This window comes from Sprattus sprattus (genome assembly GCF_963457725.1).
Source record: "Sprattus sprattus genome assembly, chromosome: 15".
In the NCBI taxonomy this organism is placed as follows: domain Eukaryota; kingdom Metazoa; phylum Chordata; class Actinopteri; order Clupeiformes; family Clupeidae; genus Sprattus; species Sprattus sprattus.
The window spans coordinates 19,666,935-19,795,184 of NC_137913.1; the positions used below are offsets into that span (position 1 = coordinate 19,666,935).

Genomic DNA, 128,250 nt, shown 5'->3' on the forward strand with positions numbered 1-128,250 from the left:
CTCCTATCGTTTTGGCAAGTAATCGTATAATAAGCGGGATAATGTGTAGTCTGGCGGTCTTATTATAAAGAAAAAATCCCTTCCGGACGAAACAAGACCCCTCCGCGGCGGGGTCCTATTCTTCCGTCTGGATATTTCCGATAATGACCACCGGACTATACATTATCCCTTACTTGTGCTCCCCATAGACATGCGGTCTTGCATGCATTACTAACCATTTCCCTCCTCTAACTTGGCGCCGTAATCACAGAGATTACACATACGTTGGCCTTTCAAAATAGCCACACACACAGCGACAAGATTCAAACTTCGTACTTCTCATAGGCTGACCCTTTGTCTGATACATCAAAACTGTGCGCACACATGCATGCAGAACTACAAGACCGAACAAAGAAACATACACTCACATTCTTTCCGGTGCGCACACACTCCCTTGTAGATCATTTGCTGGGAACATCTAGTTAGATTACATATTGTGTGTTTTACTATAATAATATTTTTTTAAATAAAAAAATGGGGAACGCTAAAATAACTAATTCTGTTCTTGGCACATTAATGAGTGGATATCTGTTGCCAATAGCAAAGTAAATAGCCAATACAGCACTATAGTTTTCAATGCTCGCAAAGAATACTGCCTGCAGATCTGACAGCATTGCAGTTTTAGGAATAGCAGCTTCAGTTTTGCACTTAAACTTATCTGGTTGTTCTTAACACCTTTAACATTTTAAAACCTGCTATAACTAGTGCAGTTCATGTTGAAAACATCTGTTGTTTTTTGTATTAAACATACTGTGCGTTTCAAATTCTGTCCTGTTCTTAAAGCACTGTAAAAAACAACTGTAGCATACATACATGCATTTGATATTTCAGATGGAGTTTTAAAGTCAGATTGATGCTGCCAAACTCAATTCACTAATGAATAAGTAACGATGTTATGAGTTTAGATACATATCTAGGTAGTTGTTCTCGCATGATAGCTCCTTTCAGTTCAACATTTAAGATGGTTCGAAACGAGTTCGCAATGAAGAACTTGAAAACAGAGCAACCCCCCCCCCCCCCCCCCCCCCCCTCACAGATGACAAATGGGGCCTTCCTGATCACTATATTTAGCCAGAGGATCCTTGAGCACAAACGGATGTGCTCCTTAGCAACCCGGGTAGATGGAACCCCTCTGACAGTCGGACTGTGCAGTGTCTGATTAAGAGGGGTAACATTTCCAGCCCTCTCCATGCGATCCTGCTGCTCCTTCATTATCGTACCGCTGTCATGGCAATGTGAACTGATGATCATCAAGTACCTCTCATTACCTCTCTCTCTCTCTCTGTCTCTGTCTCCCCACCAATCACAGTGTGAATGCTGATGACCTATATACGGTACCTGTGCTATGATGGAGGAGCTCTGCTTGTCACCGTCCCCTGGGCTTGGGTCGGCTCACAGGAGGGATGGTGGTGGGGGAGGGGCTGGCTTCACAGTGGCCTTTAGTCTTATGAATTATAAATGGGTGCCATTTGTTGCAGGTAAGAACTTGTTGTTTATTGGTGAGGGGAAACCAGTCTTTGAACGATTAGAGAAATGTCAATGGCTATTGATGTAGGTGTTTTACTGAGAGCTCTAAACAAACCGGGCCTAACGATTAGGGATTAAAGGACTTAATAGTGAAGTTGGAAGGGAAAGACCAACATTTATTTTCCAGCACATGAAAAAGTACAATTGAAAGTATTAAATTAATTGATGGGTGAAGTTATTGTTAGAACTGCTATATTTGTCTTAAGCATATTCCATATTGGTTGGACATTTATTAAAGTAATAAACCTTTAAACTGAAAATACCAGCTGATTAATCTAGACTGGCTCAAGCAACCACATTATGTATACAGAGTTAGACTAACCATGCCCTCTGCAATTCATTTATAATGGCAAAACTGCCAAAACAAAAGCATTAGGCAGTTCAATAAAACTAATGACGCTTGTTTAAATATCACCGAAAGTCATTATCTGATTGGTTCTGACCAATTAAATATTCCCATTCCACACAGCGCTGGTGTTAATGAAGGAAGTGTGCAGCATTTTGTCAGAAGGCCTTCAGGGGGGCCGGGGCTTAAATTTAGAACCCTTTCCAGGAATAGTGACCCCCAGGCCATGGGTCAGCAGGCCTGGCCCTGGTGCAGTGTGTGTGATGTTGAGTGGCACGCCAGCCACAGAAGCATTGCTCCAGTTTAGCCTCTGACTTGCGGGCTTTCCCATTACTGCTCTAATCAGTAGTGACAACCAGGCATACTAGCACAGCACAGGCCAAAGACAAGGAAGTACTTGTTTAGAGGACCAAATATATTATATATTTTGAGAATATGTGTATATATATATTCTCAATATATATATTTATATATATATAACAACCCTCACACTTCGATGTCTAGATAGATACACCTTGACAACCCTAATGCCTACCAGGGCAAAATCCGGCCATCAAACCGTGCATGAGCAAAGTGAAAAGGACAGGCACTAATCTATTCTCCTCTCTCGTCACTCCAGGGGTTGAGCATGACTCACGGGAGGAAAGGGAAAGGAAGAGAAGGCTTTGTGCTTGTCTCATAGTGTTTTTGGTAAACAGGATACCGTGGTACTGGGGTACGCATACACACACACACACACACACACACACACACACACACACACATACACACACTCTCTGGTATTCCAAGGTGAAAGAGCTGGAGAAGAGCTTCAGCTCGCACACTTGACATTTTGATCGCAGGCTGCCTTAATGTGCACGCGTGTTGCATGCTAAAAACATATGCTTTTGAACCCTGCCGCTACAGGGTAAGTTCTGCAGTCTGTCATAGGATGTATTTGCGCGGATCTCATCAGGAATCTTGTGCCACATTAGGAGCGGTTGGGAGAACAGAATTCAACTAACTGTGGTGCACGAGGAGGCTCTGAATAAAGAATATCCCAGTAGGCAGCTTTCTCCTCTGCCAAATGTTTAGCATATCTAGTGAAGATTTTGTGAGTCTATTTTTATGTTTACTATACATGAACGAGTGTGTGTGTGTGTGCGTGTGTGAGTGTTTATACACAGCTCCATAATTCTACCTCTGTGTAATCTGTGGAATACTCCTGAATAATGAGACCAAAGCTAGACATTGACTTGGAGAAATTTACACCACATATGCGCCTAAGGAGATTTGGAAGCAAAAGTCTCTAATTGATGCGCCATGAAAATGGATTCTAACTCGATATTTTCAGTGAGTAAGACTTCACCTCCACTTACAGAAGACTTCATCCCCTGTTATGTTTTCAATCCATTAAGATTTGACATGACGAGTAGCTGCCAAGGTTCTTCTGGTAAACACTTTCTCCACTTCTCTCACCATTAAACAAACTCACTTTGTAAACAGCCTCTACCTGAAAGGGACTACTGGGGAAATCATCTCCTAAAAAGGAAAAGAACACCACAACCTCTCATTAAATATGTCATTCTTGTGCTCTCTGCTACTTGGGTAACACCACCAAGGACTGACTGACCCCTTGTGCATCTGAGTCTAGCCATTATTTGCCTGTCAGCAGCAACATGGTATATAAAACTGATCACACCTGTGTTTTATTGCTAGCATTGTGCCACTAAATGAGAGGTGCCTTTACATGTAGCTAAATTGTGTTTCAGCATCTCATGTAACCTGTATTTGTAGGTGTGTTGAACATTAAACATCTAGCCATGAGTTCCACATTTCACACGCACCGAAAACAGTAGATCTCTTTTCCCCAGTTGATGCATTTCACAAGGAAGGTGAGTAACAGATAATGCAATAGAATGTTTAAAAAAAAGAATATCTGGTCAGGAGCCCATGTATTCATGTGCATACAGTATATCACTAACTGTCATATTTTTATACAAAATGTTTCCCCAAGCTGAGCTCTTTTTCTCTGGCACAGTTAAAGATAAATAAAGTAACATGTGAATCTAACTGACTGACCTCCATGCCATTTATTTTGCAATGTGCATAATCAGGTGCATGTAATGCCTATAGCTGGCAACTGAGACCGATCCATTGACCTACAGTAGAGACCTACAGTATTATTCACTGCGATCGATCAATCCTTTCTGCATTCTTTAGCATATCCTTGCCTTCTTTAGCTCATCTCACCATATATTCACTTTGACAAAAGCAACTTTGAAGACATGGATTTTCTTCAGTATTGGTCTCTTGGGGTTTAGCCTTTGGTGTTAAGCTCCATGGTTCATTAACTTGCTATAAGAGCTCATATTCAGCATATTCACTGTTTTTATGATGGCACCCCGCTCTAGAGTGTATGTTTGTCCTCAACCCTGTCCATGTGTGCTCCCTTTGGCAATTTAACTAACCCTTATGGCACAGAGCGTCTGCCACTGCACATGCCACTAGTTTGGTTCGACACCAATTAGCATCTATGCCACATGTCTGTTGCTATGGGAAAAAAATCTACTCTGTATGTTAGATACATAATGTATATGCATTATTTCAGTTTATGCATTTATGAAAGGATGGAAGAAAACTTTTGATACATTGGAACTTTCTTGACCTCTGGCGTGGGCACACTTCTCTCTTTCTGTTCGTGATTTTGTTATATTTTATGCTAGTTTAAGTTCATCTTGACTTTCTTTTCTGTGCCTCGCCTGCAAAAACTCCCAAAGCGGTATTGGCTTTGTGTAAGACTGCCCATTCAAAGAGAGCACCTTGACACTCGGAAGATTTGAATGCACTTACAGTAACACCCTTAAATAAGCCTGTTCACAGTGTAGCATGACCCTGCAGCAACTGCAGGGGTGACTCTAAGTTCAGCAGAAAGTAAAAAAACACATCTTCAAAAAGCGGATACGACAGCACATGTTTTGATGGAGAACGCTCTCTTACCCGAATAAATTATCATTCATCCCTTTCGTCTGTTCAAAGCCAGAAGTCCGAGTACCCCTCTTGAATCACACAGGGATGATGAATATTTCATTTATTCAGTGTTTTCCAGAGTGCCTTTATTATGTATTTCGCGTTACAACATCCCAACCAAAATGGAAAATAATGTTGGAACTGTAGGATTAGAGAAATTGGCTTTCATCAGGCAGCTCTGCCTGGCTTTTTCAAATCTGCTCTCTAATTCCTCCTGTCTTGGAAACAAAGCCTTAATTATACCTCTTACTTAAAGGTTATGGATGACAGCATCTTTATGGGCTTCAGTTGGATTTACTATGCACTTCTGAACACTTCCAGGAATTCCAGATAAAGGTACTGGACTTTCCCCCTTCTAGTGTATACATTTTCTCCTCCTCAGTCAACAAAATTGTCCTCTATCCCCTTTCATCTCCTGGCGAGAGAGATTCAAAGCTGCATGAGGAGGCGTGCGGTGAGATCCCCCCCCCAAAAGAAAAACAGACCCTCAGATAACTGATTACTGTTTCATTGTCCCAGAGAGGGCTCTGCATAGGCCAGAACCTCCCCCCCCCCCCAAACGTCTCTGATGTTCACACTTCCAGCCTACAGCCTTTGTCTTCATGGAGTGTTTGTTCACAAAAGGAGGGGGAAACGTGCAAGGCGATCCTCCCGCTGCACCATCTTGGCAAAACAAACAGCTCCAGAAACAGTGAGATACTGAGCTGTGTGGTTGGAGGAGCCATTTGCCCGTGGCGTGTCTGCCTTGCGTTTAATCATTCTAGCGCGCCGTTCACCCACTCGGTTATCATCTCAAGGTCGGAGTTGATCGTCATGGGCACACTTCTCTCATTATGCTGCGGTTTCTCCTCAGCTTCTCGTAAATATATATGAACTTTCTGTGTAGAAGTTAGGTTAAAAGGTTACCCCATTTATCTTCAGGGCTGCTTACAAGCACAAATCCAACCAGATATGGCCCTGCTGACAAACCGTACATACATGTTGTAACAATATGTTTTAGCATATCTAAATCAGTAGTCAGAAGTCCCATGTTGAAAAGTATACAGCATTTGAGGCACTATTGTATTGAGGCACTACTGCTACGTGTGTAAAATATTACAAAACAAGTTAAAATTAGTTTTGCTTTCTAACCGCCATCTTGGATAAGGAGGCGCTTTAACAGCAGTCATTTGTGAGCCGCTATTAAATATTTCAATCAGATAACTTAATTTGATTGCAACAGACCATCCAAGCAAGATCTAGATAATGATGAAATCCATGCATAAGAAATGTGTGTAAAAGCAGAGAAACGAAGGCATCAGCTAAAGTAGGGCTTTGAGTCAGATGGTGCAACCAGACGCACCTTTACTGAAACCCCCTTTCCTTCTCTCAGTGAGGGGTGAGAAACATGGATGGCTTTTTTGCACCAACAGAGGGGCCATATTGTTATCGGAATTCTACATCTTGTGTTTATTATTTTAGTTCGTGGACATGTCACTGGCTGAAAATTGAACAATAATTGATGAGTTTGATCTGCATTATATATCGGCCCATGAGTGTACTTAAAGGGAAAAAAACCTCTTATTACTCTTCAATGACCACTTTAAGATCAATCAAGGCTCACGCAATGCACACATGCGCTCCATCACACGTCCACTCCCACACTTGAGAAATCCCATTTGAACGCCCATTGCCCACTTCCATTATTTATATTTGAGACGAGTGAATTAATGACTTTGCCCTCCCGACGAAGTGCCGTCGTCGAGATCAGTTAATTAGAACAATCTATCTCGATGGGTCAGAATGCAGAGAGCCGTGCGGTGCTAGAAAATTTCATTAGAGAAGTTCATTATCAAATAAATAGCTCTTTGACGTCTGGGGGGACCGTGGGAGGTGCGCTTTTTAAGTGGTGCTGCTCTGGCGTGTACTTTAGCCTTCTACCGCAAGACCAGGATGGGATCCCTGCCCTCTTTTTGTCAGTGAGGGGGGGTTAAAGTGTTTTAATCGAGCAGGACACTGATGTTGCCTTTGGGATGTAACCGTTCAGGACTAAGGCCAGAGTTTGACTAGCTTAACATTCAGTAGTGATCGAGAGGCATTAAAACAGACTCTGAAAGGACATGTAATTTAGTAGTTTTGGAAGGCAGCAGGTTCTGTCAGCACAAGAGAAAAACACTGCAAGTGCAAAAAGGCGGGTTGCAAATGTCTTTTATTTTTCCAGAGGACACATTAGACATAACCCAGAGCACAAAGAAGAGGGGAGGGTGGCAGGAGGGATGGTCTTCCTCTGTGTCAATGGAGAAAGTCGCTAGTTCTAATGCGATGCCAAGACAAACAAAAAAAAAAAATCCTGGCCAAGCCACAGCAAAATCGCTCCACAACATGAAATAAGGTCACTAGAAATGTGAGACACATGTGAATTCATCTTTTTTTTCTTTCTTTCTGTGTTTTGCCTGGCCAGTACATATACATTTGTGTGAGAATCCACCTCTTAGAATTTGGCCCTTCAGGTAGTAAAAGTCATTTGACAGTTGCAGTACATCAACAAACTGATTCGTGCACTTCGAGTACTTTTAAAAACAGTATATACATTGAGTTTTTGACTGAGGCCATCAGAAAAGGTCCCTGTCTCTGGGTTGTTCAGATGGTTTTCAGTGGATCACCGATTGGAATGGATGGCTGTAGATGAAACGTAGATGAATGTTGCCTATAAACTGTAGGTGAATCTCACTCTCTGTTCCCTATAAACACGTCAGGTTGATGCTAAAGAAAATTAGTCCTTTAAAGCTAGGGAAGAGAAAATGGAAAAAAGACAATGCCCTTCTCAATAGTGTGTGTGTGATATCTCCCCAAACATAGAAACAAATAAATAAATCAGAATTAAAATCACACCATATTTCAAATATAGTACACATGAAAAGGCAGTTGCTACCTGTAACTTTTTTGTGAATCCAGCAAAATAAATAAATGTCTCTTCTAAGTACAGTATATATCTTCATTTGCAAACATAAATACTCTGATAATTCTCTTCACATACAAATGCCTATTAATACAACGATTAATAGTTTCACTTTTTGCTCCGTGTGCCTTGACTTTGTAGTAAAAGATGTTGTTTTTACAGTGGTGGCTTTAAAGACTATGTGTTTGACAAATGCATTTCCACTAACTCTCTTTTTGTACAGGTATAACACTTCCAGAGGCATTGAAAAACAAATTGGAACGCTTTCTTTTTCCACAATGCGTTGCACGAATATGACTGGTCTTTAGAAGTCACACAAGCAGTGCATGTGTATTTCGAATCGGCACAGAAAATGTCCTTGTTAACCAAAGGAACCTCCCTGAGACAAACAGCGGATGGCGAGCATAACCTAAAGTCATTAGTCACTGTAGATTTTGGTGGTCTGTTGGTCCAAGATCAAGGAGCAGGAAAACAAGATCCCTTTAGATGTATTGCAAAACCCCCAAAAAGAAAAGAAAAAAGGAACCCTCCCCACAGTCAAACTGCTTTCATCTCCTCATCTCTCAGTTCTATCATATTGCATTTCAGAGTGCCTGGTAATTTGCAGTTTTGTCACACTCTTCTTACTGCTGAATTGAGCAGAAATCAGAAATCAATTATTACAGCCCAAATACTAATTATGGCCATTGAGTGCAGTAATTCGTATCTGTCTCTACAGTGCAATCTGCAAAACCCTGTAGCACATCTTTGAGCAAACATTTAGCAGCTCAAATTAAACAGATTCCCTCCTAATATTCAAATAACTCAAGGTTGGAGGTGGTGGCTGAAATGCTACTGTATATTTGTGTGGTTAAGATGGTGGCTATGTGTTGTGCATGTTGATGTACTGTTTGTGTTGATCCTCCCATATTTCAGTCAAACACAGTACAAAGAAATACAAACTGAAACCTGAAAAAAATGTGAAATACGAAATGCGTACACGTTACCCATTACAGTGCAGAAATAATAAGTATGGAAAATGGCAATTGTGTGGTGATAGATTGGAATGGAGGTACCATACAATTTATCAATTCACCCTTACAGTGACATTTAGGTAGTCTTGCATGCCCTTTTCTCTCTAGAATGCAGGGCAATGAATATATTGCTGAGTATCTGGACTGCATCTGAGGAACCGAGGGGAGACTGCAGTGAAAGAAGAGAGCTGATTAAATGGAAATCAGAATCCTTCCAGTCTCTGCACTCGTATGATCATAAATAGACAAATATATAATGGAAAGAGATGTGTACATGTGTCTGTAGTTAGTGAGCGAGAGAGAGATGTTGAAAGATAGAGACAGAGACAGAGAGAATGAAAAGATGAAAAGAATATCAGAGATATAGGAAGAGGCAGGAACAGCGGGGCAAGCCGACCACAGCTTGTCTGACATCAATCCAATCGTGGGTTCTTGTCTAGATTCACTGGACACACAACTGATTCTTTAGGCTGAAAGAGGGAGTCAGAAAGAGAGAGAGAGAATAAATTCACATATTCAGTCTTAACAACTTCATTGTACAAGCATTTATTTTACTTAATCATTGTCACCACAATCAGAGCAAAGAAGCTATGCTTTTCTCTTCATATGTAAATAACAATGACTAACTCATATTATCAGTAAGAACGATCTGGTAGGATGTGTGTTTGTGGTGCTGATGCTGCTGCTGCTGCTGGTTACCCAGTGCCTGTTCAGCTCAAGCTGAGCTTGAGTCAAAATGTATTCAGAGTATGAAGCAATTTTATTCTTTCTCTGTCCAGCAACAAATAAGCAGAAAGGAAATTGGTATGCTGCTCACGTACCACCTAACCTGGCTACCCCACTGCACTCAACCCATTTGAAATAATGTCTTGTGCTTTAGTCTTCCTGGTTAGGACCGAAAACATTGCAGAAATGTAGAGACTGCTTCACATAATGAGTATTCAGGTTGCTATATTTAAGGCAATTCACTCCACTTTCCCTCAACTTTTTCGAGGTCAGCATGAGGATGTTAGCGCAGTCCCAGCGTAGCAGTCATGTACCAAGGCCCCTGTCAGAGACTCAAGCCCTTCTAGTTCTGCCAGCTGATGTTGCTCCGTGGCTAAACGGGCTAGCTGCCAAATGACCACAGCTGCCTACACAGTCAGTAATCTCAAAACTATTTAAAAGAGTTTCTTTGTCTCATCCAAACACAAACAAATTGGAATAGCTTGAGCCTGTTTGAAATTCCCTCAAATGATGTTTCTGGGCGTGAAATTATTTTTGGCTACACCATTATCGCCACAAAATAGGGAAATTTTGCTTTCATTACAGCACCACTCCAAGGCTGCCTTTGTCTTGTTTAAAGACAACCAGCATTTCATTTTGTTCACTGTGAAAACTTGAAGTGGAGTGATGGGACTGGCGCCTAATCCACCTTAAGATACCAATGTGGGTGAAGAGGAAAGCACCGCCAGTGTGCTGGCCTTGGACTGCTTATCTCCAAACTCATTACAAAACAATCACTAATCTCATCTCACCAACTTCAGAGGGTCATGATACTCAAGGGAACACACTGAAGATGAGAGAGGGGGGGGGGGGGGGGAGAGAGAGAGAGAGAGAGAGAGACAGACAGACAGAGAGAGACAGAGAGAGAAAGAACACGAATATCCTTGAAACCTGGTTTGCATGATTTAAGAGTACTGAGCTACCCCTCAAAGTAAATACAAAGCAGCTATGATGCTGGAGCTGATGAAGTGATGAAGCTTCCTTGGCGGAGCAGATGCTGTAGGAAGCAGTACATCCAACTGCAAAGGCTGTGGGCTCTAACAGCAGAGTGGGCAATTTGGCTGATTTGTATAGGTCACACACACACACACACACACACACACACACACACACACACACACACACACACACACACACACACACACACACACACACACACACACACACACACACACACACACACACACACACACACACACACACACACGCACACAGAAAATCCAGACCCAGATTTACAGTGGTAATTAAACTCACACTGCAAATGCACATGATAACCTTTAGATTTAATGCATGGCCACTTCTGTTTGGCTATCATTTCCATTGGCAATATACTGTATTTCATAGTTTGGACAAGAAGGTGACAAGATCTGTATGCCAGCAGTGTTAAGCACATATTATCCTAGTGTGTGAAAGGGGAGTGAATTGAAGAAGAAGAGGCAGAAGAAAAAGAAGAAGAGGAGGGGGAAGAAGAAAACTGAGGAGATGTGGAAGAAGAAGGGGAAAAAAAGGAACATTAATCACAATGGCTGTGACAAAACTCATCCATGCCTGTCACCTGATGCTCCATAAAAGCACGATTTGCATTCGGGCCCCCTGCTGTTTCCCCACACTTCAAAATGCCAGTCCTCAAAGGGCCCCCTGCTTCAGAGGGGAGAGAGCAGGAGGATGGCCCTTCAGAGTGCTTCCAGCTCCACCAGCCCCCCAACCCCCCCTCTCTCTCACACACACACACACACACACACACACACACACACACAAACCTGCACACACACACACACACACACACAAACCCGCACACACACACACACACACACACACACACACACACACACACACACACACACACACACACACACACACACACACACACACACACACACACACACACACTCACTCACTCTAACTCCTCCATCTCAGTCAGCCAAGTCAGAAGAAAAGTGTAATTTTTGTGCGACCAACATCAAGGCTTTTTTCCTTTTGCCTCTTGAGGCAAACTGTCTCATAATTAATGTATCGCGAAGTGGGTGTGAGTTACATGGCCTCAGTGGGTGCAGCTGGAGAGGAAACGACGACACTACCTGAGAGCCCAGTGCTGGATTTTATACATTTATGCGGCAGAATGTCATACAGCTGTGATATTGCTTGACTCCTGGTAAGCCAGTGTTATTCGGAGGTTGAAATGAAGATGAATAGTGCTCGCTCAAATGCACGTAAATCGTGTTGTAAACACCATGCTTCTGGGGTAACGATAATTTGTATCAGTTTAATTAATTATCAAATCGACCGCGGACAAAAGGAAACCAGCTAGTGAGTTAGTGTTCGTGTGCCTGTGTTTTCCTCCCGCTCCAAAGCCTGTTTCCATAACTGGGCAGGTTATTTATGTTAATTTTAATCGTGCTAATGAGCCATACTTTACTGCACGACCCACTGGGACAGAAAACTGTACCAAACGCTCCTTTATTTTTTCCCTTGCCCTGTGGATATATGGCGGAGAGGCCTGCCGTAGAGAGCCATTTACTTCACTTGGTTCCACTCGACATATGGCAGATATTTCCATTAGGACCTCCGGTGTGTTTATTGAAAATGTGAAAGGTGGGGGAAAAATAGCACGAGTGCTGATTTAGCTGGTGACACAGACCAATTTCGTAAGCAACTGACAAAGATTTAATCTGTTGCCAAATCAGAAACCCAGAGGCTCGGAAACACAACAAACGCACGGATGAATGACGTTACAGAACAAAGAAAGCCTAGTTCAACAAACACTGTCCATTTGGCTTGGGTTTCTATTGTGTCTCTTCCAGTTTATCCCTTAATAGTTCTGATGTGTTTTCGCCTTCTAGACATTCCACAGGAGATTAACTTACACAAAGTCGTCCGATTGTTTCTCTAGACACACTCCACCGAGCAGTAAAATAGACACTTCAGACAGAGACCCCCGCTGTGAGTAATAGCCAAGCCATCATACAGAAGCAGATCACTCACCATCCCCTATCCTTCCACTCTATCTCAATGGTTTCTTGTGCTTCCAAGAAAAAAATAAAAATGGTACACTTTTTGGTCAATAATTTAAAATCTAAGTACCTTTCAGAGGAAATTGTGCCTGAAGCCACACCAGACGCTCATGATTTAATAGTTTTGAGAGTGCTAGCGGAATCCATTTCTATAGCTTCTTCTCCCCTGTCCCACCCCCTGGCACTGTATTTTTGAATCGGCGCTCAGGCTCTGAGCTGCCAGATTTATGCTAGTAAGAAATGGAACTCTCTCCAGGATTCTCCATATGTTCACTCATACTGCTTTTGAGACAGGGTCGGTTATCTGCCTTGACCCAAACAAACACTGCATGCATTCCCCCCCCCCCCCCCCCCCCCCCCCCCTTCTTAAAGCAGAGTGCCTTCATACTCATAAGGCTCGGTTGCTGCATTGCCTGCTTCAAGTGGGGCGACTCATCGACGAGTCCTAGGACACTTTAGGCTAGAGAAAGATTTGCATGCATGCAGTTTCGCATTGCAATGAGATGAAGTGTCAGAACTGATTTAGGATCAGCCTTTCTTTTGAGGACATATGCACCGATTGTAGGTATGCATGCGCCATCCTCGACTCAATTATGTTTGTATGCTAAGAGGCTCTGTGACTGTAGAATTCAAGTCAGTGAACTACTTCCAGTGCATGTTATCCCGCGGATCTCTCCAAACGCTTCACAGGGAAAACAGGGTCGACTCAAGAACTTCAAGGGTATCGTGTGGACAGTAGATGTCAAAGCAAAGAAAATACAGCGTATGTTGTGTACAGCAGTTGCTCAGAGCTCCTTCAACAGTGAAATCAGTTACATGGTCGGCATGTTTCTACTGCTGCAAGTAGCACTTCAGTAAAGGACATGAAAATTGGTCCATAGAGCTTTGACCCCAAATAACTATTTTTGTAGAAAATGTTACTGTTCTGAAGTGTGTTATCTTCAGGGCCTTGATCTTCTTGATGATGTTAGTGTTATTTAAAGTATAATCATAATATGATCCAAAGTGTTCAGTTAAAGAACATAATGTACACTGTAGCTGGCTGTTGCAGGTGTTCTTGTGCCTGTAGCATTTGCATAAGCGCAGGGCATGTGCATTCGCTATGGTCACACTTAGATAAAAGTGTTACACTGATAGCTAGAGGAACTAGTACACCACATTTTGCAGAGATGTCTTCCTTGCCAATAGGATTGTGCTACAATTTTCTTCATATGATTCCACAGGTTACTTCTAAACCTTTAGTATTTTACATCCTGCATTATACACCCTGTACAACCCTCACCATTATACATCCTGTACAACCCTCACTATCCCCCTATCCCTGTGTGGTGCAGAATGCCCTTGCTGTACTAGACATCTGTCACGCCATCGTTGAACCCAGCCACGCCCCCTTCGACTTTAGCTCTTGCACCTCCGCTACATTCACAATCACCTGAATACTGATCATGCTCACCTGTCACCTTCCCAATCTTCTGATTGCTCGATCACCAGCACCTGTCACTCACACTACCTATACACCTCACTTCCCGGTTTGACCTAGTTTCTTGAAGCACTACAACCCTGATAACTCCAGCCTCAGACCGGTGGATTCCCATATCGACCAAACCACCATTCAGCTACTTCCAGGTTGTTCTGTTCTTCCGTTCCCTCTCGCGCCCCTGCACCCTATACTTCCGTGCAGTGCTCCTGCCTCACGTGGTTTTTGCTTTGCACAGTTATAGTGTTTGACCTCTGTGTTTTGATCATTTTGGCTAATTCTTATCTTCTGTGCTTTCCCGTTTGGACTATTGATCTTTGGTTCTTTAGAATCCCATTTTCGTTATTTTGTCACAGTTATTTCCCTGTTCCCTTGGCTTTGGCTCTCATAATTAACCTTCAATATCTTGTGTGTCGCCTGAAGTCCATGACAACATCAGTGTTTTAGCCTTCCCTCTATGACTCATTGTGGATTATGGGAGTATTACAATGGCTACAATGCTAGGTTATTTACTCCATTCTTTCAATAGTGACTTTGACCAGACATGGGGTCAGACCCACTAATTTGACCTGTACACTATGACTTACAAGCCAACAGTCCAGTCAAGCAGTCCCCTTTGCATTTTATATTTTTCTGTGTAATATTGATTGGCATTCACCTCTTCCTTAACCTGAAAATATGAAAAATAGTCAAAACCCTCAGTAGTTCTCATAATCATTCAAGTCTCCCTGATCCTGCTGAAATCCACACAAAACCACAGCATATGCAAAAGTCAGTAGCAACAATTTCAGCCTCCATTACATTTATCATTTCTACAATATGCACTGGTTACCTGGCTCCTACTGTGCTCAACACATACCTCGCCTTACAAGCCTCAATGCCACCCAGAGTCTTGCCTCACAGTAAAACCCTTAGGACCAGTTATACTGGTCTATTTGTGGTGCCCCATTTCAGACTGTCCTCATTGGGTTTCAGGGCATTTAGTGTTATGACTCCCAAACTACTGATTTCACACTAATTAAAGACTCAAAACTATACAATGTCAGTTCTTCCTGAGTATGATTATAATGAAGATGACAATGATCATGATGATGAGGATGATAATGATAATGATGATTATAAACTTTGTTATTGATTCAATATCGACCGGGGGGGAAAAAAATCTCTGGCAGCCTTTGCCACATTTAAGTTGAAATGTGAGGCAGCAGCAAATATTACAGAGAGGAGCTTGGTCGTGGTCTGTTTATTCAGATGGCGAAAGTCAATAAGACAGGTTTCAGTGCGATTTATAGAGCGTAAATGTGTTTATTTTTCAGAAAACACCTCAAATTACTCTAGGGAGGGGAGGAGGAAAAAACACTCATTCCCTCAGCTCAACCAGACAATGGAAGTCTGTGATGATTGCATTTAGAAATAGGGGCAGGTCGAGATTGAAGGCAAATGGGCTTTTGGGGTGGGCAGGCTGGAGAGAGATATCAAAGGAGGAGGCAGGGGAACCTATGGCGCAAAGCACATCTGTTTTGCTTTGCAATGGGGGGCACACACATCCGGCACACACAGCAGGTGGTCAGGCAAGCTTGAGGATGAAAGGGGCTGTTGCCGCCTCACTGGGTGACCACAGGGACAGTTGCGAGGCAAAGTGTGGCCATAGGGGAAACAGGTGATGGAGGATGGAGGACGGGGGGGGGGGGGGGGGTGGGGGAAGGAAAGAACCTTCTAGAAACACCAGATCTAGCATTCTGTTTCAAGTCTGAGCCTGGGTAGCCTGGGTGCCATCAGCCATCAGTAGCATGCTTGTATACAGAATGAATCAGTCAGCATCTGTCTTACTGACAGTTTTACTGGTTGAGTCCAGAGCGTTTTATATATTTTATGGTACAGTTGACATATTATGCATTTTCATTAATAAAAAACAAAGCTGGCCACACTCGACTCACATGCTCAGTGGTCAAATTGGAAATCTAAGCAATATTTCTGCCTCGAATAATGGAAACACTGCGTCTGTGGAGGTGGAAAATTGAAACGCTTGCAAGCATGCAAGCAATTTTGAATGAGGGAATTTTTTTGCCAAAAGACAGCAAAGGACCATGTGGGAACTGAATGCATTGTTCTAAATCTTCACATAGCCACAATGAAATAGCACCAGTGTTTGAAGGTCACGAAAATAAAGCCACTCAATGCAAACAGCAGCAGTTAAAAACAGAAAATGTGTCGCCCACAGCTCTGTTAAACACTGTGTGTAGTTTGCAATGTAGCTGCATAATGTGACATCTATTTTTTTTATACATGAAACGATCCCTTTGCCAACGCCGAATGACAAATAACCTTCACCGCAAAGCCGGTTCCGGAGGCCAGTGGACATGCTGGGATGGAAGGGACACAGAGAGCAGTGGTAACAAATCACTGTGTCACTGTGCCTGTCACTAGACCCCAGACACTTTAATCGGCTTGTGTGCACACTTCTAATGTATCACTGCACTGCACCAGCACGTATGCACCAGAGGCACAGGGTGTGTGTGTGAGGAAGTGTGTGTGTGTATATGTGTGTGTGTGTGTGTGTGTGTGTGGGGGGCAGATAGGCATGATTGTAGACAAGTGATGGCATGGTAATCATTTTGTCATTATGGCTTGACCCATCCCAAATGGAGGATGAGAGTTTAGGATTGGGTTTTTCTGCACTGGCACTAGGTTCAGCGCCACAAGCCTGTAATAACATGGGCAGGCATGCCATCTCCCGCAGCAGTAGTCCTGCAGTCACTCATGCCTGCAAGCTAAGAGATGTCTTCCTGCAGGAAGGAAAACCTAGCCATTATGGAACGAGTAAATTATAGCTAACTGCTTTTATATATCAAAGATAGACGATTTTGTCACAGATCATGTTCATTTTTTATTAAACAGGTTCTGATTATTTAATCTGGCGTGTTCTTCAAATAACTTGGCATTCATCTCAGGTCTCAAAAAAAGGAGCCCAGTCTATTTTAGTCCTTCAGGTCCTTCAGATCCCACAAGATCTTCGCGGGATGTGTAATAGGCAAGTCTGCACAGTACAAGGAAAACGTGGGTTCCTAAAAAACATCTCCTTAATCATCTCCAGAGAGCGGCTGGTTATTCTTTTGTACTCCACTGTAATTAACAGAAAAAGTTCCCCCAGGTTCATGTTCATAATAATCTGACCTTTTCATTTACATCCTGTATTTGAACACTGTCTGGCTAGTCATTTAGAGGCCCAAGTGCATTCTGCTGCAGTCAGCAAAAACCAGTCCCTCACTCTCCCTGAGCTAAGGAAATTACCCTGGCAGACCTCTATTTCTGTCACATTGTCCCGTGCCCTGTAACGCCCCTCTATAGTCACAATTTGTCACAATTGCCAAACTGCTTTCATGCCAGGACGAGATGAGAGGCAATGTTATGCCCAAATTAAAACAGGGATGTGCGAGGGAAATTGGGTTTCTCAATCACGGATTGCTCTTAATATGGAAATATGGCGTGCTTTAGATCTGCCTGCCGCACAATAGTTGATTTAATACACTCGGGTAGGGATTGCATGGTGTGCCGCTGTGGCCGAGCTTGTTAGCGGTGTATTGATCAGACAGCTCATCAGTAAACACGTCGTGACTGGGTCATTTGTTTTTCCTCCCTCGCAGGGTCAAAATTGAACTTCTTCATTGAGTTTCCAGACTCACTACATAACACACACACACACACACAAACACACACACACACAAACACACTAACACACTGAACACACTGTTTCTGTTTGTTATGCATCTACTGTGATCATATCAGGTTGTATCAGGTAAGGGAGACCACTGGTATTTATTTGCCACAACAGAAACGTTGCCACTGCGACATCAGAATAACTGGAAAGCGGCAGACAGGATTATAACTAGGACTAGTAGTTTTTCTTTCTTTCTTTCCTTCCTTCTATTAAAAAAATCCTCTTTTCAGAGCCATCTGTGATGTCTGAAAGACTCACAAAAAGGAAAGAATAGCACTCTACTGCGCTCTACTTGGATCTAGCTCAGGGAGACGTTCCTTTATTATATTCGGATAAACTGCCATGAAATGACCTAAATACAGCCGGCAGAGGATGCATCCTGGATACACTAGGAGGTTGGGGGAGGTGGGAAACAGTGTTTGTTTTTTTTTTGTTTTTTTAAAGTGGAGGTATTCTGGGCGGAGGTCCAGCTCCGCTGCATCCTGTCTTTTGAGAGTAGAGCGCTAATCCACCCTACGGGGAAGTCCCAAGCATCAGGGACAAGAGCAGTGGGTGTGGGGGTTTGGCGTTTGGGGTGAGGAGGGTAGGGAGGGAGGCCAGCCAGGCAGGGTGGACCAAGGCACAGTAGCTTGAATCGAATCTGTATGTGTGTGTGTGTGTGTGTGTGTGTGTGTGTGTGTGTGTGTGTGTGTGTGTGTGTGTGTGTGGGACCCCGGTAGCAGGGCCGAGCCCTTGGGTGAGTGAGTGGAGGTGCAGGGATGAGGCCCCCCTCCTGCGTTTCAGGCGAGCGTGACTGGAGAACAGAGTGGTGCTGCTGGCATAGTGCGGCACAGAACGCCACGTTGCCCCCCCCCCCCCCCACCCCCCCTTTTCCCTGGCGCCCAAATCCCTGTGGATACGTGTGTGTATGTGTGTGTGTGTGTGTGTGTGAATGTGTGTGTGTGTGTGTGTGTGTGTGTGTGTGTGTGTGTGTGTGTGTGTGTGTGTGTGTGTGTGTGTGTGTGTGAAGAAAAGCGGAAAAGGCCCCACGGGATACAAGTAATTCCTATGCATTTCTTGTGACAGCGTTGAAATTCCACAATGCAGATTCCACTGGAGTTGCTGGGTGAGCTTAGGAGCTCTTTTCCCCAATGGACCCCCTGCTCTCCTCTCTCTCTCTCGCCTGTTTTAGAAGCTGTCAGTCCTCAGTGGGCTCCAAAGCAATTGCTTCAAGAACTTGATGGGCTCTGGCACTCAGCGCATTCACGGTCTGCTGATGTCTCTTTGTCACATCTTGCGGCTATGAGCAGGCGTAGTGTTTGTGTGACAGAGATCTGTCGAGACTGCGCGCGGTTGCAGGTGATTCAAAGGGATCCTTGAAGGGATAGGGATTGTTTGTTAGTCAGCGGTGTCTACGGTGACCGTGCGCTGAACGCTGACTCTTTGTTGACTCACTCAAGTTTATTTTTTTTAGCTCTTAAGAGTTGCTAAGCGCTCCCTGTTAGTCAAACCTAATGCTAGCTCCTCCAGGCAGCATGGCCACCGATTAGCATTGGTGCGCAATCACTGGGAAAAAAGAGGCACAGTTGGATGAATTGAAGATGTAATTGCTTCCAATAAGTCACTAATGGGATAAGAAAAGAAAAAAAGCTAAGCTAACGAAGCCTGAAGTAGGCTAAGAAAACAACCCCTCCCTATCTCTACTGTACTCCATGTTCTTTCCCTTTCTCCATAACTAGCCTCTTTCTCTCTCTCTTCCTCTTTTTAAAGTCTCAAACACTGTCAGCATATTTGTTCAGCCCCAGTCTTCAACCTTTCTTTAGCAACAGCAGCAGCAGCGGCACCACCAGAGGGCCAGAGGAGCAGATGTAAAAACCAGAGGGTTTCTTGTGAGCTGAGCACGCACTGGGGGGGTCGGGGGGTGAGAGCTCAGCGTGGTGTCTTGATGGTGAGCACTGGCGCTGGTTGGGGGTGGATGGATAGAAAGATTTATGAAGCGCTACTCACTTGTTTTGGTGCTTGGAGCCCTGCAGATGCGCGTGGTACTGCGCCACCGAGTTGAGCGTTACGGTGCAGACATCACAGGTGTAGCTGCGCTTGAGACCTGGAAAAACAAGATGCACACACACACACACACACACACACACACACACACACACACACACAAACACACACACACACACCGAGACAGACAAAGCAAAACTGTGAGGTGCACTGCTGACGCAACAAACAAGCTAACAGACAAAAGCAATAAAATCATATTAGTCCAAAGCAGTTTAGCTAAAGAATATTGATATATGCTCATCTATATTTTTCTATACTCAAATTCATTAAGAACTGAATGCTGTGCACTGTCAGCACCATCCCATACCAGCTCCGTTTAGCAAGTGGTAGTATCTGTGGCCACCATTTCACTCAAAGCCACGTTTCTTTAATTTGAGGAAGAGAAAAAAAAGCACTGCTGTTCTACAGGGGGCTGATTAGAATGCAACTCGATGAGCCAAACCTTTCCCCTCCCTGCACCGCAACCCCTGTTCATTTACCATCCTAAGTGATCAATCGTAAGGAAGGCGCAGTATGGGGGCCCCCTTATCGTGGCAGGACAATAAATGAGAGACTGGAGAAGAAGAGGGAGATAAGAGCAACCCCTATCTCCCCCGCCCAGCTGTGTTTAGGAGCGGGTCAGCACTCTAGCCTGTTGCCAGGTCTTTACCCCCTCGACCGATTGACTTGACTGATTACCAGTCGCGTGACATCGTGGTCAATCAAAGTGCCATGGATATAGACACATCACACACTGCAGCAGTGCGCAGCGTTTTGAGGCGCCTTGTAGGTTTACTGAGCGTCGAGTGGAGCAAGGATAGGTAGAGGATTTGAAAAGGGAACGAGTTTATGGCAGGTTAACAGACAACGTAGGTGTGTTTGAAGACTTTGTTTCCTCAGTGTACAAAGCCCTTATGAATTTTTAAGGGGAGATATGGGAATTTAGGACTAACAGAGAATGTTTGATGGGGGAAAGTTTTAGAACTGGAGTGTCTTCAAGCACCTTGTCTTCCTGTTGACTTTGGGGACTCAGAACCAGTCACTACTAAAGCGATTAAATGGTCAACATTTTCCCTCCCCACCATCAATATCCCCCCCCCCCCCCCAAGTGCCCTTGTGTTAGAGTGTTGAGGATTAAGTGCCCCGTGTAATTGCTGTCATGTTGCACTAATGATATTGCGGCTTGAAAAATGGCCAATGCAATCTCTGCTCTCCAAATTGAGTTAAGCCTATAAGCAATGTTTGGAGAGAAAGGGCAAGGCAAAAATGAATGATCCATCACTTCTCCGTCAGCTCGTCCAATTTCCACATTTCCCCACACGTGTCATCGCTTGGCAGCCATGCCGTCATTTCTCATAATTGCCCCAAATAGCCTGAAAGGTAGAGCACAGCCTGGGGATGTCAAAGGCGTTTTTTTTTTTTTACAAAAAACAACACGACAAAATAAAAATGTTCGAAAAAGTCATCATACAAAAATGAACAACTTCAGCTTGGGGCAGATGTTTTCTGCTTCCTGATTGCCATCACATTCCATCACAATAAATGGTGAAAAACGAATGAGGAATTTTCTGTTTTTGGCTTTTAAATCACACAGGTGTGAAGGGGGCTGTGTTGAGCTGCCTCTGTGGGATCATAAGGGATCTCATCACTCCTGACCCCGTGTCAAGGCGATAACCTCCGTGGCCGTGGCAATTTCAATTTTGCTTTGTGCCACTGCCTCTCGCACGCTCGCGTGCTGACATTAAAATGAGGCAGCGGGAGCAGAGAGAGGCTCCGGGGTGCTCAGGGGTGGCCTTTTGACAGCCCGCTTCTCAAATGCATTCTGAAAAGGTGAAATAATGTACCGCCGACTTGGCATCCATCACCGCCAGCCACCCGAGGTGCCTCCTGCGGAGGTGCCCTGCATGGGCAATGAACCACCGGCACACACTCTGCTCACTGCGCATCACCCACCCCCGCCCCACCACACCACAATGCCCCCTTCGAGATCTATGGTCGGTTTCTTCCACTTCACTTCCTGCCTCTTTCGGGGTCCTCAACGCTTGCCCAAGAGGAGCACATTTATATTGGTTAGGCTCCTCTGAATGAGGATGGAGTAACAGGTAGTAGGATAAATGAACTGAGATAAAATGCAGCGTCACCTCACCATTTATTTCCCCTCCACCACTAGTGCCCCAGCATACATCATGATATAGAAAGAAGGCTCCTGTTATAGCTCTGACATCTTCTTTGGTGATGCGTCCCATAAAAAGCCTGTACTTTTGTGCATATTTCGAAATTTGCCATATTTGCCGGACTGTTACTGATGTATCACTCAGTAAAACATAGTTAAGTCATTAATGTTGACGTCTACATATCCTTGTCTTGCCTGTCATGATCAGCGCTGTTTTACATTTACAAGTAGTGCTTTGAGCTTAAACTACAGATTCACCTGACTAAGCCACAGCTTCTTCTGTAGCCGGCTCATTGATCAACGTTCGACGAGAGTAGTAGTTGGAGATATTCACTCATCATTTATTTATATGTAAAATTTCAGCACTGGTTGCTGCACTTGGAAGAATATTCAGGTAGTTGTTATAGTGCGCTCTGTGCAAGCTAAATTTACCTTTGGCCATCTGTTTCCTTCAGATGGTGCTCCTCATGCCCAGATCCATTCTAGCTATGGTAGAGCACCCAAGCTGAAAGAGCATATGGTTCATTTTAAGAAACGGACATAGCATGGGACACAGTTTAGGGCACAAAGAGCAGTTCATTTTAATGCCAGAAAGGGGGACATCAGATTCAAGGGATTCGTTAACCGAAATCTGAACCTTTCGTCACACGCCTGTTTTGCTTTTATTATACCCCTTTAATCACGGGTGTCACTGGATATGGTACCGTAAAAGTCATTTAAGAGTAAATTCATCTTGAGTCATATTGCATCATTGTCACTGGCCTTGAAAATCTTATTAAAATTTACCAATTACTGTACACCCTATGATGTGTGGCAGCGGCTTATGCTGAAAGGTGTGACAGAACCAAAGATTAAAAAATCACAAGCTGGCATCTGTTTTAATACTGAGCAGATGGCATCACGCACATCCCAATCATTACACATAGATCTATTTACATGCCTGTTTGGAAAGAGAGAGTACCAACGGTGAGAAATAAAGACAAGAAGCTTTAAGACAATATCGTGGAGTGCTGCACGTTTCATTAAAATACTGTGTTTGGCAACCAAATAAAGAGAAAAGTCATATTTCATTATACACTAGCTTTCAGTTGTGTTAATCAATATGAAAATTACTTGCTTGGTCTGCCAGTGATGTAACGTTCAACTGCCTATTTTGACAAATGAGCAACCTGTCCCATTGTACAGAATTGCAATATGCCCTGTGATTCTCTAGTCTTGCAGTCTGCCATTAAGACAGTAATAGATCTATTTCAGGGTCAGGGGAGATGCATTAAACAGTATGCCGACAGGATGAATTGCCCCAGAACTGTGATGGTAGAGTCCCGGGAGGAGGCCAGGGAGAGGACATGCAAAATTACATCTTCTGACGCGTCTCTCCAATTAATGGCGGGGACAGGGGCTCTTTTGAATGACGGCCTGAGCTATGCTCTAAATGGGAGCGCTGCGGAGAGAGTCCTAATCACGGATGCAGTCAAATCAACTCGCATTGTATCACTCCTCAGTGCCGTTACGCGGAATCCAAACAGATTGATTGATAAACACCGTACACTGCGGGGGCAGTGGGGAAAAAAAGTGGCATGGCTGTTGTGCGAAAATGGCAGCTGGCCTGCCAGTCTGGTGCTCATGAGAGCAGCGTTTCAGCGTGGCTGAAGGACACAGCCCTCTGGCGCTACCAGTATGTGAATAATTGCTGGCTCAAGTGGTGTCCGCCCTGCTGCCTGGTAAAATTGCATAGTTAAAAAGAGAGCAAATCAAAGGCTGCGGCATTTACTTTCATGGTAAGCACTTTCCGTTGGATTTACGTGGGGGTGACAGTGGGGTGTGTGGGGGGCAATCCTGCAGTAGGACTCAGAACTGGTTAAATAGTTCCGAGCACGCTCAAAGGGGCCACAGCCACGTCACATTGACATAACTGGTATGGCTTAAGACAGATTGCTTTGGAAGATGAAAGCGAGCAATCATATGCATGCCGCAGCGGAAAAAAAAGCAAGGACGCAGGCGCTGAATGTTAACAACCCCGAAACGTCCCCCATTATCTGACACCATGAGCGAATGCGGGGAAAATAGCCAAATCAGCCGCTCACACGTTTTTTCAGTATCACGCTTGGACCATACTTTTGGTGCAGGGGAGGGTAAATGGAAGATTGCTCTCCCTGGCCGGGTGGAGATGGATGAAACACACTCAGGCGCTCTAAAGCATATCTGGAGAGTGCCGTTTAAAATGTAAAACACAAGTGGAATGGGTGGCCAGATAGGAGTGGGATGAAACAGCCTCAACCAGATGCACTGTAATAGAATCAGGCTTTACAGCCACGGGAGATGACTAGGCCTTGTTAGGGGGGGAAATAAGGAACCATCAACACCGAGTCCCGTGGATAATAAAATGAGGTCACAAGGGTTGAGCCTGGGTGGCAGGCAGAGGATGAAATGGAAGGGGTGGATGATAGGTGTGGGATGGGATGATAAAAGGCAAATAGCGTGGAAGATATCTGAGCTAATGTCAGAGCAGGTACGCCATGGAAGGGTCAGGCCCTTAGAGTCTACAGAGCACACTTGGCTAATGGGTACCTATCCCGAGGCGTAAATAAGCAAATGCTCACATTTCCGCTCAACGCGCCAGGCGCAATGTAGTCGCTCGTGGATGCACTTGCACTCGATCGCAACAAAATAAATATTTCATCGCGTGGCAATCTTCAAAGTCCGACTGCGGGTATTCTCCTCCCCGAGCTGCTCTGGCATATGAGACAGCCCTCCCAACAGCAGCATACACACATGCATAAAAACTCATGGTGGCGGAGGAAGTGGCAACGGCAAGTGTGTTAAAAAAAGACAAGGAAAAATGAGGATGGGGGAATGGAAAGCCATTTCAATCGCCTGGGTGTGAAACGGAAAAAGGGAAATGGGGGGGGGGGGGGGGGGGGGGGGATGTGACTAGCAGAAGTGCTCTAGGTAGTAAGATAGCTCTGTGTGAGGGATGGGGCTGCCAGCGCCCGCTCTGCAACCCCATGAATTAGGCAGCACAATCTTGCCCGCTGCGCTCCGTTTGCCCCTCTCTACACCACCCTCTACCCTCCACCCCTTTCCGCTGGTGCACAATGCTATTTCTGCCTCTTAGGGTGATTTGCCACATCATTATTAATTGATAATCGCCGGAGAGAAACGCTCATTAGGTGGCTGCCGAATGCTGCGTCTCCCTCTATGCTGACACTCCAGCTCACACACACACACACACTCACACACACAGACACTCATTCCTCTCCATAATGGCTGTGTGACAGTCTAGAAACCTTCTGCTCAACTCTAATGCAAACACGATGATCAGAGGTGAAAACTGCTAAGAGATGTGGAGCTAACTAGAAGTCTTGTGGGGAAGACACTGCATGTGGCTTGACAGCATGAGGTTTTACATTGGGAATGTTATTAACAGTGACTTGCCTTACATTTATGTGTGTATGCTTGCTTGTAAGCATGAAACTAACTTACCACTTAGTGGGATGAACAAATAGCCGGTGCTTAATGGTTTCTAGGCTCAGAGCCGCTCCCTCTCCTCAGTTCATGCTATGGCTCTGCTGGAGCACTTCTGACCTTATGAGGTGGATTAAAGGTTTACATCTGATGTTGGCTTATTCAAAAAGATAATTAACACCCACAGTTGTTTCTCAAGGTATTGCAGTGGATCGTCTTGTAATCAAAGTTTCTAAGTTTGGCAAACTACATATTGATTGAACTCCAAAAAACACAAACATCTCACTTATTGAGACTGCTAAAAACAATATGCGTGTTCCTTTGTTTAATGTTGAAGCTGAGTCATCCTTGAACTGAAGTGTTATTGCTAAACTAAACAATACCTCTAGAGGGGCTGCCAATGCTCATGAATTGAGTGTGATTCTCACAATTATCCTGCATCTCATGCTCTCACAGCACACTTGTTAATTTTCACACGTTGTTTGAGGAAACATTTTATCGCACGGAGAACTGCACTGACTACACTGTGCACACCCAGATAGAAACCCACAAAATGATCCTGTATCTCACAGATTCATTACCTCACATGCAGATACCTCAGCGAGATGGCAGCCTCTATTATGTCTGGGCCATTAGAAACTTTATAAATTATGTGACCATACCATTCTTGTGCATTAACTAAGTGCTCTTAAAGAAGGAGAGTGATAGCCTCACATTTAACATCCGTATTTGAAATGATAATTAATGGTCTTAAAAAAAAGCTGGCAATTCATCATTCCAACAACCTGGCTCCTCAACCAGCCTGGTTTATGTGATCACGTGGAGCGATAATAGACCCACCGTTTCACCCCGAACACCAGGGAGACGATGTTTGGTAATTATTATTGACATGTGGTAATGCGACTGGGAAGATAATGGGGGGAATGTGTTTCTTCCAACCTGGTGAAGCGAGCAGCAGCAGCAGCCCTCGTGAAGCGAGCAGCGGCGGGGCACAGAGACGAAACAAGATGAGTGCTCCCTGTTTACTGCCAATCCCGCACGGCATGCCGATTTTTAATTATTTGATAAAAATGTGGCCACAGATGAGAACTCCCTCTGAACTACTTCTATAAGCAGCTCAGAATGTGATAACAATTTTTTGTAGCATATGTTGGGTGTTTACCATTGTAAATGAAGGCTACACAATAACAACTATAACAAGAGTGAGGACATCAGAGGTGATGTAGAGGAATTTCATTTTGGCCTTTAAATATGAAGGCAAAAAACGAGGTAAACTAAGCCTTTTTTCAAAGTGGAAGCGTATTGATATTTAGGTTCCTTTGTCTGTGGGGATGAGGCCAAAGGTGAAATATCTTCGCTGTATCCCCAGAGTGGCTTGTGTGAACTGTGGGCTGTGGGCTGTTCGTTATGTGTCTATAGAAAAAATTATATTGAGGCTCTGGACCACAGCATTGTTACAAAAACAAACAGCACACAACAACAAGGCTGCCCATCACTCCCCCAGGTCCTCATGGTCCCCCAATGCTCCGTACCTTTCATCTCTCCCATGTCCAGGGTCTTGCCCAGCTGCTCCAGGAGGTCAGCGCGGGCGGCGTTCTTCTTGTGCTTCTTGCCGTCGTAGTGCTGTTGGGCCATGCCAGGGTTGTTGAACCACGCGTTGCATAGCTGGCAGTAGCGGTCCGAGTCTCTGCGCTGCCGGGGCGAGGCCATTGGCGAGGCTTCCGAGGGGGTCTTCACAGGACTCGGTGGCACCTCTGCGGACAGAGATTGGAGGATGAGACAGCATGTAAAGACAGTCTGGCAAATGAAGGTAGACTGTCAGCATGTGTGAAGGTGAATGACATGCAAGGCTACTGTATGCTTTAGCGTCCTCTAGAATTCCAGCTTATTTATTGCGGCATTGTGTAAAAAAGCATAAGACAGTCAAAAGTATAGAAAAGCACTGGCAGTTAGTCATAGTAAAATGACATAATATATGGTGGAGTGCAGGGTATGGAGTATGTGGAAAAAAAACTATTCGAGGCAGACAAAAAATTTGAGACCTCACGCATGACTGCTGGCTGTAACGGACAGAACGACAGGACAAGACACAGCAGCGCGCTTCCATACCAACGCATCCCATTGCACTAATCAGTTTTAGCACTCGCAACCGCTCACCCTGTCATGCCTGAGACAACATTTATTGGGGCCCATTTAGGGGGCATCATATCACATCTGGAGTCAGCAGGGCAAGATTGCAGAGACAGTGTCGAAAACCATCAGGTTTTTGCAGCCTTCACAAGAGATTTTGCTGAACAAATACTTAATCTAGGACACAGCTATTCCTATCCATGGTGTTGTTGTTTCATTTATTCAATGACCATTTTTTGGACCGCTGCAAGAAGGCAGCATTTTATTTCATCGTGCAGTATAGAGACTACTGACAAAAGAGAAAAATAGTCATCCGCCTGCTATGACAAAAAAGCTGCTGTATCAGTAGCTAACATTTTAATATATCACTGTGAACAAGACCAAAACTAGGGCAGGAAGGACAATGGAAATGCAGAAAAGATCCATTGTTTTGCACAATGGGATGCGAACAGAGAAAACGTATAGTTGCATAGGTTTTGTCTCCAAACGTGTGGAAAAAAAGATGCCACATTTTCCAAAGCATCCATATCAAACAATTAGCTGCTGAAAGCTGAGAAGATGAAATATTGCTAAAGGAGTTTAGCCTCGACAAGTTCTGAGTTACTGCTTCAGTGTATGTCTGTGTGTGTGTGTGTGTGTGTGTGAGACAGAAAAGCCTTAGTAAAGGATGACAATAGAACTGAGGAAGAAATGAGAAGAGATAATTTCACCTCAATGGGGATTCTTTTCATTTCTCTCTTATCTCAAACTGAGGCACACTGATGCATGTCTTTGTTGTTAATTGCGGCCCTCTGCCTCTACATAAACCCACAGAATCATATCTGTTGGAGCAATGAAATTAATGAGTCTTGCTTCAGTTGTCACATCCTTAATGCGATGGCAATTTCCATGAGCAAACACGCAAGGTGATGTGCCTTGTTTGCACTTTCTGCTGGTGTGTTTGTGTGTACATTTATGTGTGTATGTGTGTCTGCAGGCCCCTGCCTGTGGATATGCTGCATCACAGAATCTTTTAAAGAACTTACAAACTTACAAAAGAGCAAAAAATCACAGGCTACAAAGTAAACTTTTCTTTGAAAAGATAACTTCAATATATTCCTTTCAGCCAACATAATACGATTTCTTTAACTTTTTTCTACCAACTCTGAATCATTCAAGTCTAACAATTTCATCACGTCAAAGCTGTCCTGACACAGTGGGTGGGGAGATGGGTACAGAGAATTGCTAGAATATTCATCTGAGCCTTTTCAAAGGTTGTGGCAAGGTATTACAAATCTACATTCCCCCCTTCCCAAACTCTGTGATCAGCATTTGCTTCACTGTTTGAAGAGGTAGTCTGAATGACCTTGACAAAGGACGTGCCGTGTTAGAGCTCACTACATTTCCCTGAATCAGATCTCGCTCAGCCTCCCTTCCCCACAGTCAGGATTTAGCCGTGCCATTCAGCCAGAATTCCCCACCCAGACTTTCAATTTCTCAGTCCACTTTATCCAAGGTCACTGTTTGATCCTCACCAGGCTGCTTCTTAGCTGTGATTACTTTTTTACACAGCGTCTCTACAAGGAGGGGGGACTGAGATACTGTATGTCTAGCCTATATCTCATAATGGCTGCAGATGATGTGGTGCAAAGGAATGAAAAAGGGGCAAAAGGAAAGTTGCGCTTGTGAACCTTGCGTGTGACACATACAAGAGTGCAGGTGGACAGGACTGTTGACAGCTGGTGTTTGGTCAGTTTTCAAAGGAGGTTTTGTATAATTAAATCTGAATTAGGAAAACATTTATTAAATCACTCTGCAGCACAAAACATGATTTGTCTGATGTGTGTGCAGTTTGCTTGATGAGTGTGCAGTATGATTCTTTCTAGGGCTTTGTGTACAGTTTTCTGCAGTGTTTTTACATCAATGCATGTAGGGTCTAGGGTATCGCTTCAATTTACCTCTGGTAGAACACGTAGCACTGAGAAAATGAAGAGTATTAGGAACAAGAGCTGCTATAAAAATTGAACTCTTTTAAGTGTGTCTGCAGAGGCACGAGTGCCTTGCCTGCCTCTAAAGTGGCATAGATATTAGCTCCAGCCAACGGTGAAATATGGCCGTATTGATTCAGGTGTTTGGAGATTAATAGAAAAACATCCATCACAAAAAACTGGCTGTCACTCCTAGGAAAGTCAAAGCAAAACCACATCCTCTGGTTGTGTTCTATCTGGGACAGTTGTTCTTTATTTAGCCTTTAGTAAGTGTTTTAAGAATTTAAACCTCGCCTGAGGGTAGAATGACAGGAGGTGTCGAAACATTCAAATACACGGTTTTGTATCTCCTTTAAATATGATGCTAGTGGTGCTGTTCCTGCTACAGAGAAAAAAGCAATAAATGAAAACAAAGGACATACCTTAAGCGTTTCAAGTCCAAATCTTTAAGACTGATCACGGTATGTACCTCTTTTTTTAGAATGCAGTGTGTCTGCAAGGCTGCCTGTAAGGTGTCTGTATAGGATGTATTCAGAAATTCTAGGTTGAAATGCTATGGGAAATGCTGTGGTACTATTGCTGAATAGCTGAGGCTTAAACTTTATAGGTGTATTAGATGGAATTGGTTAACTGAGCACATCTCATGCTGAGAACAATTACTGTATTTTGCAAGCTGCTCTGAAATCTGTTGAGGAAGTCTGACACGGCAGCTTTTTCTTTTTCCTCAAGTTAAGACGTGCGTGAAAAATCTGTTTTAGGAAACATTGATTCCCCTCTATCTCCTATTCTTTGTTACATGCACACATCCTGTGGGAGCTTTTATATTTTGGTAGAAATTATATATCTATAAGCAATTTTTTCCCCCACTTAATTTGAAGGGGTGTGTATAAGACATGACACCGTCATAATCATGACATGACACCTGTTATGAAAGGAGTCTTTATTAACTTTATGACTGTTTGATTGTATGGCTGTTTGTGATTATGTACCATTTCTTCAATTATGTCATTTTTAATACAAGTAGACATCGTTTGGGATGTATTTATTAGGACAACTTGGCATTAACCAATGAAACATAAACATGCCATGGTAGGCCTAATCAAATAAAACTTAAAGAAACTATTAAGCTGTTTTAACATTACATTAAACTGTCCTATGTGGCTGGTTATTTGAATGGGTAGATGCAAGGCAGGAGCTTGAATACATTGCACTGTCAATTCCACAGAGAATCCAGCAATTCTTGCTGTATATCCCTTCTGGGACACTGTAGTTCTGAAATGGGTCTGAAATTAAATGGCATGTTTTTTAAACTTCACCTTATACCTTAGTTTAGCTACACTGTAAATAAGCAGTGTTATGTCTATGTCACTTTGGAGGACCGACTGCTACACCTCTTGCGAGAATGACATAATGTCTTATGGCACCACCTCTCACAACAACTAGACTCTTCTGCCAGCTGAAATGGGAAGCTAGCACAGTATTCTCTGGATCGTCATCACGGCAGAGGCGACGAAGAAACAGAGGAAGTAATAACCTAATAACCTAATAATTTAAACTCACAGTAATTAACTGTCTTGCTATGTCTTGTGTTGTGCTTGCTTGATGTTTGGCTGTGTTAGGAAAGTGTCATCCCTGTCATCCCAGATGGCCAAAGTCCATTGCCCCTCAGTCACATCTCATGCTAGCATCCAAATTCATCTCATGCCTAAAGGTTTGATCAGTCTTTGCCAATTTCATGCCAAATAAGCCTTGGAAGTTTGCAACCTTAAAAACCTAACTCAGCTAGCTCTCAATAAACACTGTCCAATGTATATTAAGCATGTCGCCAACAACATTTGATTAGATTACACATACTCCACATTCAAACGCTTAGAAAACAATGTATATGGGGTGAAAACACGACAACAAGTTTTTCAGCAAAACAAAAAATTGTCATTATGTTTTTGCTATTCTGTTGGCGTTCATCTCCGATGTCAGAATTAATAAAGCTATACATATAAATGCAAAGACGTGCTGTTCTCTCTATAAGAAAAGTCATCCATAGCCATTTCCATATAGATACATATAAGATACATGCAAAGGATATTATTACAGGCATATACTAAAGTATGGTATAGCTCAGCAGCATTCTATGTCAACATAACACATAAAAAACAATTATGATATGCTGTAAAATATTGCCATTGTGTGAAGTTCACATGATTTTAACACTATGTTGGTTTTGACCCACATGAATGTCATTTTCGACCCAACAAGAAGGGTGATTTTAGAGCTGCAGTTGTTCCACTATTGCTCAAAAACTGCTCAAAACGGTTTTGTCTAGGTCCGTAAATTCAACTGTATTTGACAGCGGACAAATGTACACAATCTTTTGCATTTACATTTACATTTAAAAGTGTCCAAATTATACCACTAGAGGTCAAGGAGATTATCAGTGTACTAACATGTCATGACTTCTTAATGACTGGTCCAAATTGTTGTTTGGTCAATGTAGTTCACGTTAAAGAAAATATTCATGACACAGTTATAATGGTCTCATGACAGCCAATGCCAAAACCAACCACATATGACAGTTTAATGTAATGTTAACACGTAAAGCTAAATAGTTTCTTTAAGTTTCATAATTAGGCCTGCTATGACATGTTTACTGGGCAAGACTACGACCAGGCTATTGGGCTGAACCCCAATGGTCCTGAACCGGTCCTTCCGGCCGATGGGTCACCTTCCCCATGTTGGTCAGTGGAGCCATAACGCAGTGGTAAGCACCGCTGTCTAGCATACTAAGCATACTGTCAGCATGCTTGACTATTTGGGCAAGAGCAAGATAAAAGGTAATGAAATGAAGCAAGCTTTATGAAGTACATAAAGGAAAACATTCAGGGCTTTAGGTTAATAGCCCAGTCCCAGCCACGCCCCAAAATGTGTGGAAATACTGCATTAGGCTGTGAGAACTTACAAAAAGTTCTTGGGGGAGGATACCCCCAGACTCCCCAAAGGGTCTGGGCTAAGCCCCAAATGTTTTCGATCCCTATAGCCACCCCTGCCTTTATGTCAAAGGTTATGTTAATGTTATCTTGGTTAATGTCAAGTTGTCATAAACAAACACATTGACAGGCTATGTTGTCGTGGCAAATGTCAAGTTGTCTATATGAAGACATCCCAAAACAACATCAACTTTGCATTCAAAATTACATAACTGACCAAGTCACACTTCCAGACAACAGTTCATTCTTGACTTCTACATGTTCATGACTTGAATGAATGGTTTAATGTCATGGCTATGATTGTGTCATATCAGCCTTATGCAAACTCCTTCAAATAAAGTGTTACCAATGGGGGAAAAAACACAATAGCTTATAAATACATAATTTATACCAAAATATAAAATCTCCCACAGGATATGTGCATGGAACAAAGAATTATAGATGGAGGGGAATCAATGTTTCCTGAAACTGATTTTTCTAAAACTTCAGATTTCACGCACGTCAACCATGAAAAAAGCCCAGAGGGGGCTAGTGCCTGCTACCGCTGCCGCTGCAGTAGCTCTCTTCCTCTACAGGAAACCTGAATTCCGCCATGGCCCATTATTCATCATCAATATAATTTGACTGCGGGGTGTTCTGTCTGGCCCAATGTAATTATAGCAGAGCAACCTAGGACTTAATGGCCCTGCTGCTTCTCCCAAATTAAGTTCTGTGCCTTAACTTTGGAGCCCCCGTAAAAAGAAAAGGCATTTGTTACCGCTTTCATAGATTTACCTAATGTCTCTGTGGTCACCGGGGAGGGCCTTTTCTGAGCACACCATAGATGGATTGCACTCATCCTTCCTCCCTCCCTTTCTCTACCTTCCTCTTCTTTTCTCCTTCAATTTCTTATAACATTTCTTTCTCTTCTGTTTTTCTGAATCTCTCTTCAGTTTTGGAAAGTCCTAAAATGCCCTTAAGTTAAAATATTCTCTCCAGTCCACTAGGTTCGCGGCAGAACAGGAAGTCTCCTCTCCCCACTTCAGTATATCATCACCAATATGCCGCTTCACCAACTCCTCCCTACTGAGCCCCTCTGCAGCCCAGGAGAGAGTCAGGCACACTCATGCGCCGTACTCCCACAAAGAAATGAGCAGCCTCTGCTGTCAGGTCTCTCTTAGCTGGTCTCTGTGTGTGAACATATCAATGCCTGGCTAAAAGCCACTTAGTGGCGAAAAAAACTCTCGCTGACCTACTCGCCTAGAGATGGGGCAAGTTATTTATAGGCCACACAAGATACAACCAAGTCTGAACTAAACTCTCTTCGCTTGATGACAGTGTTTTTGAGGTGGTAACTGTCAAATCAAGTTTTGTTAACAGTGAAAGTGCTGCATAACAGAGGAAATAAAGATTGTATTACACAAATTTGGACAAATCAGTTTGCATTCTGATGATGTGCTGAATACTGCGAAACATTTCTTTCTCTTCAACACAATGATTATAAACAACTGTTGGGTTAAACACTCTTGCCCTGGACGCAAACTGACAAATTAACTTCATGTATTAATAGAGCTGCACCCAGTGCAATCATAGCTTTGCATAAGTCCGCTAAACATAAATTAATACATTAAGTATTGAGGCGCACACTCCAGAAAGAGCCCGTATTTTTATAACATGTACATGAGCCAGACAAAACCGCTCCCCATTATGTTTGTTTGAGAAATGGCCCTGCCAGTCAACTTTCCAATTTGTTCTCTAAGAAATGAATCAGTGCCACACTAATGCGTTCCGGCTTCTTAGTCAGCAGAGTCCTGTGGTACAGATGGAGGCTGGATCTGGCCCCAGTCAACACTGAGGTTTTTCGGAGAGGAGCTCGGTACTCACAGACATGCCTTTTCCTTCCCAATCATGACTAACACACAAACCTAATTTCATGACTGGAAATATCCAAGGTATATTATGTGATGCAATTTTTAATATTGCATTTAATAAACAAAGCAACATGACAGTAATGGTTTTCTGCTCAGGTATTGGCGATTATTTTTCACATTGGCAAACTAATATCTAAAAACAAGGGCATGTGCTATGGCCAAATGCTTGTCGCACTGTAAAAATTTTAAATATCATAATAAGACAAAACATCGCATCTATAAAATTCACACAGCAAACCTAACATATGGCAAACCCCATCTGAGCTTAGCGCTATTTTTACTGTAGTAGGCTATGTGGGACCTCCTGGAATAGTTTAGCATATATCCAGCAGGGCAGCATACTTGAATGCAGGTGCTCAGCTCCAGAGGTACGTTATGCAGAGAAATGAAATGGATCCTATAACACGCAGTAAGAGGAAGAACTGCATGTGTATGGAGACCAGAGCGTACCGCCTTGTCCAACCCGAGAGAAGGCACTGTGTACACCACAGCGAGAGATATTGGGCTGTTGGATCAAAAAGCGGAAGATCAAAGCTCTCTGAATCCCATGCACTTATCTATTCCTACAATGCTTTCCCTTTTGGGCTTTGCATTTCCTCCCTCTGCTTTATCCCCCTCTGTGCGGCAAAAACTAAATATTTCCTCAATGCGAAAAAATCACCACGGAGACGAGCGCCTGAGCTGTCCAACAAAATAAATAGAACAAACAAAAGTATTGAATACTGCATAGACATTTCCTGCTTATGTGCTCTGTATCCGCATCATTCATTTCCACATGTCTTGCTCCTTCAATGGGACGGAATAGCCATTATGCGAGGTTTACAGTTGCTTTTTAAAATCATGAAGTTTAAAAAATGTCACTGAGACATTGAGGCCCTTAAATAACGTCATATGCATTCTGCAATTATAATTAGCTGCAGTATTCATTTTGTTCATATGGGGGCAACATACACGACACCGAACATATAACGAGGACAAATCTTCTCGGGCTTAATCCCGCACTTAACAATGGCAGAGACATTAACAGATATAGCGCTGAGACGGGAGCTTGGAGTCTGGCCAGCGCTTTAAAATAACAGCTGCGCATAAGACCTTAAGTGGCAGATGAGAAATTGCCCTTTGCGTGTCTACGGTGTCGGCGTGATAGTCGTACAGTAAATTAACACGTGTTCAGCTTTTTCTGAGAAGCTTTTTCGAATAATCGCTTCACATTTTAATTTGGTCTTGTACATTTCGCACATTTAGAATGTGACGAGCCTCTCCCTTCACACAAAGCGCGGGTCGATGACTTAATAGGGGGCACAGACCAGCCTTATGCCTGGCCACTATTCTAAAAGAGAGAGAGGCTGAGCAGAGAGGATAGAGAGAGGGCAGAGAGAGAGAGAGAGAGAGAGAGAGAGAGAGAGAGAGAGAGAGAGAGAGAGAGAGAGAGAGAGAGAGAGGGTGTGTGTGTTGGCTCTGTGTTTTTGGCGGATAGGCTCAATCAGAGGGCTCTCCCCAGGAGACGGACGGATCAGTGGCTGCACTCTGCCGGCCCACTAATGTTCGTTATGCAGAAATCAATAACAGCAGCCCGGGGATGCCTCAGATTCATCTTCCTGACAGGCTGCATTAGAAGCCCACAGAAGGCCACTTGCTGTACAGTCAGAAGGAGAGCTGCAACAATACTCTGGCCAGGTGCCCTCTGTTTCCTTGATTCAAAGTGGAGAGGGAGGAGAAGGTATCATGATTATCAAGGCTTGACTAGCATTAAAAACAGGGCTTGGCAGAATTGCATTCAACTTCTATTACAACTATAAATCCTCCTGTTCTACTCACGGGAATGGTAATTTTTGCTTCCCAAACAGGTCCTTCGGAAGAAAAATTACATTTTGAATTCTATACTGTATCTCTACTGCAGATCAAATTTAGTGCAGGATTAATTTCAATCCCTGTTGTGAAACCTAGTCTTTAAAAGTCCCCGCCCCCCTCTAATCCCCTGTGAAGTTTGGACGAAGGAACTTTTTGGTTTTGGTGTCAGGTGTCAAAAGGATGGATAGGCCTCCTTCAAGTCCTCTGCTGGGGCCTGACTCCTCAAGTCTCGAACCACTGGATACAGATGGCACCACTAATGGCCAAATCTGTCAGTGGCAGGAAGTAAAGCATAGAGAATGAGCAGAAACATGCTGTAATATTATTCCACGTGGAGCATTTCCACACCCTATCAGGGCCAGTGTCGGACTCACAGTCAGTTCCTGTTTGGGATTCTGTTCCAGAACTTCCCACTGGCTGGTGTAATCCAGGAACATACTACCTGCATTGGCTAGCACACTCAGCCATATTGTTTACGGAAATGTTCAATAACCCATGGAATGCACATCAATATTACCGTCAATCTGTATTATATCTGGCAATGACTTCAAGTTTGTTCCACTCCATCATGCGTGTAATACACCCTGGGACAACAATTACCTGTTACATTATGTCTGACAGCATTCTGTCTCAGTATGAACTCCATGTCCAATTACCATAAATTGGGCTCATTGCACTTTAAAACAGCATACGACCGATGATATAAGAAACTAATTGCTAGTTCCGGGATGGAGCTGAACAGGGAAGGTGCTTAATGGGCCCACTGCTGAACAAGGGCAAAGGGCAAGACAGTGCAGGTGTTGGTGTGTGTGTGTGGATGGAGGGGGTTCGGTTGGGGACGAAGGGGCACTGAGAAGAAACTGGCCAGGAAGTCAGGAAGGTGATTTTAATAACATGCAATGCCAGTGAGCCCCCCCCCCCCCCCCCCCCCCCCCCAGAGCCATCTAATTGCACCACATGAGGCCATAGCCCTGCAGATGTGCGTGTTAGACAGGCCTCTCATGGTATGGAAGATGACCTAATGTCACACACATGGTGCATAGAGAGGAGGCATGGAGGGAAAGAGTAGAAAGAGAGAGAGAGAGAGAGAATCGAGGCACGGATGTGTGCTCTCCACTTTTCCACACAAACAGATATGTGAACACAAAAGCATACATACATGCACATACACATTAGCATGCAGACATGATCGCACGCACCAAATGCATGATACATTCTGCGAAAACATAAATGTACACACACGCACAACCACAACCACACAAACACACACACACCCACACACACACAACCACAACCACACACACACACACACACACACACACACACACACACACACACACACACACACACAACACATGCACTGATCCTGAGTGTTCAGCTATCCAACAGTGTTCTCAGACGTCAAGGGTTTCCACTTGGGTGCCCTTGCTCTCTCTGTGCCTTTCATAATCCTTTGTGGCTGGTTCCACCGCAGAACGCACAGTTTCAGCGGGGGCTTTCAGCTCTTCTTTTTGGGTCAATTACCACTGGAGGGAGGCTGGCAGTGGATGCTGATGTGTGTTGAAAGGGTGACACAGCATGCCTTGTGCATAGGTTCACTCTGATAGCATAACCTTGTAGCGGCAATGCTGGAAAGAGGGAGATAGCCTTCCTGAGATGCAGACACCTTAACCCTCGTATTGTGTTAGCATTTTAGCTACAACAATAATGTTTGGGGTGAAATAGACCCCAGTCACTTGAAATCACTCAAAAGTCCTTTTTAGCAATGGAATTATCTAGCAAGGGCATATTTATCTTAAATCTGTATTGTAGGTTTAGGATTTCATAATGAAAATATGCAGTTTATGCCTTCATGTATTTGATGGTTGTCTGTGGTTCATTTCTTATTTATGTGATTAATAGTAATAATAATAATTTAATGTAATAATATATTTTATTTAATAGCTACTCACCTTACATCAAGATCAATAAAATATACAATTAGTCGCAGAGCAATGAGCTCAGCAATGAAATGCAGTCAATGCTGTTAGAGTGAGTATGTTAGTTTAAAAAAGATGGGTTTTAACAGCAGTTTTGAACTGTGTAATGGAGTCCAGTGTGCGGATGTGAGGGGGAACTGATTAAGTGGGTAAAGGGTTATCTTGAGGATTTAAGCACTCTACCCATTGATGCCACCAGCACGCTGGATGTCATTGGGCATAATTGTGACTCTATTCGCATGTATGGCACATAGATTGGTGTCCTCAAACAGACCAACCAGGTAAGTCTTGCTGGCCTCCTGAAGAGCTTACGGCTTGCAGCTCGGTTGACTTTTGGTAGCGACAGATCTTATCCAGCGCTACAGTACCAGGCCTGTATCGTTGAGGTTTCTTCACGCCGCCAGGTACCTGAGGTGATTTTACGGACAGCTATGGAAACAAACTGTTTGGCTTTTGCCATTCTTAATAATCTTCATTGGGAATCTTCAGAAGTATCTTCAGAAAAGCAGTTAGATAGGTAGCCTAGCCAAAGTTTAACTTAGCTTTTCAGCCCAATGGAGTAAGGTTTTCTCAGGTATCAGTCAAAGTAATGATAGCCTTATTATATTATTAATGCTTAGAAAAAAACTTAACTAAATGATTAAATTAAAAAAAGAACAGAAAATTACATTACATTATGAACAAACAATCAAACAAATACATACCAGACAGAGTAGCATTATACCCACTATTGTCCCCCTTACCTTTGGGCTGCTCAGTCTCCCATGAGTCTCCCATGAAACTGACTGTATGTCCCAAGTAGCTCTACGCAAAATAACTTGCTTACATTTCCCCTGTCTTCTTCCCCAAGATTGAGACTAGCCTGTGTATCTTCATAGACACACAGTCTGTGTAGCATTTGACAGATTTCCAGGGAAATATCATGTCTGAGGCCTACATGCAAAAGCAATTCAAGCTGTGGCTTACGGCAACAATTAAGTTTACTGCTTCTCAGGGACACACTGTTTAAATGCAAATTCTGAGTTTAATTGTTTCCCATATGCTGGATGACAAAATGGGTCATTGCCTCTAATTAAGCTCCCATATATTGGTAGATTAATTTCATTGGGGGAGCTGATCATAACACTATGAGGCAGAGTAGCAAAAACACCAGAAAGTTTTGGAAAGAGAGCTCATTATCTGACTGAGTAAGATTTTGAGTGAATGATGTCCAATTGTTAGAGCACTCAATACCCTAAAATGCTTTTTCTTTTGCTAAGAATGCCCAAGGCTATGCCTTTGGAGGTGATGGGAAGGGGGCAGGTGTTTCTGTTAATAGAGTTTCTGTTAAGGTAATTGTTTTGCTCATTACTCTAATTCAAATCCAAATGGCTTTGCTTTAAAATCCCGAAACAAATAAACATTTCTGAGGAGCTCATGGGAACTTAAGGGTTAGTATAAGAATGACACACAGTCACTTTATCTTATGGACTCCAGCACCACATGTGTGATGGCAGGAGAGCTGCTCATCTTGTTGTTTGGTGGGCAAGCAAATCTGCTTCTCCATCAGATGCAAAGTTGGTGGGCTGTGGTCAGGGCCTGTCTTTCCTACAGGCGACATAGGCGGTTGCCTAGGGTGCCCCTCAGAGGGGGGCGCCAAGAACAAATTTTTGCGCCCCCTTATATATCTCCAACTAATATTTTGTCATTAAATAAATAAATACTAGTCAAAAATCGAAAGAGGAAGGGGTAGGCTACTACTATAATATATTTCTAATTTAAGAAGAAAAGAAAGGAAGAAGAAGACGTGCCAAGGAGAAAGGTAAATCCTTCAATCCTATTCTTAGCCAAGAATGAATCCCAGATAAGAAAACTTTCATGAACGCCAGAATTGCCCCGGGCGCTTAAGAAGAGAAGATGTACCTTATCATTAAAAGCCTTCCTACTCCCTGTCACATAGTTCTTTAAGGATTTTACAGAGGTGGGTATATAAAAATGTCCATTTATTATACATTATACAAAAAAGACATGATTAAAATATTGAGGGCCAGCCATTCATAAATTACACCAGGGGCGCACAGATAAAGCCAATAGCTAGTGCAACAACACTACAAATATCTTACTCATTGCATAGCACACCCATTAAGAAAGACAAACACGGCAACTTGTCAACAAGTGAGTAATACTGGTGACTGGTACTGGTGTTGTATTGTCAACTTTAGCGAATGGATTGCATGAAATCTTGCTAGTTAGCTAACGCTAGCTAGCCAGTGACGTGTGACGTCCCTTGTTATTGCCATTCAGTCGAAACATCAATGATTTTCCATTTAAAAAAAAATAATTTTCCTTTCACATTTTGGTGAATTCCGTTTTATTCCGTTTCGGCTAATTTTGTTCGCCCTGAGGTAGATTGATGGCTTAAAATGAGTGAATAATACAGAATGTGCCAAAAGTGACCCAGACTTCTAAGATTGTTGTTTGCCAGCAATCAAGAGAACAGAAGACTAAAAACGCGGAGGAGTGTGTGTGCATCAACCGTTGAACAGGGGGGCGTGACCGGAACAGAGTTCAGCACAGACGTGACATTTTCTCAGTGATTTTGTTCTTTAATTAATGTTTGTTCCGCGTTGTGATCGCTGCTGTGTTTATTTCAAAGTAATTAAACCTAAGAGGGCAAAATACCATCTTTTTTTTTGCGGAAAAAGGTTGGAAAAAGAAAAGTGTGTAAACGTTTTTTTTTTTTTTTTTGGGGGGGGGGTTGGCTTGCCTAGAGCGCCAAATGTGCTAGGGTTGGCCCTGGCTGTGGTGAAGTTTTCATTCTGGCAGCTCTTGCTATGCACGGCTGCCAAGGTGAACATAAGGCTGGTGTGCTTGGCATGGCCTCTGGGTGGAAAGAGGTATACCTCTGCCATTTCTGCATTTGCCCATTTTTTTAATTAACCTGCCACTGCCCTTTCAAAGTTTCACTGTGCTAACTGTGGTCTGGAAACCTTTTATAGCGGTTTAGTTATGTTAGCGGAGTCACTGATGACATGGACCATATATACTTTGAAAGAGAGTGGAACAGCTTGTGGCGTAAGGTCTCTCTGTGAAAAGAAAAAACTGAGCATGTGAGATTTATGCTGGCAGTGTAAGCTGTAAGTTATGCTGGCATGTGTAAGCTGAACTGTGCAGTTAATCAAACACTTTAGAATTCGGCGGGGATGCAAAATGTATAGTGCCTTCGTCTGCGATAAGCGTTCCGCAGAGCACCTTTCCACTCTGCTGCTAATTTATCTGTGTAAGTTCCAATAAAACGGATCCAGTTGTGACATCGATCTACGCCTCCTCAAGCAAAGCCAAGTTGTCCCACTTGTTTTCCTTTTCTGTTCAATCATCAATGAACAACAACCTTAAAGTTTACTCGCTGGCATGCTAGAAAATCTACTGGACCAAACGAGTTTCAGCTAAGGATTTTCAGACTATGTTTTTTACTGTGAAAACTGAGCCTGAAAGATATACGCTGCACCCAGCTAGCTTTTTATAGCCACCTAACTTCATTGTGCTGACAAAGCACATTACACAATGCTTCTCTTGACACTCCTGTGAAGCTATACACAATGTTGCCATTACAGATTCTGCATTTACAAAGACGGATTCGTGGGGTGTGGTATTGAAGTTGAAACACACACAGACACAGAGCCAGATAGACAGGCACACACACACACACACACACACACACACACACACACACACAAACACAGAGAAACAAGGATGAACTGGTACAAACTGGTAAAACAACAATACAGAGAATCAACTGTTGCACTTGTTTTTGGAGCAGGCGAACTCACAAGTCTCTCTACAGCTTTAATTCAACGCATAATTAACAAGGACAAAAATACATTAAAAAACCTGCCAGGAACTTATTTATCATAATGGTGACAACTGCGGGCACCACACCTGCAAAGGCCTCCTCTCTCATGGAGGAGAGCCACGACTCGCACGGGTCCCAGGTGTTGAATTAGGGAGTGATCCAATTTCCCTGTCTCCGCTGCGCGGCAGCAGCGTCAGCCTTAGCCTCCTTCTTCCCTCTCGGCTGGCGTTCATTATTCTCCCCACCACCAATTTGTAAACAGATTTAAGAGGAGCAGCTGCCACACATTGCGTCCTAGAAAGCTGCTCGTCTTTCTCTCTACCCGGAGGTGCGGGGAGTTGTAATTACATTTAAACAATGCATCGCGTCAGAAGGGGCCAGTCTTGCCAGTCCACACACACACACACACACACACACACACACACACACACACACACACACACACATGCATGCAGGGTGGCAGACGTCGAGGCTGCAGTGGGCACTCGGCAGGTGCTGAAAAATCGCCACGTCTGCAAACACCAGGTGGTTTGCCTCTACCATCCGCCTTTTTCTGCTGGGTGCCTAGGCACATTCCAGGACGGGAAAAAATAACAGCCAGATGTTCTCCTCAGTCATGACACTGTGCGGGAAAGCCTGTGCATCTCTGCAGACGCAACCTTGTCAAAAAAGGCAGCGGCGGCGTGATCCATTTTATGGTACTGCTGTCACCGGCGCCACTGAAGACTGCGCGTGAAACGGCAAAGCCGTCAAAACCGCGATTTTAGTTCATCGTCTGGCTTACTGACTTTAACAATGTGAAAAGTGCCTCACATCTCAACAAGGATGCTGGATTTTGACAAAGGAAGAATAAATCCTCGGCATATAAAGCACATTTGTTGGGCATAGCTGGATGAATTGAAGCATACAGCATACTCGGATGTGGAAGAGAAGTGATTTACTCGGTATGAGGAGTGAAGTGAGCATGAACAAACGCAGTTAAAAGACCTGCAGAGTGGAAACAGATCCTTCACTCATAGGGACTGCATGCAATGAAAAGGAAGATTATGGATATCATGGGTGGAAGGACAGGACATAAAAGAGCTGTCTAAATGAAAGCCAACACTACACAGTGACATTAACCCTATTAAAGAGTCGAGTCCTTAAATAGCGGACTAATTAACTCATTCATCAGCATCCCTTCCTCGTCATGTGAGGTTGCTACATGAGAGATTATGAAGCCTTGGTCGACGAGGCTGTACACACAGTACCGCATACTACATGCACATACACGCTGAGTGCGTCCACATGAAGGCCAAAGACCCCCACTCACCACATTAAAGCCCCTTGGTGCTCTGACACAGGGCACGCCAGCTTTCTGACAAGCACTCTCCTTTTCCCGGCATCGCCGATCATCCTTTCACCACAAATCCCATAAGTGCCCCACACTTAGTTGAAACCCCAATGGTGGCAACGTGTGGCCCCCTTTACCTTTGGCTGTGATGGCAGGCTGCTCCCCCAGTAGCAGTTTTAGTCTCTTGGCGTGGATCTTTCCCTGGTAATGGGACTGTGCTACTACGGCCGAGGTGAAGGACATGTTGCACAGAGTGCAACACTTGTTCTTGTCAACGTCGCCATCCTCGCTTCCCTGAAAAAGAGAAAGAGAGAGAGAAAAAAAGAGAGAAAGGGAGGAAGAGAGACACAAGCAGGTCAGATAAGACGTTAAGTGAGCCATGGCATGAACGGACAAGAACTATGCAGACAGGCTGGGAATGGACAAAGCTATATTTGGTGGAGGTCTGCTCTTTCAAAAGGGGGAAATAAAAACAGTCGAGATTAGAGGGAGGAAGTTGAAGAGGCTCAGAACTCTTCTTTTTTTGGGGGGCATGCGACCCACAGAGTGCCGTTTCCCAAGCTGGCAGTGTTTCTTTCCACCGCTCGAGGTCAGAGACTTCCCGGCACTTAAGGGCAGATGTACTGTGGGCGCATCAGCAGGCCCATTTGCCGCAGTTCCAGACGACAGGAGCGATTGACTCCGCTTGTCGGCCTTTCTCATTTGGTTTCCCGCTGGGATGCAAATGGAGGCAATTCGGCAGTTACGGGCACGGGCTTAAAGTGAGCAATTGCCGGCTGGGCATGCAGAGCCTCACCCTGGGCCTCCATCTGTGCTGGCTTTTAGGTAAGGCATTGCGCGGTGCTCTGGAGAACAACCGCAAGAGAGATAGAGACAAAGAGAGAGAGACAGAGAGAGAGAAAGAGTGGAACTTGGGGACTTCAGAGACGGATGCATCCGGTGCTGCAAGGCAACACTGAAGATGTGACACTGCCAAAGCATGATGGTGCCAACCCTCCGAGCCACTGACGCTACTTAACGGGAAAAAACGCCAAAGCATTGGCCAGAGCCAGCAAAGGTTGTTCTGCAGCTAAAACAGGGTTTCTGACGTAAAAACAATTGCCGCATTGTCTCGGTAATCCCTTGACCGATTGCTCACACACCATTTCATCTGGAGTATCCCCCTCGTGATATTTCCCATCAGTTCAGACACAGCAGCATTTAGAAGAAGACCCCCCCCCCCCCCCGGCCCCACCAGAAACACTTTACTGGAAATTATCAAAAGCAACAGCCGCTGCATTGCACACATTCTTTTTTAAATTACACAAGAGGCTTGTTTGCATGCATTTTTTCCTGTCTTTATCTTTCTTTCTTTCTTTCATTCTTTCATTCTTCATTGAGACGCGGCGCTGCCTTGCAGGGCCGTGTCAGAGGAGCAGATATGACACATGTGCTTTGACAAGGGGGCTGTGCTTCCAGGCTCTGTCACACATAAAACAACACACAAACATATCTCCTCCCATGTGGCAAGGGGAACATAATCTCCCCACCACTCCTCTCTCTACAGGGGAGAACCGATGCCATTCTCAACGCTGGCACGGACGCCAGCACAACACACGGTTGCAGGAAGGGGGAAGAAGAGGAAGGTCCACACTGAGGAAACCATGAGTGTGTGTGTGTGTGTGTGTGTGTGTATGTGTGTGTTTGGGGGGGGTGGATGTCTGAACCTGCAGCCAGTGCACGCCGTGTTAGCACCTCATGCCATGAGAGGACTGATAACAGAAGCTGAATGCAAGCTGCTGCCTACTGCGCAGTGAGCCACTCACCAACACAAACAGCATCCCTCCTCCCTGACCTTGTGCTGTCCTTCAAAGCCTACAAACACACACACACACACACAAACACACACACACACACACACACACACACACACACACACACACACACACACACACACAGTCAAACACACGTGCGGCTTTGTCATACCCTCACCTGCTGTCACTCTGCAACGCACTGACAACATTCACACACGTAGCCTGCTCTTTGAAGTCGTCTGTCAAGACTGAATTAATGAAGCGTCGCAATTTTTTAAAATTGTGTAATTATGGCAAAGTGAGACTGAGAGGGACTAAGTGGGTGAGCTCTAACGTTGAAAAGAAAAACCATGGGATTTGTGCATCTGCGTTGATGTTAATTAATGATGGTGGAATGGGGGTGAATAATTGCTGATTTCCGCCGAGGGGACAGCGTTTAATTACTGTGTCAGGTTGCCTCTGACTGTTCAGATGTTAAAGTCTGGCAAAGAGGGACAGAGTGATGCACATTCAGGCCTCACTACTGGGTAAAAAGAAAAATCTATTTTTCAATTTGTCCTCTGTACTGTAGTGGATGGGTGTTCTGAGTTTTTAATACGTTCAGTGCTTTTTGAGAGACTGGAGTTTGAATTTAATAAAGCAAAACCCAAATGTAAAGCAGAAACACTGACTTTGATATTTGCCTTATTTGATTAAATGGCATGAAGGCATTCCAGATGAATTCTGGAACTTTTTTTTCAAGGCCAGAAAAACCCCTGACTCATCTAGAACAGATCCAGTATTATGCTTCGCATCACCATATTTCAGCAGACATATATGACTCAGTTGCTGTAATCTCAAGCTACAGAGAAAATAATCACTCTCGTCTGCCACCGAAATATACAGCTACACAGCGTCTGTATGAACGTGCTACGCAACGCTTCTCCAGAAAACCCTTCTTTGACCCATTCATGTGAGACACAATACAAAAAAAAATCATCCTTATTTGATTTGCAAGAAGCAAATCCAGCAGGACTGCCAAACCCACAGTTTTACAGTTGCACAGTTGCTGATGTCCTCACTGCACATTTGCACAATGCTTTGATGCACATAGCTGGGGTGAATTTTTCCCTCTTTTATGTGTGTACGGTTCTGTTTCTCTCCAATAGCAACATTCAGAAGCATTTAAGCCTCAGTCTCTTGGCTTACTTAACCCAACACTCTCCTCTCCAACACCCCCCAATCCCCCACCCCACCCCACCCCCCCACTAGTCTAGCGCTCTGAGTTCCTGGAGTTCCTCAGCCTGTGAGGCAGTGATATGATGGTGGGGATAATGCCCCCAGCCACAGTGGGAGCACTGCTCTGGCTGATCTCTTTTTTTTCTCTGTCCCAAGAACTAGGACAGCCAAGCACAGCGCAGGAACCACACTGAGTATAATATTATAAAATAATAACAAAAATAAATGCATATTTAAAAACGAGGTTCCAGATATAGCCCGGAACACAGAGGTCTACTGTTGTCGTGGGGACAGGGCCTGGGTGGGGACAAGTCAACACCAACAGTGCAGATGTGATAATCATCACTGCCAGGGCCCCTGTTGTGAATGAGCGGAGGTTCATTAGGATACAGAGGAAGGGCGCATGCAATAAGACCTAAACCACAGTACATAGAGCATCGCTGCCGGAGAGCAGTCGGGAGGATTTTTAGAGAACATTCCAGAACTACAGCAGGAAACCCGAAACTAATAGAGCTCATCTTCACTTCAATTTGTTAAATTCTCTCAGTTAATGTTTCCCTTCATGGCAGGTCTGATCATATCAAATTACTTCTGTAAACTGGAGCAAAACCTCTGATATGCAGTTGCAGAAATAACTACAATATTGCACATTTCATTGAAAATGTATGAAGTGAACTTACAAACTTGAGGACTGATGTAAAGATCATCTTCCTGCTCTTAAAGGTGCAATATGTACCATAGCTTCCGTTGTCAAAGAAGAAAAATGCTTTCATTTCTACAATACGGATGCAATTATAAAGGCAATCCAAAAGCATTTTTTATTTTGTCAGCAGAAGAAAACCTACATGTTGCACCTTTACAGTAAACTCCCTCCTACTATTCCTTGCAAGCGCTGTTGGGACATTTGAAACAAGTGAGGCTATGAGTGAGATTAGCAAAGAACTGAATCAGCACATTCAGGGCTCAGATACACATACGCGTCTTTTTTCAGGCAGAAACGCTTCAGTAACGCCTTGGCAAAGTGCGGCGGCCAAAACAGAAGCGGTGCGCTTCCCTGCCTTGTGCTGGAAAGTTGAGAATAGTTCAACTTTTAAGCGCACCTAAAAAACGCTTCAAAGACGCAACGCCTGGTGGAGAAGTGATGCACGCTTTAAACGCGCCGTACCATAGGAATCAATGCACTTGCTTGCGTCCCGTTTTTACAAAAACGCGTATGTGTATCTGAGCCCTAAGAATAGTGGCCGCACTTTATGTTAAGTCCGCATGGGCAGGGTGCGATTTGTCCAAAAACCAGAGGGGGGGATGTTTTTTTTTTTTTTTGTATCTAAAAAAAAAAAGCAATAGGCTACATAGGCCTAATTCTCTTCAAATTAACAATAGACACTATTAGGTTACATTTTGAACAGTATATAAAATCACCGGACTTCTCCTGGGGTAGGTCATTCCCTTCAACTTCTTCCACTGACTGCCTTAAGTTGTGTAGAGGTTAGAGATTTTGTTTTGCGCGGGTCCTGTTAAAAAGGACGATATGCTACTCTAAACTCGTTTCATTGTACAGTAGCCTAATTAGCTGGCTTTGCTAAATTCCGTGTATGTAATGTTATTGTTACAATGTATTCAATGTGTTTATGTGCATGGGGACGTTCACGAATTCTGAGAATGCCGACATTTCGGGTAAGGTGAACATTAGTGCCAGCGATGTATGAGCAAGTAAGACACTGTCACAACCTGTCTGTTTTTTCATAGTTTTTTTAATAATTGAGGGTTATCCCCCCCATGTATGAAATTCATCCAGCTGAGGTGGGGATGTAAAAACCAGAGGGGGGGTAAATCCCCACCATCCCCCCCGGCAAATCGCACCCTGCGCATGGGCACTACACACTTAGTACTTAATTGTTAACTACAATGCATTTCAAAATAAGAATTCCCTTTATCCTTCTTACAAGATGGGGTAGGGTTCAGGGTAAGGTTGAGTGTTAATCAGTAACATGTAGTAATACATACCTACATGAGAAACACATGGCATCATTTATTATTTATGTAAGTACACTAAGGACACGATATGACACAACATAGAGGGATATTTACCCGTTGTCTTTACTGAAGTGCGGGTTTACAACTGTGCAGTTCTTAAAGTCAGATTTAATTTTTTCTGTGTAAAATCAGTGTTAGCTACGATTATGTTTGTTAAATGTCAGCAGGGGAAATCTTGGGCCTGAGCAAGTTGTCTCCTCAGACTCACACTTACAGACCCGCCTCAAAACTAAAATGTAAAAGTGATGACTGTAGCTTTTAATATGCTATGTAATGTTAAGATTCATAGTATAATTATCCATGATCCATTAGGCATGTGTACCCACTCTTACATGTATATATAGTGTATATATATATATATATATATATATATATATATATGTACCTAATGATAACCATTATGCCTTTTATGGCAATGGTTATAGGTTTTTTGCAGCAAGAATATCTGACTTTGTATTTACGGTATGTGGATGAATAACTTCTCTGTACAACAAATCAGCCCAAAATAACACACACAAAAAAAACAGCACAGTCCTGTCTTCCATTTCTCAAGGTCACAAGGCAAACAAATATGCAGGTTGGTGCACTGTGTGGATGCACGGAGGAACAGTCCTCACTGACAGAGAGCCACTGTGGTGGCTGCATCACTCAGCCATGAAAAGATGGCTCCCTGAGAAATGAGAACACTCCATTCTGCTCCGCCCCTGTAATCCAGAGCTGGAGGCCAGAAGAGGGCCAGCCAATGTGCACTTCTTAATAGGTGACAAGACCGCACCGTAATATTCTTCACACCTTTAGAGGAAATAGGACTGTGCCTTCCTTTTCAAGGCTCCCTACTGGGCATTCAGAAAGAAGCCAATGAACACCTATTCCAGTGCAGGAGCTAAGGAAAAATCCAACGGGTTCTACACTTAAGGTTTGAGCACAAACAGGATATAGTCATCTCTCCAGTGTCCATGCCTCCCTCTAGTCATGGTTAGGCTAATAAATCGTTGCCCGAGAGAACTGTGTTTGTGTGTAAACAGGTAAACCCTTCAGGTCATGCTTACTGACCCGCAACACCAATAAGCCCCCGTAATGACCACGTACTTATGGAGGACCATTTACAGTACATGCTGACTTTATTGTGACTATCATTTCTGAGAAGCCATTCGATCATGACTATTATGGCCATATCTTACGAGGAGCCCTTAAAATCTCTTTAAACGAGTATATATTACTTAATGGGTCATGGGAGCGGATTTTCAAATATGCGAGGCTAGTACATGCAAGCATAATCATGTGGCTATGGCAACAGATCTTAGTCATTGTACAGATTCAACATTCAGAATTGTCTTAGGTCCCTTGCAGAGCAGTGTTATGTCCTCTGGCCAGAAACACTGTTATTGGTCTCTGCAAGGCATAGCCCGCTGCCCTTCCATCTTCCTTGTATGTGGGTGCCAAATCAATCTCGCCGTGGTTTCATTGCAGTGTCCATTGATTGGAGGTGCACAATGCCTGTCCACTTGCTGTGTTTTACTGGGGAGGAATAAAGGGAACTGAGATGCCTGTAGCAGCAGTTCAATCAGGGCTGTGCATTATAGTGCTGGTCCACATGAGCATGACAGCCTTGTGTATGTGGCCCCTGGCTGGAGGTGTTAAAGACAAATAAAGACAAAATCTCCTGGCACTTTCTCTCATGTTTTTACACATACACGCTCTTGGTTCTTTATGAGCTGAAAAACAATGTTGCTCATCATTTTCTTTCTTTGATTTAACTGACTTATCCGGCTCCCATCCTGTTGTCTTCCATGTAGTTTTTTTTTTCAGCCAACAATTAAGTTGTATCTTTCAGATACTCTGGGAGGATGGGGGCGAGAAAAAGAATGAAGACATACACTGTCACTTCGATGAAAAGGATAAATCAAAAAAAAAAAGAAACTATTTTATGCCTCACAGCTCCTAAAGTAGCTGACAGAGAGAATCAGAGGGCCCCTTGTCGGAGCAATCAGCCCCTGCGATAACCATCTGATTAGCAGTGCAGAACGGCCCCGTGGGAGCATGGGACAGCGATGAAGCTGTAATTTACTGCTGATGTCAGAACGAGAGAGATAACGGGCAACAGCACGAAAAATCGCAGAGATTACAGCGCCCGGGCTGAGGATGCGGGTGCGCGTGGTAATGACCACAGAGAGACAAACTGATGCTCATTATTGAGCCTCACTTGGCATGTCGGAGAAAATATGACGTTCTTTCTTAAAAACGTGAGACAGTCGATCGGGTGCAATCTCATCTGGGCTGAAACAAGACCGATGCATCAAGCGGGAGATGGTGAAGCCCGGGCTGAGATGTAAGAGCGTCTCTCCTCTCTTATGCCGGGGATGAAATCCCATAACCCCACAGAGAGGAGTTGGAAGATGTTTACTTACAGTACTGTATGAAGTTCAGGGTTGGCACAGTGTTCTCCGTATTGATTGGTTTTCAAAAACTCCATCATATTAGACATTTTTCCCCCTCTGAGGCCAAAGCCTTTGTTTACTCCAGATTCATTTCAAGGCCCGCTATTTGACAGGTTTGAAACCCACTCAAAAGTCTTCATCCTGACTCAGAGCTCTCCAGCAACAATAAGCAGTACAGGTGCAGCGAGATGGTCCATGGAGACTCGACATCACTACTGCAGTGTTTGCACAGATGGTACATTCTGACTCTGTGCTTCCAACAGCATTAAATTGTGATGAAAGCATAACACAAGTCACAACTGGGTGATAATGACTACCAAGGACATTTGCCGACACCCACAACAACCCGCTGTTGTTTACACAGGATGGACAGCCTGGGCACGAGCGATCCTCCGCATTGTGCACCGTGGTGCCGCTCAACGTTGCCATGCCGGCCGTGGACAGATTAGCCCGTCACAGCTGTCAGGTTGCATCGGCTCAGCCGGGGCCCCTGACACACGCACGCCATGTCCTCCCCTAAAAGCCCCCTCAGACCTCCTCTTGCAATTTTAGACGCTTGCACCTTAAGGCCACAATGCTGCCAGAAGGCTCTGGCTGGTTGCGTCCCCTTTGCTTGACCGGGAGCTAGCCACACGCTCTGCACTCACTCTCTCTTTCTCTCTTTCTCTCTGTGAGAACAGGCTGTGTCAGACCATGCATCACTGGCCCAATATGACAGTGCAGAGAGGAGAAGACGTAAAAAAGAGAGGAGGAAAGCGGAATATTGATAGCCGAAGCCACTCCTCTTGGGCAGCAAATAAAATGGCTCAATGCGTTATTAGAGGAGGGGATATACGATGTGAGATTGGGATGGTGGCATGGCTGTCCATCACTCAGATTGCACCCACATTAAGATAGACAGACCTGGCCAATATGCCAGGAACATAAATGAGCTTAATGGGAAGTCAGCCTGGAATGTAAGAGTCTCTTCAGCTTCTCTGTGTACATCATCCTGACCAAAACCCAGAGTAGAAATCCTCCTGAGTCGACTGTGTGGATTTACTGTATGAAGTAACATGGTTTTTAAGAGCAGGAGGTGGAACTAAGGTGATTTACGCTGGCTCGTGGCAGTAAAAAACAAGGCAGAGCTTTCTGACTCCCCAGACCTTAAATTACCCGGCATTCTGTGACAAAATGATGCCAGGCTTTACAGTAAAATGGGCACTAAGAGACAGAATAGCTACGTGGGACTTAAGGATGCTTGAGCTTTCGCGTGTGAGCTGGGACATTCTTGCTACTGATAGCAGCGCTGGTTTCTCCACCGGAAAGACGAGAGTCTGAGTTGAATTAAACACTGATAATTAAGTTGGGCACAGGGAAATTCAATCAGCCCAAAATATGTCCCCAGCCACTAATTGGTATTGAATTACTGATCCAGCAAGGGAGACAAATTTCAAAGAGTTCTTGAGGGACCATGTACCTACTAGATACTGATGCAGATGGCTGATTTGAGCTAAACAGATGGCCAAGGCCACACTGTCACAATATACAGTTACACTCCTCTTTATTACTAGTGAAAAGGATGTCTCTATAATAATACAATCACAACAAAAAAGCAGTCATTATATCATAGAAATGATCAATGATATGATGTTATTATAAAGCTAACGTAAACTGAAGCTAATTTCAGACTAAATATTTTCATTTCAGCAGTAATAAATGGCCTATAGTTGGAGTATACGAGCGTGTGTACATTCAGTTGAGAAGTTTTCACTACAAAGAGTACTTCTGAAGACATATGAATGTCCTAGAAATCTAGATTAAACTGGTCTTTGTTACTGAATCAATACAGCTGGATGAAAATATTAAATTCATCAGCAATCACTCAGCCTGACTGTCCACACAGCTCACCTTCAGTTTCATAATGCCACCAGCACCACACTAGTCTCATTTTATTGTACGACTCTATGATTAAGAGTGGCACTAAATAATGGTGAAAAAAATCCCTGCTATAACACAGTGTTGTGATCTTGCTCAATTGCACTTTTACAAGCAGCCATAACCGCAAACGCCTTTTCTTTGTGACACTGACCGATTTCGTCAGATTCACCTCACATGACTCGAGGAGTGAGAGGCTGACTGGTGCAGACTGCCGGTCTGCTGCAGTCCTTCACCATGGGTGCCTTATCCCTCATGATTGCACAAAGAAAGAGAGAGAGAACGACACCTAGGAAAACAACAGCTGCTCTGAGCTACTTTAATGCTCACACGGCAGAGAGTAAGGCATCGAGGCAGTGCTGATCAAAGGTGTTCTAATGTGCTGGGTGGGGTAAGAATACTCAGAGTGTAAGGTAAGAGGTAAACATTTGCAGAGGCAATCAAAAATTCAGATGTGCGAAGAATTTCAACTTCTGCTTTGTCTGGTTTTGTTTTGTTTTTGGCATAGGCAGGTACATGGAGCAAAGTGAATGTACCTCAACTCAGCTTCCCAGTAAAATGATTGATTAACATGGGCGGGTGGGCCCCGCCTCCCAACATGACAGGCAAACCCACAAGCATACATTCAGATCTGCATGCTAAGAACCAATATTCCCTACGAGAGACCTGTGCAACAGTGTCTTTGCTAAGCTGCTTGAAAAAATGAACATAGCAGAAACTGAGCTACCACCCCCGCACATTTGTTCAAGAGTTTTTATTGATACAGGTGCTAATTTAGGCCTGTCAGCCACAGGAGAACATAGAACCCCGCATTAATTCTATAATTGCTGGTTATCATAAAATAGCATATTTTGAGTCTTAATAAACTGTCCACACATAGCACGACTAAACACTTTTTGTATTAATTGGAAAATGTAGAATTACAGACCTGGCAGAATTAAATGACAAAACAAATATATTTTTTCCTGTGCAGTGTATCTTGCTATGAGACTGGAGGAATAGGTCTCCTGACCTGCACAAGATGTGTCCAGCTACCTAGCAACACGCTGCTCAAAATAACCCCAAGAAGCTCACATCAGAACTCGGAAATAGCTCAAATTAATTGTATACGGCCATCAGGATGATGGATCTCCTTTTTTTCCTGCTGCCTTTCCAGTGCTTGGAAGGCGCCTTGGTGAAACATAGCTACCTGTGTCCAATCAGACCCGTAACCCTATCTTATCTCCGGACATGGGCCCCTGTCACATTTGCGGGTGATGGATGCTAATCACAGGCCTGCAGCAAGAATGAGCAGGGAGCAGGGACAGGCTGAGCGAGCGAGGGAGGTAGAGAGGAAGAGAGGAAGCTCACTTCTTTTTCTCTCTTGCTCAGTGTGCATCATGCCATGCTACGTATGGCTTTTTTGGGTAAGGGGGACTGCCGGTGACTGATAGATGGCAGGCTGCGGAATAATTACGGCAGGGGCCCCTTTCGGACACGCATCGGGTTTACACAACCTGACACAGGGCTGTTTCAATCACCCGCACACTTTTACAATGCCCCGTGGCACTGACATAAACTCTATGAAGACAATAACTGTTCATTTTGACAGCAAGAGTGCAGAAAGGAAAACAAAAAATTATACCAAGCGTTTCTCGGTGTGTGGGTTTTATACACATTTTGCGAACATGATGAATCAAAAAACAGAAAGTCAAGGTCAGCTGTTTCACAGCCCCCACGCTGTAAGTCAGCAATGATGTCTGGCTTTGATTACCAACAAGCAATTAGTGGAGATTTTGCCTCCTACAGTGTGTTTTTTGTATGTCTATTTATGAACACTGTGACAGAAATGAAGCATCTGCTCAAACCGCAGGAAGGCGAGGACCAGAGCCGGGCAAGCAGGCAGGCAACAAATCCACTGGCAGTTTCCAACAAAAGGGCCCAGAAAAGACTGCCTCTGTGAGTCACCCTCGTACATCTCTGCCTTCCAAAAACCCCCTTTATTGAGCCGTGGCGTGCGGGTGTTAGCACCACACCACACCACAACCGTCATCGGCACCTTTCAGTTCCTCCATCACTCAAAGACGCCCCATGTGTTTTCATGGCTTATTGTAAGCATGCTGACAGGAGCGGATAATGGAAGCTGTCAAATTTTCATTGTGCCATGCTTCAACTTCATATTTGTCCACAATTCTCTCTTTCGCTCCCTCGCTTTGGCTTGATGAACATCTACTGTGACATCCTAGGGCTCTGGGTTCATTCTTGCCCATAAATGGAGCACTATTTAACAGCTCGCCGTGCCAAGACGGAAGCGAGCAGGGTCGAGGAAAATCAATAGCTGTGGAGTCCATTAAGAGCAAAGGTTTCCCGGTCCCCACTTCAGATCGACTATACACAACTGGCTATGCAATTTCTAACAGCTCTGGTGATTGCAATGCGGTCTAAACGTGCAAACGTAGCGTTGGGATGTACACTTCTTTTTTTTGTATACTGCCCTTTTGAGACATATAATTCGGAGGGAATAAGACTATTCTGTACTCACGTTGTCTGTTCTGAGCTTCTTAGCTGGGCAACCTCCATCCACTGGGTGCAACATGTAGTACAGTCGGACTTTATTCGCATGTTTTCGGCTCTGAAAAGAGAGATAGAGAGAAATCATTAGATTTGAAAAGGACAGCACAGATCACATCTCTGCACTTGTTTTATGAGAGGTCGACATGACATAATTTCAGTTAGCCATAGCCTGCCAAGCAGTTCTATTAGATCAGAATTTGGTAAAAAAACTGAGAGGAAGACAAGACTCTTTATAAATCAAACCCTTAATGCAAATTAAAGTTAGTTTATTAAATGGCTTTTGTTAGAAACCTCTTGTTTGTAGAAATGATGAATGCCTCAGGATATTTTTTAGCACAGTTGCAATGTTGTTTAATCCTACACACCCTCTCCATAATCTATAACATAAAGTTTAGGGCTATCAAATTGTGGTTTTATATCCTGACAATCCTGAGATTCTTTCTTGACCATCTTCACCATTTTGGACAAAACCCAAAAATGATGCTGGGAGACAAAGGTGGCTCAAGACACAATAGAATGTCAACCCTATCTGGAAAGACAAAACCATAACGTGTTAAAATGCTGAACAGATAAGGTTCAACTTCATTCTGGATGTCATTTACTACCTGAAATTAAGCCTGAAAAAACAATATATTTATAAATTAAAAAAAAATGTGTCCTTGGCCTTCTAGAAAATCACAACATTCTACATGATAAACGGCTATTTAGAAGATCTCAAGATCAGTAGATTGTCTACTGTTTCAGACACGTGATCTATATTTAATGGTGAAATGTGGAAAAACCCATTTTAAAAGGTAAACTTTAGGCTGTGAGAATGGATATGGGTTGGCATGGACTAAAGCTGTACATCTGTTTCTGGCACATCTGTTTCCAATAAGACTGTTTCCTTACCGTAAAGTAGTGCACGACAACGACACTTACTAAACTAATGAAAGCGAACACAAAGAGGATAGTCCCAGATAACCAATACACCTCTGATACTTCTCCCTCAACTAGTGTTCCTGATGTTGTTAATAGACTGCACATCACAAAGCCATTGATTCCTCTGCTTTGACAGAAGGGGCAATCTTAGAGAGAGAGAATTGATTCTCTGTTCAGTTTCTATCAAATCATGCCATTTGACAGTGGGTGTGCAGGATTGTGTTTCCTAATGAAAAAGGAGGAAAGGCGGAAAGAGAGAGAGGAATAGAAGATAGGAGAGAGAAAGAGAGAGAGAGCGAGAGAGAGAGAGAGAGAGAGAGATAGGCAAAGAGATTGTACTGTGATTTCATTTGAAAACCTTTTAATTCCTCTTCAGGGAAGAAACGATTTATTTCTCTCCACTTCTCTGGCAACATTCACTGCACCATGATGGTGACACATGGACACATTTGGTGGGGCAGTAACCAGGTTGCCAACAAAAATGAGAAGCAAACAAGTATAGTCCGATTAAACATGGAGATTGTTTCAACGAAATCTGTGTGTGTGTCTAGGGATCCCATTTTGGAGCTGCATCGCTGGGCTCTCAGGCCAACGATGTGAAAAATGCAGAGCAAAAGTCTATTAGCCCCCAGTGCCACTGGGGTTACAGAAACAACTGAAAGGAAATGAACCCCTTAATCAAGAGTGAGTTTTAAGGTTTATTTTACCCCCCTTGCGCTCATCCACTTGACCAGACTTTTTTTGGTAATTAAAGCTTGACTATAGAAGTACACAACACAGATAGACAGACAAAGAGTTGTCAAATGTAAAAATTAATTAAAAATAACTCTATAGGGAGGTTTATATGCCAAGGGCTGGCTTTCCATGTATGGTGGCACAATGTTAAATGGGGCTTTCAGTGTAAATATTTTTGGCACTAGCCTAACTAGGCCCTCTGAGGTAACGAACTGGGCCCCTGGCAATGTGAATGTGATCATATGAAACCACTAATGGTGCATTCAACTGTAACACGTCTGAACAGGGTGCTCTTTCATGTGCAGATCATCGGTCCACTGAAATAGACCTGATGCCTTTACAGAGCCGAGAGTAGGCAGACAGGAGTATACAGTCAAACTATCAAACTATCAGTCAGAGCGATCACAGATGGAGGTAGGAGCCTTACAGGCTAACGCATACATTCTCAGGAGCGAAATGTGGAGGGGACCTGGGGAATACTTTTGAGATGGGGAAATGTCTGTATAAAAGGCAGTCCTGACAAGGATGTCATCAGTAATGATACATCCCTCAGGGTAGAGCCAGAAATGCCACAGGGGGGAGATGGTCCCTTGTTGGGAAAGAGAAGTGATTTTGTTTTTGGATTGGAGGATGTGTGTGTGTGTGTGAGAGAGAGAGAGAGAGAGAGAGAGAGAGAGAGAGAGAGAGAGAGAGAGAGAGAGAGAGAGAGAGAGAGAGAGAGAGAGAGAGAGAGAGAGAGAGAGAGAGAGAGAGAGAGAGAGAGAGTGTGTGTGTGTGTGTTTGTGTGCTGCTAATAGATTAGATCCAGAGGCTTTTGTGGTCAGTTTTTGACAGAACTTACACCAAATGATAGCCTTGGCATGAGGGCTCCGAATGGCATGAGAGCTAAGGACTGGAATTGAGGAAAAATCCATTTAGGACTGCAGGCATGTCACCCAATCGGCCAGAGATAATGGCCCCTTTGGCTGCTCACAAAGTCAAAAACATATCCCAATTGCCCAACCCTATCTCCACACATAGCAAACATAACAGCACTCTCCATTTCAAAGAGAGGACTCTTGTATGTACTTGTGGTAAGGTCCTCAGCATGGGGTGAGTGTTTTTGAACTACAGCCCCCACTCCACCCCCAGTCCCCAAAGAGGTCTGATGTCACTTATTATGTCAAGCTTGTTCTGCCCGAGGAGAGGTCAGATGAAGTGTTGGGGCAAAAGGCTAGCTGTCACATTAGGGGATAAGGGGTCTGCTATTTACAGCGGATTCAGCTTCACACCTCACCATTTCTGTAAGACTGTGATATTCCGTAATGTGGGAATGAAAGAGCAAATGTATGCTTTGATCTCCCAACATGCAGGGGCTAGTCTGTGGCAACTTCAAAGCCAAACTGAAGCCAAAATAAAGAATAAATGTTGAGACTCATTACAATGTCACAAAACAGGACACTTACATGCAGATATACATATTCAGACTGCTTCACTTTGATGTGTCACAGTCAATTAATTTTTGGCCATCGTTCCTAAAGGCAACAGCCCATAATGGCATGGCATACATGGCAAAATATGCTAAATGCAAAGTACATTAGCAAGTATTTAGAACCTTACATTTGGATTTTCAATGGGGTTCAGGTGTGTTTGTGTCAGACCACTCAAGTACATTCAGAGACTATCACTGAAGCCAAAGGAGATTTGTCTTGGCTGCCCGCTAGATAATTTTGAAGCTAACTATAACCTACAGGCCAACCTGAAGACTCCTCCACTTTTGCCCACAATCATCCATCCACTTAGCAATTCTGACCACTCTCCCCTCTCCTGATGCTATGATGCACGACCAGAGCTTGACTCTTTCATCACCGTACCTTTCCGTAGAGATGGCGAGTTAAGTGATAAGCACTGCCTGGGTTTAAGCAAACACAATACTCAAAGTTCTGCTCTAAGGATTGAATTTGTGTCTTACAAAACAGGAGAATATTTGTCCTCATGTCAGAGTTTGTACCGTACCACCTAGTAAACTCCAGGCAGTCTGTTGTATACCTCTATCAGGAATGCCCTTCCTTCTAGTCTCTTAAACATAAAGGCGTACAGTTAGTGATATAACTCCTTAATAAGATGGCGGTACTTCCAGAAGGTCCTACCATCGTTCCTGATCTAGAGAGTAGCCACTGGAGAATTGCCACTGGGTTCTTGGTTCCCTCCATGTTCACTGCATTACTGGATTTGGCTGGGAATACAGTTCTGGGAAGAGTCTTGGTGAAAACCAATGAAATCGTATTGCTGCTATACACCTCGGCTATAAGGAGTGTGACATCAAACCAGATATACACTCATATCATATCATATCACATACCATAGGAAAATCACATACAGTGTGCATATATGTATATATACATTATATATAATATATATATATATGCATACTGTATGTGATTTTCCTATGATGCAGCATGTTTATAAAATATTAGTCAAGTATGGAATTAGAATGCAGAGCCTATTATAGGCAAGGCACTAATTGGTGTGACATAGGCTGTGCACCTTCATGCTGTGAATTCTTTGGAAGTGCCACAGTCAAACGGTACAGTCCTTTTAATAACACAAAAATGTCCATAGAAAAGCCAAGACAGAATGTGTTCGAACGAATGTACATAAGAACTGTGTGCTGTTAAAATGAAGCTAGTATGCACATGTGAGGTAGGGTGGATACTGCGAACATTGCACTCTGTATGCAGGTAGTAGTGAATTGATTACCAGACTAGGTTAAAATGAGGCTAGAAAATGGATTGAAAACCTATATAACAGATGATGCAGAGAAGATGAGCAGTGTTTTAAGAAAAAAAAACTAAACAATACACATTCCATCTGTTCTGGGGAATTGAATGTGCTCAAAATGTAAATCAGTTTGCAAGTATGCTTGTCCTGACTAAACTACAAAAAGGCCATATCTAAATAAGTTTAATCATTTTTTTCCTAAGGTGGAATACACAATTTATGAATTTAATGGAGCAATGGCATTTGAAAACAAAACAAAGCCTAATCTTTTGACAGCCTTCACTTTAAAAGGCACGTAAGTGTAAAGTAAACATGCTACGATAAATACATGTCACAGTCTTAGTACAATGAAAGCCCGGGAGGCTGTGCCTCGCTGCCGGTTGTTGTTCACTTGTTCTTCTAGGGCATTGTCAATTGCAATTTAATGCATGACTACACCGCCAACCACTTTTTTCATGAAGTATCTCCGAAATGCTTGAAAAGGACAGGTTGCACTGTCTAATGGAAAAAAACGGAGGCTAGTTTGAAATTTAGGGATGATTTAATTCATGTGACAAGAAGAATCTGGACAGAGGGTGGATAGAGTGATTAGTAATGGCACGGAGTGGGGGAACGAGACTGAAAAAAGTGACAAGAGACTGACAAGGAGTGATACGTCAGCCTCCCGAAGCCAAAATGGCTGCCACAAAGTCTGTGCACCTATTTGCACAGATTTTTTTTCAATGTCCTGGAAAAATACAAAATCATGTCACAACCCCTGCTGCTGCATCTGGGCACAAATAGACAGAATCACTGCATGAGAAACACTGCAGTGTCACAGATTGTTTCAATAGCTAAAGAAAAAAGAATACAAACTCAAAGACACATCCTGCAGAGCGTTGCTGGCATCAGCCCTGAAACATGTGATCATACGGTATGTCTCGCTTTTGAAAAGCCGTTCAATGCCTCTCCTCGGGCTCAGGCAGACACACACACACACACAGACAAACACACACACAGACAGCATAGCGTGATGTGCCGCTGAGTAGGATCTCAGATACGGGCCAGCAGCGCCTTGGCAGGAACCCCTGTACTATGCAGCCGGCAGATCAGTAGACAATAGAGACACGCATCCACGGACACTTGACAGAGTGTTGTCACAAAAACTGGGCCACGGCAGCGAGTGGCTCACAGCTCCCCCTTAAAAACCAACCAAAACTAAATCCATGTACACCCATGCACGGCAGAGGAACTGGTACTGTAGAACTGTTAATGGGCCCATTCCATTCTGTTCACCTCATTGTATCTTCTTATAGCACAGCACTAAAAAAGACATCACCGTATGTGGTGTCAAAAGAACAAACTAGAACACTTATGCATGGTTTGTTGGCTTCAGGACAGAATACAAATAGTATTACATAAAATAATATAGATATATTTAGGTTATAAGCAAATTATTAGTAGCCTACTTTTGCTAATATTTGTACATAAAGTACTGTTTTTTTGCAGGGACACAGAAAGAGTATAAGAATTCTGTTGAGATCCATTAATGATCCATTAATAAACAGAATGTCACACTATTCATACATAACAGAATCTGCCCCAGTTTTAGTCGCACTTCCAGACTTAATGTGCTGCTCCCTGAGTATTACAACCGGACTTTGAGTAGCCAGAGATGGAGATGCTGTCACCCACAGGCAAGCAATACTCCCTCAAGCAGGGAAGCTGCTCTTGCGTGGCAAGTCTTAGTGGGCTTTTGGGAGCTCTTAGGCTACCTGAAAATACCTTTTATTTTAAGTGCTATACAACCCAACTACAAATATGAACAAGCATACTCACAGCTGGAAGAGCATATTACTCAGTGACACGGTCATAAGGTGGCAGGTAGGCCAAGGTATAGATGACTGTATGCAATACACCATTGCAAACCTATAAATTAAATGACAGTAAAACTGTATCCTAAATCCTCAATTATGAGCAGATGTGATTCCTCAGTGTCTCTGTCTATTTCGAGGGTCATTCTTTTAAAAGAAGTGATCTAAAAGTGATTCATTTCAAAGTAGTGATCTCAAAGCATGTACAGATGTACAGCATGTACAGATGTAAGCTGACAATCAAACCATTATAAGAAACCATTTACTAAAGCAATTCAAACACACTGTCTTACTTGGCCTCTTTAAACATGCAGTGCATGCACACATTACCTCTGCTGGGAATGCAGGTGTTCATATTAATCCTCAGTTTTCAATAAATAATGAAATAAATCAAGCACCGCCACGCTCAAGGACTATTAAAAATCTTTCCTTCTTTTTAGAATCCCCTCACAATATACCTCATTTTAATTCCCCATTGCCTCAGACGCCTTTTGTTTTGCCCATTAGCAATTTCATCATGCAATTTGTTCAGAAGTGTCTAACTTCACTGGCCTCAGTGAAGTTCAATCAGAAACACATTTGCAACCCGAGACTCAAGTCTTTAGAGAAGCGTGTTAAAAGGTAAAAAGCATAAACCAATATTGATTATACTGACTGAAGACACTCAATATATGTTTAAATTCTCATTTACTGTATGCAACACTGATGGATTGCAAACCTTCTGGAGATGGAAACTATTCATGAGAAATGAATGGGACCCTGTCATCATTCATTCATATTGAATATTCATACTATTATTGAATATGGCGGGATGCTGCACTGTGGACTATAATAAGCCTTAGAGAGAGTTTTTTTCCTTGTTTTGATGAGAACATGCCAAAGTGTCCAGATAACGCTATAACGTTGAGTCATGCTGGAATCTCGAGAGAAATTCAGCTCAGTAGGGGGGAGAAGATGAACCTCTAGCTATTTTGGTTGGCTGCCTCACCAGCCCATGTCTCTCCTGTCATCATGATTTTAGTCAGTAACTAACCTGTTCAATATGTTCAGGAATGGACTGAATGCACACTAAACACATGGCTCATGCAATGCACTCATAGCTGCATATTCATATGAATAAACCCCTTGGCAGGGTGGCCCGGGGATATTCAAAAAATGTAGAAAATGGCTGTCAGATTAAGCCATTTAGGCCACCATGATTTAAATGGTTTTAAATGTACACATTTCCTGATTCATTAATTACTGGCACAGTCATAATGTTCACTGTATTGGTGTCCTACTAATCTTTCTTCACACTGTCTTACATTGTGCTAATGACGTGCAAATATACCTCCAAAAATGTATTAATAAGAGTGTCATTCACAAAACTGCATTCATTTAAATTCAATTCTATTCATTTCACACACTACATGTAAGATTAAGCTAACATTGACTTGATCTATCCTGCTGAAGGGACAAATAATGACACAGATACAAAAATAATCAAGTTTGAAAAGCAGTAACCTAGAAAAATCCGTCAACGGCAAACTTAATTTTAGCATCCAAATAATTTATCTTAGAGCTTCATACTTTATGAGAAGGGTTTGAAACCCATTTTATGAAACATTAGCAGAGACAGTTTAGAATCAGAAACCCCACCCTATATATATATATTAAAAAATGTTGCATTAGAGTCAAAGAACACATCATGGTTTGAATGTTATAATGTCATCAACTCGAGAAAGCTATATCACATTAATGCTCCTCTATCATGAGGAATATCCAGCCAGAGCCAAGGTGACATTTATGGGCTTCCAAAGCATGTTCATCAGCATCCAATTAGTCTGACCCCTGCACAGGAGGCTTGGCCAATGACCTGAACATGGGCAGACACTGGGACTATGAAGGTCACAGAACCAATATGTTAGCGCATCATTTTTCATCAAGATGAGCTGGAGCCTTGCCCTCCCTTCTGCACAAGGTGGTCATTGTATGTGTTGTGGTAAACTGTTCCCTGAAGGACAGGAACTAGGTCCAACACAGATAATATGGGATATCCCACCTGAAGACAGCTTTATTCACGCCTAAAAGGCGTCTTCTCCTCAAATCAACCCAGTGCTCTTCACCGAACACTGGCTTCTGTGTGGGTAACTCGTTCCCCTCCTTCATCGGAACGTTCCCTTCCCCTTGCCTCCAATTCACTTGGTACAACACAGATAGTATGGGACCTTAAATCACGCCCTGAGGGTCGAACAGAACATTAATACTCGGTATATAGAGGTACGAGCGTACAAAGGTATGGAAGGACGTCCAAAACCCTGCAGAGTGAACCTCCTCTATTGATACGGCCTAGAACTATGTCCAAGATGCCTCCAGCCCACTCGTGGAATGAGCACGCACACCCTTAGGCAAAGGCAGGCCTTTTAGTAGTGCTGAGAAAGGTAGCCTCTTCAGCCAATGAATTGACAGCATCTTGTCTCGCAGGCTCGATGGCGCATTGAAAAACTTGGACATTTAATATTCACTCTTATGGGTGACGAATATAGTATAGATAATAATGCGAATGAGTGTGCAAATATATAGTTTGCATACAGTATATATTTTTTTCTAACAGGCAATTACAATTAACAAAATATTGGTGGGGACAATTGTGTCTTCCCCAAACTTTGGTCGTGACTAGTCCCTTTGGACCCTATGCAAACCTACGCCCTTGCTGAAATAGCCTCTAGGCATACCTCTAATGTTGAAAAAGAGTGGCCCAGCTCTTATAGTCCAATAGTTCTTGTAAGAATGTCAAAACATCAACAATGCACCACTGAAAAGAAACAAGACTCCTGGTCTGACACCAGTGCTCAAATGCACACCACTTAAAGAATATCTGTCTAGTAGAAGTGGCTCTATCACTTCGAAAAGAGGCAATCCTTTAGCCACTACACCTGACTGCTCAGCAGGTAGGCCTGCAGGCGCCACAGCTCTGGGTGGGGATGAATGATCTGCCCCCCGCCTGAGACAAGAGGTCCCTGCGAAGTGGGAGACACCAAGGCTCGTCAACCAGGAGACTTATTATCTCTGCATATCATGACTGGCCAACAGGGGACCACCGGAATCAAAGAGAGGCCCTCCTGATGCATCACTCCAGCCTGGGTAGAATCAGTTCCACCGGAGGGAATGTGCACAGAAAACACTTTGGCCATCTTTGTGCCAGGGCATCCACTCTGAGCCAGTCAACACTATTCGTTGATGAGGATTCAGAGAACTGTTAACGGTATTCACTGAAAAGCCCAACGTCTGAATATGTGACAGCACCATGGCAACGTTCAATTCTGTTTCTTCCCCTGAATGAGGAATGATTGCCAGATTGTCTAAATAAGCGAGTCATTATATGCTCTGAGGTGACAGAGGAACAGGAGTTGCCGCAGACACTTGGTAAATGACAATGGGGCTTAAGACCTGTCGCGAAATCTGTAATAAGTGGCAGACACTGTTTCACTGTCATAGAAGTTTGGGCACAGGGTGAATCTGGGGAACCTGTTGGGTCTCTGGGTTGGAGGGGGGAGGGCCACTCCACATCCAGCTTCTGAGATGCACAACAGTAGAGAGCGAAGAAGGAATTATCCATCTCCCTCAGCGTCCTGTTGGTAGCTGGAGCTGGCTCCACCTCGCCCTCAGAGTCAGTCTGAGATAGGGGTGGGAATCTCTTGGCACCTCACGATTCGATTCGAAATCGATTCAGAGGTCAACGATTCGATTTAAAATCGATTATCGATTATCGATTTAAAATCGATTTTGTAATTTTAATTTTTTTTTTTTTTTTTTTTTTTTTTTTACACATCCATTTTATGTTGAAATGCAAGCTGCATCGACTATTGCATTGCTCATAGAAAGTCAAAATTGTGACCATTAAAAGCTTTTACTCTAATAAAGCAAATAGCGAAGGTAATTCATCTGTTGATTTTCTTCAATTTAGACTCTGAGTTGCAAACTCAAATGATTCAATAGTCAAAATGCATCGATAATCGTTTTATCGGTTTCGAATTGATATTCGATAATCAATCGATAATTGCATTTCAACATGAAATGGATGTGTAAAAAAAACGATTATCAATTTTAAACCGATAAAACGATTATCAATCCATTTCGACTTTTAAAACATTTGAGTTTGCTACTTAGAGTCTTTGCTACACTTCCTACTTTGTGTTTGATAATTAAAGAAAATCAACACATGAATTACCTTCTCTATTTTTTATGAGAAAAAGCTTTTCCTTGTCACAATTTTGACTTTCTATGAACAATCCAATAATCGATGCAGCTTGCATTTCAACATAAAATGGATGTGTAAAAAAAAAAAAAAAAAAAAATAATATATATTTTTTTTTTTTTTTTAAATTACAAAATCGATTATGAACTTTTCTGAATCGAGACAGAATCGTTTTAGAGAGAATCGATTAAAATCGAATAATCGATTTTTTCCCCCACCCCTAGTCTGAGATGGTTCGGCAGATTTAGAAAGAAGAGGGTTGTGTTCAGTGGCAGCTTAACCATGGATTCTTTTTTTTTTTTACACATTTCACATTGAGCTGATGACAAAATGCACATGCATCAGGCTGCGCCAAACCTCTTAGCGTAGACAATTCCAGGGCAAAAGTCCTTCTCGTGGTTTAGCTGCGGTCAAAGTTGTCAGCGAGCTCATGCAAGACAACCGTCGTCAAGTCGACACACCAATATAGGATGTTAAACAAATCTTGTTTGGAGCAGTTTAACTGCTTCCAGAGTAATTGCTAACTTGCTACACCTAAAACCAGCTGGTAAACCATACAGGCGAGGCAAGGTTGAGGTGTTTTTAGACAGAGATAGTGAGTGTCTTTAGACAGAGATACGGGGGCGTGATATCTCATACTATTTGTGTTTTATGGAGTGAATCAACTGAACGGGTACAAAATATTTAGCCCCCACAAGCCACACTAGTGTCACTGGGAACAAATGCCCAAAATTTCAGAGTTCATTATGTCATGAATGATCATTGAGAAGTTTATTTGAGGAAGGAGAGATTGCCAGGGATCCGGTGTGGAATCCTGAAAGTTTCTTTATACCCTTCGAGTCTACACTCTGCCATTCAGCTGTCAACACATCAAGGCAACCCTATGTGATCAACCTCTGCATGGTAGGCACTGTGTAGGGCACATTTGAATGGGGAAGTTTGTTGGATTTCTTTACTTCTTAATTATATCTCACAATGGATAGAATGGGTGTCTGACGTGCAAACTAAATACATTTTCTTACCGCCACAAAAGCCCATGTTCTCTGTCATTCAGACAGATATAGATATATATACAGAAAGGCTAGAGTATGTTTGTCACTGTCTCTGTGTGTGTGTGTGTGTGTGTGTGTGTGTGTGTGTGTGTGTGTGTGTGTGTGTGTGTGTGTGTGTGTGTGTGTGTGTGTGTGTGTGTGTGTGTGTGTGTGTGTGTGTGTGTGTGTGTGTGTGTGTGTGTGTGTGTGTGTGTGTGTTTCAATGTGGGGGAAGGGTGGCTTTCGTTAAATGTTGTCCTCAGATATCATTATGATCATCCCATTCTTTAACTCAATGTTCCCTTTTTTTTGGAGCTATGATTGAAACAGTCAAGCTCCCTAATGGATTTGGATGGGACACACCATTGATTGGACTGGAGCTGATTGGGCTGCCCAACACTTCATCTTTCAAGGACGGTAAACAAAACGTTTTGATTAAGAGTTAAAATGCATGAGCTATATAATCTCTACGCACACTCCCACTTTTTTATTTTCCAACTCAGTGCTCTCCTAGGTCAGCCACAGCGGGCATGTGGGACACATCAGCTATACGAGCCGGGCCAATCAATACACCCTGCATGGTCCTTCATCGTGAACTAGTTTTATCCAATAGGGGTGGGGGGTGGGGTGGGGGCTCCCTCACATCAGAAGGAGAGGAAGAGACAATAACTAGGGACCTAATGGGAGGAATCTATCTAAATCCACCAGGGACCCATCTTCGTAGGCATTGTGATGCAACGACCGCAGTCAAATGATGAAGAGCTGTGCCACTTGGGCTATCCATTCTCCCGGGGGTATCAATGATCTTGGAAGGCCAGGGTGCTTTTTGGAAAACAGTGTCCTCAGCAGAATCAGGGAAGCTCGGCTTCAGTATCACAGGTTATCATTGTTCCAAAATCAATTTCTTCTCTGGTGAATGAAAAAAAAAAAAAAAAAAACACAGCCAAGCTCCCGAGGTCAGCCACTGAAGTCATCTCCTGGCACAGCGCGGCACAATTTATGACCGCAACGGTGTCTTGATAATAGGAAGAGACATACTTGACATCTAATTATATCTAATATGAATTAGCATGGCTTTGCCCCCAGTGCCACATAAAGGTCTGAAAGCAGAGCAGCGATCACAGGGACAGGTCGGGAGATAGCGGCCGGAAGAGAACTGGGTCATGATAATCATGCGGCGCGTCATGGAGAGGAGAAGGTTTGTCCTTGAAGGTTGATGATATCACCCTGACCAAGCGGAGACACTAAGCCCCCCTCTGGTCGCTCTGTTCTGTTCTCCTCTCCCTTGCTGTCTGGTCCTCATGCATTGCAGGAGCAGAGGGCACTGGATCTGTGAGTCGAGTGAACCCAACTCTGGCCACAGGCAAGGAGAGAGGGCGGGGGGGGGGGGGGGGGGTGCTCCTTCACTGTAACACTGCTGGTATCCCAGCACTCATGCGTGGGTAATAGGCTGAAACAACAGTTACATCAGTGTATATCATTAGCATTACATGCCTCAGAATGTTTATGTCTAAAAATGAAGCAGTGTGCAAATACAAACTTGACTTCCTTTCCTGGAGTTTCCAGGACAAACTAAACTCATCTGGGCACATTATGTCTTTTTTTATAGCAACAACAAAATGGTATGACAAGGTCTAAAATCGCACAGAGGCAGTGAATGAATTCAACCAAACCAGACAGTGAAAATCAATAACAAGGGTGCTGCAGAACCTTGGGGGACACGTCAGTAACAAAGTAAATCCTTCCAGTGTAACTTTTCACATTATTGCCCGGTACACTTGGCTTCTACTGACAGAAGATCAGCCAATATTACTTCTGAAAAGTCCTTGATACATCTAGCAATCACAGCATATTATTCAATATCCAGCCTTGCACGTTGTTGGCCAGTCTAAAAAGCAATCAACTAAGGGAAACAGCAATCATCCAACAGGGAATTGAGAGGCACCCTCAGCATCTACTCAACATTTGCACACTGAAGGTCAGGGTGAGATTGCTACCTCATTTAATCATGACCAGAGATCCTTTTTCAAGAGCATTTAATAGATAAACACATACATATGTTACAAGCACCATGCTAGCTTTTAAACATTAGGCTAAATTTGATGGCTTACTCATCCAAAGCATTAACCACAAAACATGACCTGCTTTGGCCTCATCAGGCATTTCAAACTGAGATTGACTGCAAAACTCTGTACATATTTACTGCTTATAAAGTTATCCTCTTGGTATTGAGACAGAGATGGAGACACTGAATCTGACACCAAAAGGTCTTTAGTCCAAGTCTCATTAGGTAAAAAGGTCTTTCTAAAGTGCAGTCTCGTTCTCGATTTTCAAGGCTTTTGATAAATCCCTGATGGCTGACATTTGGAGGTGTCCGCTGAATGAGCAGCAGCCCTGCAGACGGTAACCTGAACTTTAACCAGAGCCACATCTCCACTAAATAACATCCCCCAAATGTCTGCCAAAATCTAAGTCTGCGGGCAGGACACCCGAGACAAGAGCTCTTGGAGGAGGTGTAAGGCCCCGTCTGAGGAAACCAGGTCTGTGACGCCCTGGCCTGGTTTCCCCACTACCCTCACCCTACCCCCCCCACCCCCCCCCCCGCCCCATCTCTCAGTCTGGCGTTCAGTGACCACACATGTCCATCGTCACAGTGGCCCAAACATGTCAAAGAGAGTTAGAGGAGAGGCAGATGCTACTAAGATGGAGCACAGGCAAACCCATCTGCAGAGAGGGGCAACCGTCCAAGACTTTGCTCACCAAAGAGAGAACAACTAGGGAAAGGAAATATTCAACCCTAAATTAATATTTTACACACAGAGACACTAACTTCCTCTGATCTGAAATGCCTGTCTGAACAACTGAATTATTGGAATACCCTCCACAGGCTGTTTGGATTACTTGTCGAGAGCTACCTTGCATACCTAATTTGTCACTCCTGCTTTGGTGTGAGGCTCGTGCACACATGCACACACACTCGCGCAAACACACAGACACACACACACACCAAGGGGTGTGTTATGTAACACAGCTGTAACCAAAACATGATTCAACAACATAATACATGAATAATTTACAGTCAGTATTGTTTGCCAATTGGCAAAAATGTGCCAAAAACGTAATTAAGAAGCTTTTAAATATTGCAGTGATACATTATTGTTTGCACGAGCTAACAGCAAACACAGGGACGGGTAGAATGGTAGTAGTGCAGCAGTGATCATCTCCAAAAACTTCTATTTGCCCATCGTCCGGGCAGGCGCACATACACACACGTCAATCTAATAAATACTTAATGGCCTTGACAGGTTCTCATATGAGGCCCTTCAACATATATTATTACAGCTCCTCACCATCTCAGGCCCTGCAGTCCAGTGCACCTGGGACCTGACTGCCTGTATCACGACACTGAGTGAAAGGCAGAACCTGCACTCAGACAGGAGCCATTACTTTTGCAATTCCAACCATCAATGTAACAATCTTTTTTTCTTTTTTTTTTTTCTTTGGTGGTTGGTCAAGTGACAGACATGAGCTGAACAATACCTCACCAAGTCATGGACAGAGCCTGGCCCTGACTCCAAGAGTACACTGAAGGTGAATGGAGGTTGGAACCTCTGGTGGTATCAGGGTGTTGTTAAAAATCACTAGATGAAATCACCAGCACTCCCAGAATGCGGAGACAAGATGTTTGATATGCAGACGTAGTACAGTTTACAATCACCAAAAGTCTAATTTCTGCACCTGCATGAAAATGTTCAATGCTGAATGAATTCATAAGCAAAATCCCAATGCCGCCTTTGTTTGCTCTCTCAGGAACGTAGGAAAACTAATATAAAATAACAAAGAATCAAAGAAGTGCAACAGAGAGCTTCAGCCCTCCACAGTCTCAGCCCTGCGGTCTACACATGTGGTTACACAGGAGCTTCACCCCTCTTGTAATCTGCTACCCTGCGGTCTTCACACACAAACTTTGTTCTTGGTCAAGAGCAGCCTGACTTAATGCAGCATGAACCACTCGAACCACAAGGCCATTCTGGGCTTGACCACTGCCTCTCTGAGGGATGGTGGTTTGGGTGTGATTGTTGAGGTAGTGGTGGAGTGTAGTGTCTAGGGGGGAGTGTGGAAAGACTAAGAATAATGGGGTGGAAGACCGGACCCCTGTGGGAAGAGCTGCTCACCTCATAATGGGCAACCCTCTGGGACTCGGAAATGAGCTGTGCGCTGCACACCTTGCAGTAGCTGTCTGTGAAGAGACTCTGGTCCACTTCAGTCGACTTCATCTGGAAGAAAGCAAGAGTCGGCCTTCAGCAGGTAACACAGACAAAGAACAACCATGACCAACCATGCATTTTCCTCTGCTGATGTTTGCGTGCTGTTTGGCTAAAGAATATTCTGCCATGCAAGTTTCCACTATTTTGTCTTGTTAACATGCGTGTCATCAGTTTTTTGTGCAAGACACACCGTTGCAATCACTGCACTCCCTAAGATTTATGTACCTCCTGTTGTACTCTATTATTTATCCTTCCTCCCTGCCTCCATCTTTTTCCCTCCCTCCCTCCCTCCCTATCATTCTCTTTCAGTCTTTTTTGGTCAATATTTTTTCTCTCCTTTATCCTCAGCAGTCTCAGGAAGACCGACCTTAAATACAGACTGAACCAAATGTAGGTACTATGAGGCAATCAGCTCAACATTTACACACACACACAAAAAAATGAATATCCATTTGGGGTCAGCATGAATAAATGAACAGTTATTTTGAGACTAAAAGGAATAATGGCCCTGAATACGGTCTTTTAATGCCACCATGTAGAGGTAGTGGGAAGGTGGCAATTAGATTTGGCAAGATGCTCCTCTACTATTCATAGGCTGCAGCTATTTCTGCTCCTCATTCTAATTTAGCTTCTCTCCTTCCTTCCTTCTGAGCCTCACAGAGTCTTAGACCTATCCACTCTTCTCTCCCTCCCCATTTTAGGCTCTATTAGGCACATCATACCAACCACAGGCAAAATGTTAAAACAATACAACTGAGAGTGCAGATCATTAATATGTAAATTATGAATTGGAAAATGTATTTAATTTTCCCTTTAATACTGAAATAAACGAATGCATGCCTCTGATGATTGCATGGTCTACTAGGTAAAACAAAAGAAGAAGGTGAAAAGGCTTTCAAGATGAGATGTGTTGCTGCAATTAACATAGACTTGACAGCTCAGCTTATACCCACACATAAGGCTTTAGTTAACCCATCCTCTGAGAGATTCTCCATCCCAGCCGCCTCCTCATTGACATCCTATGGGATCAATTGGAAAGATCAAAGCTCAGAGGACAATCTCCAGCATTAACATACCACTGCAAATGATGTCACCACACAGTTAGAAGAAAGCCTACAAAATTCAAGTCTTTTTCTCATCAGGCGTTATCATTCAAATCTTTATTCTTATCCTATTTTTATAAATAAGGCTGCACCATAAGATCTATGTTTTCCCAGTACAGTTTATTTTTTTGACGTTGTGTTTTTACCCATAGTATGTCAAGAAGGGTAATTTGCAGTTTGAAAAGATTCTTTGTTTAGTTTTTTTGCCAGCAGGTACAAATACTTGAGCAAAAAACCTTACAAACAGGTGAGGAAAAAATAAAACAGATTTAGTTCTTTAGGATTTTACTGACAAACAGATCCGAGTTCAATACAGACCCTGAGTTTGATACATCAGGGAGGGACCATAGAGATTAGCTTAATGGAGATATACAGGTCTAACTGGGGATGGGGGGCTTGCTCAGCATCTCAAACTTCAGTAATTGAAGTATTATAACTGCATTTGTGTTTTCTTTTCATTGCCACATCCATTGTCCAGTTTTAATGTTGTTCAGTTTGGACTGGGCTGCAACATAATTTAAGAAATTACATTGACATGGATCTTTTCCCTCAGTGTAATCAATCATGTATGTCAATGTTAATGTTGTATAAGACTTTAACACCTGGAATAATCACAGTCAATCAAACTATAATTATACTGTGATTTAATTTATGTAGTGGAACAAATGCAATATATCTCTAATCAAATAATCTCCACTTTTTAAAACAATTTGGACACATTTCTACTGCTAATTCCAAGGCAAGGAGTTCATCAAAATGCCAAAGCTGGTATTTTCAGGCACTGTTCTTGAAAACCGGGGGATGACCTTGATTACCCGCCGTTTCACAAAGGAACAACAAGTCTAAGCTGTTGCATCAGTCAGCGGCACACTGGCATTAAGGAGTCCAATGGGGAGGAACAATGCAGAGGAGATGAGAATAAAATCTGTCAGATCACACAGAGCCTGCCTGACTGCCGCAGAAGCAAGGGAGGAGGATGAGGGAGAAAGGGAGGGAGGGAGAAAGGGAGGCGGGAAATAAATAACCCAGAGACTCTTGGCGAGTCCTCTGCCATAATCAGCCACAGTCAGCTCGCTCCAGCCCTGACAGTGCCCGAGTTACAGCGGGACGAGCAGCATAAATTAGCGCTTTTAAGAGTACTTTTCGGATTAACACCCACTGGTGCCCCGGCCCCGAATCACTGTCACCGTCTGTGCAAAGCTGCACGTATCGGCCAGATTAATTATTTACCCAGCTCCTGTTAGGGAGCATGGCCATGTAGCCTTCCTGGATTACCCTGCCAGAGCTTTGTTGACACATTACAGTTTTACCATACATTAATATCTACAGTTTTCATACTACGTCCATAAAAAAAACACCAAAGGAACTTTTTAAAATAATCTATCTACCAGAGGTGAATATTACCACACTGTTTTTCATAACGCTGTGAATAACTGTCTATAGGTATAGTAAATCAAGTCTTCTTTCCAATTATACAGAACTCAAGAGGACAAGTCAGCACTGGTGGTGTATTAAATGGAATACAAACCAGCGCTAGAGTAGACTTTTACTTTCAGTGCCATATACTTTAATGGAGTCTGTCTCAGTCTGGGTCTGGTGTCTTGCTTTGGTCAGAGTTGAGGAGGCAGAAAATCACTCTGAACGTGACAGCCAGTGGTGTGACTGTCTGGTTGAGAGAGAGGGTGTGTGTGTGTGTGTGTGTTGGGGGTGGGGGGGGGGGGGGGGGGCTGTGAGAGAGAGGGAGAATTGGAAAGAGAGAGAGAATGAGAGACAGTGAGGGAGAGTGAGAGACAGACAAAGACATAATGGAAGAGAGATGGATAGACAGTGAGTGAGAGTGAGAGAGAGAGAGCAGAATTGGGGGTGGGAGGGGGTGCATAGAAAGGGTGAAACTGTGAGAGAGAGGGAGAATATGAAAGAGAGAGAGAATGAGAGACAGTGAGGGAGAGTGAGAGACAGACAAAGACATAATGAAAGTGAGATGGATAGAGACAGTAAGTGAGAGTGAGAGTGAGAGAGAGAGGAGAATTGGGGGTGGGAGGGGGGGGTTGTTGCTACTACACTACAGAAAGGCCAGTGGGGTGGGCAGTCCTGACAGATGTTCAGCCCATAAAAGGTCTGTTGTAATTCGTCAGGGAAGGTGTTGAGCTGTGAAGCTGGACTGCAGCCCACGTGGCCATTTGCCTGAGTCACCCTGGGCCTCTGTCAAGGTGCCCCCTCTCCCTTCGCTCAAGAGAAAAAAAACGCCTGACACTGCAGTCTAACGCGCTCATCAACCACTGGACCAGGTGTGTCAGCGCCCCGGCGCTATGTCGTCCAGGTACAGATGGGTACGCAAGCGGAAAATACACACGAGGATGCCAGTTCATAAAGTAAAAAAATAATTCAGCTAACACTGACAGTAGTGACAGGCCTGCTGGACTAGCTCTGCTGACTGCGCTGTGGTTGCATCATGTTTTCTCTCCTTTCCAAAACTTGTTAAGGACACAATGAGAGATGACGTCTCCGCTGACACAGAGAAAAAAGCCTCCCGTGAATATGACGGGCCTTCAGAGCTTGCATAATTAATGGTGTATCACAGCTGAGGGAAGCCGTGTCATCCTAATTTTCTCAAACTGCTCTACGTTTTCTACTTCCAATTAACATTGGTTTTTTTTCAGGAGGACCACACCGCTGTATAATTCATGATCAAACCCAAGGACCTTAGAGTAGTTAAGGGCGGTGTAGCTTTTAACGTTTTCCACTAACCCTGTTTGTTTCACAAAAAATTACTTGAATTGAATTCCCCAATGAACTTGCAAAGAAACCTTGATGGAAACATCGCATTAAAACAAAAGAAAAAAAAAACAAAAACAACAAAAAATAACATACAAAAGTCTCCACAAAGAGTCATAGCAAAATGGCCGAGGTCCGGACTGTAACATTTTTCAGAAAATGATAATTAAGATTCAATTCAACTTACTGAAAATGTGTCATCCGAAATTATGAACATTTCTCATCTGCATGTCTGTATGTAGCGCTATAACTTGTGCTTGTTATTAAGTGTCTGCGTGTAAAAGTTGAGCTATGGTGCAGGTGTCAAGACCCTCCCTCCTAATACCTAATACTTCATACTGCAGTCAGAGCACGTCTGTATAGTGATGGCCCCCAGTCACACTGCCCTCCCCTTCCGGAAGCGCACCCCTATGCTTCCACACACACTAGCCAAGATAAACCAGTTTAAAGAGTTATGTGGGGATGTACAATAAGGACTGTAGATGTCTAACAATGTCCAATCCTACAGAAAACAAATAGAACCGTGAAAGATACTAGTCCAAATGTCAAACTATAGATCTATTGTAAGTATATAATAAAGATCTGTTTCAGAGGCAAGCCAAGGACTGAAGAAACTGCATGACACATTTAGCATACACACAACACATACACAAATGATGTTAATCTCACGTAAAATAGCCTACTTTCTTGCAAACGGCAAAAATGGGTTTATACTTAGTTTATAGGAAATTCTTAACCCTAACCCCACCAAGCCTGGTTACGGCACTGCTAACATCACAACAAAGCCCCACTCCTGAGGAAATGAGTTGAGATTTTTAATATTCATGGCATTCTGTTGAACCATACAAAATTAAATGGAATTCCATAAACAAGCCTTAATTAAACGCGGCACAGAAGACGGAGCTGCGTGAGACTTTGTCAGGGAGAGAGACCTTGTGGAGGAAACTTCTGCGTTGCTCCAGAACCCACTCTCAATCGTCGGCGTGTGCACGCATCTCTCGCTGTCCCATGTCCCAGTTGAGCTCATTACCATTCCATGGCAGCACATCAGAGCACGCTGAGAAACTGGGATGAGAGGCAAGGCGAGGAGCAAGAGGCACGCCTGCTATGTATCCTAATCAGTGGAATTACCATAGACAGTGGGTGTTAACGTGCTGCAACAACTCTCCTGCTGAAGAACTAACTTTGTGGGGGGGAGGGGGGGTCAAAATCTGCTTTAATAATGCCACAAGGCAGCCTGGTGTGTGCGGTGACACGACGGCACTGGTAAGAAGAAATAAATGCATACTGTACATCCCTGTGGTAAAACATATATGGCGGAAGATCTGAGGTATAAGCTATACATTGGAGTGAAGGGTCCCAGGGAATAGGATCTCTAAGAAAGGAAATGAAAATGATTGCGTGCCATTGTGGAGTTCCTTGCAGCGGGGATGCTACTTCAATGGAATGCCTGCTCCAGACTAATTAAAAACAATACTGTGTGTAATAATGTATGGAATGACAAGGTAGACTACATAATCAAAGATACTCTTATTACTAAGATCCTACAAATGACAAAAAGGAGGTAAAATCACCTGAATCGCCTCATGAGCCACAAGAACTGTGCCAGTTTCATAGAAAATAAATGACGCAGAGCACACATTAAAACTAAAAGAGCACTCAGGTCTCTGACGAAAAGCACTGCTGCGTCACTGCCTGAAAATAGAAGAAAGAGTGAAAGATCTCTGCTTTTGCCCAAAGAAACTATTTAGCTGCATTACAGACTCAAGGTACCATCACAAAGCTAGCTAAGCTGGTAGATGAACAAAACACTTTTGGCAAAGTATGCACGTCCTGATAAAATAAAGATGCAGGCTCAATCCCCTTGGTATGATAAAAAGTTAGGACACGGAAACTTAAGACACGACTGCAAGAGACCACTGACAACAGAAACAATACATAGCAATGAAAAATTAAAAAAAAGACGAGGGCAAAGCACGATGGCACATTTTTTTAAGTCTTTGTGAAGGACTCCCAGAAGCTGTGGTACCAAAGCGCACTTTAATGCCGACAAATCTGGTAGAAAATAACTTGTTTTTTTTCTTCTCTCATTCAAAGCACTTATCTAAATCACAAAGATATCCCAGTGTCCCAGATGAGACTCTCTCAACATTAAGAATAACATTTCAACATGCACAGCCCTACAACGCAAAAACAAAAACAGTTCCTTTTAAAGCCTTATGTCCTGGTAGTCTGCATGGAGTGATATATCTCTGGTGTGTTTATTCTTTTATCTATTCATTCATCACTCCCTTGCTTCCTGCACCAACAGAGTTGATGAGGCCTCAAAAAAATCGTCAGGAGCTTCTCAGAAATAATTTATCAGTGAATAGACTCTGCAAGTGGCAACCACTCATTTAAATCCTGCTGAAATAATTTAGCAACGATATAAGGAGTTAGCAGAGAGCAATTGTGCTATAGTGGACACCCTCTTACTTTGCGAAAATGGCTATCTGTGCGTGTCGGTTGAGGTCTTTCACACAATGGGCCCTGGCCCACTGCATACTAGGCTCATGCATTTTGGATGCCAGGGGCCATATCCACAGATCCTCAGATTGTGTCGAAGATGTCTTTCGCCGCAGAGGTGTCGAGTGGCGGGCCATTCATAACGCTCTTGTCTTTTTTGTGTTGAAAGGGGAGGATTAAAGGCATTCGGCTCAGTGCCTCTGAACCTGTCAGGCTTTCTGGTTGACATCCACAGAGGGTTTGAAAAAGAGAAGGTGTCTGTCGCAAGCAGCGGTTGAGTAAAAAGAGGAGGATGACGAAATGAAGCCCAACTGAAGAGCGAGGGCAGGCTTTCAAAAGCTATCATCTACGACTGCATGTTCGTTCACATCTTGAACATTTACAGAAATGTATTTCAACACGAGCTCTGGAGAATGTACAAAATCCAAAGAACCTCATTAAAACGGGAAACATAATGATTAAGTTTGATTTGCTCACAATTACATGGGTACAATTCCTTCATGCAAAACAGTTTCATCTTACAAGATCACTGAAGGTCAGCACCAGCTCTAGCTTGGCTCCCTAATTGACTGCCAAGCACATGTGAATATGCAACAAATACAGCAGAATCATGGATGGATTGTTAAAGCCCCGCCCTTCGCGAAAAAAATATTGTGTGCTTGCAAAACACGCACGCGCACACAATTAAAGCCATTAGCAAATTAACAAAATACACCTTTTTCAACCACAAATAAGAGATACATAACAGCGACTTCACGCAGAGGCTCTGGCTTAGGGGCCCCCTGAGTTCATGAGCCCCTGGGCCTGGGCCTGGGCCTGGGCCCGTTCGTTAATCCATCCCTGAGCAGAATGATGAACTCTACCACTTACTTAAATTTCATAAATTAAACAAGTTAAGAACTTTTCTCATGCAGAGGGGCACATCCCATTACTTTTGCATGGAGATTTATTAGGTCTAATTTTCATCAGGACATGCACAACGCCTAATGCACTCGGTACATCTTGCAGGATCACTGGGATGCATCCTAAATCCATTTACAACTTTCATTTACGTAAGAGCTAGTGCAGTCATGCACACTGTGCTGAAGTTAAGACACTACGCTGAGAACAGATGTGGTTCTTGTGGTTACCATTACTTCATTTACACACAGTTCATTTTCAACCTTGTGCTGCATAGGCTACATGAAAGTCACATTTAGTTATGCTAGCCTTCCAACTCCTGCATGACATAATGTGTGCAGTATTCAAGTCCTGAAGCTACCAATATGTAAGTGTACAGTAGGACTCCCTGTGTTGTTTTTTCACGGCAATAGGGTTCACAATGTGCATTTGCACTACGCTTTAAATGAATGTTTAAAATAGAAATTTCCTCTCTTTAATACAGTGATAAAATAGACACTGGCACTTCTATCACAATTGCAGGGCAACTGTGATCACTGGACATACATTACCTTTAAGCAGTACCAAGGGATGCACATGTCCCTAAATTAAGAAATAATCTTGTAAAGGGAATGCCTTCCAGACTTCCTATTTAATAAAGCATGCCACTGGGAAACAACCTGAGTTCTGACTTAAAATTAGCACTGGATACATATTGATGTTGGATGCCACCAACCCCAACAGCATTGGCTAGAGAGTGTCCGTGGTCCAACCACAAAGTCAGACCTTTTCACAAAACAGCCCACAGCCCATTCTGCCTCCTCCAGAGCAGACACAATGATACCTTAAAAATAGAGTATCTGGCCGTAGGGTTTGGGTTCATTACAGAGGGAGACTCTTGCAAGTAATCATAAGACAGAAAAAGAGAGAGAAAGAAAGAAAGTGTGTGGGTGTGTGTGTGTGTGTGTGAGAGAGAGAGACAGAGAGACAGAGAGAGACAGACTCCTTTATGAATGACCATTTTTAGGGGTATATTTTTTGTTATAGTCTGAAAGACAACACTACTCTCAGACACAAATGATTGGTTCTTCATAGGTTCTTCCTTCATTAAAGACTTGGAAATATTTTTTTTCAAGGATGAAAGAGTCGACAGTATACAGTAAACAGTCAGGCTGAAAATTGCTATGACCTCGCAGTCAAATAACCCCTACAAAGAACCAACCAAATAATATACCATATGTACTTTCAATATCAACCAGTCAAATTATTACTGTGATGTGATCAAATAATAAAGTGTTCTCTACTATTGACTTCAGCCACAAGCCTTTTTCTGTCATAACAAACAGTCTTAGTGGAGGGAGAAACCAAGTGCTCTCTCTCTCATGTCACAAGAGAAGCACACAACCCTCACGAGTAAAGACAGAGTACCTCAAACCACTGTCTCAGAGCTCAGCTGTAACCACAGCTTTTTGTTGCAAGGTGTCTGTAATTCTCAAGGTCTAAAGTAGAACCTGGAACACTGCCCAGTTGAGGCTGTTGTCAAGTGCATTAATCAGACGCTTACCCTGATCTGTAAAGAGCATAGAAGGGATTTAGTAGGAAATGTATTGGCCACTCTGCGATCAAAATATTCTATAAAGGGGTAAAAACTTTCATATTGTTTCAATAGAACAGGTCCCTGACTTTCATAATTAATGATCATAATGTTTCATGCTCTAAGCCAATGACATCAAAAATGAGAGTGAAATGATGGCGCGGCAGAGTCAATGCAACCTAATAATATGGCTGATTTTTAAAAAGTAGCACAGTACATGCTTTATTTTTAAATGTATCATAAGTTTGAAAGAAGAGGAAAGGAAAACTATGTAAGCCAGCGCTATCGATAGAATCCCTCAGCTACACGATTCATATTATTATTAACTTACACAATGTCCTATACGTGGGTATGGTAAAACATGTTGAATTATCAATGGAAAAGGGAACAAGAATGAGCATACCACCAAAAATGAGCATCCATTTATGAGTTCATTTTCATCCGGCGCAATAAAGCAGGGATGGATTATAGGGATTTGCCATTTAAAGCTCTCTTTAAATAATCAGGTGGAATACCAATTATTTATTTTATATTAAAGGCTAAATGGGCTAATTTGGTGTGGTTTGAAGGACCTAAAATACACCAAGTCCAAGAACCAGCTTGTTCCAGCTTCCTACAGGAGATGTATCCCTGAGTATAAATATTTAGGCATTTGAGAATCCTTTGCTTCAAAGTAATTTTACATTAGTCACTGGGACCTGAGCTGTCAAAAGGATTATGTCAAAGCAGTTGGTGGGAGGATAGTCCTCAGGGCCTAATCGTGGGACTCAGTAAAAGTGAACAGAAGCACTGAAGGTTTGGAAAAGGGTGTGACAGGCACTGAAGGTTGGGAAGAGGGGGTGAGGGGGAGATCCTCTTCCAAGCTGCAGCGAATGTAGAGATTCACAATAATCCACCATGTGACCAGGAAGATGGCCGGATCCAGAGCAAAGTTTCAAACATTTCTTTTTTTTTTATTCCGGCATACAAAACAGGACCCCAGGATCCGAAAAGAAGAAATAACACTGAGCAATATTTTGAAAACTTTTTTCAATATATCAGAGAACTATGACACTTTTCGGAGAATGGAGATCTGGTTATAAATGAAGACTAACCCTCATGTGGAGTCAAGAAAATTGGGGGGTCAAAATACTGGTTTCATTTGAAACTGAAATTAGAAAATTACTAAGAACATGGTCCAAATGAGAGCAGTCATGAGAGCCTGTCTCCTGGGAGTGGTGCTGCTGAGGAAGCATGAAAGTGAAAGCCTATAGTCGCACCATTAGCTAGCTTGTGTCTCTATTAAACACAGATATTTTCCCAAAGGTTATCATCTCTGGGTGTTCCAGCTTTTGTATCCTTATCATTGGATAACTTGCCACTAACATTCACGGCAATGATATCTAACAACACTTTGTTAAAATTGTGTTCCACAAACTTTCACGCCCACATCTTTTCCCGTTCATGACCTGACACTGCAGTCTAGTGAACTTTTACTTACTACATATCAAATGTAGGTCAAAGTCATTAGATCATAAGCAGCATTTCCTTTAAGGACGTAGATGTGGTAATTGGAAGTAGTGGGGTTGAATTTTCAAGCAGGTCAAGACCTGTAATTGAGGCACAAAAGTAGTGTCTGTCATTCATACTCACTAAAAAGTTATTCCACCTATTTGAACCCTTTTACACCATGCGCCATCAAAACAACACCACAGTACCAGAAACCTACAGAAATATTATCATTCTTCACATGATCATACTGTTGTTAACTACATGTTGGACTACTACGAATGTGCTCAAAATGACTGTGCACTCTTTTCCAGGCCAAAATAACCTTCCACAAAAGCACTCAGGGGAATGTTTGAGATACCACACACACACATTGTTAGTGAGCAACGCCAAATTCAGATTGTAAGTATAATTTAGCATTTTTTTTAGAAAATTGCACACATAAGCACATGAAGATCTCAGGAGACTGCACCCCCCTCTGGCACAGGCGACAGAGTTAAAAAAGACAGAAATTAGTTTAAATAATGAGAAACAATATCAAGGAGAAAACAGGGCTCTGGCAGAGACACCTTGTGGATTGTGCTATCATAAGCCCTCCTTCTAGGAGCAAGTTAGTCCAACCTCCTGATGTTTGTATTCGGTGGGGGGGGGGGAACTAGTGTCAATCAGCCAGAATCCTTCCAGTTAATTGATGGGCCAAATAAAGTCTGATTACATTTATAGAGGGGGAGCTAATTTGCTGTTTCTCCACAAGAAGCGGTCTGCGAGCTGTGAGAGCTTGACTTTGATGCATCTATAATGCATGAGAGGAGAACTGATCTTGTAATCTCTCAAATTCCTCTCTTTCTCCGAGACTCTGTGAGGAGCATGTCGGAGTGACTGAGAGTGTGCATGCTAATTTTTACATGCCGTTACGGAAAACCCAAAAGTGCTGCCTCTCCACAGTGTGCAGGGAGGCAAAGGGGCGGGGGGGGGGGGGGGGGGGGGGGGGACACTGTCAACAAACCATCAATAATTTATATAATTCATTCCAATCCTTTTGCACTGAGGCCTTTTTTATCTACAGCTGTAAGGATCCTTGTTACTGCCCATCTACAGCACCAGAAAGGTTGAGTGAAATTGGAAAGGAGGAAGAGAGAGTGTGCTTATGTACATAAACAGATTTAGAACATACTGTAAACACCTCCGTCTTGATGCACTTTCATAGCCCGAAACACATTTTCTGCTTTGAGACCTTATCACAAGGTCTCTTGCAAAGCTGTCTCCTTGTAGTCTGGGCTGGGAAAATAGAAGAAAGCAAGATGCTTCCTATCTCAAAATAGACATTTGTTTTTGTCTCATGTTGCACTCCGGGGCATGTGATCACAGCAAAGAGAATATTAATGCTATTATAGCAAGGGCTCTGAGATAATCTTACCACCACCTGAAAAAAAAAGACTTCAAAGGCCATCTCAAATACACAAATACCTCTTGATTTGTAATTGGACGCCTCATTGTTCACTGATATAAATAGACATTTCTAAATGGGTGACTACTGCAAAGAAGAAAGTTATCCTTTCCAAACATACACACCTATAACAAAAATGAGGTGGTTGTCAGCAGAACTGATCTTGCCCTAATCCTGTATACAGTATTAAGTATTGGTCCCTTAACACGAGCACATATAAGAACTAACAGTGAGTTACTTCACACAAAAAAGACTAAAAAAAAAACTGAAGTATAGGATGTTCCAAATACATGATCCATTTCTAATGCACCATTGCGAAATAACAGAGATGAATTTGTTGTTGTTTGTTTATATGTAATGCATGTTGAGGTCACAACTACGTAAAGGGAGCACTCCAAACGCACCAGGCACAACGTACAAGGAACAACGTACAAGTCTGCCTTCAGCTTGTCATAATACCAACTTTTTATACAGTAGGTAAAAACAACGTGTTGGTAAATACTCCAGAAGCTACACGGCGCTCGTTGTCCTCAGCGTTCAGTCGCTCTATACTTAGATAGTAACTCACACACAATCAGCAGGTGAGTTGGAATACATTCATTATGTGATAAGGTTAAAGCTAAATTATGCACCAACTGAGCATATTTGCCCGCCAACTACACCCGGCCACTCAAAGTAGGCTACAGATAAAGAGCTCTGTCGAAAGAACTCAGGAATTCTCGAAATATTAATGTTATTTCTGATCTTAAAAAGAAGACGGGCTAATCGACAACAATAAAACGAGGAATTGTGTCAGACACGCTACATAGACTCGTGCAAATATTAGCGTGCTGTCCTATATTTCAGGTCGTAAGAATACCCCCGTCACTGAATCCTGTTGACGAGAGGATGGGGCACGCTGCCTGGTAGCTTTTCACAGCGCGCACTCTCAGCACCGGCGCATCCACAGTTTCAAGGATGCTGACACGAGCAAAGACACAGGCATTACAAAGTAAAGCTCGGCTCAGGGACTGCTGTGCCTGAGCCTCAGGTAAATACTACTGCAGTTTGCCTGTTTGAGAGTTAGGCTACTCAGATATACTGCACAGTATAAACACAGTTTAACCGATCACAACAAATAGCACATACATAATTAAAAAGGTGTACCTGTAACTCCAAACTGTAACCCTGGTACAAGTGCGTTGGAAACACTGTCAGCTGGTGTTGAACTTGAAGGGAAACTGTGTAATCCATTGACCAGATGAGCGAGACGCTTATGGAGAATTGAAGATGCTAGCTTCATGCAGCTGCCTGCAGTCCTGTAGTACAATTGCAGACGGCTCTCCGCCCCGCTGTTGCCTCATTGGCCAGCAGACAGTAGTAGTTTTGCGGAGCTTCTTCACTCTTTCTTCAACAAGCCAGGCTACCACCAGTACATCATGAAAGTGTTAACTACACATTTTACAGTGTGCATTGCTATTGCTCTTATCTGCTATTGTTCTCTGTCGTGTCCACAGGGGGCTAAGAAATGTACTCACGAAACAAGAAGTAAAAAGGTAGACGACCACGACCGCAAATGTTGGTCTCCCAGACAATAATTATCCAGAGAGACTCTATTTTGGCAGTATCAAATGCGGCAATTCCAAAACGATGAAATGTTCGGATAGACTATATTTAAACAATGTGCTAGCAGGGAACTCGGTGTAAAATACACCGGATGGTCAGGTAAGGAGGCCAGTGCATAAACTTATCTTACAGAAATTACATGTGACGTCCATAAGATGAGCAGCAATATCAGGATTTAGTATGTGTAACTTGCATTACATGTGGGTTTATTTTCGTTATTGTGTGTCTGAGAGGGGGAACAGGTAAAGAGGAATGACCTTGTATTTCCGTACACTGGCTGATTTCAGCAGCCATCTCAGGGTTTGTGCTTTTTTCCCCCCGCTTGTGGACCATAGAAGTTACTTTCAGTCAGCCATAACATATTTCAATGTTCTCTAATTAAATGAGATGTGTCTGGTGAAAAAGTCAGTCTTAAAGGATTTCAGTTTGGCATTGAAAAAGATAAGATAATGCTTTTGCGGTGCTGCATCAAGTCTTTTAATCTAGAGTGATCCATTTCAGCTGAGAGAAAGCACTGTGACCTTAAAGTCAGCACTGATTTGAATCTAAGGGGTGAAGCCAGACTCAAGTCAGAAGGGGTGTTGCATAAGGATATCACTGTGACTGATGCACCTTGAAGCATTCTGGAAAGGTTTTGTCCTGAGCTCACTGGCATTTTCTAAAATGATACTACAGATTTAGTTTTTACCTTTTTAATTTATCCCAGTTTTAGTCATTACTTAACTTAAATTAAGACAGTTCATTCAGCAGTTATGACAGTATATCTTAGGCTAGTGCAATAATCAACTTACACGTGTTGTGATATTTTGAATAAAAAATGTCATATTGGTACTACATCTTTAGGAGCTACTGAAAGACCAAATCACTTAGAATGTACCTTGCCATTCCATGAGATTATTGCATTTGGTGCAGCAGTATTAAGCCTTGAAATACCTTATTTTGCAACATTTATTGAACCAGCCAAACTAAAATCTAACCAGATTGGAAATACCAGCACAGGTTCATCTGACAAAAGAAGTGATGGATGAAAGAAATGGAAAATGTGCCACTTTGTTGTCTGTCATCACCCTGAAGATCCCATCTTGTTCCATGCGACTGCGAGCTTGACAGCATTTGGGTTGCTAGGGCTGTTTTTGCATGAACAGTCACACTGTGAGAGTAAATGTCACCATCAGTCAATCCATGCACGGTCGCCCATGGCGACCACAGGAGCGAGTGGAGTGTTTCAGCTCTGAACCTGTGTCATCTTTGCTGGGTGGGCTGCTTCAGACTGACAGGCTATGGTGTGTCTTTAGGGGCTGAAGCAGTCATGGGTGTCAGGATAGGAGGTTCCTGTGGAAGCATGGTCATGTGAAGGTGTTTGAATTCAGGTGCATTCAGAAGTTGCTTCGAAGGCCCCCAGCTGGCCAAGCCTCAGAGTATGCTGCCCTAAGGCACAGCTAATTTGTCTTTACAGTTTTTGCTTTTTACAGCAGCCTGATTTTATTACAATGCAATAATGAGGCAATGCAGACTATTGGATTCATTTAACTTGCTGATTTGGAAATATGTGAAACATTAATAGGACCAAATAATTGCCTTTTCATTTCATTATTGAGATTGAGAAAACGTAATCACATTGTTGGCATCTTGATGCGTCCATGCACAGTGTGAAGCTGAGTGTAATATTTCTCTTGATAGATGAAGGCTTTTGCAAGTCCCATATGTACACTCCTCGGGTGGAGCCTCCAAAATGGACTGAGTCAATCAACAGAGAAGCTGTTTGGCGGAAATGAAGTTATCCTTCACATCAGATACAGCGCCTCAACGAGTTTGAAAGCTGGTTGGGGTGACAGCCTGTGACAGGTCATATAAGAGGTATGTGCTGTTCCGGGACCAGGGGAATTGGCCCAGGTTGATTCATTGCCATCAGCTTTATTTCCTTATAGAAAGGACTGCCCTCACCAATCCGTGTGCATGAGTGACTGATCTAGGTTTTGAACTTTGCTGCAAAGTTACCGAGGGGATTTAGATTTCAAGGTAAAAAGAGCTTTTGGTGGTGTACCTCTCACAGCTCTAGAAACACTCATTTCAGTTTCATTTCTTTAGGTCATCTCTACCTTTCATTATAGACATTTTGTACTCAGTTAACCCTACAATGGCTCTCACACACGTTTAAGTCAAACCATTAAATGTATAAATGTGTGAATAGTGCTTAAAGATGAGTCATCCTTCATTTGCATTATCTAACTCTGACAGTTTTAGTTTTACATTTTGCATATTAAGACTAGGGACAAAACACCATTTAGTCAGCTGACAAATGATGACGAAGTATGTAATTATACCTTTTACTACTGTACCTTTTGTTGTCAAATATTGCCCAATGAATGCTACCTGGTCCTTACAGTTGCATATCACATAAATTAAGCATTCCCTCAAGAAACAGAGCTGAGAGAGAGAGACAGGGAAAGCGACAGCTTGGCCATGACCTTGTGAGCACCCAGGCCTGTTCCTCCAGATGTAAATGTGGGCTCCGTGTTTGAGGTCAGTGGGCAGCACTCATAATGCGCAGCTCCAAGAAAGATTCAGCACATGAGTAGGGGGTCCTGAGATGCCCTTGCCATCTTCACTAAGAGCACAATGGAACACAGCCCAACCCCCCCCCCCCCCCCCCAAATCCTGGGCACAGCAACCTCTTGTCTCCTCGGCTTATCATTTCTCCCTTTCGGGGTCAGACAAAAGTCGTGCATTTTATTATATCATTACAGTGTGTTCAGTTCCCATTTGTAAGGATCTTGGGTGCTTCAAAGTGTCAGGCTCATGATGACCTGAAAGGGTAATTTGCTCTCCTCACAGTTATGGGAAGTGGCTGTTTTGCACCAGAAGCCTATCAAAAAAAGATAGCATAATCACAGAAAAACACCACTGCTTCAATTCCTATTTGATAATGATCGTATTCATACAGTATATGATGTCTTTTAACTGGGCATGTTCAGAGCAATAATAGAAAGACAAGGCGTAGCCGCATTTTTCTCCGAGAGAAAGAGATGCTGATTTGTGGTTAATAGTATGGAAACCCACCAGTAAGTAACGCAAATTGTGCATTATGTGAATTTGTTGGACTTCACTGGAGAAGAAAATCATGGAGCAGATCTTCCACGGTCACATACACACAGCATATGTTGCCATAAGGGCATGTTACATGATGTAATCAGTTTTCTAATGGTACATGAAGCAGGAGGGCCCATACATCTGCAAAAAAAATGAAATGGCAATATGAATCCGATCCACATGCTCTGGAATCCTCGCTCCAGGCAAATGTGCCTCAAAAGTTAAGCCTGATGTGCTTCACAACCACTGAACAGCTCTTGCATAGGCGAGCCCGCATGCACACACACACACACACACACACACACACACACACACACACACACGTCCTCGATACAGACATGCACACACCAGCCCCCACCTTTCATAAAGCCTCAGCTGACGGCCAGCTCAAGGTCATTTGCAGCGTTGTGATAGATCCTAAGGCATGTGTTAGCATAAACCCAGACACTCACACACACACTGTACGCACACATTTTACATAAACACGCACACATGGAAGGATACGCAAGTAAAAGCACATACATACATATCCAGAAATAGATCCATAGCATCCGTACACACTGACCGTCTCACACACACTTGCATAAAAATCCATATTAATATACACAGTCAGAAGATAACAGCTTTTACTCTTCCAGAATGTGTAATATAGTGCAACACCTTAAAACAGGCCTCTTTTTCTCCATTCTGTATGTACCAACATATTTATTTATTTATTTTTTGCAAAAAAATGTTATAGAGTAAAATGATAGCGTCTAGCTCTGTAGGCTCAGTTTGTGGATTGAGCCATCAAAGATTAACAATGTGTCACATATCTGTTGTGATATACCAGCTTGCACTGAAAAATCTATCAAGATTCTAGCAACTTCACCACATGCCTATGAATTCTGCATGATTTGTCCTATCCTTACATTGGTAAAACATTACAGTCATAATGTCCCTCTAGACCCAAGATACTGTCATAAATTATAATACTAAATGTTGTATGTAATGTATATGTATCGGCAGGATGTATACAGCCAGTGTCATTTTCACTGAGAACAGAGTTCTGTGTTCTGTGAAAGAACACTGTCTAATTGTACACAATCACATTCTATGTTTTCCCTCTCTCTGTGAATGACCCCAATATCCTTTAAAACAAATACGTTCCCAGAGGCACAGTGGAAGGCAAACCCTTCTACAAAGGTCAACGGCTATCATAAGTCTTGTTAAATAAATGGTTCTGGCTACTTTTATATAGGTCACATACCATATAGGGCATTGTTTAGAGTAGCAGACTCACATTACTTATACGTTGATGGATGTACTGTATATTTCAGGTCTTTCTGTAGAGGTCCTTGTATTTACAGCCACCCAAATGGTAATGTTTTAGGTTATAAACACATTTCATATCCATAATATACATGATATAACACAATGCAGTATAATATATATAATCAAAATAATAAGTACCACGCATGAGATGTTCCCTACAGTTTTTGCAAGAGGCAGGTATGACTGTTCTATATGGATAACATAAATGTAACCTGACTGTAAGATTATAAATAGAAGCTGGTCACCCCCCTCATATCGTGCTAAATTAGACCCTAACACGGTTCTAGTTAAGTGACAAGACGTGGCAAAGTGCATTTGTCTTCACCTGCTTGTGTCCGTGCACAGAGAAGTGATGGAGCAATCATTTCACAACCGCTGCACTGTACCACTGCTGCCTTTGTCACACTAAAAGAATGCTGCCAGGAAGCTTAATAAATATGGTAATATATGCAGTTCCTGCTTTCCCCCCCTAGTTTTACATTGCACGTGTGTATTCAGCTTTCGGGCATATGCATGCTTGCATGCTTATCACAGCATACCATAAAGCCCTGGTACCTCAGAGAGTAAGCCAGGGTATTGGCACAGTGGCGGTGGGACCGTGCACATGGCACAGAACATCTGAAGGTATTATTTCAGTAAGAACTAGCAGACCTGCTTAGTTATGCATTTTGGAGGAAGATGTAATCTTACTTCTGCTCCCACAGCTGGGTTTGCAGAAGCCTGGCATTGATATAGTCAGTGGGTCCAGTTTTTAAGGAGTCAGACAGATTAACCAAGTTGCTTTACACCAGAACTCAATGGCAGATGGTTTACTACAGCTCTGACCAGTCCACATTCAAATTAAGTTATAAAGAAATTTAATTTAAAAAGTATATTGATTGTTTTTTGACAAAAAAAACAACAACAACATATTTACAGGATGCAGGCAGGCGACTGAAAGTAATTATAATTGTCCTTGTGTTTCCGTAGATGTCATTGTAATGTTACACCCAGGAGGCGAGACATAACTTGATTACCTGGGGAAATAATTCGATTAGCGGACATCTTAATGGTGTTTACTATGGCTGGGTGCCAGTCGGAGGCTGGTGGCAGGCTGGGGCAGGGCCCTGTAAAATTGGGGTCAGCCAGCTGAAAGGTCCCATATGCTTGCAAAGATGATGACAGCACAGGGCAAGAGCCATGATCCACTGTCTGGCACACACAAGACCACCCAACCACACAAACCCCTCTCTCACCAAAAAAAATCATCTTGTGGACAGGAAATGAAATCTAAACAATGTGAATAATGTAATGTGAACACCTAATGTGGCTGCCTGTCCAAGGCCGTATTTGTGGTTGAGTTAAATATGGAAAGAGTGACTAAAAAGGGAGGCCTGGATATTTCTATATCCCACCTGAAAAGAGGTGATAATGGGGGCAGCGTGAGCTGGTCGGTATTTGCATTTCTCATCTGACCGCCACACCTGGGCCTCCTCTCCTATCTCTGTTCAGCAGTGCTGCTGGACAATGAGGAGTTAGCTCACTGTGGCACTTGTTCTAACATGAGCGAGAGAGAGAGAGATAGAGACAGAAACCTCATCATCGCTCTGAGATGAGCCGAAGAGCACTGAAGTAATCCTCCCCTTACCTCTATTCAACCCGGGAGGCCTGAGTTGAAACACTCTCAGAAATGTATCCAGTAGACCTATAAACTATTTATGGAAAAAAGAGTGCTTCAACTGAACAATGATTTATTAGCACATAGAATATATGATTTATCGGAGCAATTTTGGCAGTCTAAGAAATATTTTTGCCACTAAACAGCACTTCTGGAAATAACACTTACAAGTTCTTAGAAAAAATACACTGCGTATTATTCTTTATCTTTTGGGGGAAACAGAATAGATTTTTAAATTGCATTTATATGCAGTATCCTTCAGTTTACTCTGTGTCTGTGTGTTTGTATATTTTTTCATGTATAAGAAGTCAAAATAATCTATAATGACATAATCAACATGGGAATGTCATTGATGGGAAACGTGTCGGTTACTTACGTAACCTTGGTTCCTTAAGCACGTAACAAGATATAATAAACGGGACTTGACCTAGTGTCATGGACTTGTTTGAAGAACTTATTCATTCACGCCGCTAGGCAGGGAGAAGTGCGCCGGGCTCTGGCCCCGCCCCCACCGGAGCCTATAAAACCCCCGGCGCGCTTCTCCATCTTCCTTGGATCAAAATCTGAGCGTCGAAACACCCACCCAAAAGAAGAAGAAAACACTGTATCACGCAACTATTATTATATCTTGTTCCGTGCTTAAGAAACCGAGGTTACGTAAGTAACCGAGACGTTCCTTATCGCAGAAACTGCGATATAATAAACGGGACAGTTTCCATTAGCGTGTGTAAATACAGTGATTGCCATATCACCCCAACTTTATTATGCTTTGCCCTCACGGAGGTTCATACAGCAGCTGGTGGTGAACGTTCATAGGGCCTTACCCGTGCTTGTGAACGCTAGGTTCTCACTGTGCACATATGCCAAGGGGATCACCAATCTCCCTGATCATAGGATTACCCATTAATTAGTTCATTGCGTTAGCCAAGCCGAGGCTGATGAACACATATCTTACTAAACCTTCTCACGTTTAGTATCTTGTTCATGGCACTCCTTCAATAGGGCCGATGAACACAAAAACACTCTCCCCAGGTTCTGGAGATTCGGAGATCGTCAGCCTACAGAGTTATTTTTAATAGCCTACACCACTAAACTGTCAACGTTTAGGGCTTTGTTCACTGCATTCTACCACGTAGAAGCTGAAAAACACATAAAACTCGTAACTCTCCGCAGGCTGTGGAGATACGGAGATCGTCGGCCTACAGAGTTATTTCTTAAAAGACCACTAAACTGTCAACGTTTAGGGCTTTGTTCACTGTATTCTACCTCGTAGAATCTGGCAAACACATACAACTCGTAACTCTCTTCAGGCTCTGGAGATTCGGAGATCGTAAGCCTAGAGTTATTTTTAATACACCACTAAACGGTCACCGTTTAGGTCTTTGTTCACTGCATTCTACCACATAGAGTGTCGAGCCGAGCCGAGTCGATGCAAGTGTGCTACCACTAGATGGCAGTCTTGCACCACCGCTGACTTTGAGTGGGCACATGTTAACCAGCCATAGAGACAAGTAAGAATGCGTATTCCTCCCTCTCTCGTAGCGATGGCTGCCTCTGCGCATTTCGTGAATACGCAGCCAAGACAGGCCGAACAGGGGAACACGAAATTGGCATGCAGTTCCTCCGAATGCAACCCTCAGAATCTCTGATGTCTGTGGCGAGTCGGTATATGAAAATATGCCTTCTTTAGATCTTAGCGACACAAACCAATCGTTTGGTTGTATGAACTGAACGAGCGTGCGTGGTGTCAGTATCCTGAACTTCAATTTATTAAGTGCTCTGTTCATTTTACGTCGATCTAGTACTGGACAACTTCTATCCGTCTTGGGGATGATGAAGTGTCCGTTCATAGCTCAGAGGCACCCAGCGCCCTTGCCTCTGTATTAACAAGTCGGGTCGATGCAAGTGTACTACCACTAGATGGCAGGCTTGCACCACCGCTGACTGAGTGGAGCATATGCAAACCTCTGAACTGACCGGGTCACACCGCCGAACCTCGGAGGGGGCGGGTGAACTGCTGTACTTAACCCCCTGTTATTGTATTAAACACCCACAGTGAGGCTGTTAATGTGAGCCAACTGTCCGCGCAGCTTGCCAAGCTGGGCTTCAAGTAGAATTGGCCCGCTCATTATTCAATAGTTCTAGACCTGCCACCGCTCTGCCTAGGGAGAGCTCTGGGGTGGCTAGATCTGGGGTGTCCCCCGCATAGTGTACGAATACAATTGGGTGTACGAACACCGTGGGGGAAGTTACACAAGCATGCCTTATGTCTGGCCCAAAGGGGCAGTGGTTATGACACTCATGTGGGAATGTGGTGCTTGGTGGAATGCTTTTACGGTGCTTGACATGAGCTCTGCCTGTGAGCAACGTGTAGTTTTCCTTGGTGGCCATGGATCCTCACCCCGCTTCGTGGGCAACGACCGAATTTCAGGTGGCGGGGTGTTTGTTGTGGCCCTTGTCAGAGCTGCTTGAGCGAGGCATCCAAACCTGGCATCCAAACCTGCAATGCCTCCTCGTTCTTTTGCTCCTTCTCAATTTGGCTTGCCACGCTCGCTCCCATGACTCTCCCCAGAGTCTGGGAGTTGCAGCGCGTGAGACGCAGTGAGAAATCCATTCGGGACGGATCTCCTGACTGCTACCCCGCGATGCTGCCAGCTCTGTCTCTGTAGAACACGTTGCCTGCCCAGCCGCTAATAGGCTATCTCCACCAGAGCCAGCCTATGCCTGACCACCCGCGTGGCCAAGCGAGGGAGACCGAGGTATGCTTAGTGGATGTAACCGGGGAAGCCCGCGGCACCAGTCCAGCTCCATACTCGCCTCCTCTCCTGCGGCATTTTCGTCGGAGTAGTCGAGCAGACTTTCCGACTTAAGTGACTTGTGCTCCGGAGAGATCGGGAAAAACCGGAGGGTAGCGCCACTATCTCAGGGTCTTGGGCGACCAAGAGGGCAGTCGCGACCGGCTGTCACCCCAGGGTGGCTACCGGACGCTGAACTGCCTGGGGCCGGAGGGACGCCCAGCCCTACCGGGGAACGCTCCCCGGTCGGCGCTTGACTCGCCCCCTCCTACGTCGGTGCGTTCTCATAACGCGAGACGCCTCTGGGCCCTGGCTATAGACATAGCCACACAAATGTCACACCGGGGCGTCACCGCTCAAGCTGCCTCCAGCAGCGGTCGCCCTTCTCCCAAGCATGACCACTGTCAGGGTATGCTTGGCGCGACATATCTGAAACACAAGAAAGATTAAACGAGCACACTATCACCGTAAACCAGAGGTTAGCAACCCAAGCTAGCAGGCTAGCCCCATGCTAGTAGGCTAGCCAACCAAGCTAGTAGGCTAGCAAAGCAAGCTAGTAGGCTATCAAACTACGCTAGCAGGCTGATCAGAGACCGGCCAGCCTTACAAGTTAGACAGTGAAACTCGACTTTCTGTACGACGAGTCGAACTTGTAGCACTCTTGAGGTAGTGAAGGTTAGATAACCTTTAACTCACCAGCTCATATCGAGTTAAGTTTAAAATAGAAACAAGTAATACGACCGTCTGGAATGGAGCGTCAAATAGTCCTTGGAACGTCCTAATCTTACGCGAAGATTTTGAAAAAGGAAGATGGAGAAGCGCGCCGGGGGTTTTATAGGCTCCGGTGGGGGCGGGGCCAGAGCCCGGCGCACTTCTCCCTGCCTAGCGGCGTGAATGAATAAGTTCTTCGAACAAGTCCATGACACTAGGTCAAGTCCCGTTTATTATATCGCAGTTTCTGGGATAAGGAACCTGAGTGGTTGTCCACAGATCAGCAAATACGAACATCCAGCCAGAGCACATTTAGATTCCACATGCCCCAACACGTGAAGATTTATAAGTGTTAGTGTATTAGTTTTTGGCCTCTGAGGTAAGAGGATGACTGTACTTTGGGCAATGAACCTATTATTGCGAGTCAGCAGTACTACTATTTGTTTGTTTTGTTTTGGAGAGCTTATATCTGTTACATGAAAAGTTCGTCTTGTCTGTTCACCTGCTGGCAGCCTAAATAAATCTGCACCTTTTTAGACCATTGAACACCTTCTTCTGGTTACTGCCACTAGTCTTAGTGTTAAGTATCTCTGTAAAACCAGTGGTAGGAATTGATGCTGGTGCACTCAACACCATCTCCAGCTATTTTTGGACAACCGGGAATGAAAGCATTACATCTGTAGCTTTCCACAGGGACGATCCCTGTCGGCGTGTAGAGTTAAATGAACATCTGGCAGACACTGCCCTCCTGTGGAATGTTGCCTCAATCACCAGAATGTGGGGAAATGGCTTTAACTTCTACAGTACTTGCCACTTTCAGCCTTACCGCTGACAGTAGAAAAGGAATATAGTATATTAACACATTTTATGTTGTCAAGTGTGTTTTTGAAAAATGTTCTTTAAACTTTGGTAACTCTAAAAAAGAGAAAAAAATATGACTTCTAGCCACATAGGACAGATCAATGGTTTTCATTGCAGTGATCGTTTGGTTGGCACGCTTACAACAATTGATTGAGTGAGCCTTCCCGGCGATTGCAATGCTCTTCTCAAAGAGGAGTAGTCTGCAAGGAGGAAGAAAGTACTTAGTGAGGATTAGAGAGGGGTGTATCAAGGTTACCATTCCACACCTCATTTCATGCTATTTCTCTCCAAAACCACAGGCCTCACTCCAAAACAACATTTGCTGGACTGTTTAACTACCATCTTTTCCTGTCTCTTTTTTAATTTTTTTGTAAATACGGGATTGGAAAAACAAAACGAGGCATTCAGGGAATGTGCTGGGCCCTTTACGTATTAGCTGAGGCCAAAGCGTACAAGTGTTGGCATCGGTGGATGCTAAGGGAGCCAGGCGTACCCGGAGGGACGGAGCAGCGGAGGCAGGAGGGGGAGAGAGAAGAGCCTGAGAGCGCGTTGTTAGTCTTGGAACCCCACACAGTCAGGTTTGAGAGATGAGAACCCCCTCTGCTCCCAGCTGGCGTACTGGGTGTCGGTGTAAATGAAAAAACAGCGTCTCACCTCTCCTATCCCAGATGGGGGGGACAACAGGATGGGAGCTGTGGCTGCTCCGTGCTACAAGCTGGGCCATAGGGGGGATATACATATACACATATATCTTAACAGGAGGGGAAGCGAAAAAACAACTCCTCAAATGAGGATATCTGGTGGAAGACTTGTGGTTTAACCACAAAAGCAGACCAATTTCCACCGAGCAATTACCTTAAACAGATAAATAGGCCGAGCTGAGTTAGCATTCCCTGATGATTGCAGCGGTGGTCACCACCTCATCCAGGGATATTCCACACAAAAAGTCTTTGTTCAAACAGCATTTGTCTTTAACGAACCATGACAGTGTTGAAGAAGCATTGCTACCTGCAGAGGGAGACGTAAGGCTGTTATCTGAAATAAATAAATCACTTAGTTGCTGGCAGAGACAAAATAGAGAATATTTATGGCAACATAAAAAAATCACATTCTTATTCTTTTTAGAGATTTACAGCTTTCAAAAATCACTTTGACCTGGTTTATTAGATTCTCCTTTGGTTCTCTAATCTGTTCCCACTCTCGAGCAGATTCAAGTCCATTACCAAAAACCCACAGGCACTTGGAAAGATAGTATTACTCATAATCTCACAGGCCAGTACAAAGACACATTGTCTGTGCAAGAAAATGTGGGCATAACTTTTTCTAAACTCTCATTAGGGCCCGTTTTAACCTGTGCACTCTCTCAATGGACACAATTTAACCAGCAAACTTTCTGTTTGAGGTTTTTTGGAAAAAAAAATACTTTTTTTTATTATTATCATTTTCCATCAAGATCATGGAGAGCCTTGCTGCTTTTCAAACGTATTAAGACAGGGCCACATTGTTTTGCTGACACGTCAGATCTATTACCTGATGCTGACTGAATACCAGAAACACTATGCAGGTCATTATGTGCACCGTGGGCTTGGACAAATAAGAGTTCAATCCTCCATTGAGAAAAGTGAAATATGATCAGGCCCTCTCTTTGGGGTTTCTCTTACTGTCCGCATAGACTGGCCACTCATTGCTGCTTTGAAAGATTTGATCACATGCAAAACTGTTCAGGGAACATGGTTTTTATTTTGTGCAAAGTTGTATTATGCTGACACAAAACAAGATGTTTAAAAGCAAGATGTAAAAAATTCAATATGTTTTGGTGAATCATATCTAACTTACCAATTTAATAAAAAAAAACGATGGATATAGTGTAATAATGAAACGCATTGATACTTTGTGAGTCTCTCTCTCTTTCTGTGAGTGTGTGTGTGTGTGTGTATCTATCTGTGTCAGTGTGGCTATGTGTGCGTCTGTGAATTTGCACTAGCCATCGTAGTACATACTGGGTAGAATAATAAACAATGGAGGTCTGAGTTACTTCATACATAAGCCCCAGTGGCAGCTCTTACTGATGCATTATAAATCACCAATGGGCCTTGCAGCCAGGTGCTCCAACAATGGCTGACTGAGATGTGGAGCTCCCTCTCACTCTACAGCCCTCTCTCGCTCACACACATACACACAGACCCTTGCACACACACACTCACTTTCTTTTTAGCTCTAGCTCTCTTTTCTACTACAGACACACTCACAGGCACATACACCTACACACAGTCTCTTACCACTCTCTTGTTTGTCTCTCCTGTCCCCGTTCTACTGACCCCAATGCACACAGCACATTGTAAAATGACACCTTTTGGAACGTGTTATCACACTGTGTTGGTCACTGGAGTTTGCTTACTGAGAAATAAGGCCACACCATGGTCATATAAAAGACGATACAAATCAGCAACTGTGTGAGGGAGGATTGGGGTTACAGTTTGTTGTTAGATGTGGAGTTTGGTACATTATACCCATAGGAATCTCATGCCAAGTATAATGCTGCAAAGAGACCCTCATGTTACTGCTGAAGGTTGTTGACAGGGATGAAAACTGATTGAAGTGTCTGAGTTACCACAGCATTTGAAAGAAATGCCTTAAAAGTGTCCCAACCAAAAGCATGTGTTAAGTCCTTGGGATATCTTTAACCTCTTTAACCAATGAAAACCACCCAAAAATAAACATCACCCGTGGCACGCAGTCAGTGGAACAAGGGTTAATGTCAGTGCAGTTAGACTACTATTTCAATTTCCCCTCTCACTAAACACTCTCCTAGGATATGTAATGCTTGTGGCATATTTAAGGAAAGGGAACCCCCTGACCCGACACCCATGTCTGGTTTTGCAAGCTTGAGGAAAATGTCATGTTGTAAATTATTATGACGTGTATGTACTTTTTAAGGTGTTGCAAAAACCCAGAGGAGCTCTACCACGGTTACAGGGTCCACCACTCCTCGAGCCTAGGGAAAAACTCCAGAGAAAAGTCAGCTTTTCCCCTCCTCAGCCTAAACCAGAACCTCCTCATTATGACCTGGATGACCAACCAACCAAAACATGTCTTGTTTTTTTCTTCTTCAAACCCATAATAGGAGAAGCTTTGTTTGTTTTGCTTGGTCATTTGCATAATAATCATTGCAGTGCTTCAAGTGGACTGTGTTATATGTTGTTATCATTTGAAAATGTTTTCATTTACTAAAAGCTATCTCTCTTCACAGAGAGTTCTGTGAAAATACCCCCTCATGAATACTGTTCAAGATATAGAGGACAAGGTCTTTGTGTTGCCAAATATATAACATCTTCAAACAGAATACCAATATCACATTAAAAGTGTATTTATTTTATAGAATCACTTATTATGAAGAACACTTTTCATGCAGTGAAGAGTCTTTGTAGAGATGTTTATAGCTGGAAATGGATTGTATACTTTTATCGTGAGGTTAGCACTTAATTTTTTTAAATCGTGCCTGCTATATGGCTGAAACGTACTGTAAAGGATATGTACATTTGATATATATTAAATGTTGGTTAAATGTCGTTTTGGAAAGATAAATGACCATGTGAGTGCAATACAGAATGTTAAATGGTGATTCTAATTCGATGTACGTTTTGTCAAATTCAGCGGATTGCTCCTCACTCTCCTCTAGCTGTCTGTTCAGTGGGTGCACTGGTGTTTGTACACAGTCCTGGCTCTGGAATTGGGAAACAAACATTGTTTGGTAAACTATAAAAAGGACAAATGTAATGTTCGTACTTGACTAATGTGTTGTGTGGAAAACTAGTGCTTGGACTGTGTCAAGTAAGTATAAATATTCCATCAGTTTAAACTAAATAACTTCATGAAGTACTTATGGTAATGTGATGATTGATTTGTTAGAGGTGAGATCTATTTGATTTGTTAGTTCTGCTTTAGATGTTAAAGCACATGAAACTAAACTTCTGAAGTACACTTGCGCTAATATCCATACCATAACAAAGATGCATTATTGAAATATTGAAATGGATGTATAGGCATCCCCAGGACTATAATATCCATATTATACTGTGATAATATCCAATTTCCTCTAAACTCTTGTAATAATTTCAAATATTCTTCTGTGTTTTCAAAGATCATGTAGTGCCAGATTAAGCATTCACACATTTGATTAAGGTGGACAGATGAATGATGTTTTATATTCATCAAGGTCGGTACATACCCACTGCCACATCCCCAGGATCCTTCAAGTTTATAGCAGGCATTCGAATCCAGATGGTTAAAGGATACTACCTGTATCAAACATGAGGTACACTCTGCCCATCCAGAGCACATCTGTATGTATGTATAGCCGTGTTTGCATAGGTTTGAATACACATTTCAGGAACTATCATCAGATCAATCTAAATCAACAAACCCTGACAAGTCTTACACATTTTCTTGACAAATAAACTAGTCCCATATTGCTTTAATATTTACATAAGCCTACAGTATTTGGCAAGATTGATGTTGTGTAGGTGACTGCCCAAAATAAAAGAAAATCTGATGAAGATCTTAATTTCTCCTAGACAACAATGAAATTTCTCCTGCTTCTCAAATACGGAACAAATAAATTCTGTGGAGTTGAAGAAGAGAAATCAACAGGGTCACAAATCATACTCAGTTTTAACTAAATGTTTAAACATCTCAATATTACCTCCTCTGTCTCTCTCTCAAGATAACACCTTAGAGGATGACGCACACATATTCACAGTATAGTGCATTTAACTAGCCTCTGACAAGAAGACTGTTGTAGAGAGGGGTAACTAATCTTTTTTTGTAAAGGATGGTAGATTTTTACAATAAAATGCCTAATCTCACTTCTGTCTCAAAAATAATTTTAGAAGAAGTATCTGTGACTAAATTGTTACATAACTCATAACAATAATGAGCTCACGTCTAGGGCTCCTGAGCTATGAAAGGTCCATCTCTGAGAACATTTCCTATGGGTGGTGAGTGACAGGAGCCAGCTGTCCAAAATAGACACTGTTACATTGACTTTGACATGACCAGCCATTACTCAGCATTCCAGTCTTGCTTTTGTTTCATCTTAATTCGGCAAAGGAAAATAATCAGCAATAGATAATTGCATTAGTTGCATGGAACGGAAAGTCATTCATGCAGATCAGGGACAAGGTAGCAAATTATTAACATAAGGACACATATATAGATGAGTTATCTTCAGAGATAACATCTCATAGAGGCTATTTTTTCTTCTGATAAAAAAAAAACATATTTAAAACTGCATGTAACAAGATGTTTATCGTTTATTCTTGAGGAAACAACAATGAGCCTAGATAAAAGTGTCTCTCATGACACAGGATTAAAACCATTTAAGTTTAATGGAGTAGTTGTAAAATAGCGAGCATATTTGCCTTATAAGAGTACAAGCTTCTCACAAATATTAGTGCTGATGTGAAGCATCTGCCAATTTGACAGCAGTCCAAGAATTTCGAGCCTGGCCTGTGAACCACACATTTCTCCTCTCTGCTCTGCTTTCTCCTGGTCGCTGGCCCAAAATGCTATCTATTCCATCTAAAAGTAATATCCTCAGGATTTTTACTCGGGACCTGACAGATATTGATTCCATGCTTTAGCATGTGAGATAGCTTTTGTGCAAACCATATCAGATGGTGTGGAATCTTTTTCTGCTTTAGCTGCACGCACGAATAACAATACAAGTATTCATATAGAGGTAGTAGAGCAGAAGATGATTTCCATTAACTATATTAGTTCTGTTTGAACTGAAGTGTTATCTAACATATGTTTAGAAATTAACATCAAGATACACTGTACACTTCTAATGTTATGTATATCTATATATTATGCATTAAAGAAGGGAAATGTTCTCTCTCACACACACATACTGTATATATGTGTGTGTTTTGTGTGTGTGTGTGTTTTGTGTGTGTGTGTGTGTGTAAGAGACAGAGACAGAGAGTGTGTGAGATATAATAATTGAATTAGCTTTTGATTAAATTAAACTCATACATTCTCTGAGCATTTCCTACCAAACTTATCCCTGGCTCTAGGAAGAAAACTCAAACTTAAAAATATGGTGTAAGATGTAAACCCTTTTTGGGACATAGTTAGAAGGAACATATTTATAAGCATGTACCTTGACACCTCGAGGGCTAATAAAATAATTACCTATTTTTTTACCATTTATGTGTCGCAGAGATGTTTTATAACTGGTAAGTAATTGACCAATGTCAACACTACCGAGCAAAAGAAGGAAATCATTCCAAAGTTATTCCTCTTCATCAGTACGCCAAGTCTCCATTTAAGGTCTTTTGCCTTTTCAAAATGTAAACCTCGCTTGTGACCTGAAGTTCAGTCTGCTATTATACTGATACTGTAATTATCCATTAATCATCATTACCTAACCCGTGCGGTTGTTACCCTTAGAAGATGTTTGACAAAACACAAGCTGATTGGACATTAATGTACACAGTTGAGGTACACTATAACAAAAACATGTCAGCTTTCTATGGAATTGTTGCTTTTACGTCGAAAAAAAAACAGGTAAGAGACACTTTAAACTGCAGTCAATGGACTCTAGATTGTGACACATTTGAAGTCAAGCATTCAATTAAACTTGTTTGATTTTGTCTAATACTTCCATTGTCTTCTACTGACTATACTTCTACTGCATAGCGTGTTTTGCGGCTGTCACTAGCCAATTTTGCATTGGTGTTGTACCCTGCAGCTCAGGATGGTTGGGCAGTTGTTATATTGGTTAGGTTAAATTGATCAGTATGAGTACTTGTATGTGACAGTGAAAGGATTGGCCACTGTGGGAAGTCCCTAAATTCAAATGTAGGGTAACAAATTGCAAACTGCTTTCAGTAGTTTGTATATAGACAGAAAGTGTTTGTGCAATCCCATTCTGGCACTATTTCCTTACATCAAATAGAGTATAAAACGATCTTTATAACAATCATGTCAGAAACCATTTTGTCTCAGTAATTACATGACACAAAATATTACATTTAAGGCTACAGGAAGATGGTTTAATTTTGGAAAGACATTTAACATTTAGACTGTACAGACATGTTTGAGTGCCATAAGACAGTATATGCACATCGATACATTTGTGATGTCTCGAGTAATGTTCACACAACACTGAATGAGGCCAAGGAATGAGACTGGCATATCTGACACTCATTTTCCAGAACAGCTATCAAACAAACTATGTATGGGCTTATACTGAAAGTGAAGGAAAAACAAAATATCTGCTTAATATTCAACTGCATGTTTCAAGAATGTGAATGCATACTACTGCAGTATTCATTATTTGATTGCTTGCTGGAGCTCTTTTATCAGACATGCTAAATCTAAAAATTGAAACAAAGAAATATATCATGTGTGTTTGGTCTAATTTGGTTAACCCTAAAATAAGAGCTATCATAAACCCACAATAACATCAATGGAAAGATGGACTTCCTTGAGACTACTTCACAGAGAACAGTAATTCAGAGCATGTTTACAACATTGTTATCACCTCAACTTGCATGTAGGTTTTATGTAACACAGTCTTAAGTAACAGTGACATTGAAAAATGGAACTAATAGAAATGTCTGTGTGTATGTGCAATGACCTTTACCATTCCATTCCACTTCTGGTGACCATGATGATCAGTTGATGCCTCAAGCAAAAATTGTACAAGAGAAATCAAGATTCTGTGGTGATGGCTCTCTTTTTATAACATTCTCTGGACAGGTATGTGGTTATGTACATAAGTGATCTATTATGTTTGATTCTTCAGGAACCTACTCCATTTTCTTTCTTTCAAAGTCACCAGTTATACACCAGCAGAGCCCCATGGCAAACACAGTGAGGGACTCACTACAATGGTAAATCTGTAAATACACATAGAAATATATATATTTATATAAACAATGAAAATATAGGCAATATTCTGGGTTGCTTGGTTGTGCAAGTTCATGTGTATAATGAGATGCAAAAGAAACAAAACAAAACAAAAAAAGATTATTTGAAAACATTCTCAAAAGCTGGGCATTTGTGGGTCTTGAGTTTCTTCATGGTCTTTTTGAACTCCTTGCTGGATTTGTCCCATTTGTGAATGCCCGTCAGGAGGTACTGCTTGTCCACCTTACGGCCCATGATCAGATAAGTGCTTCCCAGGTTGTCCAGCTGCTGACACGGGCAGTCTGCTCCATTCTTCAGGTACAGCACGAGTTTCTTTAAGTCCTTATTCTTTAGGGTGGTTCGTTTCAGCACCTTCTTCCTCTTCTGCAGGATCACTTTGCGGTCCATTTGTTCCCTTTTGACCTCCTTGATTTTGGTCTTGATGGCTGAGAAAACAAGTCGAAGAAGTGTGGCAGTAAATAAATTGAGGTGAGAGGCAAGTCCCCCCCCACCCCAGCTTGTACAAAGAAGCATTTCACACAAAAACGGAGAGAGAAGAAAAAAACTGAAAATTTATAGTAGCCGTTTCTGCTTCAGAGCACAATAATAATCCAAAGTGCGTCACATTATCCCTTCCCTGCCGGGAGGGGGTCACTACAGGGCCGAGCGGCAAGAGAGGCTAGTATTGCAAAGGGTATGCCTGTCAGGCTGCCTAAGACCAGGGCCCACAAAGAGGAGATTAGTCAATTAAGTAACGCTAGAGAAAAGAGCAAAAAAAGGGGGTGTAATCAATATCCTAACTATCTCAGGAAGGGGTGTAATCAATATCCTTACTGTCTCAGGACGGCAATGGTAGGAGGTGGTAAGAGGGATGTGGTGTAAATCAGCAAGACATAATTCTCTCGGCATAAAAGGCTGTATCTTGATAAAGACCAAACAATGAAAGGAGAATATGCTTTATGCGTGTGTTTTGTTTCATCCAGGAAATGTATTCATGGGAATACATGAGGTTCTACCCATTAGGAACAGGTCAGTGGTATTCAGCAGTCTCACATCTGAAATATCAAATGGGACAGATGGACCAGCCTTCAGTCCATGAGTCATTGTCTCCCTAGAACTTGGAAAAGGGGAAAGTGACCAAAAATGTACCATGCCTCATTTCCTTGATTTCATCCGCTGAGCGGTACTAGGCCAGACTGACCGCTCTAGCTCGGACTTTCATCTCTCCTTAATCCCACACTTCTCCTTAGATTTGCTTAAATCTGCTTGATCTTTCACTAAACTCTCTTTAACCTCTTAATCTGTTTGTTTCCCTCACCTTCTCTGCTGTACGTGTGCATGAGTCAACCCCAGAATGATCTCTGTTCAAACCATGACGAGGGTATCTTTTTCTGTATCAGTCCTTGCGTACAAGGCAACTTGCATTTATCTTAACTACGGAGATGCAGTCTTTATCACTCCCTCTTTACCTGTCACTTTTGTCTTGCCTCATGACTGTTAAGCTGTCTGTTCAGTGTGTGCGCTCAAAGAATCTCTGGTGTTCACAAGGTCCTGGCTTTGTAAATGGGAAACAAACATAATAGCTCGGACCAAAAGCCATAAACAATCCCAGCAAATTAACACAGTGTTACAGGAGGAATGGTGTCATTTGACTGTTGAGCTCAAATATCAAGAACCTTTCGAACCTGAACCGAAACAAAATTGTAGACTGGGTTTAAAAAAAGTGCTGATTTGTCTTGTGTTTGTGGTTTATTACGTTTGAGGGAAGTCATTACATTTGTAGGTGTAACAGTGCGGTTCCCCAAGAAACACGAAAACTGTGACTCCCAAGCCGAGTTTTACCACTAATTGTCTTTTAAAACCCCTGATCAGTTACCATCGCCCCTTCAGGGAGTAAACCATAGTAAAAGTAATCCTCGCCCATATCCCTCTGAACCATGACTTATATTCTTAGCAGCTGGAAGAGGAAACATCACTCCCTGGGAGGAAAAAAGTCTTAGTAGCATCGCATTATAGAGGTTAAGAGTTTGGAAAGCAAGTATTAGCCCCCAAGGAGTCCAGCCAGAGTGGCAGTGCCCATCTCTAACTCCTTCAGACTTTCACAATTAATGACCACTGCAGAAAAAAAAGTCTGTTTTCCAGGTATTAACAGTGCACATGGTACGGATTAAGAGCCCTTATCCGGCGTCTCAGTCCCTTGAACTTATTCTCTGAGGTGGCTTAGCCTTCAACTGAATCAAAATGGGCAGCATTCATAATAAGCAAAGCAATAAAGAGAAGCCCGAGCCCACCCAAGAAACCACTTTATCTGGTTCAAATCCCGCTTTAACAAAGCCATGAACTTTGTGTGCACCTTAAGCTTCTTGTGTTCCGAGTCGCTACAGCCGGAATGTTCCCCTGTTCCGGAGAACGTCCTTACAGTTGGTTTAGCAAAGACAGTAATAGATATTTTTTTCTTCCTACAACATTAGACAATCACTAGATATCTGGTCTAATGGGGCCTCTGGGGGCTACATGATGTAGTCTACATGCCACACTATATCACTGAGCATTATACAACAATGCATTAAAGATGGTCAGACTCCAAGGACCACATGAAACCATTTATGTTTTACACAAAAGTGCCTGACGATTCACAAACAGAAGCTCATTCCGTCTAAATAAAATTTTCAGCAGAGTAACGAGCACATCGAGAACGGGCCTTATTGCACTGAGATCACTACATCATCTGAGACAGCGCTTGTAAATATTTAATAACACAACATTCTAGGCTACAACTAGTGACCCCTTTGCCCTCGATGAGGGTGAGGCTCACATAAACGAAGCATGAATCTCCATATATGTCACCGTAATCTATGGCTGACCTAAAACGAAATGCACATCATTAATTCTACGTTTCGAAGGGCAGGTTACAAATTAAACCAGGTGGTGGAAACGCTTCTGGAGTGTGGCTCAGGCCAGTGGCCATGCGGCTCTCCCCACGCAGTGGTCATTGGGGTGTTTAACCTTTGCCTCTGACCTGCGACCCCTACTTCCTCTAGGCCCTTCTCCGAATGGAGGGACAGACTTCTCTCAGACTTCTCTGGGCCATGTCATAAACACAGCAGGAATGGTGCACTGACACTATTCACAAACATGGCCTCTGTCTGCCGGGAGGAGCAAAAGGTGTAGGCGTCTGAGCATTGCTGCACAGTTGTTTACTGCCTGCCAGGGAAAAAAAGAAGAAGAAGAAGAAAATCGAGCATGCGTCATTTACTACAAAAGTGCATGCAGGCCTTCAATTGAGGGGGCTACAAAGTTTGTTGCCGGGGAGCGTAATAAACCTGCAGCAACGGGTGTAAATCATGATAGCAGCCGAACTGCAGCTGCAAATCTTTCACCAGCTCGGGTCGAGGTGACACAGTCTGTTAAGTTACAATCATTGCCATTAAAAGATCAAAGTGTCTTGGAAGAGGTTCCACTCTTGCCTGTTGTCACTGAAATGTTTCCTAATGATCACTGTTAAACCAGCATCACAAAGGCACCCTTGCCAGAGAAAGGCTGCCCCCCTTTAAAAAAAAAAAGACCAAATAAATAGACTATTGTCAAAACTACACATTATGATTACAGTTTTGTGTAACTCTTGACAAAAGCATGCTGTAAAACTAATAGCTGCTAACCGTAGCCTCCGTGAAGATTACAGGATAACAAATGAGCTAGTGATTCAACCTGAGGGTCAACGCTCCAAAGACGCTGCCAAAACAAACACAGTTGCCTAAGGATCTGACGGAATGGTGCACAAGCTAGCCTCCACATGTGGAGCCACAGTCACCTGCAAGATATATGGTTCAGGGTTACCAAATCTGTTAACATCGGGGCCAATAAAACTTGAGGGTTCACTTGGGTGATTTCTAGGCCAGGCAAACAAATGCGCATTGCAATTACAGATGTCTACTGTTGTTCAGGCACCCACACTGCCTCATTGAACAGTCATTGTCAGGACTAGTGCTCGGATCAAATATCAAGCATTGAGGACGTAAGGCCAAAAAATAAGGCCTATCATAGTTTTGGTTGGCAGAGTCGTAAATCGTTCCTTAGACCATGATGTAACATGATTAATTCTATGCACTATGTAAGTAATGTAAGACAGTGTAAGACAGTAATGTTATACAGCTGATTCAACATATTTAGATAAAAGCCTTTGAGGGCTGTAACCAAGATATTTAATTTATTCCAAATAAAAAAGAAATTCTGAATGGGTACTTCATAATATTCGAAGTACCCATTATTTTGTTATCTGTGATTTTAGGTGTTTTGGTCATTGGTGTTTTAATATCCCACAAACCCTGAAGATAACGTAAGAGTGTAGATGTGCTATAAGACCATAATGTGTACTGAGATCACCCTGAGCAGGGGTCAGCCTCGTGGTTCTTGTCACTTCCCGAGGGCCAGACAGCAGAACAAACACCCCAGTTTATTGCCCCAAGTGACTGCCCAGTAAAGGGCTTTAGTGCCACTTTGGATCACCTCTGTTCCATTACACACAAACTGATAACCTTAAAATTGTAACGTTACAACCTGGTATGGATTGAGGGTATTCAAAAACTATTTAGTTGTTTTCGTCGCATTTGAAACGCCAGGCAGTTTAAAAAATGGAACCCAAGTTTTGATTGATTAACTTTTGGTTACCTGAAAATGAACTGAATGGAACCACTTTTGTAATTGTGAAAGTAATTCTCAATCTCTCTCCAAACAGCCTTACAGTAAAAAACGAAATGTTATTCATGCAAAACACGCAGAATAAAAAACAACATCAACTTTGTGTCTGACAAGTTTTACATATTTGTTGACTGCAACATTCTTTTTCCAAAATCACCATGGGCCTTCAGTCTTATCTCTTGTGCATTCCTTGTTCTGTATATATAACAAACAGACTATCAATTCTGCTGTGAATTCCATGTTTATTACTACATGAGCGAAAACACAAAGAGGGGGATGGCAGCAGTGTTGTTCCACTCTGAAGAGCATGTTTATGTAAAGGGATTGCTGGGATTTAGAAGCTTCTGTAAAAAGATTTGAATCTGTGATGAAGGAGGCCACCAAGGCGTAATCTAAATCACAACCAAACTTGGCCAGAGTTTCCACATTTCTTTAAAAAGAATTAGTTTGAAAGGAAGCACAGTTCATTTGAGGGACAACAATTATACTTAGTTGGCATGGGTTCTCATTTCCTGGATACAAGAGATTGCTTGAGAGTTCATGGCTAAGCCAATCAAAATGAAGGTAACTTCTAGGCAACACACCCCCTTATTGTGAGTCCATCATTTGATTGAATTCATCCATTCAATCCGTACATGATCTAACTACTGACTACTAAAGTTGTCGTGGGCTACTCACTACAAAGAGCTGTATCGTTTCAATCAAACCATCAAATCAAAAAAAGTTATGTGCACTTGTTTCTCAGGTTAAAGAAAACAGGTAATTATCATTTTAAACAAACATTTCGCAACTTTCAGTTTTTGTAGTGCAACCAAAGTGGATAACTTGTAAAGATTGCTTACCAAATTCACTAGCACACAAGTGGTCCAAAATGGCATCTGCCTTCAACTCATCGTCACAGGGAGGGCAGACAGGAGAGAAACCTATGTGAGGGAAGAGAGGCTCTGGTCAGATGAAATTGATCGCACTGAATTTAAAGCTTAATGACAAATGCACTACGCAGACCACTGCAAAGGCAGAAAATCGAGCGCATATTTGTCCATGTGAAAAACAAAAAACAGTGGCAACTCCGTGCTGCCATATTCTAATAAATTGTACAATTTGCTTGTGAAAAACACCATTTGGCTCAAATAAGATGAAAAAAAACAGCACTGCCACAGTAGAACTGAAGTAAGCCACATGAGTACATCACAATTATATTCACCTACTTCACTATTACACATGACATTTCCTCCAGTCCCTGTCTTCAAAATTAAGCTCACCTACTCCATTATTACTTTCTCTGTCTTAAACATTTCAAAAGACAGAAACAAGATAAATAAAAAGGCCAAGGCTATGAGCGTTATTAATCTGATGTACCCCAAACGATAAATGCAGCATGTAGTCAAACCTCATGGCATGGGGCTGATCAGACTCAAAGTGCATAGGTTTACTGGTATTTGATCACCACAGTGAAGTCCCCTTCACAGTGTAGTGTAATCAACTAAGGTTTCCTGTTTACTGTAATATATCATATTATTTTCGTTCTCGTTTCTATAAAACAAACAACTCCAGAATGAGAGATATTTCAAATAATAATTAGCCTTTACATGAAGTGGTGGGATTTGGTATTCAAAATCACATTTACTATCATTATAAATGCAGAACAAAGCAAATGCCAACAGGGATGAATGATAAGAGACCAGGGGAAGACCTTGTGACTTTACAATCTATAGTTCACTGTGGTCAGGGGAATAAGAACACGACATAACCTTACCCTAGATCACCACCTTTTGTGCCTAGTCTTTTGTCACTTTTATTTTTTTTTTCTTTGTTTTTACTCCCTCTATTTCTTCTCCTGAGACCTACAGTAGAAACTTAACTAACTGCAGCCAAAGTTAATGAAAAATGTGTTAACCGAAACACAGTGCTCTTTGTAGTCAGTTGTCTGCTAATTACAAGTATTTGACAAATCCTTGTGGAAGTTGCACCCAAGTGAAAATGCTTGTGACAACAGGTGCGACTCGGAAAATCAAAAGGATAAAAAATTTCTTTCAGGAGATCTCTTCTACTCTTTCCAGTGCATGTTCTTCACATCCTACTACTAATAAAAGTATCACTCCTTAAAGTAGTTAAACTAAGAAGTCTTGACGAGGTAAATGTATAAAGCACACCACTGATTAAAACTTTAACATAAAAACAATCATGTAGTAATGAGGAACAAATTAATGTTACCACCCTCAGAGAATAAAATATAGCATATGATGATTTATTTTTGTTGGTTTGACCAGGGTCTGGGTCTGTAGCTATAAATGGAAGCACAGTTGGTTTATTTATCAGAAGTGGTGTGTGACTGGGGCTGTGGTATATCTGTGTGGTCCGAGACCCCTCTACCTTAAACAGCTGCTCTAGTTCCTGAGGAACCACAAGCCCCTGCTGTGCCATGCCCCATCATAAGAGCCTCTGTTTCATGTTTCAGCTACAATCATCCACGGCACGCTGGCTGACAGTGATATTGAGTGATACGAGGGAACACTGTGCCAGGTTTTTTATTGATTCTTTTGTTTAAATTCCCCCTTTCTTCCTTGTCTGACGTACATAGACTAAAAGTTTCATAGATGGAAATTCCCCTCTAATTTATGAGCCATCCATCTCAGTTAGATGTACTTTCCCTAGTCTCTCTCAACTGACGACTCTGAGCCTTTCCAGGAGAATGGCTTTCTCTTGCCAGGAACACTGAGAAAGTGATAAAAGCACCCCATGATGCAAACACTGTATTTGGGGCACAGAACATTTCCAACATAAATCCCAAAGCTGTGGCAGAACTTTCTCTGACAATTGTGGGTGTTAAGTCATCAAAAAATGTGGAAGTAGGGAGAGGGGGTCATTAAACTAGATGCTTTTAGTATCTGTGCAGTCAGAAGGAGAGAATACAGTAAAGTTTTACTCTTACTAACATCTGATCAGGACTGCTTTCAGACATGCAGCCCAAGGCAATGTGAGTGCATGGTGCAGAGGCTGTGGGAAGGGTTTTACAGCCTGTAGCCTTGAAGGGGAATCACATTTGCAGAGGTGACAGAGCAGTCTTATCAAATGTGGGGCAACCTGTTTTTTTATCTCGGCCTGTCTCATTAGCTAACTGAAGCGCTAATAAATGCCTCTTTTGGGTGCTGGGGGGCTTTGGGAAAGCAAGAGCTGTTTATCAGAACAATGGGTTCTTGCTGTTTTTCTTTGGGTGAAATAAGTAGATACACAAAGGTTTGTTACTGGACAACGTCCCAGTATGTGCTGGACCTTCAAACACTCTCGAATCAATTGCTACCAGCTGTTAAACGAGCACTGCTAATATTAATTTTGAACAATGTGCTTGGTAAACAACAACAACTTAAAACTTAGTTGAAGACATACTATTAAGGACACAAAAATCTACTGTCAATTCTTTAACACTATAATCACATTTTGAAATACAGATCACAGAGTGGTTTAGCTAAAGGCTAAAAAAAACAATACTGACGAACGGGTCCAAAAGGTGGTCTGATTAGCATGTGATTCCTAATCTACAAACAAACTTTGTTCCCTGAAATAACAGTCTACCGCTTTTAAGAAGGCAATGGTGTCACTTCTCACAGAAAGCAAAAGGTGTGACTGCTGGTGTCGCATAACCCTGCATGCATTCAGTTGACTTCAGAATGTCAGAATGTCTCTCAAACAAAATCCTAAGTGTCACTGTTTACACTGCAAGTCACATGCTGTCAATTCCCACATGTTTGAGAAATGGTAACACTTGCTGCCAAGGTTGTCATGAAGGAGGACATGTTTTGGTTAAACATGACATGACATGACATAAAAATGACAACAACAAAATAGATTGTGTGGTTACTTAAACCATCTGCGAACCTGGTAATTACCTAGTAAGAAAAGATAGTATGAGGAACACTGTAGTATAATTTACGAGGCAATTATTAGAAATTAAGCAGCTCTCTTTCATGTGTCCCCATTACCAGTGTCTAGCCTGACTTCTGTGCTACTTTAGAAAGAAAACAAAGAGGTTCATGTTACCTGAAGGCTTTGAGGCTTCTGTAGCATTGGGAGTGCTGATACACACATCGCCCAAGGGGAACTTGTCACAGGTGAGCATCTCGGGCCAGGGGAAGCCAAATGACTCCATGATCGGGGTGCAGGCATCTCGCACGTTCTCGCACAGCCAGCGACAAGGGTAGATGGGCCTCTCCATGCACACAGGGGCAAACAGGGAACAGAGAAAGACTTGGGTGCTGGGGTGGCAGTTTTTGTGCACTAAAGGCACCCAGCTCCCAGCCTGTTGTTTCACCTCAGACATGGTCTCGTGCTCCAGCAAATTGGGCAGCAGCATCTGGTCGTAGCCAACATTGTGGCAGAGTTTCAGGTCTTCAGGGATGTCCACACACTCAGGCGGCTTGTCATAGATGCGCCCGCTGTTGTACAGGTCCGACTTCCAGCTCAGGTACTCATACTCTGAGGCACTGCTCACAGAGAACATTACAATGGCCAAAACCACAGCAATGTCTCTCCACAAGCTCAGAGCAGCAAAGCACTTCATTGTCTAAACAGTCACTGGGCAGAATCCAAAAATATGTGATGCTCTCAGTATGGAGAGCTAATTGTAAAAACAAAAAAATACAGAAAAAAATTATGAACAGTCTTCTTTGTTCAGAGAACCGAAAATAAAATAAAGAAAAATAACTTGTAATACTGTTAAAAGTTTTGAGTTTCTGGAAATCCGATGCCGTCAAATCTAACGGAGCTCTGCAACTGAGCCCGGGTGCTGACTCACACGGCCGCTTGCCAAGAGAGCCTTGCTTGAAATGCCCAAAGTGGAGGAACAAGGGGAGATTGTGAAGTGCGTGTCGACCAATGGAAAAGCTCCGGGACCTTTTGGCACGCACATGTCAATCAAAGCGCTCAATTACCTAGTGAATAAAAATCGGTTTATCCAAGTTTATTTCGACCAATAAGCCTACATTATCTTAATGTAGCTCCTGCAACTGTTTGGTATTTTGTCTGTTAAAATGATAAGGTACAGCCATCGAGCCATTAGACATTCTTTCTTGAGCCGTTATAAAATAATCCATATTTAAACATATTTAAAGACAGTACTGGTAGGGTTTCGGTCACGGTTTAAACTTTTTTTTTTTATTCGTGGGATAAAATAATTGCATAAGTTTAATATGAAAACAAGGGCTTTAAATTGGAGGTTCATCTAAAACATCCGTGTAGTGCGTTTGCGTCTGTTGTGATGCATGTACCTCAGTCTTCACAGGTTCATTAACCATTCCCAAAACTAAAACATGTTCTACGATGACATTTTTGTAAAGAAGTAGCCTGCCAATAGTCTTTACAAAAGGTTACACTCTGTGTGCGTTTCAGAACGCATTAGTTTCGTTAGTAGTTGTTTTTCATCCGCCTGACTTAGCTTTCATAATTTGTAATGATAGGGAGATTAGGAGTGTGAACCCAACCAATTTATCTTCGCATGCATTTGCATATCTTTGTCCTGCTAATGACGTCGAAAACCTAGTCAAATGGTCCGCTTTAGATAACAATTCAGAGCTCATAACAATTACCCCCAACCACCCTGTTGTAATTGGTGCCACACACACACACACACACACACACACACACACACACACACACTCTCTCTCTCTCTCACACACACACATACACACACACACACACACATTATAGTTAAGCACATGTTAGTCTACAACAAATATCGGAAATGTGGAAATTAAAAAATTAACGGAAGAACTTTGAAGATTATCTAAGTGCTGTGATGCTGGCAGTGTCAGGAGTTTCTCTTTTCGTAGAGACATAAACTCTCCCATTAGGTCGATTTGTTAAATAAAGTATGAAGTATATCTCGCAATGGAATTCTGGAAATGTCTAAGTACATTTGCCAATGATTCAAATCATATATATATATTTTTTTTGTAACAAGAATGGACAAACCGTCAATTGTAAGTTTACATGTATTTGGACAGTGTGTGAGTGAAATGAATAAATGTAAAACTAAAATAGCCTGTCTCACACTAAACATTATGTAAATTCCACTCCAGTCAGTATGTCCACCTTCTCACTGTCACTCACTGCCTAAGACAGGTGTGTTTTTTTTTTATAGAGATGAAGTTATGAAAACCTTAACAATGGAGAGACTAAATATTTTGACAAGAAGTTCCAGGGACACGGGAGGGCTTTCCTGTGGGCTTTTACAGATCACAGATCATCATTTTCCACTCTCTCTGTTTAATAGGCTCACATACATGTGCATATAGGGGATATGTCTCAGAGGGCATGGTATGTGTGAGCTACTAAACATCCTTCATTCATTACTGTGCTTCATCTTGTCTCAGCTAAACAATATGACTCGGTGTGTCGCTCTGTTTATACAAATGAGAAATGTATGGGAGAAAAAAAAAGCAGACGTGTTTTTAGTCAAAGGAGGAAGTTTTAGCCTGCGTTTATGGTATATATTTTGAAGTATTGACCATTTGGTACATTTCTCAAATGACACCCGCCTCGAAGATGTAGGTTACCAGCATAGCTTTTTTCTTTTTTTCCAAGAGGCCATAGCCACGTTTGCATAATTGACCGTCTTTAGTCTTTCACTGATAGCCTCATGTGTTGGGAAAAAGGCTGACTCAGATAAGGTCTCTGCAGCGCATAATACTGCTAGATGGGTAATTGGCTTATCAATAATGAAGCAGTGACTAAATGCTACATCTTTTAGCATGACATTGGAATAAACAAAATAGACCAGGGGAGGTCTGCATTGTTTGCCTATTGCTATTAATGTGGGTTAGTTTCCTGAGGAGTAATGAGATTCTTATCAGCAAACAAAACTGTGCACCTGAGGACACTGCAGAGCTATTCTTATAGCAACTTAAACAGGAACTTGACCCTCATTTGAAAAAGAATAGAGGTGCCAAATAAGGCATTGTGTGGAGTCTTTTAAGTGAATCAGAAGTCAGCCCTGACCCCCATCACACACACACACACACACACACACACACACACACACACACACACACACACACACACACACACACACACACACACACACACAAAGAGAAAGAAATACAAACTATGCAGTTACCAGATGCAATTGTGAAACTCAGTGTCACTGACTATTCTTTTACAGTGTTAATCAAAGGGAACATTGTTTTGAAACACTTAGGGGATTTCACAAGATTGGCTAAGGTACATAGCAGCTTGCAAGGGCTTGCCTGGATGTGCGGCAGTGCCCTTGACTAATTCACATCATTTGTGAAATTTACATTGAAACAAGGTGAAAGGGGTGGCAGGGGGAGGTCTTGTTACTCTGGGTTATTGGTGCTTCTGAAGATTCAGGGGCCAGAATACCTTCAATAACTCATAACTCATAACCCGTGCTCAGGCTCTGGGATTACTGCACAGCAGGGAGAGAGCGAGGGAGGAAGAGAGAAAGAGAGGGAGAGAGAGCAGGCTGTTGATTCAGACACACACACACACACACACACACACACACACACACACACACTAAAACACACACACACACTCACACACACACACACACACACACACACACACACACTTACACACACACACACATCGAGGGCAAAGAGTGGACACTGAAGAGTGTGGCCCTCACACATTCTCATGCATGTAAGGCACATTTGTCCACTAAATCCCAAAGTTGCTGGCCTTGTCAAATCCCAGAGAGTTGCCTCTGAGTCTTTTAGCGACTGTTTGTGTCATCTAGCTGTACACTGCTGTTGGAACATGTCTCTGAAAATGTTTAGCCAAGCTTCACCTAATTACTATTCCAGCCCCTCGCTTTAGTGAACACAGCTGACGTGAGAAACACATGGTTCTGAAGAGATAATAGAAAGCTTGGAATGAATTTGCCGTTTTTGAGAAAAGTCTCATAGCTCTGGAAAGATATTCCTAAACTTAGAATCGGTAGCCAGTTTTTTTTTTTTTTTACCTCCTGTTAGCGTGGCACAAATGTTTTAATACCAGCTTTGAGGTGAGTATAATTACTCATGCAGCATTTGAGGCATTTTTCATTTGATGGATCATCATAGCAACCTTGAACTAATTAAAAAGCGCTTCGAAGGCCAAATATCCCACAACGGACCGCCAAAACCCAGAGACATGCTCTCAACACTGTACAGACCTTCACACTGTGTTTCCAAGCCATGGCCAGAAATGACAGATTGATTTGTGTTGAGAGGGGGATGAAAAACAGCAAAACAAATAAGCCTTTGCTTTTCTTTCTCAGTGCCCGGCCCAGAAAAACAGAGAAAGTCCTTCTGCTGCTACTCACAATGCTGGGATGGATTTGCAGCGCATGCCCCCTGTGCCCCATAACAGCAGTCAGGCCGCTCGCCCGGCAAAAGATTACCACTCGAGTTTATCATCTTCTCCTCAGACATCTTTGATCAGTAGTATTTCTGCTTTCGTCTTGGCAACTAAATATACACTACAAAACAAGAAGACTGCCAGGATTTTTATCTGTACACACAGAGTCCCTGTTTTACTTCCATTTTTTAAAATAATTGCTCCAGTGGACATCCATTATCTTCACTGCCGCTGTTTGCATTAAACTGTCATGGGATCGCCAGAGTGGATCATGTGCTTATGTCTGGATAACAATTTAAAGCAGAGAGGCACAAGCTTTAGTCCACAGGTCATGTTTGAGGTCCAAAAATTGTTACTTTGAAAGAAAGCACACAAATGGATACTGTAACTTCTCATTTACACGTGGTAATAGTGCATGGTAAAATATTCCCAGCACCCAGCCAGGAATTTATTGGCTTCTTTCAGCATCTGATGGGGCAGTGGAAAGATTTATTTTTGCACCCTCTCTCACCACACATATACCCTTGCTGATTCAAAGTTCCATAGTGTTATAGAACTGAAAACAGTATGCACTTACAGGGGACCCAGGTGTATACTACACTCAATAAGTGTATGTATATGGTAGATGAGGAATAAACAACAGTCCCTTTTAGTGTGTGAATCTCTTCATAAACAATGGTGGCGTGCTGGTGATGGGGTATGCCTGCAGCTTATAATCAACTTGACAGCCATCTGTACACGATTACACATAGCACCACTTGGCCATGTGTCACCATTTAAACTTTTTATTTCATCTGTAAATTATTGTCAGGATGTTATTGTGTATGCTTTTTAATTAGTATCGTGAGCATTATTGCGTTTCAAGTAATGCACAGATTAACTAGCCACGCATTAAAATCCATGTGACAAAACAAACACACAAACAAATAACGCACAATATTTAGCAGACATTTATGTGTGGTGGTGGCTACGGTTTCATGCATTTCAATGCAATATTTTACCGAGCTGTACTGCAGGGTGCATACCTCCACGCATGTGTGGCATTGTTTGTGTTCTGTAAAACGCAGCGAACTCAGGAGGTCCTTAGACCAGTGTGAACATGATTTCTGTCTGGTCCCAGCAAAGTATATTTCTAGCTAGAATTATGCCAACACACAACTAACTGTCAACTCTATGCAGTTGAGAGCAACATATTTCATAAAAATGCAGTTTAGGTCCTTTTAGTTTTTATTTAATCTCCCATCCAGTTTCATAATGTTTTGCTTCAGTGGGATGTCGGGACTCCCAGTGTTTAACTGGATGGCCATTGCTATTACTGTGGCTCTGAGTGCAAGGCAGAGGGAGGAATGCTGTTCTCCTGACCATGTGCAGGCTAATGGGAAGCTGTCCAATTTCCATTTTTTTTCCTCCCAGAAGAAACCTTAGTGTGGTTTCATCAGGAACCCATTCCTGCTAATGAAGAAAGCATGGCCTGGTGCGTTTAGTCATCCCAACCACTGAGGATTTTGACAATGCCTCCCCCCCCCCCCCCCCCCCCCCCCCACACACACACACACACACGCACACACCACCTCCACGTTCACCTCCACCAGCACATCAGCCTTCCACACAATCATTCCTGATTTTAACCATCTCTCCTCATGCTGGGAAAAGAAGAAACATCACTGTGTTGCACATAGCTGATATGCCATGTGTTCCAGCAGGAGATTTTAACTGAAATAAAATAAAAATTAAATATATATGCTGAATGCTGTTAGCAATCCCTGTGCACACATACAGTGCTTAATGGTATTCAAATAATTGTATTTCAAGAATTTTGTATGCTCTAGGCTTTCAACATATCAACTGTCTTTGCAGACCCAGAATAATGTATATTTGTAATTTAAATGACAAATTAAAGTCAAACTCAGGTACAACACTGAATGTGTAATCAGAAAAGTGGCCTCACTGATAAAAAAGACGCCTTCTCCTGTGAACCCCAGCTGCTGGTTAGAAAAGAGGCAGACATTGGTGGGGGGTAGGGATGTGTGTGTGTGTGTTGGGGGGGGGGGGTCACCTGCCATTCAGTGTATTTCCAAAACATTCAAGGGTCATGTTGCTCCCCCCCCCTACTCCCCCCCTCCTAAACAGCCACACAGAAAGGGTGAAGAGTGTGCTGGCTGCGACAGGAACCAGTGGCAATTCCCAGCGTTGGAGCAGCCTGGGAAAGAGGCAGGCCGAGCTTGGAACAGGTCAACCTTGTCTCCTCGTCTGACTGTCAAAATAAGGGGAGCGATCCTTCAGGCAGCCCGCCGTTGCCCCTCTGGGCCAGCTGCTGAGAGCAGGGGCACACAGGACTGGAGAAGCAATTAAATCAAACATGCGTGAGTGGCTGCAAGACAAACGCCTCGTCAGCGTTTCTCAGCACAAGCTCCTGAAAAAGCTGGTGTGTGTGTGTTTTTTTTCTCTCGCTGTCTTAAAAACAGAGAAGAGGAAGTGAAGAGGGGAAAAGAGAAAAAGAATGAAAAGAAAGAAAGAGAAGAGGATAGCGAAAGACTAGCCGGGAGACATGTGTGAGATGCAGCAAAGGGAGTCAGTGAGAAATTGGTCCATTTCACAATCCCCCTACTTGCCCCCGTAGATCGCACAACAAACTTGGGGTCAGACACACTATCTGACCTATGAACCTTCACGTTTCTCCATAATCACCTTTAAGCATCAACCCTCCTGCCATCCTTTGCCAAAGACAATGTAACAATTTGTCTTTTCAATTGTCTGTCACTCACTCTACCATGGTCCTTTTCATTGGGCCGAGTGGTTTCTTTTCCCCTTTCATATTTATTTATTTATCTTACTTGGAAAAGTGGGGGGTTGTCTGGTTCAAGAAAAATGGGGTCTTTGTTTGGACCCATTTCACATGAATATAACAACCCCCTCTTCTTTGCAGCAAGCCCTGCCTTCTCCCTTGCTCTCCATATTCACTCGTGCTTTCTTTATGCCTGGATTTGTTTAAGAGGCCTAGAGGGGCCTTATCTTGGGGTCATTCTGCTCTGGATTTCCACAGTTACACAAGGAGCAATTAAGTATTTGTATCTGTTTGGACCCAGCTCTTTGGCTCCTTTGCTTTCCATGGACAACAAAATGATGTGGCTGTTTTTTTACCGCCTTCGGTGATGTCCTCTGCAGCAAACCATGGAATGACACACAAATGAAATTGTGGTCTCCTGTAGAGATACACATATTGAGATGGTAGTAAGTGGAAGAGATTCGTCAGTCTTTTACATTTTAGTGGAATATAGAATAAAGAAGTTTAGTGAAAATGCTGTCAGTCTATATACACAAGAGAGTACGTAACTATCACAAGAGACAGCACAGACAGAAAAGTTGTTTATATACTGTAGTTTAATATTTTGAACATGGTTGACAGAAAGGTGTGACCTTATAACAGTATGCAGTACAGTAGTTGTTTTACCAGTGAATCAATGGAGAGACTCTAATAGCTCAGCCCTGTAATTATAAATGGTACACGGGAAGGCAAGGACATGGAAAGGAACAGTTTGCCATGTAGAAAAACTGTATGACATCAGAATGGGTGGTTTACAATGAGCGTAACTGAAAGTGAAAGAATGAAATCCGACTGCCTGTTTGGTTTGGGGCGGCCTGCGTGGGCCATTAATTGAAACTAAATATTTACCAAGTAATTTGACTCGAATTAAAATGGCAGGAAAATAAAAGCTCCCATCAGGGAGATTGAAGTCAAATAAAAGAGTCACAGAAGACGGTGTGACTCAGGGGCACTGTCCACCTAATGCTCTAATTTGATTTAGTTTGACATAGATCAACTCAGATTGACTCAGTGTGAGTCGAGCTTGCCAGAAAAGGACTGCTTTTCTTCCTTTTCATCTGTTTCTTTCTCTCTCTCTCTCTCTCTCTCCTCCCCCCTCCCTCTCTCTTTCTGTCACTCTGCCCTCCTCACTTTCATTTTCCTATCGTCCTATTTTTACACCCGTGCCCATTTCCTTCTCTTTGCTCAGCATTTGCTGGTTCTCTCCTTAGATGTTGATTTTTTGACAGAGATGTGTGGGATTGACAAGACGCGCAGACCAGCTTCCCCTGTTCTGCTCCAATTTCCAAACTCCCTCACTCTCGCTCTTCCCCTCCATGTCTCCCGGCGCTCGGCTCCATCTCCCTCATTCATTACCATACATCTCGCTCATGTTTCTCAGAAGGTGGAGGCCGTCATGTCCAACTACAGCCTTTCAAATAATCAGATGTCTCACCTTAAAAGCAGGACATTTTTTAGCAAACTTCAAAGACGCATGTTCAAATGCACCCAGAAGGTAAATATTTATGAAGTCATGCCTTCATCCACGAAATGTCAATGTCAAAGAAGAACATTAATGTATGGAAATTTGGCATCAGTGGCTGATTCAGTGATTTCCTGTGCTTTTATTTCGACTGAGAAGTAAGCAGGGTGTCTGATTCCTGGATATGAGTCGGAAAGATTCCATTTATATTCTTGTTGAGACCAGTGCCGATGATAACACATTTTCCATGGCATATTTGTCTGTGAAGTTAACTTAGTCCATGACTTGAATCAGAGCGATTTCAGGGGATTTGGCCCTAAAGAATGTCGAACTACACGTGGGAGGACAAAACCCCTCTCCTACATGTGTGTAATGAGAGCCAGAGGACACAGAAGATGTTTCAGATTTGGACTGTTTAATCCTAAGTGGCCAGGCATGGATAAACGCGCTCTTTATTCCACTCAATTTGGGTTAAAAAAGCCATTTATTTTCATCTTTGGTTGCTCATGAACCGCAAAATCACGGTGATGTCAAAAGAGAAAGCCCTAATGGTTGTGGTTGGTTTTGATCTGTTTATGTTTTATTGCTGTGTGGAAAGACCTGGTTCCTTGCGCATGGTGCCCACCTCATAAACAACGAATGCTCAAGGCTTGTCCTTTTGCATTTGTGTACACAATACACTTAGAGACTTAAATACTGTGCTTCTGTGTCCACCTTTGCATAGGTAAGTATCAGGCAAGAATAGATTAAATCAAAATCCTGCAGATATTGGTTCCTTTCGCTGGTGTAAAAGACAACCTCCCACAGTAGGTGACAGAACCCTTCATTTCGACCAATTGAGAGATCCTAAAAAGCTGTTTGAAGGGAAAGGAACCGAGAGCAACAGGAAATAGTGACTGAATCAAGGAAAAAGAAAGGAACCAACTGATAAAAGACACTCTAAACAGGATATTAAACAGCTAATAAACATTTAAAGACATATAGTGTTTCACTGCAAATGCCTACCAGGCAGCCTGCAGACAGCGATGGTCTCACATTTCTAGAACGTTTCGAACTTACACAGCAAAAAAATAATTTGCAACTCAGCAAATTACAAGATGCAATGGTATGCAATTCACCACTCATTAAAACGTAAGTAAAAGGTTATATATTTTGGTACTTATTTAGTCCATTTAACTATGTCTCTAAATTGATTGAACATCTTATCTTAATATGATTGTGAGTGTATACAAAACTTTGTTTATAATTGAATCATCGAGCCTGAAAACATTTTACAACTGCAAACAACCCAAAGTGACTCTAAGTGATGCTATAACCAGCATGTGAGCTTCTGTAATTATATGGGCTACTGTAATAGATACATTTGAGTGTTTGAGGGGTCAAGGTGTTTAGGGTCAATAAGAATTGATATATCATGGCTGTAAAATTGTATGCTTTATAGAAGCATAATCAAATAATGTTTCAGTGTACAGAGAGATGGACTGGAGATTTACCAAGTTTTACATTCCTCTGTTAAGGTCTAAGAAAAATCTGATTCTCTCAGGTCAGGGATTTCCCAGACAGAAACTTTTTTTGGCGGAATCAAGAACAGCTGTGAATAAATGATCTGAAAGGAGGTACATTGAAGTTAACCTGCCTTATAATTCTAGTTCAGGCCAGTTTATGCACAGTGTGAAATATTCCTTAAAATAGAGGTATATGCTTATTAGGATAACATTTAAACTCACCTTAATTGAAACTTGCATTTACTAAGCTATCATTCAAAGGTTTGGGCAAGGAAAGTTTATACTATGACATAAAATGTACTGGGTCCACAGAACACAGGGAATTCAGAGAGCGTAAATGTCCACTGCGTAGTTATTGTCAGTAAAGTTAAGAACAGGCGGCACTATATGGTGGGAAGCTCCCCAAGATGTCTGTTTGCTTCAGTTTCTGGCAACTGTCATGGTGTCTGAGATACCAGCTGATTCCACAAAGGATCTATGCCAGATCATAGTCTGCTTTAGGTTAACTCAGTAGTTCCCAAAGTGTGTGGCGGGTCCCCCATGGGGGGGGTTACAGCAAGGGGGGTGCAGGTTGCACAAGCAACTACTAATAATGAATGTATGGTATAAACATGGCAGTGCTCTTACAGCGTAGTGGCCCGCAACAACATATTTGGTCATGAGTTTATAACTCACTTTATACTTACATAACATGGTCATTAAATACCATTTAGTTAACTGTAAGAGGGGATAGCTAGCCCAATTATTAAAGTGCAAGTATACACTTATATCAATTTTTGAGCTGTAAACTAAACAATATGACTGTTCTCAACATCATACTGGTGTTGATATTTCTTTAAAAAAAAAAATGGGATTGTTATGGGTTGTAAATGGCTCAACAAGCCATCTGCTGTTTAAAATCATCCTAGGCCAATAATCAGCGTAGATCCAACTGGTTGGTCCATGAAATAGATAGACACTCAGTCCCTCTCTGCCCTCTTTAGCATTTTCCAAAATGATGCAGTGGGTGGAGTTGTCAAACCGAATACAAAAACATATTTGATCTGGCCAGATTTGATCAGTTTTAAACAAGGGTTCTGATAAAATTAAGGTTTGAGATAAAAAAAAAAAAAAAAAAAAACAATGTTTGACTGATAAAGTATGATTAAATTGAAAATGTTTAACTGTTTACATGTAGATGCACAGGTAAAGCAGCTATAAGTAGTTATGTTCCAAAACCAGCACGCTTACTACCTAAAAGGCACGAAACCTTGCAAACATCACCAACAGCCCAGTTAGCACTGATAGAAGCTTGCCAACACACTAACGTTTTTTTTTTGGCAGTATAGCTGGTAATGTCATGCTGCAAAAGCTTTTCTTCCTTTTTTGAAGGGTGTTCCAGCCCAGAACACAGAAGTACATAGTACATTTTCTGTATGGCTAGTGAAAAAGACACAGGTGTTTATCTGTCCACATGGCCATATGCTATCAAAACAAATGTGAGGATGGTACTAAAACTTGTTGCCTATAAAACCATAACTCTAAAAGTGTAAAATTGTTGCATTGTGTTGCTTTAAAGAAAAGCTATGCAACAGCTGATGGACATTAGCCTGCCATAGACCAGATTCACTTCGTGAATAGATAGGATCTGGCCGCAATCCACTGGGGATTGTTTCCAGTCCTTGTATCCTAAAGAGCATAGACTTTTGGTATAATTCTGAATTCACTGGACCAGCCTTTGGCCAATCAGCTTCGACCACTATGGGATTGCTATACTTACTACTTCGACACTTACAGCGCCATCTAATATAATACCCTTTTCCAAAACCCTGTTGGCAGTAAATAAACAATGTCTTTGCCCTTGGTGAATACATTTCTACATTCTTCTTGCTCCGGCTTCAATACTTCGATATTTGCTAGTGTTGCTACAACTGCTTGGATTGCTTCGTCTATCTCCAGCACTGCTGCGATTCACCTTAATGTCAGCACTGATTGGCTGAGCTGTGAGCAATAGGCGGGTGAAGCGGGGCTAGAAGGACATGTTTTTTTTTAATTAAATATTGAATTGATAGATCAAATAAAATGGAACATGTTAGGTGTTTAAATGTAGAAACAATGTTTAAGCTTTTCATCTGTTATAATTTTTATTTTTTTTGTATTAAAATGAAAAACAGGTAATAGGCTATGGGAGCATCTAAACCTTTGCATTGGGTGGTTGAAAGTAAAAAAAATTCTCATTGCAAAGAGGAACTTGCCATGAGAACTTTGGGAACCACTGGACTGACTCAAGAGAATAAAATGCCCAGGTTTGTAGAAATTAACAATTTAGGGTTCATTATACATTTTAGACCACTGTAAACTGTCATTTTTTCATCATAGATGTCCATACAGCAGCAAACAGTTATCCCTCTATGGTGCTGGAGCAATCCACTGAGCTATTACTGTGTGTACTGGACTGGAGCCAGACACTGTTTTAAGGGGCCCAGCACTCGCCTTCTGCCCCAAATTCTTCACATCTGGTCTCTATTGTTATTTGCCCGAGTAAAGCTACTTCTGTTTTATACGGTCACACGAGTAGCCGTTTGAATGAAACCTGTGTATTTGCATTATATAACCACGTCAAATGTACACATTTCCACATAATTCCATATGTGCGCCTGACACCGCTGAAAGATTCAAGGGTGGAAAGTGTTAGAAATGTAAAAATGGCCCTCAAATACTGTTCTTATGGCAGGTGTAGAAACTCAGTGAACAACAGGGGCCCAGTGTGCCTTTTAAAAGGTTATTCACATGCGGTGTAAGTATGTGACATTACACTATGCATAAGCTCAGCGGATAGAAAATATTTGTGAATGCGTTAGTGCCATCCATGGTTTTCTGCTGGAACTACAGGCTGCTTGGGATTGGTAGATCATTCATCATACGAGTGACTGCCATCAGCTGTATTCCTTAAAGAACTTCCTGGAAATGTGTCTTGGCTATTGAACTAGTATTAATTGAATTGGGCAATTAAATAATTTACATGAAGGAAGTGTATCCTATTTCAATTCCATGTTTTTTTTTCCACCTGTGGATGGATGGAAGTGTCAAAATCCCAAGATATGAAGACAATTGAAGTTAATATCTGTTTTGGACGCTGTGCGTGCGTGTGGTGTGTCTGTGGGTCTTTGTGTGCGTGCGTGTATGTGTGTGGCTATGGCCGTGAGTCTGTATGTCCGTGCATGTGTTTGTGTCTTTCATTTTTACCAATCCTTCCTCCCACATCCACTCAGCCCATTCCAAAAAGTTATCTTCCAGCAGCAAATATTTAACAGATCATATCTCTTACTGTTCTTTCCATTTGACAGGGAACATTATCAGCAAAAGCTGTTTTCCCAAATATCAACCATGGTACCTCTACCTCAATGGTATGTTGCAATTGTTGTTTGTGCTAGTGTTTGAGGATAGCTGTAGTGCTATCTGCCTTTAAGCAACAAAAAGACCTCCTTCCTTTCCTATCAGATCATTTGAAACAATTACAAAATGACCCAAGGCCTTTTCCATGACACTTCATCACTGTTTGCACATTTTTGAGCCTAAACTAAAAACCGTGGCTCAAAGACCTCCCTAGCCTAGGGGCCAGTCAGTGCCAAAACACTCATTGAGCCATCTGAGACGCAGAGCATCCGCCGCAGACGCAACCGGTGTGGTATGTGTTTGCAGACGTGTCCTCGGCGACACGCTCACGTTGACCCCGTGTGTGTATTGAGAGAGTAGGGGGTCAATTAAGACGGGATCTGGATGAAGTTTGAGCATTCCTCCGCAGGTCCTTTATGCCGGCTGGCTGTTGTTTTGTTTGTCCCAGGAAAGCAACTGCAGGCCTTCCAGGGCTCTCCCCCGTGTGGAAGGCCGCAGCTCCAGAGCCCCTCTAATGAGCACCATTTGGACCAGTCATCTAGAACACATGCTGGTTAATGGCCAGCCACTAAGGGTTTTATTGCAGCGCAGCCCCGCTGATGCCGTGGCCAGTGGTCTCTAATGGAAACTGAATACATCTTCACAGGGCTGACCAGTGCAAAACCAGGACTCTGATTTATGCCGGCAAACTGTGGCTGAATTGCACTGTAAAGCTTTTCTGTCTTTTCTAGGATGGGCAGTCATATGCCGCTGATTGGGGGGCTTTTGTAGACGCGAAACCGGTCCAGGGACTCAAGTGTCGACGGGCTGAGAGGGGGAGAGGAGCACAAAGGCATATATGTTTAGTGCACATTGTAAAGGTAATGTGAGGGTGGTCTTTCAACCCAGTTAATTGTTCCTGCTGTGCACTGGCTGACAGGGCCTTCGTAAGGACCGGTCGAGTCACAAAACCATGCTGAGAGAGTTTCTCATTTCTTTGGCTGCTGAAAAGGGGCCTGAAATAGTGTGACTCACTGCCACTTGACCCTGGTTTCTCTCCATTAAAAAAGTCTATTGAAATACTCCATTGTTAATTGTCTCAGCCTTTTAGCCAGAGCCTGGGAAAACTCTCAATTTTACATTTAACAATTTACCAAAAAAAAGCATTTTCTGTTGTCTTTAAGAACACGTTAAAATAAATAACTTATTCAACAGAAACCAGGCTGCAGCATACAGGCATTCAGAAAATGTTCTTAACATAAAATAGACTGAACATTTCAATAAATGCTTCTTGTTTATCTAAATCACTGTTGTTTTTTTTCTATCTCAGGTTGTTTGAACCATTTTACCTTCATAAATCACTTTTTACATGCTTGTCTTACTGTTTTGACACTGAAATTGCTCTTCAAATGCAGTGACGCAAGACTCATGCCGAGACAATGTATGAGTATTCAGTTTCATTTGAGGGTGAGGATTGTTTTTTTTTTACTTGAAGGAATGGTAGTTAATCAAAACACTGTTTGACAATCATAACTCAGTTTTGTAAATGATCCATGTCAGTGATGAAATAAGGTAATACAACTACGAAATATTGTGTCATTCCAGGCCTTCCTGAAAATAGCTCATTTGGCAAGGACCACTCAGACTTGAATGTTCTTGTTTATGAAGACATGTGTGAGACATTCTAGTTTATTTTCAATGTGGTGTCATGTATTGCCTGTATATTATAGGACAGTTGTTATGCGTGTTCCATGGCCTGTAATACTCAAAAGTGGAGCTTTACTTACTGATCAGACCTTACCTGGCCCCTGTTTGCCAAGAAAGTCAACTTGCCACCTTGAGATGTGATTGGGTGTTTAACCTTTTTTCACGTCCTTCTCATCTATTCACTGTCACCTTCAAGGTATGATTGCGTCTCCTCGGGCCCCGCAGCCAAACATCTTTTGCCCAGTAATTACCTTTGGCCCACTGGAGCTTGAGGTGGTGTCAAGGTCAAATGGGTCAGCAGAGTCGGGTCAGAGAAGGTCAGTGCCAAGAAACTAACCTCAGCAGATGACAAAAAATGGACAATCGTCATTACTGGTCAGCAGGCTAAATCAGGTCTGTACCAGATATTTGGGTTTATGAACATATACAGGAGGAGAACCAGCACGATTGTAACACTTTAAAAAAAAAAAAAAATGTGTGACTTATTAATTGATTTAAAAGTGCAGTCTATGATTTTTATCCCAAACACTTTTTTTGTCAAATTCATTTGAACTGCTCGTCCGGGTCCTCTACCTGTCCATTCAATGCTACCTGGCCTAGAACTACAAGTTTAGCCTACCTGTGATATTGCTAGATGGCTAGATGCCTAAGTTCCCCCTTTTCTATACATGCCATGTGACAATAGGGTTGGTAAAGGACTTACCCAGAGCATGAGGGGCCTATAGGAACACAAATTGATTTTGTTATTGTGTCTCGAGGCTCAAGGCTATTGATCCTGTCTGACCAATAGATCGGCCTGGCTCGCAGTAAGCTAATGAGTAAGTTAAGCCCCTTGCTGAACTTGATGGATGAACTATTTTCTATCCAACAATTCTTAACAGTACCACTGTGTTGGTTGTTTCCTGTCAAATTGCTTGAATGCGTCTGCTGTCTGTAGCACTCAGAACAGTGCTTGAATGCAACATACAAGTGTTGTTATACTAGGGTTGACCAGAGATTCTTCTTCATGACCAGTGCAGACAGACTGAAGCAACCCACTGTACTGCACTTGGTTTTTGGAGGCTACAGCTTCTCTGATTAATAGCACAGTTTAAATTTCTTGCACAGTCAGTTGTAATAATATTACTAGTGGATGGCTAAAGAGTCAGAACTGGTAGGATTTAGCAAAAAACTCTGAAGCCAGCAAATTCCAGTCAACTACAGGTGGAAGTGCAGGGTATCATACAAGACAAGCAGAAATTATAGAACACTGGTAGGCTATATGGATGGCCGAAACTGAGGATAGAGGTGAACAGGGCTGGACTGGGACAAAAAAATCGGCCCGGGCATTTTGAACCAGACCGGCCCACTTAAT

The 128,250-nt window shown here is 42.7% G+C and overlaps 2 protein-coding genes across 3 annotated transcripts; both read right to left on the reverse strand.

Annotated features, from left to right (window-relative positions):
- Positions 1-19,825: 19,825 nt before the first annotated feature.
- On the reverse strand, positions 19,826-84,271 carry zmat4a (zinc finger, matrin-type 4a; the record flags this gene model as incomplete). Of its 2 annotated transcripts, XM_080852293.1 has the most annotated exons (7): positions 19,826-19,926; positions 27,036-27,257; positions 43,627-43,783; positions 55,411-55,500; positions 71,155-71,256; positions 72,201-72,266; positions 84,185-84,271. In XM_080852293.1, 7 exons carry the CDS (start codon positions 84,269-84,271, stop codon positions 19,826-19,828), a joined length of 825 nt encoding a protein of 274 aa, XP_080708419.1. The 2 variants fall into 2 exon arrangements, with proteins under 2 accessions (XP_080708419.1, XP_080708420.1); XM_080852294.1 differs by lacking the exon at positions 72,201-72,266.
- A 17,847-nt stretch (positions 84,272-102,118) lies between these two features.
- On the reverse strand, positions 102,119-112,497 carry sfrp1a (secreted frizzled-related protein 1a). Its single transcript, XM_080852172.1, has 3 exons — positions 111,725-112,497; positions 108,529-108,609; positions 102,119-103,434 (listed from the first exon to the last, which is right to left on the reverse strand). The coding sequence occupies exons 1-3, from the start codon at positions 112,242-112,244 to the stop codon at positions 103,109-103,111; spliced, it is 927 nt and encodes a 308-aa protein (XP_080708298.1). The 5' UTR covers positions 112,245-112,497; the 3' UTR covers positions 102,119-103,108.
- Between the last annotated feature and the right edge of the window lie 15,753 nt (positions 112,498-128,250).

Coding starts and splice junctions, on each gene's coding strand:
- sfrp1a (XM_080852172.1), bottom strand. CDS start 112,244: ATGAAGTGCTTTGCTGCTCTGAGCTTGTGGAGAGACATTGCTGTGGTT. Junction 108,610..111,724: donor AGAAGCCTCAAAGCCTTCAG/GTAACATGAACC, acceptor TCCCTCACATAG/GTTTCTCTCCTGTCTGCCCT. Junction 103,435..108,528: donor CTTGTGTGCTAGTGAATTTG/GTAAGCAATCTT, acceptor TTGTTTTCTCAG/CCATCAAGACCAAAATCAAG.